The sequence below is a fragment of the Lepidochelys kempii genome, chromosome 4 (genome assembly GCF_965140265.1).
Source record: "Lepidochelys kempii isolate rLepKem1 chromosome 4, rLepKem1.hap2, whole genome shotgun sequence".
NCBI classification, from domain to species: Eukaryota; Metazoa; Chordata; order Testudines; family Cheloniidae; genus Lepidochelys; species Lepidochelys kempii.
Genome location: NC_133259.1, coordinates 119,094,722 through 119,238,900, shown reverse-complemented (window position 1 = coordinate 119,238,900; position 144,179 = coordinate 119,094,722). Strand labels below are relative to the sequence as shown.

Sequence of the window (144,179 nt, the reverse complement as noted above, 5' to 3'; positions counted from 1 at the left end):
TGTACTTGCACAGAACAACAGCATCCTACCAAGCGGAAGAGCATTAATCAGGCAGTCTAGAAGAATACAAACATACAAGTATTATCATTTCCCTTCACATTGAGACATGGAGAAGTAAGATCCAAGAACAGCCCCACCCATTAAGAGGGCACAGAGCAACCAAACAGCTATGAACATAAGAAAATTGAAATATTTTGACTAACATCATAAGGACACAGGATGCCCAATAGTATACATTTGAGTTGAGAACTCCAAAGTCAGCGTAACAGGCTATTGCATGGGATTGATAGTAGTGAAAATTCTACCAAAACCATCGGCTAATGGCTATATAATTGAATGTTCCTGGCAGAGTCATATAAAAAGGCCAGATACTGCAACTCAGGCATGTGACATGAGTTACTTCTTGCATAGAATAGTCCCATTGGAACTACTTATGTATGTAAGGTTATTCAGTTGTGTGTTTGCAGTACTAGTCCCCCAAAATTATGAGTAAGGTCAAGTGCAAAGATATGAATATATTCAAATAAATCCATTCTTTGCCGGGCAAAGCAAAAGACTCCCATACCAAAGCAAGGTACTATACCTTATGTGTTATTCTGCCTAAGTTAATTTTCATCATATGTTACTGCAGTTTCCATCATAACCAAACAAAAGCCAACAAACAGCCCATCTTCCTGAATGACCACAAGCTGCACTATGACCCAAAGCTTGTGTATTTAGGTGTGACACCATAATATTCAAGGAACACCTTACAAAGTCCTTGCTGAAAATAAAGACAAAAAACAACCTGATCAGCAAACTAGCTGATTCAACCTGGGAGAGCCAATGTGCTGACCCTAAGAAGCTCTGGGCTTGCCTTGCATTATTCCATAGTAGAGTATTCCTCCCCAGTGTGACTTAGTTCCTCTCACAAAGAACTAGTGGAAACTCAGTTGAATGAAGCTATGTATAAAATAATTGGTAGCATGAGTCCAACCTACCTGGCCTGGCTGCCAGTACTGTCCCACATAGCCCCTTCTAACATCAGGCAACAAGTCATCTTGCAGAATCTGCTTCCTAAGGTGCAAGACATATAACGTCTACCCCTCCCTAAAGAGTGTCTAATCCACCAATCTACCATTTTAGCTCAATGCTTCTATTTGGACAATTCCTTTAAAGAACTTCAATGTCCTCTTCAGATGGTGTACTAAGTGGCAAGAACAAACTTCAAACATAGCCAATGCCTACCTTGCAACACATCCAACAGTCCAACAACCTTCCACACCATCTGTGGGCAAAGCTCAGTCACTTCAAATATACAATGATCAGATGTGCTGCAAATGACTATAGGTTGGGCCTTTGTAAATCTCCCCTTTGCTTCTGTGGCCAGCTAGAAGATGTATATCACATACTTACAGGATACATCCATCTGCAAGGGGTGCCTTGTTCTTCATGGGCTTGCACAATGCTGTTCAGTTTGCCACTGAACTCCCTGGGGGAGAATTGAATGTCCCCTGTTCTGTTTTACCCACATTCTGCCATATATTTCATGTTATAGCTGTCTCAGATGATGACCCAGCACATGTTGTTCAGCTATTGGATGGTTAAGACATTGAGACTAACATGCTTGACTTGAATGTTTATGTAAATGCAATCACAATAATAAAAGTTTTCACTAGTTAGCTAATTAAAATGATGTTGTTTTATATGGATTTTCCATAGCTATGAACAGTTTGAAAACAGCAAATTACCAAATCCAGGTTTTATTTGCACCCATGCAACCATTCTGATATAAATCAGGCACAGTGGCTATCACTGAGAGTAGAATTTGGCTTCATCACCATAGCCTCTCTCCCCCATTCTCAAGCAGAGATGGGCCCAAACCTGAGGCTGTTCTAAGTTAAATTGAGACCCAAGACAGACCCCAGCTGGCTGCAGAATTGGGGAGCTGTAGAGGTGGTTTAAAATTGCCTTCATCCTCCACAGCTGTAAAGAGCATTTCTCAGCTGAGGATCGAGAGAGTGAGCTCAGTTCAGTCTCTTTATATGCATCATTAGAATTGGTACTAAGTTCCAATCAGTTATACCTGTGCAAACCCATTGAAGGCAATGGAGTTGCACCAATATCACTGAGGTTATCTGAAGTCAGGGTTGCACAGGTGTAACTGTGGGCTGAATTTAGCCTACAGAACCTTTATTTATGGTGGTAATACAATAGAACCTCAGAGTTACGAACACCAGAGTTACAAACTGACCAGTCAACCAAACACCTCATTTGGAACCAGAAGTACGTAATCAGGCAGCAGCAGAGACCAAAAAATTATAATAATTGCAAATACAGTACAGTACTGTGACAGTGTTAAATGTAAACTACTTAAAAAAAAGGAAAAGCAGCATTTTTCTTCTGCATAGTAAAGTTTCAAAGCTGTACTAAGTCAATGTTCAGTTGTAAACTTTTGAAAGAACCACCATAATGTTTTGTTCAGAGTTATGAACATTTCAGTTACGAACAATCTCCATGCCCCAGGAGTTCTGAACTGTGAGGATCTACTGTATGCAAAACCGAATTTATCCATTTTACACTTGAATTGTTGGTTTAGTTTGCAGGACTGGTGGTAAATTTTGCTTCCAAACTGAGCAAATTTAATATGGAGTCATTGGACACGGAGTGGAAAAGTGAGGTTTAAAAACAGAATTATTTTCAGAAAAGTGTCTGTGTACAAATGGCATCTACTAATTCAGTGGATCTGCAAAGTACATAGTTATATCTGCTTACTTTAGTGGTAAAAAGTTTGTTTTGACTTCTTTTGACTCCTTTCAGTATTGCAGGCCCAACATAGCTTTGGGAGAGCAGATTATTCTGGCTCACTTATCATACACAATGTGACTAAATTCCAATTGTGGGGTCAAATTCTGTCTTCCCTCAAACTCTTTGATCTGTGATGACAATGGAGTTTGCAAGATGCACTGCTATTATTGAGGCCTGCAGAAACTTCACTAGCCAGTGATGCTGAATAAGGCTGAAGTAGACCAGCCTGACTCTCAGAGCCCACTGATCAGTTTACAGGACTAGTAAATAGAAAAAATATATCTGAGCAAATTTGATATGGAGTCATGATTAGACACAATAAGCAGGAAACCACATTCTACCATTTTATGGTGACTTTTCAGAGTACACCTGTGCTTTCAATTTAACTGAATATCACATACAAATCCAGCTGAAATCAGAGAGGTTACACTGGTGCATGAGAGAGCAGAAATTGGCCCTATGTCTTTTAAGAAGTGATTGAGGCTGCTATGGTACTTTGTTAACCTTCATGAGCAAAAACACCACGAAGAGAGAAATAAACCTGGAGCTGTTTACATTTCATTACTGGGTCCATCCACCCTATTTTCAAGCGCAATTGACAAGTTCAAAAAATACAGACCAAAAGAAAAAGCTCTAGTTCTGTAAAGTATAAAATAGGCAAATTTTACAAAAACAATATCCTAAGGGAGAGAGAACATTTCACTGGCATTCTGTCAGCTGTCAATCATACACTTATTATCCTTGTCTAGCCTCTATGATTTGCCCTCTGTGTGATTTATTAAAGAAACTTAACTCTCTTTACTTCCTTTTTTGGCTTGTGAAACAGGGAAATCTCATTACAAGCTCCATACAGCTGACTAGTTATATTTTACTGAAAAGTGCAACAACAGCAGCACATAATACAATAGCACAGAGGGAAACAACCCACAAAGTAAAATGACCAGCAACCCCATCTCAAACACAAATGTATTGTAAGCATTCATAAATATCTTGTGCTGCTTCTGTACTTAATTCCCTAGCAGCCCAATAACCCTCTTCCGTTCTGGAGAACACCTAATAGAAAGCAAGAAAGATACTTTAGAATGGCAACCTGTGATATCTCTGCTAATAGTGGGACTTAGGACCTTTGGAAAACTTTACCCAAGTTATTTTTGCCATTGTGGGAGGCAATTTTTTGCAACACATCAGCATCATTACATTTCAGCTTCATGACCAAACTCCAGCTCCAGCCATCTTCTTAGCTACTCTAAAAATGATGGAAGAGCTTTGGTTGTCACTGTGTCAGGATGACTGCCCATCTATCCCCTCCATGGTCCACTCCAAGAGTGCCCTCTCAGGTATCCAGTCATCACCTGTCTCTGGGCAGGGATCTTAGTCCCATTTCCTTCTGATCAAGGGTTTAAAGGCTGCATAGCCCCCTGCCTTACTACGATATTGCCAGAAAGCTATTCTGCCTAATGGCCAGCACCTGTGTGTTGCTTTCTCTCTGAGGACTATGAACTATGCATTGCCAACAGTTACAAGTTACCACACAGCTCTTTTTAGCAAGCACATTTACTCTTAAGATAAAAGCATTGCAGTGAAAACATAAAAACAATAAAAGTTCCTATACACACACTAAAACTTTACCAACGATTCCTCATCAGTCTTATGGGGCCCTAGTAGGCCAAAGTCTTTCCAACCCTTCCGCTAGGGTTGGGGCCCCCTTGTACAGGAAGCCCTATGTGTTTGCTGGATCAGAAAGAAGGCCCTGAGTCAGTTTAAACCCAGACATTTTATATCAATTCTATATTCATTGTCTGTTGGTCTCAGAAAACTAGGTTTGAACCAGTATATTGAAGCCTTCCCAAGGGCTAGTACCTCTCTGGAGATGTTTACAACCTAAATAATTCAGCTCCTACTGTTTTTGGTTCCTGAAGGAGCTGTGATAACTCTCCCCACTGAAGTACATACAATCCCTGGCCCACAGTGATATACAAACTTAATACAATATAGTCCCCAAAGATATTGCACGTGGTTGCAATATCTGTCACAAATGGCTCCTCCACATTCACTCTTCTTGCATTTAACCACTTCTAAGCCTCAAAGGAACAAGTCATTCAAACAAAGAACAAGACTTGTCCATCCTCTTCACCAAGGGCTGAAATTTCCCCTCCATACATGTGTTATACAATGTCACAGGGTCTACTCACCACAGTGGCATCTCCTGCTGGCCATCCTCAGGATTAGCTCTGCTAGTTGTGGTGCCTCTCCCATCATCCTCTTGACCTGTGAGCCTGCCTCACTCCAGGAACCTCAGCATCCTCTTCATATCTCATCCCTCCAGCCAGGCCACCATCTGTGTTTCCCCTTCTGGGGTTACCCAAATTATTTTTATGCCAACTGTTACAGGCTGTTTTCTCCTGTGCTGCCCTGATGGTGTCTCTTCCCCAGTGGCCAGTAGGGGAATCCAGGCCTGCCCTCTATTCTGGGTTCCAGTCCGGGGACTCTCAGCTCGGCAATTCTGGGTCTACCCTCTCAGCTCTCACTGCTTCTTCCCTGGACTGCTTCCTGCTCTTCCTCATCTCTTCCCTTCTCTGGAAGTACCTGTTCCAAACCAACTCCCTCCTCTCTCTTTTCTCTTCCCAGGGAGTAACTTCCCTTTTCCCCAGCAGCACTGTCTGTTCCTGGCCCTGCCTATTCCTGCCCAGCTGAGACTCCTTTAATCTACTTTCTACTCCCTGGCTACTCCTCCAGGTGCAATCTGGGCAGTTAATTGACCTACCTGGCCACCTTAACCCCCTCTAATCCTGTGTGGGGTGAACACCTCATCACACACACAAAAAAAACTAAATTAAAAGATTATTATTAAGGATAAAAGCCAAGAAGCAAACGTTAGGAAATGCCAGATTTACGTTGCCTGTGCAACCTTAATTGGGCCCCCTTGTGCATATGCATTATGACAATCTTTGCATGATCACATACTATATTTTTCCACAGGACCCCAGGATGGATGATGCTCAATTAATGAGCAGATATTCAAAATGTAACAATTTTATCAATGATCTGGAAAAAATATAAAATCTCTATGGATAAAATTTACAGATAACACAAAGATTGGGGGAATAGTAAATAAAAAGAGGACAGATAACGGATAGAGAGAAATCTGGATCACTTGATAACCTGGGCACAAGCAAACAATATGTGTTTTAATATGACCAAAAATAAAGTCATACATCTAGGAACCAAGAATGTAGGCCACACTTACAAGACGGGGAACTCTATCCTTGAAAGCAGCTACTCTGAAGAGGATTCAGGGAACATAATGAATAATCAGCTGAAGATGAGCTCCAAATGAGACCAAAATATGATCCCTGGATGCATAAACGGGAATCTCAAGTAGGAGTAGTTAAGTTATATTCTCTCTTTATTTTGCACTGGTGCGACCACTTCTGGAATACTGTGTTCACTTCTGGTGTCCACAATTCAAGAAGGCTATTGATACATTGGAGAGAGTTCAGAAAAGAGCCACAAGAATGATTAAAGGATTGGAAAATGTGCAGTTTACCAAAGATAAGGTTAATGGGTTACTTGACCACAGTCTATAAATATCTGTATTTGAAGCTAGGGGAAAAATAAGGCACATGTGTTTAACAGTGAGGGTAATTAACTGTTGGAACAATTTACCAAGGCATGTGGTGGATTCTCCATCATTGGCAATTTTAAAATCAAGATTCAGTGTTTTTCTGAACGATATATTCTATTTTATTATTCTAGTTAAAACAGGAATTAATTCAGGGAAATCCTGTGCCCTGCGTTGTACAGGAAGTTAGATCTATATGATCACAATGGTCCTTTCTGACCTTAGAAGTTTTCTACTCATTGTGCAATGCGTGGCCCCATGCCTTATTTACTGCACGCTTTTCAAACCCTGCTTGAAATCAGAAATATTAAGTTGTGTTAAGTGACAGAATTATATGCTGTTGCATATCACAAGTTTTCCTTACTCCTGTTATGCAGGAAACTTCCATCCATTACTCCCCAAACTCTCTTCAGAAACTCATATGCTCATTCTTGACATATTCTATATTGCTTTCCCATTGCTTTACTGGTTGTCATTATGGCACCATGTTTTGAGACAAATTGTTTCCCACTGAATACTATCCTTTTAGTGGAGATCGATTCATATAATTTAATAGGGGTCTAAGCTTTTCTTGAACAGATTCTGAGGCCTGAATGGCTTTATTAATGGCTTTTAGGATGTTAGAACAGTGTTTGGAAATAAGTTCATTTTAAAAGATATTAAGAATATGCATGAATAAGTTCATAATTCCATTTGCTCAGGTTTTTTCCATGTGGGCAGTGGTCTTGGACAATGCCAGCTACATTATATCTAGAAGCAAAATCTTGTTAAACCTGGAACTGTTTACCTGAGCTACATGGGTGATGGGTTGGAAATGAATAGTATGGTTTTGATAACCTTTTCAATGACTAGCCTAGCATTGCTGAATGTTTTCTATCCGTGGAGAGGGACACAGCATCATCTGAAGACAGCTTCGTGTCAAAGGTTTTGTGTATATTTAGAACATGCAAAATCAATGGATACGCACAATGAAAATCCTTCTGCAAAATAATTTGCACGCCAAAGTCATTTGTCAAGGTTTAAAATATAATTATTAAAGTTTTAATCATTTTTAATATGTCAAAAGTGATTAAACGCTGGATTGCTTTTTGGCAATTTTTTTTAAAATAGCCCAATTTTTGTGTTGGGGGCAGATCACCTCTAGAGACCTAAAATCCCATGTTTGAATACTGTTAAAAATGAATTCAATAGGCTATTCCTCATTTGTCTGCACTGCAAAATCATCACACAGACCAGAACAACATGAAATCTGTGTTTAAGAGAAGTACACAAGTGAAAGTTCAGAGGTGTTACTACAGGTTACAATTGACAAGCCAGGTACATTGTCAGAATTACAGATGAGAGGTTGCAGAACATCTGCTCACACTTTGTATAGCTCAAGCCTGTGCTATTAGTCTTTCTTTTTAATGAGCCCTGAATTTACCCAGTAAAAAAGTGCAAAGAGTAGCAATTATACCTCAAGGGAACTGAAAACAGAATTGCTTTACTGGATTCCACAATGAATTCGGAAATATTATTCCCCACTTAACAATGAAACATCTCAAGTTCCTTCTTTTTAATGATCACTTCATCTCCACATTGCCCCCTACTACTGAGCCCTTCTGAGTATTCCAGTCTGTCAATGTCTGTGATTTCTTTGATGTTTTTTAGCTCTCCCCGTCCTCCCTTGGGAGTGGGCTAACGACCCTCTCCTGTAAAAAAAGCAAAGCCATAACAGAAACCTATGCTATTGCTCAGCTTTGCAGCAAGATACTGCCAAAAGTGGAAGGCCGTGGTGAAGATTCTAGGTTCCACAGGGAATAGAGATGCATAAGTCAAGTAAGGCTATGTCTACACTACAGCTTATGTCGGCATAACTTATGTCACTCGGGGTGTGAATAAACCACTCCCTGAGTGACGCAAGTTACACCAACATAAGCACTCATGTGCACAGCACTATGGCGGGAGAGCTTCTGCCATTTGCGAAGGTGGTTTTCTTATGCTGGTGGGAGAGGTCTCTGCTGTCTGCTCTGCATAGAGCGTCTTCACTAGATGTGCTGAAGCAGCACAGCTAAATCGGTACAGCTGTGTCACTGCAGCACTGTATGTGTAGACATGCCCTCAGTAAGTCAGCCTCACTGCTCTCTTCTATGCTTGCTGTAGTAGAATCCCTTCATTCCTCTCTCCTCTACCCTGCACTTTTTTGACTCTTTTTTCCTCGGCAAATTCCATTCCTTCAGCCCTCATCTGCTGGGACTATTGGCTGTTTCCACATCTGTCTCTTCCACCTCTTCCCTTGAGCCACTGAGCACCTATGGAGAAAATCCCACAACCTTTGTCCTCTACAAGTTTAGACTTTCCTCTCCTGTTCTGCTATATTCACTTCCTTCAAATGAAGCTGTATCCAGATCTTGTCACGGCTTCCTCCATAAGAAGATTTCTAAGATCTACCTTTTGATTTCTGTCCAGGCAGCTAAAACGCCCATCCAACCCCTCAGCATGTCCTGCCTTGATTACCGTAATCTTATTCTCTCAAGACTAGACCTGGGCAAAATTATTTGGCCAAAACTTTTTTTCCACCAAAAAGCAGGAACATTCAGGTCGATCAAAATATTTTGTGAATTCACAGCAGATGTGCCAAATTATTTAAGCAGAAAACAAACAAAACAACCTTTTCATTTAAACTTTTTGCTTCAATTTTATTTTTTTTAAAAAAAGGTTAAAAAATTCCTTGAAAATTAAACAAAGCATTTTGTTTGACCAAAACCAAAACATTCAGTCTAACCTGAAATATGTATTATATTTTATTTACTTTTGCATTTCAGGTTGACTTGAAACTTCCTCCACCCCCTCCAGCCCCCATTGTTTTGGTTCAGGCACTGGTCTGTAAAACTGGTTATTCATACAGTTGTACACAAAACCTACGTAACCCTCTCCAGTCTATACAAAACATAGCTGTTATATCACCTCCCTTGCTTATTGCTCTGACATCATCCATCTCTGTGAATCCCTTTCTTAGCAGCAAATTTAAACTTCTTATCCTCATCTTCAAGGCCTTCTATAACTGTGCCTCTATCTAATTAGCCACTTGTCTCTAATCATGTTAACCCCTCCAAATCCTCCAATCCGCCAAGGTTACCATCCTACCACATCCATTTGTCAGCTGCTCATGCCATCACCTCTGTACCTTCCACTTGGCTTCTTACACATGAAGGGCTTGTCTTCACTGCAGGATAAATCAGTGGCACTGCAATCGGTGCAATGACGTCGATTTAGCGGCTCTGGTGAAGATGTGATAAGTCAATAGGAGAGCACTCTCCCGTCGACTTCAATACTCCACCTCTGTGAGTGATGGTAGCTATGTCGGTGGGAGAGCGTCTCTTGTATGTCACTTATCTATATGACTGTAAGTCCTCGGTGCAGGGACTGACTCCTACCATATATCTGTATAGCATTCATCACTCTCTGGCCTCACTGGGACCTCCAGGAGCTGCTGCAACATACATGTTAAATGATAACAATAGTTATAATAATAATAGCCAAATTACATTGCCCAGTTTACAGCATCATCATTTCCCCTGTGGAACAAATCAATGAAGCAATATCCCAAGGCCTGCCTCATCTTTATTCAAAGTGAAATTAATTCTGAAAGCTGCAAAAGTGGATTAAAATGAACGCAACCTTAAATTACATCTCTTCATAAGCACACGCTGCTCAGAACCAATATTAAGGCTGTAAGCACTTGCAGTATAATGGAATATCTCCTGCCAGATGTATGTGTTCTTTACCTCATCTAGCTTTCCACTTTTTTTCTTTTTACAAGCCATCCATATGGCAGGACCATTAAACATGTCATAAAAAGACTGCTCAAGTGGCAGTCTTGTTACCCTAATGAAATTACATGTTTTTTAAATCCTTGCCATTCCTACCACCATATGGTATGAAAACACAGGCCTACTGGGATGCCATTTCATGTAAAGTTTAAGTGTCCCACTAGTGAATACATTTAACTGTAATAGCTCTTTTGTTAACTTTTGTTACTTATGCAACCAAACCAAAGCTAGAATGCAAGTGTGAGGAATCTGGTAAGCAGGAAACTATTATTCCCATCAACAACCTCATTGCGGACCTATCACCCTCCAGAGTGGACACGTAGGCACATCCCTAGCCAATAGGGAGAGGGGGCAGAAACTCTATGTTGACACAGGAAATAATCTTTATCTGTAGGAAAGGCAGTGGCCAGGTGGCAAACTGGGAGCAAAGCAGGGAAGCTAACTGCAGGTGGAGCTGCTGAGGGATCCAGTGAATTGGGCTGCAGCAGAGTATGTGTGGAGTAGACCAGTGCCTCTGAAACTTTCTGGACTACTCTACCCCTTTCAGGAGGCTGATTTGTCTTGCGTATCCCAAGTTTCACCTCACTTAAACTACTTGCTTACAAAATCCAGACATAAAAATGCAAGTGTCACAGTACCCTTTTACTGAAACATGGCTGACTTTCTCATTTTTACCATATAATTATACAATTAGTAATTTGGAATATAAATATTGGACTTACATTTCCGTGTACAGTATATAGAGCAGTATAAACAAGTCATTCTCTGTATGAAAGTTCAGTTTGTACTGACTTTGCTAGTGCTTTTTACATAACTTGTTGTAAAACAAAGCAAATAGCTAGATGAGTTGGTGTACCTCTGGTTGAGAACCACTGGAGTAGACGGTAACTGGCATACATTGCAACCAGATTCAGGTCTGTGCAGTACTTGTGGGAAACAGATCTAATGTATGGGTATAGGCTCCAGTATGCAATTCTCCACATGTGCTTTCCCCAAACAAATGTTTCAATCATGTTCCTATTACAATAATATTAAGAAAACATTACCTAGGTAATCAGTAGTCACCTTTGAAAATCATAACCCAAACGCACTGGGGGTTTTATGGTCAGGGGAATTGCCAATGAACTTCATGTTCTCCAGGTCTGCACTGGGTCAACAGCTACTAGGAAAAAAACCACTTATTCTTTAGTGCCTCAATGAAACCAGTATTAATGACATCAGTGGGTAATTTATGTGTTTATTTGACAGAACGCACCTCTGTATTCACAGCCTACACACTATTTTAATAATCTTTGTACAAAATATGCCTTGTAAGGCCTCATTTGAAAACTAAGAACTCACTGGTCAATAATATCTTGATGAAATGTGTGTAACAATATTACAAGTAAAGTTATGAACATAAGCCGAAATCATGACTGAAGTGTGTTTACCAGACAAGTTTGGGAAGCGGGTAAACCTGTTTCTCAGAGACAAAGGACAAGTTGATGTCTGGCCAATGCCCTCAAAGTGAATAGGCCATCCCCTATGAAGTGGCCGTTCTTTGGCAAGGAAAGGGAATAGGAACAAACAGATCTGAATAAACAACTTAGCAAACTTCCCCCCACACCAGACTCCCTATCACCTTGCTCTCATTTGGAAAGAACTTTATCTAGGGGTCCCTCTCAGGGAGATTCATTTCAAAAAGTGACTGAACTATAAAAGTGAGGAGCAAAAACCACTCAAGTTATATCTTTCCCTGTCCATCTCCCTCTTTGCACCTAAGATAAAAGATACAGCTGTTGGACTTTGGGGGCGGGGTCCTGACCAGAAAAGTTTAGAGGGATGGGGTAAGTACTTTACTTTGAATTAAGTATAGTTTGTTAAGTTAGGTACTAGGAAGCATTTTATCTTTATTTTTCTTGTAACTATTTCTAACTTTTATGCCTCATTACTTGTACTCACTTAAAATCTCTCTTTGTAATTAAATGTGTTTTATTCTTCAATTGAAACTAATACAGTACATTAAGTTAAACTGACTGGTAACTCCATTTAAGGTGGCAAGTTATTGTGTATCATTCCCTTAAAGGGACAACAGACCTAATATCTCTGGACTGTCCAGGAGAGGGCTGGACAGAACAGAATTTTTTGAAGGGAAATCTGGGACTGGGAGTGTCTTGGGGTCACTCAGACACTCAGGGGCACCTGCATGCTGATGGCTGCTTGTGAGCAATCCATGTTGGGAGCTCAGTATGTCACAGCCCAGTATGTCATATATACACAATTTCTTTCTGTTTTTTTTCCAATGCCTGCAAGCTCCTTCTTGAAACTTCACGTTAAGTTGAATACTACTGACCACATGGCTCTTGATTCAGTCCATAAAAATGCATTGCAGTGAGCTCAATCTTTTTGCTGTTAGGCGTAAGGTTTGTTTTTATTAAGAGAGAGAGAGAGAGAGAGAGAAAAGTTGCTTTTCATGTCTGGTTAACATTTTTTGAAAAATATGAAAGGTTATATGTGAAATGTTTAACCCAGCTGCTGTACTTCCTAGCTCTTTCTCTAGTGATGGGGGAAAATCTTGATTTAAGTGATTTCAAGTCAAAATTGAAAAGATTTTTTATATCAATATTCAATGATGTTTCAAAGACATAATTCAGTGGAGTTGTTGTAGCTCTGTTGGTCCCAGGATATTAGAGATATACGGTGGATGAGGTATTATCTTTTTTGGGTCAGTTTCTATTGGTGAGAAAGACAAGCTTTTAAGCTACACAGACCCGAGCAAGAGCTCTCAACAACAGAAGTTAGTCCAATAAAAGACATTAACTCACCCACCTTGTCTCCATAATTAAGTGGAGAAAGTTTTAGTATCAATAGAATTGAAGTAGAAGGAACAAATTTAGCTGGTCATTAGTCCTCCGTAAATTAGGCCTTACACTATGTGATCAACGCACATTTAAATGAACAGTTAATTCATTTTATTGATTCAAGTCCCAGTTGAGTAAACAAGAGTAGTCCTATTGACTACAATAGCCCTACTCATGTATTTAAATTTATGCACTGGCTTAATCACAGAATCATAGAAATGTAGGTCTGGAAGGGACCTCAAGATGTCATCTAGTCCATCCTGCCGCATTTAGGCAGGATTAAGAATACCTAGATCATCCCTTATCAGTGTTGTCTAACCGGATCTTAAAAACCTCCAAGGATGGGGATTCCACAACCTCCCTAGGTAATCTTTTCCAGTGCTTAACTATCCTTGGAGTTAGAAACATTTCCCTACTATCCAACTTGAAGTCTTTGCTGAAAAATAACGTGATTCAGAGCCACAATGCATGAGACAATGAAAATGGCTGAAGTTGGTGCGAAACTTTTGGAGACTATTTTATTACATATAGTCTGATTCTGCAACGCTTATTAAAGCTCAGCACCTACCCAAGAACAAGCCAACTCAAGATCCAATGGCTGGAAGCTAAAGCTAGATTCTGACTAGAAATGAGACACACATTTCTTTTCACTGGGAGGGTAGTTAACCACTGGAACAACTAACCTGGGGATATGGTAGCTTCTACATCACTTGAAGACTTTAAATCAAGATTGTATGTCTTTATAAAAGACATGTTGTAGCTCATCCAAAAGCTATGTGCTTGATGCCGGAAACCACTTGGTGAAATTATATGGCCTGTGCTATATAGGAGGTCTCACTAGATAATAATGGTCTCTTCTGGCCTTGGAATCTATAAATACTGAACAGAGGCTATTATATTAATTGAACTATGATGTCGCTGCACACAATATTTATGAACCAACCAAAGTCACTTAAAAGGAGATTTTCAGTAGGACCTGTAGCTGGGAGGGGAGGGGACTTCCTTGTTTTGTCTATGCTTTGTAGAACTCCCCAATGCATCGCAAAATCTTGTCCCAAAGTTGTTGCAATCATATGAGTAATTTTATTTATGTGAGTGTACCTATCGAAGTCAATAGACCACTTGATTTAGGTGAGCAAGGTTACTTCCATGCACAAGTGTTTGCAGGGTCAGGCCTGAAAAACAAAGGCAAGACAAGGCATGGGATAACTGTTCAGGAAAATGAGGGTATAGGGAATATTAGTAAGGGGAGCAGCATTGCAAATATTCCTGGAAGAACAGGGTTTGAAGGAGGGATTTTTAGGAGAGCTGCTCTTGATTAGAGGTAAGAATAGGGAGCTAGTTACAAGCATACCAGAAGCAGGGAGGGGATTAATTTAAGGTACAAACCTGAGAATGAGAGAGGGACATGAAAGGTTCAGTGAGTGGAGAGGATTAGGAAGAAAGTGGAGGCATGGGGAGAAGCGAAAGCAGAGGTGTAATTGAGGGCAATTTTAGGGAAAGGGCACATACTCTGTGATGGCACAAAAGAGGGAATCCAACTTATTAGATTCTTGACTAGAGCAGGACAAATAATTGAATTTTTTGTTTGGTTGTTAAACTGAAAAATTAGGGGGGGAAATACAGGTTGACCCAAAATTAATTTTTTTTGGTGTTTCTCACCGAAACAAAAAACTGGACAAAACTGAAAAATAAGGAGGTCATTAGAAGCCACCAACAGCCTTCAGGATATTCCTTTAAAAACTTAAATAAAAAGCATCTGTCCTCTCATTCAAGCTCTAGAGGTAGGTCTGCACAAAAATCCCAGAACCAAAGAAACCCTATATTATGAGATGTTTGAAATCTTTGGCATTTGAAACATATCTGATTTTACATATGATCGCTGTGTTTATAGTGGTCAGAACCAAAACCATGGATCTAACCAAATCTAAAATTTGATATGTTTAAAACCCAAATCCTGCTATTAATTTTGTGGCATGAAACCATCTTTCACAAGGTTCCCAGCTTCTTTTTGCTTTACAAGTCACTGCAAATGAAGGGGCTGATCCTGCTCCCATGGAAACCAAGGATAAACTTCCCACTGAATTCAATGGGAATGGGATCAGTCTCTAAGACTGCTTTTGTCTTTACCTGTTTATAAACTGAAAGACAAGATTGTCATGAAGTCCAAGCTGCAATCACTACACTCTTCATTTATTTACATTTATTTTAGATTTTTCTAGCCCACTTTTCATACCCAGAAAATATGTGATAGTGAAGAATCCACATAATATCCTATTCAACAATAATAGTTAAAACTGTATGTGTCACTTCTCAAGTCACAGAAATATCTTACTGGTATATGACTAAACCATAGTCAATTGCCAGGCAGGATGTCAGAAGAAGGGAAAAGATAAGAAGATAAAGGAAAAAGGAGAAAGCTAACAAGGAAGGAAGGAAGCGGGAAGCAGGGTGGAGATGAAAGTTTCATTTTAAAGAAAAAGAGAAGACAATATTTTGAAGGAAATTAATGTGCTACAATTGTTCCTGAAAAATAGTGTCAAAATCTGTGCAGTGTCACATGCTGTGAGCCCAGTATACTGTGACTGCATCTTCACAATGTCATAGACATTCTTGCTCATTCTTGCCTTTGTTCTTTGATGGAAAAATGATTTACAGTAACCATGAGTGGATATAGACAAACTTACATCATATGGTACTGGGAAACATATGTTTAGTGCTGTGGTGCACTGGTTGCTAACTTCCACCCAAAAGGTGGATTAAGTGGTAAGGAGCAATGAAGTTTCAGTTATGGATAAAATGATTCCTTATGTATCTTTCAGTTTTGAGTCAAATTTATGTAAGTCTATAAAGGTCTCTGGGAATATTCTGAATGAAGATTATAAATGTAAGTTATAATAGGGATGTGTGACAAATTAATAATGAACTCAAAATCTAAGTTCAAGGTATTTTTTCATTTCATTGTAAACTCAAAGTGGACTTTGCTTTTTCTAGAAAATTTTGGTAAGGTACATGAATATTTCATGTAAAAATTAGCCGACTTTCCAGTGAAAATATGATGGTGTGTAGCCAAAAAAATGACTATTTCTGAGCAAACATTGGCCATTTTTAGAATGATTTTTTTCTCTTGAACTAAAGAACTCTTGAACATTTCTAGTTTTGAAAAAAAAAATGGGGGGGGGGGAGCTCTTTAGGAAGATAGGAATGGCCAGATGGATCAGACCCCAGGTCCACCTGTCTCTGACCGTGGCTAGCACTAGATGTTTCAGTGAAAGGTGTAAGAACCCACGCTAGGTAGATGTGGGCTAATCTGCCCCCCACATAGGTTTTATCCTGATCTCTGATAGTTCGAGATGGTGTAAGCCCTGAAACACAAGGTGGAATATCCCCTTCCACAATTTTTGTTGACATTAATTATAATTTTGGATGGTCTTCAAAATTATGGATGAAATTATGTAAAATTGTATCCTTTTGATATTATTATATAGGTACAGGGCCACCCTCACTTAGATTTAGGTGAAACAAAAGGAAAACATTATGTATATGTATATTTTTGTAATATTTAGAAAGAGACCAAGGCTTATTATGCTGACCAGTGTTGTCTCATTGTTTCCTTGTATTCCCCCATCTGTCTGTCTGCATCCATTTGTTATCTCTTGTCTTATCATTACATTGTAAGCTCTGTGGGGCAGAGACTGTCTTTTTGATCTGTGTTTGTGCAGCACCTAGCACAATGGGGTCCTGGTCCGTGGCTATGGAAATAATTTACAATAAAATGTTGTTAAAAAGTGTGACCTTTTCATGCAAAATTCTATGAAACTGTTTTTTTTAAACGTCTTCTAACTCTAGTTATTACTTTCAAAGAATGCACAAAAAAACCCGCAGATCAAGGAGAAGAAATATGGCACTCACAAAATAGTTATCTTTGCATATTATTCTCTCCACATTTAGCTTAAGTAACTTTTTAATTTGATCAAAATCCTAACCCTTAGTTAACAGAACTGCCTAGTTATATATATAATGTGTAACAAATTGCAGTTGCACATTTTGCAGCATGTACTCAGTATAAGACACAGTGATTAGAATCGTGAAAAGGAAAACAGTGTTACAGGGCCAACAGTTAAGCAATTAAAATAACACCTATGTTATGCAAATGGAAATATTTTACATATGAATGCTCTGATTGGGATAACAAGCTTCCTGAGTAAAGTTCTGTGGTACCCTATTGTATCTTAGATACAAAAAGCTGCTTGACGCAGCAGATAAATGGTACATTGCTGCCACTGAAATAGCAAACTGAACACAATCAATGAAATCAAATGAAGCATTAACCACTATGGCCTACCTGCAAGTGGCCTGATACTAATGTGATATGGCAGCTGAGAGCAGCTTCATACAACTTTCTCAGCCTCCCTAAGTAATTGGTAACCTCTGACCTCATCTCACATGAGTAGCTAGGGGAGAACTACTCCCAGTTCAGCAGACAGGTCAAGCTGAAGCCTGATTGTCTGAACTTTCAAACATGTGACCCTCTTCCTCAAAACTTTCTTTCTCACACCTAAAGATCATGTCACTGGCCCCTGGTACTGCCCTTTGATCACTGCTTGGAGTCCTTTGTTTACCTTATATATTAGCCCAGTCAAATGTGCCTGAACTGTACAATATCAGTTTTTCCCTGGTCCTTTAAGTTTGTGTAAAGAGAAACGAGCCTGATCTTAGCACACTTCTATCTTGTTTAGCACTGGTCTTGGATATATGCAAAACTGACAGCGTTACTAATATAATCCTGATTTTGGCATGTGCAACTTTAACACTTGGAGGATCTGAATGTAGTTTAACTGAAGTGATTCACTGAACTTTGGGTACCAGTGAAGAAAGGATTGCTCAGATTTGGGAAGCAGATTAGGTACAGTGATTTGCTTAGCATATTCAACCTCCAGATGGAATATGGCAGAATGTATCAATCATGTACTAGTTCTGTGAAAGCAGAATTGTAGTCTAACTGGCCAGTATTAGTACACATCATAAAAGCATGTTCCCACTGAAGTTTTGCAACTGACTTCAATGAAAGCAGGAGCAGGCCTTGGAATTCTAAAGGTGAGCACAAAGGGCACATCTACACTGCGTCTGGGAGCATGCCTCCCAGCAAAGGTAGACAGAAGTGCACTAGCTCTGCTCCAGTTAGCACTAAAAATAGCCGTGTGGCCACAGCAGCACTGACAGCTGCTCAGGTTAGCTGCCCAAATACATACCCAGGGCTCAGATGGGTTAATACTCTGGTGGCTGGCCGGAGCTGCCGTCCATGCAGCTGCAGCCAGTGTGCTAACTCAAGTAGACCTAGCTAATATTTGTCTCCCTTGAATGGGAAGCAGGTTCCCAGTAGCAGTGTAGACTTATCCCAAGGTTTTGAAAGAAGCCAAGGAAAATTAGGTGCTCAACTACTATCCAGTTCCAAAGGCTCTGGGTGTCTTTAGCCTCCTTTGCAAATCCCATCCAAAATATCTAGAAGTGATGCAAGAAAGTTTGGCATCTCCTCCTCCTTTACAACATCCCACCCTACTTGTGGATAAGTGCTACATTGGAATACTTTGTGTAGATATGATTTAGTCTCTGCTCATGTATCTGCATTTAAAATAAGCTTTAGCTCTGTGGTTTTCTAATGCACAAACCTTCTCGTCACACAGAATCCTCTTCTGTGGCTCATGTTAAATAACTAATTTTCTTTAATAATTGAGCAGACATTTTGAAAGTAATTATTTATATTTGCTTCAACCCATTAGGAGAAATATTTGTCTGCTCTGCCATAATTTATTTTTTCTTTTTTGTTTTTTCCTTTTTATAAATAGCTCTCAAAGCAGGCCAGTAATAAATAAACGAGGCTGTTTGCTATGTTGTTGTTAATCATTTCTGTTGTTACACAATGGTGAATTTCACATAGGCAATCAGTTGGTGGGATTTATCCTCCTATGTCACACACTGCTCCAGTTTAGCACAAATACTATCATCCTGATTTTACCAGTAAATATGAAACTCCAGGACTCCAAAAATGTAGTACTCACTTAAACTAGTCAAATCCTTTCATAGTTTAGAAAGCCAGCAGCCTTGCAGTGACCGTCAATTTTATTGTACGAATCAATTTGTCTCCACTGACGGAAAATAATTGCAAAGCAAACAAATTATCCATGGTACATTGAACTCCATTCACTCCAGGGACTCTGAGCTTCCAGCTTTAGAAGATTTTTCTCTGCATCTCTCAAAAAATGACCCCTCTCTTAAAAAAAAAATCAAGACTCTTACTTCTGGTAGAGATCTTCAAGATTTTTATCCCTGCGTAATTTTACAATATTTGGCCAGGCACAATGATACCACCCAAAACAACTAATCTGGATACATTAAGTCCCAAATCTGCGACTTTGTGTGGTAGAAGTTTAGTAAAAGCAAAGAAAACTGTAGCTGGAAATGAAGAATACACATGGAGGGTGAATGTTTGAAAGGCCAAACTCAACCTTATGTATAAATACAATCCACAGGCTACATATAATAGTACCTAACCTTGACTGATATAGGAGCACAAATATGGGTTTAGGTACCTAAATTTCTGGGCCTGGGTCTGAACATTTTGGCCTTATAACCTGTCTTTGATTGCTGAGAAGCACCACTGCAGGGTTCTCAGGGCACTCCAGTTTCCAGCATGAAGTCTTTAGCTCCACCACTCAGATTTCAATTGGTGGAGGTGAACTCATTCTTGGCTGCATGACCAGGTCACTTCCTGATATCAGCTGTGGGAGTCTATTTACATCTAACCAACACCAAATGGAGGGGTAGAGGGAAACATATGGCATGTAGGGTGCTCTCTGACATTAGTTAATTAGAAGAGAACGTTAAAGGGGCAGAGCCTTAAAATGTATTTCAGAAAAGAAAAAATGCAAACACTGTCTCATTTCCATTATTCGCAGTATTTCAGGCCCAGTTCTGCCATCCCTTTATAACAGCAGCAGTCTCTATTATCTACTGTGACACTTCTCCCATGTGTAAGGACTACTCAATTCAGAGTTATAGCAAAGCCTTCCCTTTGGTACTTAAAACTGAATTTTTGGGTGCAGCTTACTTTGACCATCAGCACTTTTTTTAAAAAAGTGACTCTGTAAGCATCTTTAACCAGCTGTGTATTTAAAGTGACAAAGTACCAGTATTTTTTACTGTTTCCCCTTTTATTGGAGGAAATGTGATCTAGCGGTTAGAGCATGAGCTTGGGAGCCAGGACTTCTAGACAGACTTCCATGGGAATGGGAGCCAGGGCCTGGATTCTATTACAGACTCTGTCACTGACTTTTGGTGTGACCTTAGGCAATTCACTCTAGAAAATGGATACAATAATACCGGTATAATAATAATAATTAATACTTACCTACTTTGCTCTGTGTTGTCTTATTTAGGGCCAATTAATTAGGGACACATTTTGTACTTGCATTCATCAATGTGAATTCAGTATAATTCCATTGAAATCAGTAGAGCTACTCTGGATTTAGACTTATGTAATTTACAAGAGAAACAAAGTAGGTGATAAGAAAAGGAGTACTTGTGGAACCTTAGAGACTAACAAATTTATTTGAGCATAAGCTTTCGTGAGCTACATCCGATGAAGTGAGCTGTAGCTCATAAAAGCTTATGCTCAAATAAATTTGTTAGTCTCTAAGGTGCCACAAGTACTCCTTTTCTTTTTGTGGATACAGAATAACACGGCTGCTACTCTAAAAGTAGATAATGTAATATCTTTTACTGGACCAACTTATAAAAGATATTACCTCACCTACCTTGTTTCTCTTATATCCTGGGACCAACATAGCTACAATAACACTGCAAATAAATTACAAGAGAACTTGGCTCTTAATGTTTATAAAGTTCTTTCAGCTACTGAATTGGAAAATCCTCTAGAAATACAAAATATTAATAAACATCCTATTTCCAATCATTCCCTAAATGACATGCAATATTGCTATAAACCTTTATAATATACACTTACATTATACAATATATTATATTATATACTATATACTTACTCCTTATTTACGTGATAACATTTAAGGTAATGGGAATTTATTAGAAATTGGTAACTGGCATACAAGAGCGGGTGGACAAATAGGTAGCCTGAAGTCATTCATTTTCTCTAGTCCATAATTCCAGGAGAGGCCATTCACTGGTTGTAAATTTATGGTTTGTAAATTGATAATACTAAATATAGATATATAGGTTTAAGGATATTTTAAAATGTACTGGAATTAATTCTGATCTGTTCTGGGCACTTCAAAGAATTAATGGTCATATATTAAATTATTAGGCATTTTTTATCCATCTTCCACCATTCAAATCAGCTGATAAACACAGAAACATGAATTGTGTGGTGGTCATCACAAGTACCCTGATTCATTATCTAAAGGAACCAAAAGGTGTCTGCTTCTAAAGTCAGATATGTATAAAGTGAATAAACCACAAACTGGCAGACGGTACATTAGGGACTGATTCTCCTCTATGTAATCATTTACTGCTTTAAACCTATGCTTTGCCAATGTCACTGGCTTAACTAAATCAGTTTAAAGTGGCACCTTCATTTAAACAGCTAAGACTCTGCATGGTGATTGTCCTGCTTATCAGGCTATCCTAAAAATATTCTGGGCCTGATTATCGACGGATTTACAGCAGTTTAACATCAGCATAGCTCTATTAACTGTAGTGTATTGTAGTTACTCCCAATTTACACCTACAAGAGTGAATGGATAATGAAGACCATTGTGCTCATTTCAAATTCATATTTATTTTATGGAGTTTTAAAAAAATCATTTCAGGGAAAACACTTTACTAAGGTAATTTTGACTCATTTATGAGCATAAAATGAACAAGAGGCCAAACAATTACAAAGTTAGTGATAGAAAACACCAATTAATGGCTCTTTAACTATTGTGAATAGACTATAGACAACTCCAGGAATGAAATTTAAACAGACTTTTCCATTGTTTAGAGTCATTGGTTTCCCTCACATCGGTTTTTTCCCCTGGCACTCATCATAATTAATTGGGTGTGCCATTTATCATGGAGTAATTAAGTGGCTTCTACTGTATTTGTCATTGCGAGCAAAGGAAAAGAGCTCATTTCAGCTTAAATGTTTATCATGGGCAAGCAATTTAAAACAAATAGCTTCACAATTTCCAGAAAAAAGACATGTTAACTCCCAGCAACAAGCCCTACCCATAGAAGAGGGGTGACAGCTCATTCCGATGGTCTGCATCTGAGTTATTTGCATTGCAAACTCATTTTTACAGTGTCACAACTTTCTGCAGCAGCAGGATTCACTCTGATGGTGCTGCTGTGGGAATTTTTCCCTGAATGCTCTGGTGTCTCGTTGTGGCAAAGTTACAGGAGGAGATAATAATCACTACAAGAGAAATCTGTACAGGTGGCCCAGACCCAGGCCTTGCAGCCATATCGCTTAAAGTCGTGGCAGGCTAGTGGTAACTGCTGTTACTTCTGATACTCCTTTTGTAGTCATGACAAGGCAGTGTTGTTTCTAAGGGCTTGTCTACACTAGAAAGTTTTACCCACAAAAGTTCTGCCGGCATATTGCTGTCAACATGGCTATTTCACATTTGGCTGCCTTTGACCGTGCAGTGTGTATGTTCTCATAGCATCAGGTTGGATCAGCAAAAGATGTTTGACACTGTGAGTAGGCATCCCAGTGTCCCCGCTACACCATCTGGTGCACTACCTTTTGGGAAATTTTTGCGGTGTATTGTGGGATTGTCAAGGTTCCTCCCCCACTCTGAACTCTAGGGTACAGATGTGGGGACCTGCATGAAAAAAACCTCCTAAGCTTATCTTTACCAGCTTAGGTCAAAACTTCCCCAAGGTACAAAATATTCCCCCCCGTTGTCCTTGGACTGGCCGCTACCACCACCAAACTAATACTGGTTACTGGGGAAGAGCTGTTTGGACGCGTCTTTCCCCCCAAAATACTTCCCAAAACCCTGCACCCCACTTCCTGGACAAGGTTTGGTAAAAAGCCTCACCAATTTGCCTAGGTGACTACAGACCCAGACCCTTGGATCTTAAGAACAATGAACAATCCTCCCAACACTTGCACCCCCCCCTTTCCTGGGAAATGTTGGATAAAAAGCCTCACCAATTTGCATAGGTGACCACAGACCCAAACCCTTGGATCTGAGAACAATGAAAAAGCATTCAGTTTTTTACAAGAAGACTTTTAATAAAAAATAGAAGTAAATAGAAATAAAGAAATCCCCCCTGTAAAATCAGGATGGTAGATATCTTACAGGGTAATTAGATTCCAAAACATAGAGAACCCCTCTAGGCAAAACCTTAAGTTACAAAAAAGATACACAGACAGAAATAGTTATTCTATTCAGCACAATTCTTTTCTCAGCCATTTAAAGAAATCATAATCTAACACATACCTAGCTAGATTACTTACTAAAGGTTCTAAGACTCCATTCCTGTTCTGTCCCTGGCCAAGAGGACTACAGACAGACACAGACCCTTTGTTTCTCTCCCTCCTCCCAGCTTTTGAAAGTATCTTGTCTCCTCATTGGTCATTTTGGTCAGGTGCCAGCGAGGTTACCTTTAGCTTCTTAACCCTTTACAGGTGAGAGGAGCTTTCCCCTGGCCAGGAGGAATTTCAAAGGGGTTTACCCTTCCCTTTATATTTATGACAGGGATAGTGTCACTTCTCTCAGGAAACTGCGGTAGACTGGAGTCAAAATTCCCACAATTCTCTCTGCTTGCACTGTTTTTAAAAAATTCCCACAATTCCTTCCCATAATCCACTCTTTTTTTTTCTATTTTCTGCCAAAGGTAGGGATGCTGCCCAGATTAGAGGAGCTCTCTTGTCTATTTTAAGGCTCCGCCAAATGATTTTTCTTTTCAGAACCACAGCACCTACGACAGCAGCCATTCAGGCAGCTGGACTACTGAGGAGGAGTGGATGATAAAGACAGTGAATGAAACTGACCAGCTGCGGATGGTGGAACAATGGTTTTGGGCCCATGAAACAAGCACTGAGTGGTAGGGCTGGATCGTGATGGAAACCTGGGGTGACCAGTAGTAGCTGCAGAATTTTCGGATGGGGGAGACTATATTCTTAGAGACGTTTGCTGAGCTCTGCAGAGCAGAGACACCAAAAGGAAAGCTGCTCTGACGGTGGAGAAATGGGTAGCAAGCGCTCTTTGGAAGCTTGCAATACTGGAATGGGCAATCAGTTTGCTATTGGAAAATCTATGGTGGGGCTGTTGTCATCCAGTTGTGCAAGGCCATGAAGCATCTGCTGCACAGGATTTTGACTGTGGGCAACGTGCAGGAAATACAATATGGTTTCAATGCAAAGGGCTTCCCTAATTGTGCACCCTTCCATAACTTGCCTCTGAGTACATATGTTGAAAGGTTTCAGAGTGGTAGCCGTGTTACTCTAGCAGCAAAAACAATAAGGAGTTCTTGTGGCACCTTAGAGATTAACAAATTTATTTGGGTATAAGCTTTCGTGGGCTAAAACCCACTTCATCAGATGCATGGAGTGGAAAATACAGTAGGCAGGTATAAATACACAGCACATGGAAAGATGGGAGTTGTCTTACCAAGTGGGGGGTCAGTGTTAATGAGCCAATTCAAACTAAGTTACACTACTTCAGTTACATAAGTTAGGTAACAGACGTTGACATAACTTAGGTCGACTTACAGCAGTGTCTACACTGTGTTTCCACCTCTCGGGGAGGTGGAATATAGATGTCAACCAGAGAGTGCCCTGCCATCTACTTTAGTGGGTCACCAGACCCACTAAATAGACACCTCTGCATCGATCGCAGCAGTGCCGATTTAGCAGGAAGTGTAGACAAGTCCTCAGTATAAAGATGACCTATACTGGAATGCTAGTCCTCTTCCGGAATGAGAATAGCTATACTGGTATAAAATGCCTTTGCACTGATAGAACTGCCTCCAAACAAGGGGGCTTGTATGGCTTTAATTATACTGGTATAGTTAAAGTGGCAAAAAATTCTAGTATAGACAAGGCCTCAGTCACAGTATCTTCAGTTCTCCTGTACGGTACAATTTATTTAGGGCTAGATTGGGTATCCTTTACGCACCTTGGACTACTTGAGAGTGTAAGTGTTCTCCATGGTGAGTAATGGCTGCATGATCTAGTCCTTTAATAATTAACTCATGATTTTAAAAAGACTTTTTTTCCTCCATTACATTCATATACTATATGTGCCACCTGCGTTTCCTTCTTCGTGTGTGCTCAGTTCTATTTATTAGCAATTTACTCCTGCAATAGATTGAAGGTTTCACCTTTACAGTCAGATTTTATGGATTTTTCGTCAACTGGGTTTTGAATGTGTGAGGCAAGAGGTGATTGAACCAACCAGAATGTGACTTAAGAACATTCATTTGAATACAGGACGCTTTAAAATCAAATAAACATTTTGCTGTAATATCTTTGCAGCTACCTTCTATCAGCATAACATAGTGCCTGGTCTTTGTTTTAGCTGGTGGTACTTGAGGTTTGCTATTTACTGTGCAAATTTGATTGTGATTTTTATCTATGCAGTTTTATCTTCTGCTGACAAAAGTTATCTTTATTTTCAGTTAAAGATGAATAAAGCAAACAGAGAGTACTGAAGTCATTTTTTATTACTCTAACTTATGTAGATTTTATCAGTCATGTCCTCATTAACCATATATTATTGGTGTCATCTGCAGTCACTGTTATATGTTTAGTTGGAATATAAATCATCATTTTTATATGGCCTTAAATGTAATTAGTATTATTGGATGTAAATTTAATATTGTTTAGAACATTTGGGCAACAGCCAGCAGTAAGAATTGATTGCACCTGGCTAATTACATCTTTTCTCTATGAAGCAGAATGGAGATAAGCAGAAGGGTAACTATGGGGCTGTGTTAGCTAACGAATCAGTTATCAGTTGGTTACTGATTAGACATTGAAGCAATGATCCTCCTGCACCAACTTCACTGCGCTGGGCATTGTGTGTGGATGCCAGACTCTTGCCTACCAAACAAGTCCTCTACTCTGAGCTCACCCATGGTCAGAGATCCCGTGGTGGTCAGAGGCCACAAAGTGCCTTCCCCTCAAAGCTGAAAAGAGAGGAGGAAGGAAAAAGAAATAATTTTCTCCCAACAAGCCGCTGGTCTGCCACAAAATGTCTGTACCTACTGCAGGCAGATTTGCGGTTCCAGGATCGGGCTCCTGAGTCATCTCAGGACCCATATGTAAATCCATGGTAGAGGTCATCCTCGAATCGAGGGATCAACAATCACTGATTAGACAAAATCATTGATGGACATAAGTAATGGATGAAATCCTGGGTGTTTCTCCATTTGCTTCAATGGGGGCAAGGATTTTATCCAGTAAGTTAGAATAGAAACTCAGACTTCATATAGTGGACTGAGCATGGTAATAGAATCCAGAAGCTCCCAAATTCTAATCTGGGCTCTAACACTTACTTCCTATATATGGCTTCAAACAAGTCATCTAAACTTGTCATTGGACAATTCATTGGAAGGATTTCCGCAAATCAGTGGGAGTAGTTTCAGTGTGTGACACTGGCAGGCCAGCTGCCATCTCAGTATTGAGGTCCCCATGTCTCAAATGAACACTGACAACTACATAGCTGGAATTAATCTAGCTCACTTGTGTGTTCATAGTGTTAAATAGGTATTAGAATTAGAAGATTGTGTTTACTGTTTAAACTCTACTGAATGTTTGTGAGTATCTGCATGCATTAATCCCACTTACATAACACCTATATCCCTTATTGCAAGATAATATATGAGCGGTTGTATAGTTAACCTCTCTGACTGTGTAAATCACCAGACAGGAGAGAGACATAGAATCATAGACTATAAAGTCAGAGGGGATCATTATGATCGTTTAGTCTGACCTCCTGCACAACACAGGCCACAGAATCTCACCCACCAACTCCAGTAACAAACCCTTAACTTAGGTCTGAGCTATGAAGATATTAGTGTGAAGGGCCAATTTTTAACAGAAAGTTTTATGCCTTTCCGAAAAGAAAATGTCCTTCAATACCAGCTGGACTACTGTGGGAATGTTACAACTGGAATATCCTAAATACTGTCAACAGGAGGACAAAAGCCTTTTTTTATTTTGCCCTCCTTCCTGTGAAGGTGAGTCATGCATGTGGACTCTTCCTATCACCTGAGCTTGCAGCTCAGAGCACATGGCAGGAGCGGAATAAAACCCCTAACAAGAAGGAACTGATTATCTCTGCTGATTGGACTTGAGGGCAAAATGTTTCTAGGCATAAGAAAGAGATCCCCAGCTACTTAACCAGGGTTAGTCCCCTAAAGGACATATAGAGCTTGCTTATTATACAAGATTCTGTTACCTTTTGAAACATAAGACTGTAAATCGTGTGTGTGTGTGTAACCTGCTTTAACCTTATAAATAACTAATTTTTTTTTTAGTGTTGTCTTTGGTATAGAATCTAAGGTGCAAATTGACCTGGGGTAAGTGACTGATCCTTTGGGACTGGTAATAACTGGTAGAATATTGCTGTGTCTCTTGGTGTAATGGACCACCTATCACAAACATGCACTCACCTGCGTGGTTCGGTAGAGCAGAGTACCCACGGGGACTGTCTGTGACTCCATGTCGAGACTGTTATAATGCCTGAGGCATTTCCACTTGGTAATTCATTTGGTGAACTCTAAGTATAGAACTCACAACCAATTTGGGGTTTGTGCCCTGGTTCCTAGCAGTCTGCCTTGAGGCAGGTATTCATGGTTTTGAGTCACTGGAGGTAGTACTGCACACAGCCTTAACCTCTCTGAGTTAAATACATATATCAAATACATATATGTTGATTAAGACGTCCCTTCTTTTGAAGTTAAAGCCCATATACATAATTACAATTGCCTTTCAAATATATACTATAGTTATGTATATATTTACATCTCCATCAATAATTCATCTTTTCAGTCAGATACTGCAGTGATGAGTATCCATGAGTAATATCAATAATGTACCAAATTTTCTTTATTTCAAAATGTTGTTTCCCTGTTCAAATACTTTGGCATACATTTCTAATAACTGGCCTTTTGTACTACTAAAAGTTAAAGAAAAAGTTAGAATTGGAGGGGAAAGTGGTGATATTCTCCCAAGCTCTGCCCACAAACCAATTTGGCTCACTCATGACATCAAAATGTGACACCAATTCATGGCATACTGTGCAGATCTTAATAATATGATCATCCTTCTTCTTTCATGCATGCAACAGTGAAAGAGTTAATGGTGACATTTAGAGTAGCATCACAAGCTTCTGGGGTTAACCCACTGAGATGAATAAGGAGAATGCCCACCTCTCAGAGATATTATTTCAGTCTGTTGCAGCCACCATTGGATCAGTTTACGTTCTGTTCATATTGTGAAGGCTGTCATCACTGCCCTTTAAAGCAATTGTTTAAAAAAAATTAAACTAAGATCCTAGCAAACGTTTGCTTCTAGGAAAAGGGACTGGCTTGCTGAGCTGCTAAAAAACTGTCCACTTCAACAGCTACTTCATAGGACTTTATCAGCATGCAAATGGAGATGTCATTTGAAAGCAGCCTAGTTCACCTGTGTGATGGAAGCATAGTATATAGGTGTGAAAATCAGGAGAGTTATGCAAATATAAACATTATATATTATATTCAAAGAGAAATGGTCAATCAAAAGTGACTAATGATTTTGGGTGCCTCCATTTTTGGATGCCCAGCTTGAGAAATCTTCTCCTCCTTCCCTCTTTGGAAAAGCAAGAGAATTCTTCAGGGGACTGCAGGGATCATAACTCTGGCCACCTCCTGCACAGGGGGGACAAAAGAAGGCATTTCTGCCTGCCTTCCCCATCACATTGGTGCAAGGGACAAATATAATCTGACTCGGAGTTTCTTTAGAATAATAGGAGTTTTCACAATTCTTGTGAAGTGTAAATTAATTTTCCTTTTCCCTTGGCATTTTTGCTTATTCTAAATTATCTCTACTGTATAATTAAAAGAGAAACTTCAAATATAACATTAGCAAACACTTCTCCCTGTTCTTCACCTTCTTAAAGGCTATTAATTACATCTGTATACTGTGAATCCATTGAGGAGTTTCTGCACTGGCATATTAATGATGAAGCTCTCTGAAGAGTGTTCCCTAGACCTTTAGCAGTTCCAAATGCCTGTTAATGAAAAAAGCTTTGTGGATGGCATCCTGCTTGAATGAACAAAGGTAACAATGGAGACTGGGAAATTAATTATTAAGGCGGATGCTACAAAAACATAGGTCAATAATGTTCAATATGTGGTTGGAAGGGAATTGAAAAAAACATAGGCTTTGACTTAGAAGGAGAGGGAGTCTCACTAGCATGTGCTGTAATTCACATATAAGATAAGCTATTTTTGGGTGTGGAGTTTAGACTGATATTATAGTCCCTCTGGGGGACATGTCACACTGCAAAGTAGTTCTGACATTCTGAAAAAGAGACTAGTCAAGTCGAAATGGAGGCTGTCAGGTAACTTTCATTGCTCTTAATTTCTTTTCTGTGTTCCTAAACCTTAGTGCTGCATGAGGCCCCAATTCATGAAAGCGCTTAAACAGCTGTGTAAATCCACTCCTCTTCAGAAAAGCAGATAAGCATGTATTTAACTTTAATTCCCATTCCACTGGGAATTTAGCATGCGCTTAAAGTTAAACACACATATAAGGGCTTTCCTGAATCAGGTCATGAGGTTGTTTTTCATAGTGTCCATTCTCATGCATTTATTATAGTAGTGCCTAGAGATGCCCCAAATGCTGAGCACTACATACACATAGGCCAGGTCTACACTACAAGCTAGGGATGTGATTCCCCTTCTCGTGTACACATACTTGACTAGCTCTCATCAAGCTAGCATGAGTATAAATAGCAGCATAGCCACAGTAGCTCGGGTTGTGGCAGCAGAAACATGGCTGAGGTGTGCCAAATACAAACCCACCTGAAAATTGGTGGATATGTATTCAGGAATCATACCCCTCGCTCACAGTGTAGACACAGTCATAATAAGAGACACTCCCTGCCCCACAGAGTTTACACGCTAAATAGATAAGACAGATACGGGTGGGAAATATCACTACTCCCACTTTAGAGATGAGATTAAGATCCCAGTTCTAGGGACTACAATCATTTGACATCTAACTGGTAATGCTCTGAACCAAGTCGTCGGCTTGCTCAATAAGTGAGTTTGATATCCCCTCATCACTACATTTAAGTCTACTACATACAATATGTCCACTTGTAACTGTCAGGAAAAAATAGCCCTTCACAGATTTTAGGTTTATTGAATATTCTCATTATTTGTGGTCCTAAAAGAAAATCCTTTTTTTGGTTGGTTTATTTAATGTGGAAGTTATTGCATTCTCAACAAGGCACATCTATTCTTCTTGATTTTAAAAAATACTTTAAAAAAATTGAAAATTATTTTTTTCCCCATAAAATTGTTGCAACTGAAAAATGAACTGTGTATCTTCCGGAGAGTGAAATAACTCAGGAATTCAGGGAGGTTGAGGTTCCTTCTCCAAAGATTCTACCTGTTGTTTCCTACTGGTGTGCCATAACCCAACCCCTGTATCTGGATTACCATTCATGAAACCCAGCAGAACTTCAGTCCAACTTAAAACTCCTGATTGTGGCCTGGACAGACATAGCACAGGGAAGGTTATCCTCGCTCTATTTCACACCTAGTTCTAATTAGGAAACACTTGAAATCTCACTCACAAAAAAAGCTTCTTTTCAATATGCTGAATCCAGACGCACTTCTACAATTAAGCCATTAATTACCCTGGTATGGCATATGTCACATTTTAACCTAGTTCCCTCATGAATTAGGCCATTTATTCTTCACCTCCTAGTACTTTTTAATAACAAATGTTTTCAGAAATACAAGCATACCTTTAGTATTAAAACTCTAGTAGGGTCAAATACTCTTACTCCCATGAATAGTACCATACTCTCCAAGTATTCCCATTTACTTCAGTTGTTTACTCCTGATGTAAGGCACTAAGCAACACATGGGAGGATATCACAATCTGGCCTTTATCACGTTTCCCTTTATTTTATAAAATTGTATGGGTCCCTTTCAAGCATTACCAGATGGAAACTGAATGAGAATTTCTCAAATAGAATTTGGGAAAATGTGACTTTGTTCAATATGTTTCTTTATTAAGAACTGACTCTTTCACTAGTAGCTCATCCTACTGTAAATGTTCCTAATTCAGAAACACAGATTTCTTCTTTCCACATTTCTCCTTTCTAGTGAGTCTTTTCTGAAAATTAATGCTGAGATCAAATGAAGGGGTTTTTTTCCTCTAAAATAATTTTAATCTATGCTGGAAGATTTAATGTACTAAACTTAATATGCAGAAATAATGTATAAAGAAGAAAAGGCTTTTCCAAATTTTCCTAAAGGTTGTTTTCAGTTTGCAATAATTAATGTGATAAGACATGTTTGAAAATGCATTAAAAGATCAGGAAGATTCCTCTGCAGGTACTTTAGAATCTAATAAATAATAAATCTGATGATTAACTGCATGGGCATAAGGAAAGCACATTACTAGGAAACTGAATAGAACCTGGCCTTTGAACAAATGTGTACTATTTTTTTAATATATAAAAGTACTTGAATATAGTCAATTCTGTGAAAAGAGGGAAAAAAAAGAATTACAGAAAGTGATATTGAGTTAACACTGTATTTCCAAATTAAACAGATTTAAATATTGCCATTAGCAATCAGGGTATTAGGATTTTGATGGAACAGTGTCATAAGAAGGTAAGCAAAACAATTATCTGGCTTAACGCTGTTTGAGCAGCCACACTGGTTTATGCTGGCCTAGAGAGCTGAAGTAAGACCACCACCAAGGCTTCTCATTGTGCCGTGTAGGCTGCCCTCTTTCTTCTCTTGGTTCAGACTGTGCATGTTGGGCATGAGGATCAAAATATTCCAGTGGGTCGTATCGCTCATATATGTCTTCCATTGGCCCCCAGAGGAAATTTTTAGGCCTTGTATCTAGAGATCGAAGGGCAAAATCTACCCTCCCCGCTCTTTTCATCTTGGCAGGCAGAGTGACCCTTTTCATCACCTTGCTGTATCCGATAGCATGAGCACTGATTATGTATCTTCCCGGAGGTAGGAGTCTCCAGTAGTCTCCATCGGCAGCTAAAGAAAACAGGTATCTCAGTCCTTTGTCCAGTAGCATAAATGCGTACACACATCTATACACAGATAAGCATTGGACGTTATAAGGGCAGATTTTGAAAAAGAGCTCAGCACACTGGGTGTTCCCCTCTTTTAAAAATCAGGTTGCAGGTGTCACAGTGGGAGCTGCTGGGAGTTGAGCACTTTTGAAAATCTGGCCCGTAGTAAATAATTGTATTTCTGAACTTGTAAATTGTATTAATATCAGGATAGATGCAGTGTATGTATTACACAGAAGTACACCATGGCAAACAAAAATGGTGCCTGATTCTGTTTTTACTTGCAATGGTATGAATAAGAAGTAGCTCCAGTGAAGTCAATGGATTTATACCTGTCTGTAGCTGATGTAAGTGAAAGAAGAATCAACCCCAATATAGAGGTATATTGTATGTCCGAGGGCATAAGAAATTCCTATTTGTAATATATAATACATATGAGACATGGGGCCAGATCATCAGCTGGTGTAAATAGTTTGTCTCTGATGCTGAGGTGAAAATGTCCAATTAAATGACTACCTTGAAATCCTACATGTTGGTGGCTCATTGACTTCAGTGGAACTATAGCAGTTTCCTCCAGCTGAGGATCAGGCCTGTATTTTAACGCATATGCAGAAGGAGGCAGTGCAAACAATGAGCATTTATGCATAACTTTATGTTTGCTGGATTTTTAAAGTTTATCAGCACAGCAAACATTGTATTAATGCTATTTTTCATAGAATTTCAATGTCTATCTGTTGGGTTTTTTTTAAGATGAAAATAAAGGAAGAAGAGGGGAAAAAGAAAGGAAAAAATCAGAGGTATTCAGCTCCTGGCAATCATAATTTCCTTCATTCATAGGTCCTGGAACTAGAGGTGCTGGGGGTGCTGCAGAAGCTCCTGGCTTGATGTAGTTTCCATTATTTACAGAGTTATTATTGTCTGGTTCAATGGCTTTCAGCACCCACAATCTACAAATTGTTCCAGCACCCCTGCCATCATTTTGAATATTTTGGCTTTGCAACTGTTGGGCATAGTCTATCTTAGCTAAAGCCTGGTCACCATGAAATTTCTGAACTACAAACTCTTGTCCATTCTGAAATGAAACTTAACACTCCTTTTTCCTTCACAAGGGCACAATATTTTTGGTTAATTCTTTACGGGCCTTATTCATAGCCCATTGATGTTAATGGGAAGTCATTGTCTACAATGAGGTTTGGAACAGGCCCTAAATCAAGCCCCAATTTCAGCTTCAAAAATTTGCACCATCTCCCAGTTTTGTATCCACTCTAATTTTATAAGTTTACTCAAAGTACTGTCGTGCAGTATCCACTACATTTATAAGCCACTCTGGCTTTCCACACTAACATAACAGCCACTACGAGAGCAAAATTTTACCACACATGTGACATAATGTACTACTGGGGTCTAATCCTATTCCCATTGAAATCAATAGCAAAATTCCCATTGATTTCAGTGGGAGCAAGACTGAGCCCTAAATGCTCAGAGCTTTACAACTGCTGAAAATTAACAGTTATGTATGTTATTGATTGGTTAATGCAATGTACATAGTATGTAACTCAGTATTCCACTCTTTTTGCCTCTGATTGACTGTATGTAGATCATTCATATATATTTATAACATACTATTCACCTGTGCACAGAGACCAAAATATTGCTCTATCTGAAGAAAATTTCAGTTTACTTAGCCTAACAAGAAATTTAACATGAAATTAGAGAGAGTCTTCAAAAAATTCTGGGAAAAATTTTGCACTCAGTTACACTCATGCAATTTCACTGGCACTGATAATAGTGCGGGGGGGGGGGGGGAAGCCGGTAAATTTTGACCTACGTTTTTTCACATAATTCTAGAAGTAAACTCACACAGCCAAATCCTGCAATTCTCTTCAGGCAAAATGTCCATTGAATGTAATAGGACTTTTGTCTTAGTGAGGACTACAGTTTTTCGCTCATAGTGCATACCATCATTATCATATGAGAAAGATCCAGCCAAAATAACATTACCTGTGATAACATCATGTCGGATCCCTTTTACTGAAATTCGGGCATTTTTTATTGGGTTACCAAATTTATCAGACACAATTCCCTTTATCCCACGGTGTACCTAACAAAGAAAGGACACGTTACACCAAATGGTAATATTTTTGTGCCTGCTCATCTTTTCCTGCAAGAAAGCCTATAGGAAGAGGAAGTGTAAGAATCTGTAGAGGGTACTGAGTTGCTGCCACCTCAACACCAACACAAAGGCATAGGCTAGGCTTTTGCAGGAGGACCTTGTGAGGCTGGGCTTAGCAGGAAGCACCGCCCAGCAGGACCTGAGTGGCAGCTCCTCACAGCCCACTGATTGGTTGGCACCAGTACTTAAGCCAGGAAGCCATGACAGGAAGCTGTCTGAGCAACAATACAGACTGCCTGCCTGCCTGCCTCTGCTTCAGACCCTGTGTGCAAGAGACCCCAGATTCTGCCTTCTGATTCTGCCTGTCTCCTAGGTCTGACTCTTGGTTTGCCCTCTGGCCTGTCTTGGACTCTGGGCTTCTAGTACCTGACCTGGCCTGACTCCTGCTCTGACCATTAGGTCTGACTGCCCATGTTCTGGTTGTGACAAGAAGCAATCCTCATGAGATTCTCCTCAAAATGAGTCACCCATCCTTCTCATTGAGAAGGGTAGTTTGCCTTCTAGGGCAACAACTTAGAGGCCTGTGCACAATCTCAGATCATTCTCCACACTCATGAATCGCCAACCTACGAGCAACTCTCTATGAGGTCTGGGGGCAAAGGGAGATGTGGAAGCAAATCATCCCCCTTTGATGATGGTGGAATGTGATCTATGCATGGAGGGTCCCGCCTGTATATAGATCATGGGTGCATGACCATATAACCATTATATTCAACTAATATTTTAAAATGTATGACTTAAATTCAACACAGAAAATAAATTTAGAGTTAAAGTTTTGAAAAATGACCTGATACTCCCTATGTAAAGGAAAAACACACTTTCATAAACTATGGAGTAAATGCGGCCAATTTACACAAGGAACTGACCCTCTAATCTACTAACTGCATTTACTACAAGGAAAAATGCAGCATTAAAGGATATATAGAATAACTAAATAACTAATAACTAACAGTCAAACAGCATGCTGACATCTTGACAGTGCAACCAATTAATGCAGCTCACTGCTATGAATAATATTTGCATAAGAAAATCAGAGGCATTAAAACTTGTTGAAATAATAATAAACAAACAAATATTTTTCAGTTATGTAGTACCTCATATTCAAGATCTCAAAGTGTAAACTGTAAACTGTGAGCTAATTAACTGAACCCATCAGCAATCTTATGAGGCAGGCATGCATTATTACTATGCGAAAATCTCTCCCTGTCAGAAAGAACAGTGATGGAAATACTAGAACAATGACAGACATTAATAAAAAAAAAAACCCTGATGTGAATATTTGAGAGAGAGAGAGAGAGAGAGAGAGAGAGACACTAGAGCAGCAAACTTGGACTTCAGGGTTGTTATTGTGTTGCACAACATGGCCATTCAGAATGTCATGATAATAGTGAGTATAGGACTCTGAGAGCTTGTCTCCACTTACTGTTGATTGACACTGTGGCGACTGATCCATCGGGGGTCAATTTAGCGGGTCTAATGAAGACCCGCTAAATTGACCACAGATTGCTCTCCTGTCTGCTTTCCTGGATGAAAAGTTTTGTAATCTAAAAATGTTGACCTGTTCTAATTACAGCACACACTTACTAATGACCAGATTCTGCTGCTCCTACTCATGTTGAGCACTACCTTACTCTTTACATAGTTTAACTTATTTGAATGGGACTACTCAAGGTGTGAGGTACTACTGAACAGAAGGAACCAGAAAGGGACAGAATTATTATAGCAGGTTGGTGCAGTTTTCTTTCCAGTCATCCTGCAGCATGAAAGTATGGAAAATCTTAAATTAGCATGAGGTGTTAAAAATAGTGGGCCTTTCTCTCCACTAATTTGCACCCTCATCATTAACACTCTTGTAAAGTGAATGGAAAACACTTCCAAATCAGGACAGAATTTCACTTTCTGAAGAGCTGTAAATTCTCTATCCAGGGTACAAGGAAGAAGAGAATCTGTCCCATAATTCAGCAATTCTATTTCAACTTTGCTTTGCTGGATTTAGGTCAGAATCTGTTTTAAGTCCCATTTCTGACATCTTTTTCTGACATGACTTCAATAATTACTAGGCAGTGCAGGTAAGAGTGACAGAATTGGGCCCTTAATTACTTTATTATTATTGGGTTTATTTTGCTGCCATGAATACAGCCCTGATCATGTATCCTTACAGTCAATGGGAGTTTTGTAACTGCTTTCAGTAGGAGATGTATTAGCACATAGAAATCTATGTATAACTTTTGCTACTTAAACTAAGTAGATTTATGCACACACGAAATAATCTGGTAAATATCAGAATGAGAAAAGTTTGAATTGGTTATGGCAGACTTAATCCTTATCAGGAGTAATTCAGTCAATCTTATCTAGAGAGTTTTCGCTTACTGTTCTGCATTTGCTCAAAAGGCTTTTCCAGCATAGACTTCTACAGTATCTCACACTATAAAAATCTTTACATCTTGAAGGCTTCAAGTGCAATATACATGGATTTAATCCAGTCCCATTTGGACTCACTAAAACTCATTTTCATCAGACAGCTGTAAAATGAAATGAGTTTGGTGGTCTGGATTGTAGTCTTTATCGAATGATGATACTTACCACAAGTAGCAAGAGGTTGCTTAAAAAGGCCATAAAAAAAAAGCTAACACACTCCTAACAACTTTAAATTACTACATAGTCTATCAATATAAGGCATGACAGAAAGCTGATCTGCTAATGGCTGAGAGAAAGATGTCTGCCTTGGGTCTCTGTGATCAGTTACTTATTATTAGTGAGGCAATTGTTATTGCTGAGTGAACCCACATAAATTTGGTTCGGTTGCTCCTCCACAAATTCAGGGGCCAGACCTTTATTCTAACAGCTTTTGTTCAGAAACTGAGCTGAAATATTATAGGAACAGGATTTCCAATGAATGTTTCAGTATTTCTTTGTTCCAGCTGGGGCAAAAACAAAACTTAAAAGGTCTCTGTTACAGAATGGTGGAACTTGAGACCAAAAACATGGAATCGGAGAAGCATGTAAAAGTGAAAAATTACCTAAACTTTATGGAAATTTAAACTAAGTTTGGTTTAGTTCTTTGAGAGAGAGGTTGAGTCTTATTTTTCTGAATGAGTTGGTCTGTCTCTAGTATTGGATTTTGAAGAGTTGATTCATAAACCCACCCAAACTATTTACAGACATTCCTACGGTCCTATTTTGTGTTGTACTTAAGCTCATCTCAACCTTCAACCCAGCCACATGTGAGTTAGGGAAATAATATCCACATTCTTAGACAGCCAAACTGAGGGATAGAGACTGGTGTGGAAATATCTGAAGATCAAATGCTGTCATAAGCATCCTCAATGGGAAAAAAAATAACAATGGAATCCCACAAAAGAATGGACATGAAAAGCCACAAGTACTAAAGGAATGTAAATAAAAGTAGGGCTCTACCATTTCCATAAAAGTCAGAAGGGCTTCTTTGTTTTCATGCCAGGCTGAATACAGTTCCTCCTCCAAAGGAAACTTGTCACATCCCAGCTCCAAGGTGATTTCAAAACAGTTTGTGTGAAGGTAATTAAAATCTGCCATACCTAAATTAATAGAAAGGGAAAAGGGAAGATTATGAACAATCCATGTCACATGTAATTAGAACTATGCTGCTGCAATTAGTTGATTAACAAATGCAGCCCTGTGGACAAGGATTTATATGTTGTGTAGAATGAATGCATCTACCATATGCAAAGGATTTGGGATCTTTGGAGCTTTACAAGCATTATTTTAAACATCAGTTAACTAATTAATGCTCACAACACCTCTTTTAGATGGGTAAGTACTATTATTATTAAAACTCATTTACACTTGTGGAAGCTAAGGTCGAGGGATGGGGGTTGTGTATGATCAGCTTTATACCATAAGGTACTGCCCAAGGTCACAGGGAAATCAAGGTCAGAGCTGGGTTTAGAACTCTGGAATTGACTTCTAGGCCTGTGGTCAGAGAATGAGACTTGTTCTTGGACTGGGGAATAATGTCTTTGCTGTCTTATGGTTTCTTCTTCATTTTATTACACCATCTAGCAAAGGTACCATACCCTGTCAGCAGGTCCTTTAGTGGCAGCAAACCTCTAAGAGAAGCTAACATCATGAGAACCTTGTGCCTCTACATTGAAGGTCATGGCATTATTATGTACTAAAATGTTAATCATAGATAACAGGTACAATTTTCAAAAGCACCCCATTTTCAAAAGTTATTAATCACTTAGGAGTCTAAGTCACTTTTGAAAATTTTACCCAAATATCAAAAATTGAACAAACCTGAAAAACCAAATACTGCTAATGATAAAATAGCATTGGAAACTTGAACACCAATGAATTGGATGTCAGTTGTAACATTTTTGCTTATCATGACTACTAATAATAATCAATTATAGTTCAGTCAATATGGATTAAAACACTAGCACACTTCAAATCCATAATGTAAAATATATAAAATTCTGCATTATGGATCTGAAGTCCAAATTCATACTGCTGTTGAGGCATTAACGTTTCATTCCTATCTGCTAGAAAATTTCAGATTTTAACACCAGAACAGCATTTCATAAATACACAATGCCAAATTCATCCCATGCATAACTCCATTGATTTCACCGGAGTTATGTCAGGGATGAATTTGGCCTGCTCTATTTGAATATAGACTTTGCCATTTAAATTCTCTAAAGACATTTTTGTGCACTGGGGGAAGGGTCTGATCCAAAGCCCACTGAACTTAATGAGTCTTTCCATTGAGTCCAGTTGGCCTTGGATCAGGCCCTTACTTGTCTCTCTTAAGGGTCTTACTCGGGTTTTGCTTCACATGACATAATGGCAAAGAGATTTACCTCCAGTAAAGCTGTACCACTGAGCACCATTTATAATTCCTCCTCGTTTTACGAAGTTTCCACCACAACGAGCTTCTGATTTGTCTGAGATGATTGGATGTGCACCTGCATATGCTTTAGCCAGCAATCTGAACATCTGAAATGAATGATTTTGAAATATATTTACTTCTTCTCTGAACTGTAAGCACGTCTTCCATTTATCTTCACATCACTGAGATCCACTCCAGCACTATCTGTTCCTGCTCGCCAGATGGTGTCCTCTAGACTTATGTGCACAGAGGGAACCTCTATACAAAGGTAACCCTCTTAGATAAAATTTACAAAAGTTCCTGAGTCACCTAGGAGTCTAACTTCTGAGACCTAGGCTCCTAAGTCACCTAGGTGCTTTAAAAAATCCATTATCTGCAATGCAATTACAAAGGATTCTAAATAGTGGAGCCACTTTTACCCTTGCATAATGACAGGTTTCAGAGTAACAGCCGTGTTAGTCTGTATTCGCAAAAAGAAAAGGAGTACTTGTGGCTGTAGCTCACGAAAGCTTATGCTCAAATAAATTGGTTAGTCTCTAAGGTGCCACAAGTACTCCTTTACTTTTACCCTAGTCTCTACTCACCTGTGATTTCAGGAATAAATAACAATAGTAACTTGTTTTCACTTTATCAAAGGTGCCAAGTGCTTTGGGGTCTAAACAGTTTTTTCATAATGCCTATAACTTGAGGTAACTAATGCAAGATACAGGCCTCATTATTTCTCCGGGCACAAACAAAAACTGTTTATAACACCTCTAGCTTAGTGTCATTAATACTAGGTTGCTTGTATGCCTCTAACAGAGACTGAAAAGTGTTACAGAGAGACACTTAGCAGTGCATGTGACCAGGTAGAAGATTCTGATGGTAAAGAGTTTGCCTGAGGGAACTCAGCCAATGCTATAGGCCCAGAAAGAGCATATGTGCCATCATGATTAAGAAGTGGAGACAGCAAGTCTAGGAGTACATGTGACTTCTGAGTCAAGAGCCAGTCTGCAGCTTGGAGGGAGACTGCAAGAAGAGGACAGGCCGCAGCAAGGAAAGAAGAGGTTAGCCTGCAGCTTACAGGGGACGTTTTCTGTGACCTTTCATGCTAAGTGAGGGGGAGTCGATTGGCCCAGTGGGTGAGAACTTGAGGCTTGATTCACAAAGGTACTTAGGTGCCTAACTGACTCTTCAGGTGCCTAAGTCTAACATTTAGGCACCACTGACATTTTCAAAATGAATTCTCAGGTACAGCCTAAATCTGAAGGTTCCTGCCAGTAGACATGTGCAATGCCACATAAGTCCTGCTGTCACCCCACAGCTAATGAGCTGCTGGGATCCCTAGCACAAGCTGCATTCCATTAGGAGTCTCAAGCTAGGTGTTCTTTTGCCTGCCTTGCCTGTGGGGATCAATCCATTAGGTGTCCTCTGACCACCTAATGCAAGTCTGAGAATTCCACTGGGTGGCAGAGTGCCTTGGAGTCAGGTGTTACAATGCTTAAAGTCCCTTTGTGAATATAGGGATCCTTGTCCTTAATTAAATGAACAATGGGGACAGCAGGCAAATCAGGGGAAATACAAGCTTCAGAAGCCTGTCCCTAGTCTCTGTTTGTCAGACGCAGGAAATGGGCGACAGGGGATGGCTCACTTGATGATTACCTGTTCTGTACATTCTCTCTGAAGCACCTGGCATTGGCCACTGCTGGAAAATAGAATAGTGGGCTAGATGGACCTTTGGTCTGACCCAGTATGACCATTCTTATGTTCTTATGTCCACTAAACCACTAAAAGGAATTGGGTTTCACAGTGACTAGGGCAGAAGAAAGTAATTGTCCTGGTTTAACATCTCAGAGGTCATTGCTTGGGACAAAAACCCAAGAACATTCCAATCACTGGCAAACAGAAAGCCAAGCAGGGGACTGAAGTGAGAGATCACCTCTGGAAAAATGTGGGACCTTAGAGGTCCAGACAAGGACTTTTAATGTATTCAGAATAATATCATTGTCCACAAGGGTCAGAGTGGGATTTTCAAAAGCTCTCAGCACTGACCTGTCTTCACCCATTGAAAAGAGAGTTTTACCACTGCCTCCAATAGAAGCAGAGTCAAGTGAACACTGAACATTTCTGAAAATCTCACCCTCGATACCTCATTGGGGCCAAACTGAGTGAGCGAAGGGTTTTGGTTTGTTGTTTGTTAGTATTTCTGCTAACCGTGTATCAGTGTTGGCAAAGGGACAAGCTAGCTAATTGTTGAATGAAGACAAATGAGTATTCATGTAAAATTTGAAGTCCATCTCATTGTTTCTGAGTCAGAGGAGATGGAAAACTACCCCCATTTCAACATCTCAGACAAAATGTTTTTGAGTTTCCCTCAAGCTTAACTGTGATTTGTTGCCACTCTATGCACCTTCCCAGATAGTTAAATCTCCTTCATAGTTCAAGGCTCTGTTGGAAGAAAATAGCCAATAATTAAATACATTTACAAACAATATTTGTGGATAGTTTGGGATCCAATCCTGATCCTACTAACTTCTACTAAGGGAGTTATGGGCTCAATCCTGCTCCTACTGATGTCAATGAGAGATTTGGGGTACATTTTTTAGAAGTGCCCAAGGGGTTGTTTACACTGCCTGGCTGGTAGCTGCCTTGTTGGTGGCTCCCACCCTGCGCCGGGCTCAGCTGCTAGTCCCGGCTGGACTGGGGAGGATGGGACTTCCTCTTCCCCTGCATGGCATCTGGGGCCAGGTCAGACCCACCTCCAGATTTCCCCCCCCAGTTGCAGGAAGCTCTGCAAACTTTCCCCCAATGCCCCGCTTCCTGCACCTGTCGCTCCTCAACTGCAGGGGGAGAGATCTATGTGCGGGGAGCTGGTCCCCCATCCACCCACCCCTGTCCATCCTGACCCCCTCATACCCAGACCCTCCCACCAAGTCTCAGCCCCCTCACACACTCCCAATGAGAACCCCCCAATGAGCCCCTCTCCCCCTGCAGCTGGACCACCCCAACAAGCCACCTGGATCCCCACCCAACTGAGCCCCACTCCCCCAGTATCTGGACCCCCCACTGAGCCCCTCACACCTAGACACCACCGCACTGAGCTCTATCCCCCCCCACATCCAGACTCCCTCCTGCTGAGTCCCAACCACCTTCACCTGGACCCCCCTGCAGAGTTCCATTACCATTGCACCCAGAACCCCCCAACAGGCCCCTGTGCCTCCAGATCTCCCCTGCACCCAGGTTGCCCCACACAGAACCCTCTCAACCCACACCTGGATCCCCCCACGCTAAGCCCCTCCACACCTGGATCCTGCCTTGCTGAGCCTGCCTGCCCACACCCGCTGCACCTAGCATGGAGGGGCAGGCCCCTGGGGTGTTTCTGGGGGAGACCCGGTCCTTGCGCTGTGTCTGGGTCGGGTGCAGCCTCAGTGCTGAGTCTGTGTCCCGGGGTGGGAGCTGCACAGTGATCTCCCCGCTCTGTGTAGCCAGTGGCCTGTGCTCCCCACTGCCATGCTGGAGCCTCCACATTTATTTGACAAATAAGATTTGAAGAATTTTGCAGAATTTTAAAATATTGGGCGCAGAATGCCCTCAGGAGTAACGAGCTAATCTGGCCGCTAGGGATAAACCAGATACAGTAGTGTCCCACATCCCCAACACCAGTGGAACCAGGAAGAGGTAACATAGGGGCCAGAATGCCACCAGAGAAAATATATTGACATAGGTGGGAGTATCACTGGCTATTTAAGTCTGTTTTAAGTACACTTTGACACATCGACTCAGCCCAAAAACAACTCAGCAGGCGGGAGAACCTGAGCCTTCAAGGTTAGCTTCAGCAGTGCTGTGGTGCTTTACTTTTTGCTGCAACCAAGGATGCAAATTTGCCCTCTTCCTCCTTGCCCAGGTGAATTCCACTGGGTCAGCAGTCAGAACAGAGGTTACAGCTAACAGAACAGCAGCTAAAACAGAGCAACAATATTTCAGGCCGCAGGTCCCCAGACAACAGCAGCTGCAGATGAGATTAGTTAAATGCAGGTCACTTAACAGGTGTGGTTTTATAACTCTAACATTTACAGGGATGCTGCTAACATTGCTAGACCCACCATTGCTACAAGCACTGGAAAAGTTATAAGGTTAAAAGAGGGGGGACGGGGAGGAGAGTACACGTTGATCTCCCTCCAATTAAAATAATTTTTTAAAGTCAATTTGAGAGGAAACACTGCTTTGGTGCCCCAGATTTAAATGAGGCTCCAGGTGCACAGTCCCTCACACAGAAAGGGCACAATGATTACTGTAAGATTCAGGGGGCCTGATTCTCCTCTCCACCATCCAAGTGTGAGTCAGGAATATCTCCAGAGCAGTCTGTGGAGTCCCATAGCTGGAGAGCTGGTATGTGAGGAGAAGGAAGCTCACAAACATAAAGTCACAGGCAACTGTTTATTTTTTTTTTTGGAGGGGTGGGGTTTGAAATATTTCACTACATCAAGTATTGGTCAATAGGGACCTGATGCTGCTCCTCTGCACAGCAAGGAAAAACCCCTCTGCCATGTACATTGGTCAAACTGGACAATCTCTACGTAAAAGAGTAAATGGACACAAATCAGATGTCAAGAATTATAACATTCATAAACCAGTCGGAGAACACTTCAATCTCTCTGGTCACGTGATTACAGACATGAAAGTTGCGATATTACAACAAAAAAACTTCAAATCCAGACTCCAGGGAGAGACTGCTGAATTGGAATTCATTTGCAAATTGGATTCAATTAACTTAGGCTTGAATAGAGACTGGGAGTGGCTTAGTCATTATGCAAGGTAACCTATTTCCTCTTGTTTTTTCCTACCCCCCCCACCCCCTCAGACGTTCTTGTTAAACCCTGGATTTGTGCTGGAAATGGCCCACCTTGATTATCATACACATTGTAAGGAGAGTGGTCACTTTAGATAAGCTATTACCAACAGGAGAGTGGGTTTGTGTGTGGGGTGGGGGGGGGTGGGGAGAAAACCTGGATTTGTGCTGGAAATGGCCCAACTTGATTATCATACACATTGTAAGGAGAGTGATCACTTTAGGTAAGCTATTATCAGCAGGAGAGTGGGGTGGGGGGAGGTATTTTTTCATGCTTTGTGTGTATAAAAAGATCTTCTACACTTTCCACAGTATGCATCTGATGAAGTGAGCTGTAGCTCACGAAAGCTTATGCTCAAATAAATTGGTTAGTCTCTAAGGTGCCACAAGTACTCCTTTTCTTTTTGCAAATACAGACTAACACGGCTGTTACTCTGAAGCTCGAGCCCAGACATCTACACAGCAGTGAAACAGCCCCCCAGCCCGAGCCTGAGTTGGCTGGCACAGACCAGCCATAGGTGTCTAGCTGCTGTGTAGACATACAGTATCCTCAGAGGCCCATGATGTCACTGGAAGTTGAAAAAAACAGTTCCAATGCAGAAGGCATTCAGCACCTGAGCATTGTTAAAGAGCTGTGACATCATTGTTCACGTGTAATGGTACCTTACTCCACAGAGCAGTCCCTCACTGACAAAGAAAACAAGGCAGAGCACTAAACATCTGAGTGGTGATTTTACAATTCCAGTCACTAAAACCTCAGCTCTTTTCTGTTCTCCAGTGACTTTTCTGAGGCTAACTGTGCTCACCCTTGATTGAAAGCAATTCACAGAACATGCAGCTGTGTGCTAAGTTAGGAACCTTTATCACAGATCAGTGATTTAACATAGGGGATTTTTTTGGCTTTTTCTCTAAGTTCACTAGCTGTAAACCATCTGCTCCTTACCAGATAAAGAATGGATTTCCCCCTCTTCTTCATAATGTACTGTAGTTTGCATTACCATTCAGTAAATCTATTTGTGACATGCTATGTGCTTCTCACTGTTCAGCGTCCCTACTTTGTGTGGCTTTCCCTGCTAAGTATGACAGGTTTCAGAGTAACAGCCGTGTTAGTCTGTATTCGCAAAAAGAAAAGGAGTACTTGTGGCACCTTAGAGACTAACCAATTTATTTGAGCAAGTGAGCTGTAGCTCACGAAAGCTCATGCTCAAATAAATTGGTTAGTCTCTAAGGTGCCACAAGTACTCCTTTTTTTTCCTGCTAAGTATATCACTGAGTATCCAAACAGCAGACTTTATGCAGCTCACAACAAGACACTTAATACCAGTTTCCTAACTGCAGATCTCTGGTGCCCAGCCTGCATAAGGAATCAACCCAGTCCTGCACTCCTCAACACAAGGGTTTGTACATCACACACTAAGGAAAAGTGATTTATTTATTTCTCTGCAGCATTTGTTTGCTAAAGAAAGTGGTGTTTTTTAAGACCTCCAGGGATTTCTGACATGTCACAAAAGCTCAAACTTCTCATTACTTGTGTCAAGGACTAGTTTTAGGAAATCAAAAAGAAGTAGAGAAGAGGGCTGAAAATTGTGCAGCATATTGAAAGTTCCCAAAATGAAGAATACTCCAAATCAGAGCCCGGAAAGACAAATATTCACTATTTCGTCTTAACCTGGAATAACTATTACAATATTGCCCCCTTCTGGCATCATTTATTTTCTTCGGTTTAAATGAAGATAAGAACTGTATGTTCAGAACCTGTTCCTTGTGAAGCCAGTGGGAGTTAGATTGGACCCTTAACTCCTTAAATATTAAGGGGCAGATTCTCTGTTCCCCTACACCTGGTGGAGTTATTTACACTAATGCAAAGCGGGTGCAAAATGCTACCAAATCAGAACTGTATATATGTAAATGACTCTAGAAGGTGCCGGAAAGTGGACAGTCAGGCCCTCATGTGTTGTCACTGAAATGTTATTTATTGGTTTGGCTACAGGAAATAAACTTTCCTATGAGTAGATTTGTCAATAGTTTAACTTTCCAAGTCTTATTCTTTACTCCCTCTGAGTCTGACAATAGGATTGGTCCTGCTTTGAGCAGGGGGTTGGACTAGATGACCTTCTGAGGTCCCTTCCAACCCTGATATTCTAAGTGACCAGCACTCAGCATCAGCACAACGCTGGTCCCTTAGAAGCCAATGTTCAAACTCGCACTGATTTCACCGGGGCCATGTTTACACTATGGCTCCTACAGCTACAGCGGCAGCTCTGGTGCTGTAGCGCCATAATGTAGACACTTCCTATATTGATGGAAGGGGTTTTTCCTTCAGTGTAGGTAATCCACCTCCCCAAGCAGCAGTAGCTAGGTCAATGGAAGAATTCTTCCATCAGTCAAACGACATCTAGACCAGGTGTTAGGTCACCTTCACTCTGGCACTCAGGGGAATGAATTTTTCATACCTGGGCAATGTGAATAGGTTTACCTAAATTTGAAGTGTAACCAGGCCTGAGAGTGACGTTAGACAAGCCCCAAGTGCTTTTGCAATTCCCACCCCTAGAGTGTAATGACTGCAGAATTACATTCACCCTTTCATGTCATATTTAGAGATATCGTTGCAAGTCTGGCATTCAAAAAATCCACATCAGCTCCGAGTTAAAAGGATTGGTTCCAAGTAGTTCCATATCTGGAGTTGTACTCATTTATGTAGCCATCTGACAGAAGTATTACCTTCTCATCAGGTGTAGGGGAGAACATTTTCTCTTCTAGTGGATGCCTTGAGAAGTCATAGGGATAGGTAACAACTAATTCACCTCCATGGAGACTGGCAGACAATACAAATGGTATAGCCCTCATCCACTTCATAACTGCTTTTGTCTCCGGTGCTACCTGAAGAGTAGAAAGAAAAATCACTTGAATTAACATTCTGTTTAGAATGGATTCACTTAAAATAATTTGGGGCCAGCATGACCCTTCTCATAGAAACACCTGCAGATAGGAGTGTGGTGGGGAAGAAAACTGTGTGTGATTCCCCAGATGTCCCATTAGGGGACGGGGTGGTGGTTGTTTGTCCCATGTAACAAGCATGGAGTTTGGACCCCAAAATCCAGGACCAGAAAAACTGTTATAACAAAATGGAAAGTCAGACTCACAATTCCTAGCCACCCAGACCCCAGAGGCAATTGCCATTTTTGGAAAAAGCATCACAACATGGAGAAAAGACTGCTATGGCCTATATTTTTGTTCTGTGTTTATACAGTAACTAGCACAAGGGAGGACTGGGGTTCCTAGGCGCTATACTAATACAAATAAATAATAATAAGATGTGATTTGAACTAAAATTCAGATTGCAACAAGATTAAGAGCCATAATAGTGGTCACATTTTAATGAAAATGTAACATGTTGCTTTCAAAATTTTCCCTGGACAAGCTGGAACTCAACTGCAAAATCCTAGTGTTCACCACTTGTTGAAAGACAAAGTAGAAAACAACTTTACATTGATGCTTGTAAGATAATTAAGGATGTGATTTAGTCACTGAAGTCACAGATTCCATGACTTTTCCGGACATCTGTTACTTCTTTGGTTTTATCTGTCAGTGGCTGTCGCCAGGACTGGAGCCGGGGCTGGAACCGGGGCTGTGCGCCCCTGCCCTTCGGCTTCAGCAGAGGCTGGTTCTGTTCGCCCATGCCCTGTGGCTTGGGCTGGTGCTGTATCTCCCCTTCCCCCATGACAGTGAGGCTTGGGCTGTCAGTCCCCGCTCCCTGGGGCTCCAGCTGTAATTCCTTCCCTGCCAGCCCTCCGTCCTGGTTATTTTTAAGAAAAGTCACAGACAGGTCACGGATTCCTGTGAATTTTTGTTTATTGCCCGTGACTTGTCCGTGACTTTTCCTAAAAATAACCGTGACAAAATCTTAACCTTAAAGATCCTCTGATCTGTACATCTGACAATAGACGGAGAAGCGTCTCCATATCCATGTTATGCACTGGTATAGCCAGGCGTTGCTTGCAAAAGAGTTCAGTGTGTTGAGTCTAAGCCATAGGATTCTTCATGTTGCCATTTCATGCTATGAAGTAAACAGTTTCTCTTGAGGGACTTATCTGGCCTCAGTAGTTACTGAGGAATAATTTCATTCAGGGCTACATTATAATTAGCTACTCCTTAAATGCAACAGTGACACCTGGTGGCCAGTTAGGGTAAGCCTCGAAATACAGCTGTCAGAGAGTTGTTAGTTTTAGGGAGGGATTCTCCTTCCATTTGCACCCTTGTGGGGTCATTGACAGCTGTGCAATGTTAGTGAAAAGTGGCTGTAAAATGCTACCAAATGAGAACAGCAGTGTGTTTGCACAAATGTCAAAGACTACACGAGGTGTAAAGCAAAGGAGGGTCAGGCTCTTACTTTGGGCCCAGTCGCGCATGGATCTATGCAGGGCTGCTAAAGCCCTCTGTCACCTCATGCTTAAATACCATCAGCTATCAGAAAATAGTGAAGGTTAGAGGACGACCATCCCTTGGTCAGCTGGTCACTTGCATGAGTGACTTCCCGAGTGCCCTCCTGTAAATATTGCAGGAAATGCGTTAGCAGTTCAGTAAAAGCTAGTGGCATTCTTATCCAGGTGGCGTAGACACCACTGTGGAATACTGTTACTCCATTTAATGTGTATTAAGTGCTGGGTAACTGAGGAAGGCAGCTGAAGCAGCATTAGGCTTTATATCCATTGTAGACTAGCCATTGGTATGGGTGCTTATAACATATTTGTTTAGCAGGGCTGCCATTTCATTTACAAGAGGGCAGTATGCATACACACACTAACCAGTGCAGAACAACCTGAAAACACCTTTTCTGGTGATAAAGCCAGGGCAACCGTTTCACAGGACCCATATGAATGGTCCTTTATATTGATGCCAGTTTTTGATTAGGGCTCTTCCGCAGAGCATGTAGCCATTGGCAGAAAGTGGGGCTTCATTTATTTTGTGTCAGTAGTTTGCCAGGTTGCACTTGCGGTATGTCAGGATGCCAGGCTCAGATGAAAATACTGGATGAATTGTCATCAGTTAGATCCCTCCAACATGTGTCTGTCAGCTGGCTTGAAAACACTAAGAAAAGTCACTAAAGCCAAAATCTAAAAAGATATTTAGGGGTTGGGATGCTCAGTGTTGCAACACCTAAGTGATTTAGTAGCTGTTTTCAAGAGTGATTTAAGCACCTTGGTGCCTAAATCCCATCAACTTCCAATGGGATTTTGGTTCCTAACAGCATAAATCCCGTTTGAAAATTAAATTTAAGCTCCTAAATCTGCACTGCAATGCTGAGTGCCGCAACACCTAAATACCTTTAAAAATCTGGCTCTAAGTGTAACAAAAGCTACAGTGCTGGCTCTAGGCAGCTGCAGTGAGAAGTCTGTCTGAATGTTCACATTGTATCAGAACAGTCAGGGTGTATTTTTTGTAAGACACTGTGTAAAAATTTATTAGTGAAGATTTTATAGGCCCTGGACACTGTGGGACAGGTGGCTATGTGGTAAGAATTGGGGGAGGGATATTGGTGGTCGGAATAACAACACTCCAAGAATCACACATTATTTTTACTTCGTTGTTGTTAGCATTTAGCTGGTAGAAGTATTGTGGGGCTGGCAATTAAGTAAAAAACTAAAAGAAAAAAATTAAGTTGGTTCCTGTCTGATCTATGGTTTGGAAATGGGTGTTACAGTGATGGAAGAAAAGAAGATACAGCTAATAGAAAGGAGAATGGCAGGCGAGTATAGGACAGACAGAGTGCTCATGGAAGATATAAAGGGGAAGATGAACTTGGAACTCTTAATGATAGAGAGGCTGGAGAGCACACTTTTGAGGTTGGATGGACATGTGATCAGAATGACCAGCAAAGAAAGCCTGGGAGGAAGAGGACAGCAAGAAAGGGCGTGGAAGACTGACGATATGATGGGAAGACACTGTCAAGAGAAGTTTGAAGAGAAAAGGACTGGAACTCCAAGACCTATGAATCTGTGTTAAGGACCAGAAGGAGTAGTGAAGAATTGTGGAAACCTCCAACCCTGTGTAAACAGGAAAAGGAGTAGGGAAGTGAAGTATTGTTAGCATTTAGGAACATGAGTTACAGGACCTGGCATGGCAAATTCTTCTGTGGTTTATCATCATTTGAGATAACTGAAGTTCTACATCCTGGTTATTAGCTATGCTCCAGTTTCCAATACACAAAAAGCCATTAGTACCTTTGCATATATTTGCATGCCAGTATCATTAAAAACTATAGTATTACAGGTGAGCCCAGAGAGAAAGACATGCTAGGAGTGGGAGACAGGATGGAAAATATCATCCCCTTCCTTCCCCCACAATTGACTCAGGGTTTTAAAGTGAATCCAATGCTACTGATTCCCATGAAAAAGGAAGCAAAGAGGTCCTTTATCAGGAAGTTATCATTATAATAATTCATTTGTAGCATTGCTGTAGCACAAAGGATCCCTAGTAATGGACTAAGATAAAATTGTGTTAGGCAAAAAGATGATCCCTGCCCCAAAGAATTTACAATAAGACAAGAGATAACAGGTGGAGACAGTCAGACTGGGGAATACAAAGGAACAATGAGACAATATTTGTCAGCATGTAGAATCATAGAATCATAGAATATCAGAGTTGGAAGGGACCCCAGAAGGTCATCTAGTCCAACCCCCTGCTCGAAGCAGGACCAATTCCCAGTTAAATCATCCCAGCCAGGGCTTTGTCAAGGCTGACCTTAAAAACCTCTAAGGAAGGAGATTCTACCACTTCCCTAGGTAACGCATTCCAGTGTTTCACCACCCTCTTAGTGAAAAAGTTTTTCCTAATATCCAATCTAAACCTCCCCCACTGCAACTTGAGACCATTACTCCTTGTTCTGTCATCTGCTACCATTGAGAACAGTCTAGAGCCATCCTCTTTGGAACCCCCTTTCAGGTAGTTGAAAGCAGCTATCAAATCCCCCCTCATTCTTCTCTTCTGCAGGCTAAACAATCCCAGCTCCCTCAGCCTCTCCTCATAACTCATGTGTTCCAGTCCCCTAATCATTTTTGTTGCCCTTCGCTGGACTCTCTCCAATTTATCCACATCCTTCTTGAAGTGTGGGGCCCAAAACTGGACACAGTACTCCAGATGAGGCCTCACCAATGTCGAATAGAGGGGAATGATCACGTCCCTCGATCTGCTCGCTATGCCCCTACTTATACATCCCAAAATGCCATTGGCCTTCTTGGCAACAAGGGCACACTGCTGACTCATATCCAGCTTCTCGTCCACTGTCACCCCTAGGTCCTTTTCCGCAGAACTGCTGCCTAGCCATTCGGTCCCTAGTCTGTAGCTGTGCATTGGGTTCTTCCGTCCTAAGTGCAGGACCCTGCACTTATCCTTATTGAACCTCATCAGATTTCTTTTGGCCCAATCCTCCAATTTGTCTAGGTCCTTCTGTATCCTATCCCTCCCCTCCAGCGTATCTACCACTCCTCCCAGTTTAGTATCATCCGCAAATTTGCTGAGAGTGCAATCCACACCATCCTCCAGATCATTTATGAAGATATTGAACAAAACCGGCCCCAGGACCGACCCTTGGGGCACTCCACTTGATACCGGCTGCCAACTAGACATGGAGCCATTGATCACTACCCGTTGAGCCTGACAATCTAGCCAGCTTTCTACCCACCTTATAGTGCATTCATCCAGCCCATACTTCCTTAACTTGCTGACAAGAATACTGTGGGAGACCGTGTCAAAAGCTTTGCTAAAGTCAAGAAACAATACATCCACTGCTTTCCCTTCATCCACAGAACCAGTAATCTCATCATAAAAGGCGATTAGATTAGTCAGGCATGACCTTCCCTTGGTGAATCCATGCTGGCTGTTCCTGATCACTTTCCTCTCATGCAAGTGCTTCAGGATTGATTCTTTGAGGACCTGCTCCATGATTTTTCCAGGGACTGAGGTGAGGCTGACTGGCCTGTAGTTCCCAGGATCCTCCTTCTTCCCTTTTTTAAAGATTGGCACTACATTAGCCTTTTTCCAGTCATCCGGGACTTCCCCGGTTCGCCACGAGTTTTCAAAGATAATGGCCAATGGCTCTGCAATCACAGCCGCCAATTCCTTCAGCACTCTCGGATGCAACTCGTCCAGCCCCATGGACTTGTGCATGTCCAGCTTTTCTAAATAGTCCCTAACCACCTCTATCTCCACAGAGAGCTGACCATCTCTTCCCCATTTTGTGATGCCCAGCACAGCAGTCTGGGAGCTGACCTTGTTAGTGAAAACAGAGGCAAAAAAAGCATTGAGTACATTAGCTTTTTCCACATCCTCTGTCACTAGGTTGCCTCCCTCATTCAGTAAGGGGCCCACACATTCCTTGGCTTTCTTCTTGTTGCCAACATACCTGAAGAAACCCTTCTTGTTACTCTTAACATCTCTGGCTAGCTGCAGCTCCAGGTGTGATTTGGCCCTCCTGATATCATTCCTACATGCCCGAGCAATATTTTTATACTCTTCCCTGGTCATAAGTCCAACCTTCCACTTCTTGTAAGCTTCTTTTTTATGTTTAAGATCCACTAGGATTTCACCATTAAGCCAAGCTGGTTGTCTGCCATATTTACTATTCTTTCGACTCATCGGGATGGTTTGTCCCTGTAACCTCAACAGGGATTCCTTGAAATACAGCCAGCTCTCCTGGACTCCTTTCCCAGGCACACTGGCTGCCTAACCATTGTCAAGTTTGTTAATACGGCAATTCCCCCATATGTTCAAGAGCATGAGAGTATTTTACTTACAGCTCAGAAGAAGGGAGACCATTTGAAAAGCCCTGGGGAGTTGAGCCCCATGGGTAAAGGACACTAGAGAAGTCTTTCAGGCACACACAGGTACACACATACCAAAGGTGGGGGAGAGAAAATTGCCTCAGGAAGTTTTGTGAGAATGAACTCGGGGAGTCTCAGAGGAAGGCTCCCTTATGGGTTTGCAGTGAGAGTGGGCTTTCCACAGGGAATCTGAGACCTGACTCCATGGATGCCATGGAATTAGTAAGAAAAATCAGACCCTTCTGGGCTGATTCCTGGGCCTCCTTCCCAAGCCTTGGCTCCCTTTAACTCCATCCCTTCTCAGAAGCAGAAACTGCAGACAATTTAATACAGCCTGGAGAAGCACTGATGCCGTCATGGGTTTCCTCTTGGGATCAGCTGGATGGCCAATGGACCATGCTGTGGCAATTCCTATGCTTCTCCGTTCTGTCAGTGCCCACACAAGAGCTCTGCTGAAGGCTGTTGAGTAACAGGGAAGCCTGCTGCAGAGGGGGCTCAATTCCTCTTCTCTGGTTTCAGCACACAAAACTGTCTGCTCCTTTGCTCCTCTCTGCAGCAGTGAATAGGCACCAACACAGACCCTGTCCTATTCCTGAGGAAATAGGTACTCTCAGATTTCAGTAAAAGTCTTTTATTTAACAGTTAATCTATATTTTCTGGGACAAGCCCAGAATGTCCTATTCAGAGAACTTCCAAACTCAATCTCTTTCCATGTCTCTCTCTCTCGCCTACTTCCTTGTTAGATACCTACATACTCCGCAAGACAGTGAGCCCGTTTGTGATGCTGGCAGACCAGATGCCAGCCCATGCCACGGTCCCCATGTCTTAACCGAATATGAACAAATACCTAGCTGGAATCAGTCTGGCTCACCTCTGTGTTAATATTATTAAAATAGGTATTAAAATTACAAGATTGTGTTTAGTATTAAGACTTTCTTGATTGCTGGTGTGTTGCTGTGTGTATTAATCTCACTTACAGCACCTGTATCCTATATTGTAAGGTAATATTTAAGCATTTGGAATGTAAACTTCTGTGACATTCTAAATCACTAGACAGGAGAGAGACATTAACTAGTGTGAAGTGCTGACCTCCAAAGCTGTTACATCCTGGTCAACAAGGAAGGCCCATCAACACCACAATGACTACTGTGGGACACTGAAGAGAACAAAAGACTTTGTTTCTCCGCTCTCTCGCTCCACGCCCACGAAGAAGAGTTATGCAAGTTGATTCCACCCATCATCTGAGTTCACAGCTTAGAGCACATGGGGGAAAGAGAATAAAAAAACCCTAACAAGAAGGAACTGTACCTCTATGTCTCCTGGACTCTGCGGGCGTACAGCTTCTAAGCATAAGCAAGGGATCCCCAGCTGCTTAGCATGGGTTAGCCCTATAGGACATATACAGCTTGTTTATTATAGAAACGTCTATTACCTTTTCAAATGTAAAACTGTGACTCGTGTGTGTGTTTTCCTGCTTTCATCTTATAAAGAACTCTATTTCCTTTTCCCTGTTAATAAATCTTTAGATAGTTTATTATAGAATTGGCTACAAGCATTGTCTTTGTTGTGAGATCTAAAGAGCAACTGACCTGGGGTAAGTGACTGGGCCTTTGGGACAGACAGTAACCTGAATACTGCTGTGATCCTTGGTGTAAGGGACCATTTATCACAAAGGTAGGCTCGCCTGTGTGGCAAGACAGATTGGAGTATCCAAGGGTACTGTCTGTGACTCCATGGTTAGGCTGTTACAGTGCTTCATGACTTTCCACTTGATAATTGGTTTAGTGAAATCTACGTACAAAAAGCACACCTATTTTGGGGTTTGTGCCCCGTTGCCTGCCCTGAGGTTGGTATTCAACCTCTTGGGTTACTGCAGGACAACTTTACACCATTATTATTTTATTGCTGCAAATTTTGTGGAAAACAATTAGGTTTTGCAACCCATATAGCAATTTAGCTTTAAAGAAACTATATTTTTAAACCTACGTCCTTCTGGTTCAGCTCCATCAATAGTATCAGACTCTACCCTTTGACTATTCATAGATTATTTCTTTAATGTGGTTTATTAACTCACCAAAAGTCCTTTGCCTTTCAGTCACAGACAATCATTCTTAAATTATCCATTTTGCAAGCGCAATTTAAGATACAATTAGAAGGGAACTAGATAATTTGGCTATAAATAGTGAATGGCCATTACCCTTTTTAAACCTGATTCCCATTTCTGTCAGTTATATCGTATTTAACCACTGTCTCCATGGTCTGTAAAGATTATTTCTTTTTTTTCTTTTAGAAACAACTGGACTAGATTTCCTACAGTTTCTGCCAGCCTCCACTATAAGCCTCCAAATCCTGTATGAATCAAGGCAATTTAATTTATTTAATCTCTGATAATGTTTCTCAATTTAAACTCTGACCATTTATTACAATAATTGGTAATAACAGAGAACAAAGCTTGTTGTGAGGGCAAGGATTATGGGAAGGGAAGGGGTTTTTCTGAGTTTATGTGACTGGCAAAGAGCTTGCTTTCAATTTTCCGGTCTCCATGTGGTGCTTTGGAATACCTGCATAATTACTTTAATAAGCTGGATAATAAATACTATTAAGTAAATGACAGTTGAAAGGCTGGCTTTGAAGCAGACATACTAATGCTTTTACATGCACAAAGCTGAGTTCCATAATAGCGTCCCCTCACGAAGGTAAATGGTTCATATCCCTAGCAAAATTGATGCTCATTACATCAACAACTCATATGGCTCTTAGAACCATAGAATATCAGGGTTGGAAGGGACCTCAGGAGGTCATCTAGTCCAACCCCCTGCTCAAAGCAGGACCAATCCCCAATTAAATCATCCCAGCCAGGGCTTTGTCAAGCCTGACCTTAAAAACTTCTAAGGAAGGAGATTCTACCACCTCCCTAGGTAATGCATTCCAGTGTTTCACTACCCTCCTAATAAAAAAGTTTTTCCTAATATCCAACCTAAACCTCCCCCACTGCAACTTGAGACCATTACTCCTTGTCCTGTCCTCTTCTACCACTGAGAATAGTCTAGAACCATCCTCTCTGGAACCACCTCTCAGGTAGTTGAAAGCAGCTATCAAATCCCCCCTCATTCTTCTCTTCTGCAGACTAAACAATCCCAGTTCCCTCAGCCTCTCCTCGTAAGTCATGTGTTCCAGACCCCTAATCATTTTTGTTGCCCTTCGCTGGACTCTCTCCAATTTATCCACATCCTTCTTGTAGTGTGGGGCCCAAAACTGGACACAGTACTCCAGATGAGGCCTCACCAATGTCGAATAGAGGGGGACGATCACGTCCCTCGATCTGCTCGCTATGCCCCTACTTATACATCCCAAAATGCCATTGGCCTTCTTGGCAACAAGGGCACACTGCTGACTCATATCCAGCTTCTCGTCCACTGTCACCCCTAGGTCCTTTTCCGCAGAACTGCTGCCTAGCCATTCGGTCCCTAGTCTGTAGCTGTGCATTGGGTTCTTCCGTCCTAAGTGCAGGACCCTGCACTTATCCTTATTGAACCTCATCAGATTTCTTTTGGCCCAATCCTCCAATTTGTCTAGGTCCCTCTGTATCCTATCCCTGCCCTCCAGCGTATCTACCACTCCTCCCAGTTTAGTATCATCCGCAAATTTGCTGAGAGTGCAATCCACACCATCCTCCAGATCATTTATGAAGATATTGAACAAAACCGGCCCCAGGACCGACCCCTGGGGCACTCCACTTGACACCGGCTGCCAACTAGACATGGAGCCATTGATCACTACCCGTTGAGCCTGACAATCTAGCCAACTTGCTACCCACCTTATAGTGCATTCATCCAGCCCATACTTCTTTAACTTGCTGACAAGAATACTGTGGGAGACCGTGTCAAAAGCTTTGCTAAAGTCAAGAAACAATACATCCACTGCTTTCCCTTCATCCACAGAACCAGTAATCTCATCATAGAAGGCGATTAGATTAGTCAGGCATGACCTTCCCTTGGTGAATCCATGCTGACTGTTCCTGATCACTTTCCTCTGCTGTAGGAGTAGGTTAACTCTGGACAGAGAGAAGATTCATGCAGTTTCGTCTCTTAGCTAAATGAAACTGTAGTTGTCAGGGAAGTTTTTGGTGTGCCTTCAAGGTCACAGGATGACAGGTTCTCTCATTCTCTCTCTACACAATACACATCGGAAGGTACTTTGTGTGTTGTTGAGCTGCTTGTTACGGAGGGAACAAGTTCTCTGTGTGTTTGTGGTGTGTTAAATAGTCACTTCCTTCATGGCTAATTCCTCTGTAAAATGCAGTGAAAGGCCTGCAGTAGAATGGTTGTAGCCTCTGGTATGTTGAAACCCCGCTGTAATTTTGTGTGTTTTGTTTCTGTTAAGGGCAGGTTGAGACAACAGAGGGGTTAAAATGCCAGTGGCTGCCTATGCCTTTTCTGCACTGGAGCACTCACATTCTCTGTCACTAGGGGAGCAGAACTTGTGGTAGCAACAGTGGGAAATTTGGGACAAAAATCCTAGGGACAAATTCTGTCACCCACCCAGGCTTCTGTAGGCTACTGTGATGGCATATGGGGCTGTAAAGGCACAACAGGAGTCCGGGGGAGAATCTGACGAGTGCAGGGCACTCTGTAAGTGGCCCTACACTACTCCCCACCATAAAGTCATGTTTAAGGAGCATGCCACACACATGGCAGAGGGCAACTGGGAAAAGACTAGGGGCAAGAATGTAAACATTATGCAGTGAATAGTGTTAGAGGAATTCTGGGCTGGGCCGCAGTCCATAGGCAGCCTGGGCTGGGCTAAGTCAGAGTGGCCAGGAGCTGCTGCAGCTTATGCTGTTGGCTGCATCAGTCTTCGGAGCAGCGCAGAATATGAGCATAAATCTCTCTTTGTCCCCTCTCTTCCTGGGCTGAGACTTCCGTTCTGCAGCTCCTGGAAGTGTAGACAAGGCAGGAAAGATGTCCTGGTCCCTGCCTTGGAAGGCTTCCAATCTAATGTTAATGCAGAGGCATGCAGCCCAGTACAATAGTACAGCAGCGGAAAATCTTCCAAATAGGCCTGGGCAAAACTGGTGACAATTCTTCCCTGCCTTTTCCCAAGTGTGTTTGACACACGTATGGCCTATTATACAGCACACAGCTCTGGAGGCGACAGAGTCCAATGCAGAGTTCCCTAGCCAAATGGCACCAGCAGTTAGCTCACCAAGGCTTTGATCCTGCCAAGGGCTCTGTATAGGCAGACCCCCTCTGCACCTGCTTGGAGCCCCATTCAAAATAACAAGGCTCTGTGCTGGATGCAGGGTCTGCCCACATGGAGTTATTTGCATGGTCAGGGCCAAAGACCACTTCCCAGGCCCTTCTCAGTCCTTCAGAGACATTACTCAATGCAATAACAATGCACTATTTTAAATGTAAATAATGTCAATGACTGTGCACTATTGGGATTAACAGAAAAAAAAGGTGCCCAGCTCTCAGGGCAGCAGAGTTCTGCTTTGTTTGGAATCTCTCTCTCTCTCTTTCTCTCCCCCTCGTATATTATCTCTTGGGACCTCTCCTTTTTGTCTCTTGGAACCTCTTTACTAGGCCTCCAACTCTGCTTCAAATGCTCTAATGCTGGAGCTGAGCGAATAATTGATTGTTTTGGTTCAGTGACAAATCTCTGAGGGAAAAAAGTAATTTCGGGTCACCCCAAAACACCAGTTTTTCAGTTTCTCACCAAAACACAAAGATGCAAATTTAATTTCAAGTTGAATGAAATGGTCTGTTTTATTTTTGGGTGTTTTTCTGCCTTTTTGGTTTTTAGAGATTTATTGTTAGTTGTTGTTATTTTTTTATTTTATTTTATTATTTTAAGTTAAATCTAGCTACATTTCTAAACAAAACATCAGTTCTAAATGAAAACTCAGACATTTCACTTTGCCATGTTTGACCCTAATTCATGAACAGTTTCAGTCTATCTGAAATTGCCTTTTGTTTGGGAGGAGGATGGTAATAAACTATTCATCAAAGAAATTTTATCTAGTTCTATGAAGGCCATTTCTTCTCTTCTGAGGCTCCCTCAGTCTGTGCTCTGAGGCTTGCAGTGTGCTGTGTTTCACAAGCCCCCTATTTGCCATCCACCATCTCTCTTTATTAGTTCATTTGAAAGCTGAAAATCATCAAGGCCCTGATCCTACCAGCTGCTCCACACAGGGGGCTTCTATGCCTATGCAGAGCATCGAGAGAAGTCAACTGGGCTCAGGGCTCCATCTACATGGCATACCTTGCAGGATCAGCACATAGCCAGCACATTTCTCTCAGCTGTCACTGAAGGTGTGGGTTTCTATGGCCCCCATTATGGTAGTATCTGAGCAACACACACTCTGTAATGTATTGATTCTCACAACACCCCTGTGAGGTAGGGCAGTGCTATTATCCGCATTGTACAGATGGGGAAGTGAGGCTCAAAGAGACTAAATGACTTGCCCATGGTGAAGGTTTGTGGAGAAGCAGAGACTCCCCAGAGTCCCCTGCCAGCATCGTAATTTCTGAATCATCCATCCTTTCTAGGACTTTGAACATTTGGGATTGCATGCTGGCAAACAACTGAACCAATTTCACTGAAAACCCACCCAAACGAAAACCAGGGTTGCATGGGGAATTGAAGAGAGAGCAGGAGCTCTCAGACTCAGGGCTAGTGTTTTGCCTCACACTTACAGTAGGTGATGGATTCTGTGTTTCCTCTGTTTGTAGGGAGATGAATTGCAACTGCAGCCACTGGAGCTGAGGGAAACCGCTCCCTGCCCCATGACAGGGGTATAGCCTTTGGTACACCTGTCCTGTGACTGGGGCTAGGAGCTAAAACACTCCTGAATATCACACTATTGCTATGCAAGCACATGACTTACTTAAGTTGCTGATGATTAACTTCAGGCCCAGTGTTCCTTTTGCTGCTCCCAGTACCGGGGAGGAGAGGTAACAGCTGCTTTCTCCCACCCACCTTCCAGTACTGCTGGGGGGTGGGGGGCGGGAAATGAGTAGGCATTGAGATAACAGCTTCAGTTACTTGAGCTGTTTGTTAAAATGTCAACTTGGTCATTTTCAAGAAATGCTGAGGATACGTAACTCCCAATGAAGTCACTGTGAGCTCCATGGGGCAGGGACCAGCTTGGTGTTCTGTCTGTTCAGCACCGAGCGATGACTGGGGCTGATAGACCCTACCGCAATACAAATAATACATTTAATAATAATAATTAATTAATAATCAAGTCAATATGAGTTGTGGGTGCTCAGCCCTTCTAAAAATCAAATTGATTCTGTTGTACAATAGCGTATAGTTTAATTAAATACAGAAACCTGTTATTTGTGACATTTTTGTTTGCTAGTCATTTGAGACTTTTGCCTTTTCTTCCAAGATCAGCCCATGACTTATCATACAAATCCTATGCACATCCAACTAGTCCTCCTTATAAGAATAATAATATTAAGCTCAAACAAGCATCAAGGATAACTTCGTACTGATTTTTTTAAATATTCATAATTATCTGAGCCTTTATACAAAATATTTGATAAAAGGTCTGTAATTCATACCTTACCCTCCCAATAGGACTGGGGAATGGGGATGTGGTCTAGGCGTGCCCATCGGAGCCCGGCTCTGTTGTAAACTTCAGATGTCAAGTCAGGGAAATTTCTGTTAAGATCAAGGTTCTGAGCAGTTTGACGTCCATTAATCCATCCATTGTAACCAGCTCCCTAATAAAGAAAGAAGCCAATTAAATAGATCCAATCCTGTCTGTCTCATAATGTTTGGGGGTTTAAAAATGTTATTTGCTAATGACCAACTGGAAGTTTGAAATGCCAAAAAGGCACCGGAGATTTGTTAAAAGTGTCCAGAGAGTGGAAATAATATATTTATTTATAGAACACCCTTTATCCCAAAGGCCCTCAAAAGCACGTGTGAGCACCACGGATGTGACTCAGAGGTCGAACACAACAACTGTTAAACAGGTTTAAATCAGGGCTCAGCAAACATAATAAATATTAATATTTAATTACATTTGATCTTCTAGCTGAGGAAGAAAATATATTAAACGAAAAGTTTGTATAAAATAAAAGGAGCAATTTCAAATGTCATAATTGGCTCTTGGGCATTTTGCCCAAATATTGATAGGGCAGGCTGCTGAATGTCCAAACAGACTTTCATCTGTATCAAACCTCCAGTATGCAAGCAGGAACAATGCAAAATCTGGTCCAAATTACCTGTTAGTTTTGTTAATCTGGGCACTATAGAGCAGCCACCCATCAAATCAGATGGGAATAAAATCTGTTAGTCAACTATTGTCAAAACCTAAATCCCGCAAACCCCAGATTTTCTTTTCTCTTTTGCAGGGTAATTTTACAACATATTCACTTCATTGCAAAAAGTCTTTTACCTCTTCTGCAGCAAGTTCATACCCATCTGGGTTCAGTGAAGGCAGAAGGTGAATTCTAGTGTTGTTTATCAAAGTCTGGATCCTGGGGTTCCCAAGGAGATATTCAGAGCACAAGTATTGTGCAAGGTATATTAACAATTCTTTTCCAACAACTTCATTTCCATGCATGTTTCCAATATACTTAAATTCTGGCTTCACTGTGAAAAGATGGAGTAATGAGATGATTTGTTGTAATTCTGAGAACATTTGGATGCCTTCCCAAAGCCTTCCAACGCAGATAGCTGACAGATGAGTCAGTGAGTTTTATTTACAGTAATTTAACATGCATTTTCCTGTAAACATCATGTCAATTCCAGATCCATTTGCACTAACTTCAAGTCAGTTAACAAATTAAATATATTTTCTTTATACAATAAAGTGAACTATTTGTTAAGAATTCACAAATGTTTTGAGGCAATCACTGCGGTTAATGATGAGAACAGCTAAAACTAACTGTAAATCAGAGTATTTTCAGAGGACTGCAAACAAAAACATCTAGGAAAAGAATAATTGGCTCAGACATCAGCTAGACTACACTGTGATGGGATCTATCAGGCCTTCTCTACGCTCTGCTGGAGGCATGAGAGTCCTGACACTCCGTGCCCAAGGAAAATCCATCTACACCAGGTGACCAACAAGGCAGTCCTCCAGAGACGTAGAAGGGCCAGAAGGAAATATTGACCTATCAAGAGTCAGCAGGCCAATTAGGATGTTTGGCCAGCTTTTCCTTGAGGGCAGAGCTGAGTGAGACTGGGACACAGGAGGAGCACCTAAGTGCTAACCGAGAGCCCAGGCCAGGACCTGACTCTAAGTCCAGCAAGTAAGCACTTGCATTCTGAAGGATGTTTTCTTCTTTGTTTAAAGTGGCAGACAGCCGAATCCTGAGCTGCTATTTTTCTTTGGAAACTGATGCCCAGCTTACTGCACAGGTTACCCTACCTCAAGCAGGTGGCCAAACTTTGCAAACCAAGATGGGGAGTGGATGTAATACAATGTGTGGCGCTGAAGGAGGCGCTACAGAGCCACCTTGCCTGCCACATGCACACATCACCATAGATTCTGAAACCAAGTATACAACAACAGCATGTATATAGTATTATGGCCTTGATTCTCTGTTAGACCATCCCTGTGTTTGGAGCAGGAATCAGGTTAGGGTGCAAATGTAGCTTTAAATTCTATTCTGGGGCCTATGACGCCACTGGTGTAAGTTAGAGTAGCCTCAGGACGCCCCTATATTATGCTCTGCATCTCATGGTTCCCTATGGGTCATGGAAACTAGAGCATAGCTGTAGTGCAGTGCATTCTAGCCACACCCCTTCCCTTTTCCCAGTCTGCATCCTCATCTTTCTCTCTAACCATAACAAACTCTGTATGCCTGAAGCAGGGAGGAGGGATGGAGTCGAGCCTTCATACCAGCTTTACATAGGTCATGAAGGTCTCCTGCTCTGGGAGTTATTTTTGCCCTCTTAAAAGCCCCGTTATGCGGTTCAGAATGGTGTAATTGCCTGCTAATGTATCATTTTTACGATAAAACATGTTGAATTATGGTTTTATTTTAAAACATGTTTATTTACTGGTTTGTAGGCTACCTAACCATTCAACTGGCCAATGGAACATTATAGTATTAAGGACAGTGCTCCTACTGTTCCTTTAATTGGAGGTGAAAGATGGCCTAGTGCTTAGGCTTCTAACATGGGACTTGGGAGATTCAGATCCCTACTCTGCTACAGACTTCCTGTGTGACCTTTGATAACACAGGGCTCTTCAATCTATCAGAGAAAGGTATAACAAGGTTAAATGGCTGGAAGTTGAAGCAAGACAAATTCAAACTAGAAATGGGGTAAAATATTGAAGGGGGGGTAATTAACCATTGAATAAACTTACCAAGAGTGGTGATGTATTCTCCATCACTGGAAATTTTAAAATCAGAATTGGATGTTTTTTCTAAAAGATATGTTCTATTTCAGTGACAGCTATTGGACTTGAAGCCGGAATTAATCTAGGGAAATCCTATGCAGAAGGTCAGACTAAATGATCACAATGGTTCTTCTGGCCTTAAAATCTATTAATCTATAGGGAACATGATAGAAGTTCACCATATCTCACCCTAAGAGGCTAGCTGTCAGAGTTATGTCCACACTGCAGCTGGGAGCATTATTACTCACTCAGGTCATGGTGTCCAGGATTGGTTGAAAACTCAATCACAAAAAGGTCTTTCCCTTCAAAGCTACGGCCAATGCTGTAAGTTCTTGCAATGTGGGAGCACCTAGAAGCAGTCTTCTTCAAAATGCTCACCATTTTGTAATACGAATGATGGGTGAACTGAATTAAAGTTGTAGGCACCTCCACAAGTAAATCTTCCTCAGCTAATTCTGGCTCCCCTGCAGAGAAAAATTATAACTGCAACTAAGTGAGGTCAAAAAGTTTGTGCCAGAGTGGGGTTATCAAGATACAGTGAACAAACACCTGCCCCTCTGTTCATAAAGCATACATTTCCAATAATAAAAGTATGGAAATTAGAAATGACTTGAATCAAGACATTAGATCTGAACAAGAACCTCCTCCATTTGCTCTTCCGTGTGAGGTAGAATCATAGCATCATAGAATCACAGAAGATTAGGGTTGGAAGAGACCTCAGGAGGTCATCTAGTACAACCCCCTGCTCAAAGCAGGACCAATCCCCAACTATGTTAGTCCAAGTCTCCAAAACCAGCTACTGCACTTGCACGGTGACAGATGTTTTAAGATGTGCAGCCATATTTGCTGTGAGCTTCACCAGCTAAAAACCAGCCTGTAGTACACAGGTAAACTTCAGCCTTCAGCATAGAGACTGGTCCTTTAAATCTATTGGATCAAAGTCATCCTTGGTGTAACTCAACTGACTTCAGTCACCTGCACTATATACCGCTAAACAAAAAAATAACATTCACAAAGGCAATTTACCTTCCATGAGCTAGTTAGTATTGTGCATTTCCTGTTGTTCTAAAATTTCAGGTAAGATTTTAAGATATAATACAAAATCTGTCGATATATTGTAGCGATCATGGATAGTTTCTTATGATGTGCCTGTATAGCTTCAGTTCTTACCTCGTAGCTTTGCCAGTGGATCAAAACAACCTTCTTCTTCACCAGCAAAGAAGCGATCACAGTCTAAGAAGTAGGGCCAAGCCATGTCTATTGTGTCAAATGCAGGAAGGCAATTTTTTCTCAGGTTTTCACAGACGTGTCTGCAGGGCTTTATCATTTTGTCTTTTTCACACTGTGGGGCCAGTATTGAGCAGCTCAAGAGTCTCAGATCAGGATTACATTCTCCCTGAAGCAAGTTGTGTAGCACACTCATGAGAATATATTCAGAGCTGAATTCAACCACTTCTCTGGACTTCTGATCCAGCAAATTAGGATACATTGTTTTGGTGTAGGGAACGTCACCACAAGAGCCTAAGGTGATGTCCACGCATTTTGCTACAAGAAATGATAAGATGAACATGTGAAAAATACCTTGCTAATTAATCACACTGAATCCAATACAGCTGCTCAAATAATATGTATTGAATAACAGGCTCAGTTAAGTTAATCTATTTGCTGTTCACAGATTGTATGGCAACTGATCACAATATTCTCAGATATATTTATTGTTTGAAACTATTTGCGAAATGATTCTTAGTCAGTGGCTTGTTTGTGAGTAGTTCATTGCAAGGAGCCAGTATTCAAAATTTCAATTAGATTTTCAATTTTTGTTGGTCACATGGTCATATTTCTGTTCTCTGATTGGCTGAGTCTAACTTTTAAAATCAGATTTCTGGTGTATTTACAAATTCAAAATTTGAAATAGTTAAATGGACAGATTCTGGCCACCACAGTGGGTGCTTTGAGAGTTTGGATGCCTGCGGACTCCCCTGTCATGTGGAATCCCCCTGGGGCCAGAATAGGTAGCATGGCCAGAGAAAACAGTTGAGATGGACAACTGGTGTAAGTTAGAGTAACCCCAAGACTGCTCTATATCACACCAGGGACAAGAGTTTGAGCATATCAACCCCAGCATGGTGGAGCTGAAAAGGTGGCTGACATCTGCCTTCTACCATACATTTGTACTGTAGGATATGGGCTAAAGCAGATTCATTTAAAAAATTCTAGCAAGTAGAAATGTTTTTGCAACATTTAACCAATTAAAAAAACAAAAGGATAAACTGGTATTTATCACGTATGGTAGAGTTATTGGATACTACGACACTGGGCAACTTGGATGTCCAAGTCTGAGTCTTACACTCTGTGCTGAGGTCCCAGGCTGGTACGAGATGATATCACAGTAGTGGAAGCAAACTCTTGCCCTGGGAGAGAGAGAGAACATCTCCCATTGCTCTCTAGTACCTGACTAGGGCCAATGCATGGAGCAGTATTGCCAGGGTCCAGGATCAGCTGCATCCAGCTGAAGGAAAGAATAACAAGGAAATAACTAGGAAATACTCAGGGTGCTGAGAGCCCTGGGAGGGGCAGGTGGGGAGAGAAAGAGAAGCTATGCCATACCTTTTCCTCCTGTTTGGCATTGTCCTGCAAATAAAGAGAAAATAAATAGGGATTAGCATCATGAACAGGAGAGAAGGGCTGCTGCAATACCTGTCTAGTACTGTAGTTCTTGCTGCACCTCAAATGTTTGAACTCAGAGTTAAACATGTCTAGTTAAGAGACTTTTTACAGACGCAAAGGTATGTAGCAATCAGTTAATGGCCTTGAATACCAAAGGGAAACACAATGCAATATTACTGTGGCTTGTGCGGAAGGAAAGGAAAAGTTCAGTGTGATGTCAAAACCTCCGCTCTCCTGTGTCCCGCTGACATTCCAGACAGGAAGAATATGACCATTATTGTCAGGAATATCAATCTAATCCAGTGGTTCTCAAACTGGGTCGGGACCCCAAAGCGGGTCATGACCCCATTAATGGGGGTTGCCAGGGCTGGCTTAGACTTGCTGTGGCTCGGGGCCCAAGCCAAAGCCTGAGGGATTCAGCCCTGGGAGGCAGGGCTCAGGTTATAGGCCCCCTGGCTGGGGCTGAAGCCCTTGGGCTTCAGCTTTGACCCCTTCCCCACCTGGGGCAGTGGGGCTCAGGCTTTGGCTTTGCCCTCCCCCCCGAGTGGTTGGACTCAGGTGGGCTCATGTTTCAGTCCCCCCCTCCTGCGGTCATATAATAATTTTTGTTGTCAGAAGGGGGTTGTGGTGCAATCAAATTTGAAAACCCCTGATCTAATCTAATGTAATCTAAAGCATTTATATCATGCTCAACACTGTAGTAACTGAGCTCCTAACAAATCTATCAACACCACAATATATAGGCCCGCACATGATCTATGTCCCTTTCTCTCTAAAGCAATTAGACATTTTTTATTTTAAATCTTCCACCACCTCTTCTACCTTTTTAACTTTTCTAACTTTGGCAACTAAGGCAAAATGATGCTACTAAAATAAGACTCAAACTGTTGGGTTTTTTTCAGTGCCCCATTGGAAGTAACAATTATGTGCAAGCCTCATAAACATCAAAGAATATGTTTTCACTGGTGTATATTGGGGATCTAGCCATGTAGCTGTAGTCAGTGGGAGACTGGCAGCTAGCTCGTCATGTTTGTTCTTATAAAACCAAATGCATTATGTCCACTAAGAAAAGCGTGAATTACTACTCTCACCATATTTAACAGTTATTATCTGAATTCACTCTGTTAATCACTCTCTGGAAACCAACTAATTTTTCACTCTCTGGAAACCAAAGCAAAATCATTAACATGAAAACAAAATTAGTCCTGGAATTTGATCTTGACAATGGGTAATTTAATGGGAAATGAGTCTGGTTATGTATCCTGAATTATCATCAACTAACATTACTCTGTAAAGCATTTCTGCGGCTCTGCACTATTATAAATATTTAATTTTTGACACCAGCAATTAGTGGTGACCAATAATCTTGTGGTAACTTTTTGAATATATACTATTCATATAGGCTTTTTGTCCTGGCTTGGTAGATAATGGTAATAACAATAAACAATAATTAGTGCATCTATATCAGAGGTGGGCAAATTACAGCCCGCGGGCCACATCCGGCCTGCGGGACCCTCCTGCCCGGCCCCTGAGCTCCTGGTCCAGGAGGCTAGCCCCCGGCCCCTCCTCGGCTGTTCCCCTTCCCCTGCAGCCTCAGCTCACTCTGCCGCTGGTGCAATGCTCTGGGCAGCAGGGCTGCGAGCTCCTGGGGCAGTGCAGCTGCACAGCCCGGCCTGACCCGGTGCTCTGTGCTGCGCGGTGGTGTGGCTGGCTCCAGCCGGGGGCGGGGCTGTAGCAACACCAGCCACCGGTGCTCCAGGCAGCGCGGTAAGGGGGCAGGGAGCGGAGGGGTTGGATAGAGGGCAGGAGTGTTGTGGGGGTGTTAGGGGGCGGGGGTGTGGATAAGGGTCGGGGCAGTTAGAGGGTGGGGATCAGGGGGGTTGAATGGGGGCAGGGGTCCCGGGAGGGCAGTGAGGAAGGAGAGTGGGGGTTAGATGGGGCGGCGGGGGGTAGTCAGGGGACAGGGAGAAGTGGGATTTGGATGGGGCAGAGGTCCTGGGGGGGGCAGTCAGGAATGAGAGGAGGGGTTGGATGGGGTGGTGGGGGACAGTCAGGGGTGAGGGTTCCGGGGGTGGTCAGGGGACAGTGAGCGAGGGGGGAGGGTGGATGGGGCAGGGGTCCCGTGCCGGGGGGGGGGGGGGGGCAACAGGGAACAGGGGAGGTTGGATGGAGCAGGAGTCCCGGGGCGGGGGCCGTCAGGGGGCTAGAAGCAGTGGGGGATAGGGGGCAGGCGCTGGGCCATGCCTGGCTGTTTGGGGTGGCACAGCCTCCCCTAACCGGCCCTCCATATAATTTCCGAAACCCGATGCAGCCCTCAGGCCAAAAAGTTTGTCCGCCCCTGATCTATATAGTGTCTTCTATCAGAGGATTTAAGTGTGCTTTCATTAACTCAGCCTCACAATCTCCCTGTGAGGTTGTTATTATTAACTATAGTTACAGTTGAAGAAGCTAAGGGACAGAGAGACCAATTTCCTAATTTTTGTATTGAGACCCTCAAACCTGCCTCTTGCATCCACAATGTTATGACTGGAGGTAACTGTGGGTGCATTTTGTAGCATATAGGATGCAAAGGAAAATCAGGTGTTCAGATATTTCATACTGGGAAATGCACCAGGAATTATTTCTGCCTATATAATCAGAGGACATTTTTCAAAATCAAGCCTCAAGAGCCTCTTCTCTGCACTCACAGAATGGACCCATTTCCCACAGTGATTATTATCAATAGTTCCTTTGTTTCATGGGTTACCTGTTAGGATGGATGAGACAAAAATCATTTCCAGAAAACGATTGTTCCCTGTCCACGCTAGCAGGTCAACCAGGTTCAGCATCAGTGCAGGGGGAACTGCCACTGACAACCATTGGTGAGTGTAAGTAGGGCTTGTGTGACTTGCCCAAGTTCATGTTCTTCATTGGTCTTGGTCCATAATCACAAATCCCCTGTAATAGGGTATATATGGCCCTTCGTGACCCTCTACTGGAGGCCGGGGCTGGCCTGAGACCAAATGGCACCCCAGGCGAGGAGCATCTTCAGCACTCTCCTCCCCCTATTTGTTAAATTTTTGAATGCCTTATTTTTATTGCACCTGTAGCCCATTTCATGACTTGGATGCATGATTTGCATGCAGATTTATCCGTGGCATATAAGAAGATAAATTTGCACACTACAATCTGTAAATCTGTATTTATTCATGTCATAGATAAGCAAATAAAAATTTGTTTCTTCTAAGCTTACAGAAACTTTTAAATTTTAAGAATAACTGAAATGTACTTGAAACTGTGATGAAATGTACAAGAAATTGAACTGTGCACCAACATTGGGAGGACCAGTATTAAATAGCGTTACAGTAAGTGTTACAGTAGATGATAGCCTTAAAATATTAACCCTACTCCTTTAGTTCAAAAGGTCACTTTTCTCACCTTTACCCTCACAAACTGAAGCACAGCATCAGAGAGATCCAAAGACTGGTCAATGGCATTTTCAAGCAATAAAATAGCAAGTGATGTCAGTCTCTGGTCATCCATCATTGATCAAAGATATGTTTTAATGAGTCTGAGCTTTGAAAAGCTGTGCTCACCACTCACAAATGTGACCCACAGCATGAGCAGAATCCTCAAAGCTTTCCACACATTAGGAAAAGTGTCCTTCAGCTCTGCATCATGAATGAATTGTAGAACTTGGACTGGAGAGTGCTTCTCGTGTGGCAAAGCATGATGGATGTTGTCCAATTCGACATAGAGGTTTTATCGTTGACATCCGAACATTCCCCATGTGTCAGCATCTGGTGAAACTCCATACGATTGTTCAAGAGTATTTTCCAGTCCACCAGCGGCTTGTTAAGATCATACAAAAAAAAAACCTGGTCTTTTTGTGGTGCTTCATTTGTCCAAACCTGTCTTTGACGGACACTCGAGCAGTGTCAATACGCAAGCAAAAAAACTCCCTCTTGGATTTTTTCATCAACCCATCTCTGCTCTTGTAACCAAACTGTCTGTTCTTCCGATGAATACGCATTCCCTTGCAGATAGGCTCAACTCCTAAGTTTGCCACCATTTCTTTGGCAGCAGTGATGACATCTTTTAATCCGTTATTTCTGTAGGCCACAATGAAATCAAGGCAGCTTCTCATCAAAGTAGTAGCAGTCGCGATGTCCATTGACTGATTTTGTAATGTCTTGCCAACAACATTTACTTGGAACAAGATATCAAGATATCGTGCCAACCCACAATTGAGACCAGAAATTTAAAGTCAGCTATATAGTTTGCCAGGCTTTGCACCTTGTCTCAGATTCCAGCCTTGGCTTTACTCAACTGCGGCAGTTACATTAGGGCATTGTAAACCTCAGTCACTTGGTACCTCACTGGCCTTATGCTGCCAATGCGGCTCTCCCAGCAAGTGTCATTTAGCAGCTGCATGGTCAGATTTGTAACATTGTCTATGAGACTCCGCAAGCTCAGATAAAAGGTGCAGGGCCTTAGCAGGTCAGTTCCTGACTGGGACCAAAAGGGTGAGGAAAGGTGCTCTACTCTGACCACAGGAGCTCATCTGGCTACATTTACTATTATTGGGGGAGTAGTAATTACCGGATATAAAGGGACCAGGTGGGAAGAGGCCCAGGGAATGCAGTAGCAACTAATCAAAGGAAGCAATACATACATGCCTGCTGTTCATAGGGTCCCTCTGTTGGGATCCAGAGTAGTGGGCAGGCCTAGATTTCCCCACTGGCCACTGGGAAAATGGCCTATGCCCCATGAAAGAGAACATAAGAACGGCCATACTGGGTCAGACCAAAGGTCCATCTAGCTCAGTATCCTGTCTTCCAACAGTGACCAATGCTAGGTGCCCTGAAGGGAATGAACAGAAGAGGTAATCATCAAGTGTTCCATTCCTTGTTGCCCATTCCCAGCTTCTGGCAAATAGAGGCTAGGAACACCATCCCTGCCCACCCTGGCTAATAGCCATTGATGGACTTATCCTCCATGAATTTATCGAGTTCTTTTTTGACCCATTATAGTCTTGGCCTTCACAACATCCTCTGGCAAGGAGTTCCACAGGTTGACTGTGTGTTGTGTGAAAAAATACTTCCTTTTGTTTGTTTTAAACCTGCTGCCTATTAATTTCATTTGGTGACCCCTAGTTCTTGTGTTATGAGGAGTAAATAACACTTCCTTATTTACTTTCTCCACACCATTTGTGATTTTATAGACCTCTATCATATCCCCCTTAGTCGTCTCTTTTCCAAGATGAAAAGTCCCAGTCTTATTAATCTCTCCTCATATGGCAGTCGTTCCATACCCTGAATCATTTTTGTTGGCCTTTTCGGAACCTTTTCCAATTCCAATATATCTTTTTTGAGCTGGGGCGACTACATCTGCACATAGTATTCAAGATGTGGGCGTACCATGGATTTATATAGAGGCAATATGATATTTTCCATTTTATTATCTATCTCTTTCTTAATGATTCCCAGCATTCTGTTAGCATTTTTGACTGCCACTGCACATTAAGTGGATGTTTTCAGAGAACTAGCCACAATGACTCCAAGATCTCTTTCTTGAGTGGTAACAGCTAATTTAGACCCCATCATTTTATATGTATAGTTGGGATTATGTTTTCCAGTGTGCATTACTTTGCATTTATCAGCATTGAATTTCATCTGCCATTTTGTTGCCCAGTCATCCAGTTTTGAGAGATCCTTCTATGTGTCTGACAATTTTGTTCCTTACTATAGTTTCAACCATTTTCCCGGTATTGAAGTCAAGTTTACTGGCCTGTAACTGCCCAGGTCACCTCTGGAGCCCTTTTTAAAAATTGGCATTACATTAGCTATCCTCCAGTCATTTGGTACAGAAGCTGATTTAAATGATAGGTTACAGACGGCAGTTAGTAGTCCTGCAATTTCACATTTGAGTTCCTTCAGAACTCTTGGGTGAATACCATCTGGTCCTGGTGACTTATTATTGTTTAGTTTATCAGTTTGTTCCAAAACCTCCTCTAACGATACCTCAATCTTGGACAGTTCCTCAGATTTGTCACCTAAAAAGAATGACTCAGGTTTGGGAATCTCCCTCCTATCATCAACCTTGAAGACCGATGCAAAGAATTCATTTAGTTTCTCCGCAGTGGCCTTATAGTCTTTGAGTGCTCCTTTAGCACCTCGATCATCCAGTGGCCCCACTGGTTGTTTAGCCGGCGTCTTGCTTCTGATGTATTTAAACATTTTTTGCTACTACTTTTTGAGTCTTTGGCTAGCTATTCTTCAAATTCTTTTTCGGTCTTCTGAATAATTTTTTATACTTCATTTGCCAGAGCTTATGCTCCTTTCTATTTTCCTCACTAGGATTTAACTCCCTCTTTTTAAAAGGATGCCTTTTTGCCTCTCACTGCTTCTCTTCCTTTGTTGTTTAGCCTCAGTGGCTCTTTTTTTGTTCTCTTACTATGTTTTTTTTTTTAAATTGGGGTATACATTTAAGTTGAGCCTCTATTATGGTGTCTTTAAAAAGTTTCCACACAGCTTGCAAGGATTTTACTTTTGGTGCTATGACCTTTAATTTCTGTTTAACTAACCTCCTCATTTTTGTGTAGTTCCCCTTTCTGAAATTAAATGCTACAGTGTTGGGCTGCTGTGGTTTTTCCCATGCCACAGGGATGTTAAATTTAATTATATTATGGTCACTATTACCAAATGGTCTAGCTATATTCACCTCTTGGCCCTGATCCTGTGTTCCATTTAAGATGAAATAAAAAACTGCCTCTCTTCTTGTGGGTTCCAGGACTAGCTGCTCCAAGAAGCAGTCATTTAAGGTGTCAAGAAACTTTATCTCTGCATCCCGTCCTGAGTTGATATGTACCCAGTCAATACAGGGATAGCTGAAATCCCCCATTATTATTGAGTTTTTTATTTCAGTAGCCTCTCTAATCTCCCTGAACATTTCACAGTCACTGTCACCATCCTGATCAGGTGGTCGGTAATATATCCTTATTGCTATATTCTTATCATTCGAGCATGGAATTACTATCCATAGAGATTCTATATTCAATATTCTATGGATAAAGAGACAAGGCTTGTTTAGAAGCCCAAGTGAAGGATGGGATTTAAAAGGCCCAGAGACTGGGTTTAAGACCCAGGTGAGGGCTGACAGTTAGTTGAACTCTTTACTATGCCGGAAGGGGTTCATTCCTTTTTGACTGTATGACTTGGCTGGAGGGCTGAGCCACCAAAGACCCACCTAATGAGGTTGGCAACCTACAGGGGGGGGGAAAAATTGCAGCACCACACCGATCCCATAAGGGGCACTCAGGAGATGTGAGTGTCTCTGTCATATTCCCCTTGTGTTTTTCTTTCTAACAGACCTTGATCATTAAATGAAACAGTTGGGCATGCACACTTTGTCAAACTCTATTCCATCGCTGACCAGGAACGTTGTACCCATCAGTCAGTGTGATATGTGGCTTAAAACTAGTATCAGTGGAAACTCACTATTCTTCCCATTCACCTGCAGTAAAAGGTATTCTAGCAGCAACTGGGGACAAGAGGAGAAACCCAAAGAGAAAAACATAGCAAGCTGAAACTGCTATAATACTGCTGGTTCCTTCCTTCCTGGCCATCCAAGAAGCAGCAGACTTGCTAAATTTAGCAGCTACCTAGTCCCTGCTCAGCTGTCCATAAGGAAAGTTGCCATGATGGCAATTGAAGGAAGAGATGGAAACACTCACCAAGTCATATACAGTGGCTGGATTCACACAAGGGCCAGATAATTTTGGGAGCAGTAATATATGTAAATATATATTTTATGAGCGGGGTAAACTAGTCTCATGCTTCAGAGCATAAACTGATTATCTACAGAAGTCAGGAGGGCTTCCCTCCCCCATTATATACAACACTGAATATTTGCTAGATGCCTTATGGATTGTTCTTGGACTTCTTTTCTTCACCTGAAACTTCACATACTGACTAGAGTTTGTCAGAAAACAAATTCTCTGGCCCATCAACAATGTTGAGATTTGGGGGGTTGAGGGGAATCATCACATCTCGGGATGAAAAGCCAAAATTTTGAAATTTTTCATGGAACAAAATTCTATTTTTTTTCCTCAGGTCAATCAAAAATTTGTTTTGATAAATTTGAACTGTTTCATTTCAATTTCAAACTTTTTAATTTTTAATATAAAATAAAGTAAACTTAAACCTTTTTGTTCTGAAAATATTGAGAGAGAACATTTTAACATTTTCACAATGCTTTTCCCATTTTCTTATAACAATTTCATCAAATCAATACAATTTCTCACAAAGAATAGGTTTTGTTAAAAAAGCATTTTCTGATGGAAAACCGTTTTGATGAAATTTTTCCAACTAGCTCTAATGTTGACCACTGTTCGGTAGGTTTCAGAGACTTGATGATTCAGAAATATGATCTCCTACAACAAACTCTGTGGCATATTCCCATGAAAAATTAGCTAATTAGGTAGTTAAGGTTAGATTAAGTTACTTCTCATGCTGTTGGTTGGGCAGTATGGAGGACAGCAATTGCATTATGTGTCTCCATCATTTTCTGTCCTGATCCAGATAGAGCACATTATGGGATAGAATGCCAACTGTTGACATCATTCTGCCATTGTGTTTTAAGTCTTCCAGGAGTCTTTTTCCATCCTGCTTTCATTGGGTCAAAGTTAAAGGTGATTCTCACAGGGAAGTTGGAAGGCATTCTGAGCAAATGACCAAAACACCTTAGAGAGCGTTGGGTCACCATTTGAGAGAACAGGACTTCATTAGTTAGAAAATGGATCTCTTCCTTCTACTGGAATCCATACCATTTGATGCTTCATCTGTGTCCAACTTCTTTTCAGTGAGAGGCCTTTTTTCAGTCCCATCGGTCAGAATACTGACCATCAAAACATTATATATCCTCAGCTTCATCTCTGTACGTATCAGGGTGTTCGGTTTGCAAAAGACATTTCTGATGAGGCACCCCATTACTGATGACACTCTGCAGTGTGGGCTTCAAGTTTTTTCTCAGTGCCACCCATGTTATTAACAGTAGAGTGGAGGTAGGTGATATCACCAACAATCTTGACTGGGTGGTCACCCACGAAGGGGCTAGTGCCTTCAGTGTGTTCAAAATACCTATCAGGAAGAATTTTGGTTTGATTACAATTAATTTTGAGGATGACTTTTGTCACTGACCTTCCTAGGGCTTTAATTGCTGCAACTAGCCCATCCATTGATTCAACAACTAGCACTATATTGACAGCAAAATCAGTGTCAGTGAGGTTCCTCATCAAGGGGAATGCCTAATCTGCATTTCCTTGTCAAACACCTGACCTAATTCAGAAGATGGCAGTTCTTTTTCCACTTACAAGAATGCAGCTTGAGGAGTTAGCAGTAGTTAGAAGACAGAATATTCCACAAAGCTTGCCAGGGAGGCCTACAAATTTCAAGCTCAGCCAAAGCGATACAGAGTCAATCACAGCCTTGATATCCAGAAATGCAATGTGAATGGGTCCTTGAATTCTCATGCCTTCTCGATAAGCTAGTGCACTGGGAAGATTTGCTTTGTCATGGAATGGCCAGGAGTGAAGCCAGCTTGTTGTGGTCTTCTCTTAACTCCTTAAGATACCATCAGCTGAGACCAACAACAGAGAAGAAAAAACTTTCCCTGGGATGCATAGAAGAGTAATGCCTGAATAGTTATAAAAGTCTCATTTGCTGCCTTTACGTTTGCAAAGTGGTAAAATATTATATTATTTTGATAATGAACAGTGTCTGCAGCCACAAAAGAATAGTTGGTCCTGCACTTTTTAATAATGCCACAGGAATTTCACAGATTCCTGCTGCCTTATTTCACTTCAGCAGCTTTACAGCACTGTGATTTCAGCGATAGTGAATTCACCAGGATAGTTTTGTGCTAAATGGGTCAACTTGGCAGCAGCCTTAATGTCAGGGTCCAAAGAAACTAAGGTGCATTTAGCAGCTGTCAGAAATGTTCCCTTCAGCCTGCCATGAACTCCACTTTTTCATTGATTAGCTGACAAAAACTGGAGTAGACTACACCAAATGAATGACTTTTCTTGTGAGTGAGGTTGCACAAGTGTTTATAGAAGGGAGGCTACATTGTTCCTGGCAGAAGTTTCCTCGAGTGAGATGGCTTTGGCTTCCAGAAAAACTTTTCAGTTAGTGCACATTGATTTATTATGAGAGTCATTTAGCTTATGACATATGATCGTATCACCTCTCATATGTGATTCTGTTCAACGATGATTAAAATATTAACAGAGATCCAGTGCTTCCTGGCTTTTTGGGATGGAGTAATAAGAGTCATGTCTGCATCAATTATCTGAGATCTAAAGTCTGTTCAGGTGGATTCAGCATCAATATATTCTGATAGCCTCTCCAACGTGTTCAGGATTTTAACTCCATAGTGGTTATGAATGCTATTGATTTCTAGATTAGATCATTCGAATTTTGGTAACCCAACAGTTGCTTTACCTATGCTCTTTTGTCTGAAACGGAAATTGGTGAAGACTAATTTGTGGTCGGCGTTAGTGAGTGCGGCAGACCAATAAGTACTGCAGTTTCTGATGGATGATTTCATGCAACAAAAGATTATAATGCAATCAATTATCTTCCTTGTTCATTCCATCATTCAGCCAAGTAAATTGGAGATTTTGCTTCCTATAAAACCAGGGGTTCTTAATGACAAGCTCATGAAAAATGCACAACTGTACAAGCCATTTGCTGTCATCCAGGATCCAGGTATCCAAGACAACAGGTCCAGTTTTTTTTCCCATGCTCCACTCAAATTACCAACAGTAGCATTAATGTTACCAAGCAGAATGCTGATTAGATAGATCTATTAATAAACAAATAAAGTTGACACAAAAAGATATTCTAATTTTTAGATAATGAGCAGAAATCTGCTGTCAGTAACACGGATGCAATGCCCAAGTCAAGTTAAGTTACTTATGTCATCATACAATTGGCTCCATAGATAGCTCTACAAAGGAGATCGTTAGAGATTTGCTACTTAGTTTGCTGTGTTTCTGATAAAGAGATTAGTATTTCATGTACATAAAAACAGAGGACAGAAATGTTGCAAAGCCCATCCCAAATGTGCATTTCTGATTAAATAGTTCTTTGGAAACTATCATGATCCCAAATTCCAATGCTTGCACATAATCAAGAAGTTATGATTCAGCATGGGACAAAAATAATTGTCCAGGGCCCATACTTAAAAATAATCAGGGATGCACTTACCTGGGCCAAACCCTCCCTGCCCGTGAAACGGTCAGTACAAAACTCCATGAGGGCAGCTCCCTGAAGTTGCTGCTGTGCATTCTCCTCCCAGGGGAAGGGTCTGTGGCCCCTGGTCCCCACAAAGCCCAAGGATCTGTAGGGAAATAACACAGGTCCTGGGGCTCTGCACAGAGATGCCATACTTTGCAGTGCTCTGCCTGCTGTGTTCTGTCTCAGGGAGGCTCCTGCACAAGCCGTGCCACTGACCATACCAGATCAGCCCCTCCACACACACTCCATTTTAGAGGCCCATGAAATTGGAGCGGATGCACAGAGCATTGATATCTGCCAGCTCCTGTGGTTAACCCGGAGCCCTGCTCCTAGTGATCCCGTCCTTTACGGGTGTTGAGCAGGGACTTGCATAGGGCGAATGCTGCAGAGACATTGCTCCCTTTCATGTCATTGTTTCCCCAATTTTAGACCCTTCCTCAAACAGAACTGATGGGTACAAAGAACCGATTGTCTTCCAGATCCAGTGGACCCTGTATGTGTTGTGTTTATTGTTATCCCTGGTTGCTCTGCAGGAGGTGCAATAAAGTTTGGGAGAGTACGTCTTGTATTTAAAAATATGGATAAAATCCCACTTTTGAAGAGCTGGTTGGAGCTGCCTGAGTGCTTTCTATAATATACTCTTCTGCTTTCAATTTGTAAAGGCAAACTTGAAAATCTAGAATGCAGCCATTCTAGTGCCAAGCTTACATTTCTCCCCCTCTCAGATGATTCAGTGGTGAAAGACACAGGCAGCTAGGATTAACCCTCACCCAGCCAATGTGACTCTATAGATATTTCCAGTATCATGGTTTACTTTATAGTGGATTTTAATGCAGTCAGTAGTAAAGCCAATGGGGATCTTGTGTGAAGTCGGGTTGCAGGTTCAGTCCCAGAATTGTTAATGAATCTAGACCCACAGAAGTACCTCAATGTGACAATGCAACGGTGTCTTTATGGTTTACTGAATGAGCCAGATTAGATCATTTGTGTTATCATGACTGACGCATCCACTTCTTGGTTCACTTTGTTTCTTTGTGAGTATGAGTTTAAAAGCCTGGGCTCTTTTGTTGGAAATATTCATTCCTTTTCTAGAAGGGTTTATAGACGAAACATCTGCTTTTCAGAATATACACAAAGCATTTCAAATTCCATGGATATTAACTTTGTTTTGGGGGTTTTTTGCCAGACTATCTGATTAACCAACTCAGTTTTCACAATTAATGTTTCCCTTGAAACATTATCTAGACAAAAGCTGCTATTCAGCAATAAAATGCAAAAGAACAAATACCATTGGGTAATTCTGCTTTGCAAAGGAAAGCACAGAACAGCAGCTGGAAACAATAAGTGGAAGCCTGCCTAGCTGCTCTACATGGCCACTGATAATAATATGGGGAACTGAAGAGAAAGAAGCCACTTTCAGGGACCAGAACTACCAGTGACAATGGAGGTGACAAATGCCAAAGGGAGAGGAATTTCCAAGAGACAAGGGAATGAGGCAGCTGGGCAGTATGTCCAGGGAGAAAAGGACTAGGTGGCCAAGCAGTGTGTCAGGGCAGAAGGGAACCAAATGGCAAGACAGCATGTGCAGGGATGAAGGAGGAGAAAAACCCCAGGAAGCAGATAAATGTTTCCTGGAAAATAGGATGAGAGAGGCACAGAGTGGAGCGGGTGTCACAGGGAAGTGATGTGATTGCAAATAAGAAGGGGTAGACAAGATCATGAATGGCAGGCATGCAATCCATGAGATAATGTCCTCTCAAGACCTGGTCCACAGTATGAAGAAGTTTGAGAACCTGAGATATAGATTAATGCCTAATCTCCCTTTGCTTTGAAAAATAATTCATAGCAGTATGAGAAGAAGAAGTAATTATCTCTCTCTAAACCATACACCAGGGATCGGCAACCTTTGGCATGCGGTCCGCCAGGGTAAGCCCCCTGGCGGGCCAGGCCAGTTTGTTTACCTGCCGCGTCTGCAGGTTCGGCTGATCGCGGCTCCCACTGGCCGTGGTTCACCACTCCAGGCCAATGGGGGCTGCAGGAAGCAGTGTGGGCCAAAGGATGTGCTGGCCGCCCTTCCCGCAGCCCCCATTGGCCTGGAGCGGTGAACCACGGCCCATGGGAGCCGCGATCGGCCGAACCTGTGCATGCAGCAGGTAAACAAACCAGCCCGGCCCGCCAGGGGGCTTACCCTGGTGGGCTGCATGCCAAACGTTGCCAATCCCTGCCATACACATTTGGAGGTTTTCCCCACACACATCCTTTGCTTAACAGTGTTGCAGTTACTCTTTCCCCCAAACCACCAGAGGCATTTGTCTCGCTCCTCTGCAGTCTGAATGCCTTCAGAAACAGGTCCTTGGGTGCTATCCTCCATGTCTGACTGGTTCTTAAAGTCACTCTACAAGGAGTTCTTCCAGCTGAATATTTAAACAGGAAACAACTGCGAAATAAATGCATTTTGGCCTCAGGTAAGGTGCTTTTGAAATCTGTGCTTGGGCAACTACCAGTTAAAAAACAGGGACTGCCAGATTGGCTGGAGCTTTTGACAATGACGCATGTGGCCGGGCTGCTTTTTACCATGCATTTTCCATGAACAATGCTAACTTAGAGGCCTGCAGGTCCTTTCTTTTAATGCTTCTTTCATAAGGGAAAGTTAAATCAGCTCAGCTGCAGGTGAAACAGATTAAAATAACAGGTGAGATGCGGCCAGGGAGCATTCAAAACCCCAACAATTTAGATAGGGATCTAAGTAACATGGTGTTACTGAAGAGGAGGGACAGTCCTGTGGCTCAGGCGTCAGACTAGGACTCAAGTGGTGTGAACTGAGTCCTTGGCTCTGCCACTGTCTTCCTGTGTGACCTTGGGCAAGTCATTTAACCTCTTTGTGCCTTATTTCCCACTCTTCAACTTGTGTTCCTTTCTCTGAGCCTTCAGGCACAGGCACTGTACAGACAGCCCCTGCTCTGAAAAACTAAGCTTTTCAGGGCAGGGGCTGTCTGTTCAGTGACTGGCACAATGGGACTCTGGTGTTGGTTGGGTCTTCCAGATGTTACTGTAACACAAAAAAATAATAGAAATAAACATGGTCTAGCTATATTAAAATATTTCCCCTTTTCACTAGTTTAGGGAAATCAGAAAGACAGTAATGTAGCACACCAGGTATTGTGGGGACCACAGAAATCTGCAAGAAATATCAGTCAAATCTGATAATCTATTTATATTTTAATAGCTAGGATCTCAGCTGAGGCCCTGGATCCAAATAGCCTGAAACTCTGGTGGTGATGATTAGAGAAAATCCAAATCTGGATCTGGTTCTGAATTATGCATTTCTTCCCCAGGCCTGATTCTCCCTCTCACACTCATGTAAATGAGAAGTACTCTCATTTAAATCAGTGGAGCTACGCCAGTCTACAAATGCTCTAAGAATAAGATCCCAATCTCTATGATGGGCAAAATTATTATAAATCCTCAAATTCCAATTATCTAGAATTCTGTGAAGGGAAAGATGGTTTCTAAACTCTTGATCCAGATAAAAATTGAGTATGCTTGAGCCAGTAAGCCCATTGCTAATACGCCACTTGAAACTTATGGTAAAGGTGTATTTCTTCTATACCTGCTTGTAAACTGGTGCCCTCTCTTCCCAGCCCAGATAAGTAGTCAAGTCACTCATGGTCCCTTCTCCTCAGGGACCCTTTTGTAGGAACTTATAGAAAACCCAAAACAAAACAAAAACAGTAGTAGCAAAGGCAGCAGCTACCTTCAACTGCCCTGTCCCCACCGAGTTCTCCATACCTGTGGGCAGGGCTTCAGCTCACACCCAGCTGTTTTTCCCCCTTGCCACCTTCCAGGCAGCCCTTTATGTTTTCCCCGCTTCCTCTAATAGGTCAGGGTTAATTGACTGCTGCCTTAACCCCTTAGGGTCTGGGCTAAGAAATGCCCTTGTACCCTGTTACTCTCTCTCTCACACACACACACACACACACATACCCCAAGAGTGTGGCAGAGAGCAGACCGTCCTTCGTGCAGAAAAATACCTGTGGTCCCTGGGCTGTCCCAGGCCTAAGGTTCACCAGAGAAGAAAATGGCTGCAGGGCCAGATGCCAATGTGTAAGTCTGGCATTGTAATCGTTCATAGCCTGTAACCATTTGAGGGGCACATGGTCCATGATCAGGATGAAGGACACTCCCGGAGGCAGTATCACAACAACTCCATCGGCCACTTAACAGCAAAGCTTTTTCTAACCCTGAATACTTCTTCTCCTGAGGGAGAAGCTTTCTACTGAGATATACGATGGGGTGTTCTCCATCTTCCACCACCTGCATGGAACCACCTTAAGGAGGCATGTGTTTGTAGTATGAATTCTTTGGTAAAATCCAGGCTCAGCAGCACCAGTTTGCTGCAGAAGATGTGCCTGAGTGTGCCAAATGCACCTATGTAGCCTGAAGCCAACTTATCCTTCAGGAGGTCCATGGGGGCGGTGAGGAGTGGGAAACCCAGGGACAGACCACATATAGTATCTTGTTAACCCCCAAAACGAGTTGACCTGCCTTTTGGTGGTTGGGAATTGGGCACTCTAACAGGGCTGTTCCCTTGCTGGCTAAGGGTCAGATTCGTCCATTCCCCAGGGCGCATGCTAAGTATTTTGTTTCGGCACAACCCACCTTTCACTTTGCAGAGCTAGTGTTAGGCCTGCCTCCCTTTGAGACTGCAGGACAGTGGCGATCCACTTGAGGTGATGTTCCCTAATGCTACAATAGACAACAATGTAATTGAGATAGGCCTCTGAGCACCGCCGGTGGGGCTGCAGTACCCTATCCATTAACCACTGGAAAGTGACGGGAGCCCCCACAGCGTCTAAATGAGAGAGTTCAAAACTGAGAGAGGCTAAAAAGGGTGGCAAAGGCTGTCTCATCTTTAGACTCTGGTGCCAGTAGCCTTTTATAAGATCTAGTATGGTTATTAAGCAGGCCCTACCCAGCCTTTCCAGCATCTCATATATTCTGGGCATGGGATATGTTCTGAACCTCTACACGACATTAACCTCTCTAAGATTAATACAAAAGGGAACACACTTGTCAGGTTTGGCTACTAAATCAATCAATGGGGCCACTAAATCAATGGGGCCACCCCATTCACTTGGTGACTCCTTGACTAACCCTACATCCGGAATTTTCCTTTCTGTACTTAACATCTGGGATAATTTGTGTGTGGTGCTCAGTGAGGTGCGTCCTCCCAGGCTTGATGGTGATGATGTCGTAAAGGCTCTGGATTAGCTTGCGGGCTTGATCTCTGGATGGTGAGGTTGTCTCCCAGAGTTACAGCAGGACAGACCCCACCTCTGGTATTTGAGGGCCTTAGTCTAGTTCCTGTGGACTGGGTGGATAAACATGGCCTTTCAGACATTCCAGGGCTTCAGTAAGTTCACATGGTCCATCTGGATGCCCTGTCTCTTTCCAGCTAGCCAAATCTCATAATCTTTCCCCACCCAGCACTATCTCAAAGGGGCCCTGCCATTTAGCCAGCAATTTGCTCTTGGCGCTAGGTAGCAATACCAGGGCTGGGTCCCAAGGCTGATAAACCCTCTGCCTCGCAATGCTCTTGTAATACTGCTCCTGTGTGGGCGTCACAGCCTGTACATTTCTGCTTCGCAAAGGCCCTCGTTAACTACAGTCTCAGAAGATTCAGGACATATTGGACGGCATTCTCAGCCTTAGTCCCCTTGATCTTGCCAGGCTCCCTACACAAGGAACAGAACTCCATGGGGCGGCCTTCCATATAGCCACTTGAAAGGAAAGAACCCCGTAGAAGACTGGGACACCCCCCTGACAGCAAACATGAGCTGTGGCAGTACTCTGTCCCCATTGTGGGATTCGGCTGTGATGAATTTGCACAGTATTCCCTTTAGGGGCCGGTTACAACACTCCACCAACCCTCCTGTTTGGAGCCGGCAGACTGAGGTTCTTATGGACTTTGTTAAGTAGGGAGCAAACTTCATGCAGTAGCCTTAACATGAAGGTGGTGCCTTAATCAGTCAGCATCACCCTGGGGATGCCTACCTGAGAGAACGCCTTTAGCAACTCATCTGCAACCATTTGGGCTGACACTGACTGCAGGGGAATGGCTTTAGGGTACCAGCTGGTGTTGTCCAAGATAAATAAATAATATATAGCAGCACGCCCTGGCCATAGGCTCAAGGGGCCGGATTAAATCTACCCCAGTGCAGTCAAATGATATATCTACCAGGGAAGGAGGAACCAAGGGGGCCCTTTGAATAGATTGGGGACTCACCAGCTGGCATTCAGGACAAGAGGTGCAGTAGTCATGGAATCATAGAATCAAGAGTCCTTAACCTCTTGACATATCTCTAGCCAAAAGAAATGAGCCCATACCCATTTCTGGTTTGGTTTGGTTTTTCACGCCTAAGTGACCAGACCAAGGTATTTTGTGGGCCAGCCTGAGGAGCTGGGAACCAGCAGTTGTGACTGGCATATCCCAGTTTGGACTCTTTGACCACCTGAATCAGAACATCTCCCTCAAGTTCAAAGTGTGGGTACTGTGTATCCTATACCTCATGCACCAGGGTCCTGTTCACCCTGGCCAGATGCCCATACAAACGGCTAAACACTCCATCATTTTGGTGTTCTTGAACAAAGTCACTGGAGTTGGTGAGAGACTAATTTTCCATCAACAGGATCACCAAAGGTAATAACCCTTGTGTGGATCTATCAGGGTGTCCAAATTACTCTGTGTCACTGTGCTCTTCTATATTTGTTGCACTGGCTCTGGATCAGGATCTGTAGGGCCCCTGGGACCCTGAGTTGCCCTAGCCTGTTGTATCTGGAAGTCTGACCTCTGCAGGGTTACCTACAGGGCATTTGACCCACAGTGGGTGGCAGTGGATTTATGGGCCCACCTCCACAGATCTTATGTGGTAGTACAGTTTGCTTCTGGGCAAGATGGCGCTCCTTATGTGTTTTCTGCATTGGGGTAGTCAGGATCAGCAAAGTCAGCAAAGTCAGGATCAGCAAAGAGGAAGCTCTTCCTAAGCAGTATATCAGCCTCCTCCTATGGGCTGGGATCCAGGCAGGGTCCTGTAGCAGGCCCATTACCGGTCCCCAGACCTGACCCAGCACCACTGGATATGGCAATTCTTTTGACTCAGCCACCACCAACTTTGCAGCTCTCCTGTTTATGGGCAGCTTAAGTTGGATAGTGGGATACGGTTGGAAATACCCATAAATACAACCTATCAGCAATACCCCCCCATCCAATCCTTGGGAAATTGGGTCCCAATAGCTGCTCATGGAAAAATGTCTGGCCAGAGCTGGAGTCAACCAATCCCATTGACTGTAATGGGGATAACTAGAGCACTGAGCTCCCTGAGGAGTGCTGAGGTCTTGGAGGAGCAGGCTATGACATAGTCACATTCCATAAGGGTGCAGAAGCTGTAGCCATGGCCATCCTGCCCACAGCTGAAGCAGATTTGAGCTCCTTCCTGTCCCTCAGGTTGTACCAGTACCCCTCTGGTCAGTATTGGTCATCAGCAAGGAAGCAGATTCTGCAGCTCCTGTCTGCTCCCCTTCTCTCACCGGCCCCTTTAATCCCCACCCAATTTACCCTTTGGGGACCATTGCCCCCAAAGGAGGAGTAGTCTCCAGTGGGGGGGGGTGGCTGTCCCAACCCACAGAACAGCCTTCCCATGACCCTCTCAAATCCCTGCATTGTCTCCTCTTTCATGACACCAACACCTTGCAGGGGGAAGCCAATGGACCCACTTCTCCTGATTCAGGTCAGACAGGTGACCCACAGTCTAGTTCAGCCTCCAAAGAGTTCTCAACCAAACGCACTGCGGTCTCCAGTTTGGCTGCCCCATGCCAGTAAATCCACTCCTGGGGTCCTAGTAAGCACAACATGACAGAACTACTTGAGTGCCACCAGCTCGATGATTTCCCTGGGGAACTCAGATTCTGGCCTGAGCCACCAGCAGCCAAAGTCTAGGAGGCATTGTGCAGCAGCCCAGGGGTGAGAGCCCAGGGTGAAGGCTTCAGCCTGGAACCGTGGGTAGTACCTCTCCACAATGAGACCCAGCTGGTCCAAAATAGCAGCCTAAGGGCTCTATAATCCCTGACCATAGTGCAGTCTTAGGCCCTGAGCCTCCTGTCAGATAGGGGGCCAACTGGAGGGACAATTGCCCCTGGGGCCACTGGTGTGCCAGGGCCAGCCACTAAAATATCTCCAAGTACCGTTCCCGATCATCTTCCGGCCCCATCTTGGTCAGGGCCCCTTCCCCTCTCACGTCTCTACGGACTATGCATCTACCTCTACTCCTTGGACTCCAAGGGATCCCTGGTTCACAAGACAGAGAATGATCTGCTGCAGTTGGTCCATAAATCGCTGGAACTGGAGTTGCTGCTTCTGCTTCACATGCCATTGGAGATGGGATTCCTTTTCCATTTTGGCAGCACTGGTGTTCAGTTTCAAGCCAGATCAGCTGCCCACATTCTCTACCATATGTGATCTGGTGTCATGTTTTCCCAGCCCAAATAAACAGTCAGATGGCCAGTCAATCAGTCCCGGTCCCTTCTCCTCAGCGACCCATTTATGGGAACTCATAAAAAGTTCAAATCAACACAATAGTAGCAAACCAAGACAACAGCCACACTCAACGTTCAGCAGTCCCTCCAGCTCTAAAAACCTGTGGGCACGGGTGCAGCTCACACCCAGCTATTTTCCCCGCTTGCTGTCTCCAAGGCAGCCCTTTATATTTCATATGTTTCCTCTAATAGGTCAGGGTTAACTGGCTGCTGCCCAAAACCTATAGGATCTGGGCTAACAAGTGCCCTTGTACCGGGTCACAATGCATAATTCAAAAATGCATGACCCAACGTTGTATAAACATTCAGAGGAAAACGTTGTCACCGGGCTGAAGTCATGCTTGAAAAATTTCATCAGAAAAGGATCTGTTCAGAAATTAAGATTTCACCATAAGGGAACTTCCCCATATAGTTTGTAGTTTCTAGTCCTACTTTCTTGTGAAATATAAACCAGAATATATTACTATTTATATTATTGAATCTATACCATACATTATATGGGATGTCTACTGTGGCTGGGTTAATACTGATGGGGAACTATTGGGCCAAATTCTCCTCCTAGTTATAGTGGTATAAATCCAGCATAACTCAAATGAATCAATGAAAAACCTCCAAATTTGAACATGTGTAACCAAGACCAGAATTTGGCCCATTAACTTAGGTATGTCTAAGTTCATAACTTTAGTGTTAGTTTTGCATTAGCGTTTGTTTTGGCATGATTTCATCTGAGTGTGTGTATGTGTGTAGATATAGACATCAAGGGAAAAGTAGTTTTAGAAATATCTAAGGCAGATAAATCAATATTCACGTGTACTATAGTACATTCAGTCACACACAGAGATAGGGCCTTTTCCAAAGACTATGGAAGGCAATGATTTTCATGGGCTTTTGATTAGGTCCATAGAGAAATACATGTTTTGAAAACATTTTTATAGAGATAAAATATTATTCCAAAAACATTTGGTTTTACTGGCCTTCTCTGGCCTGCAAAGGGTCATCGGGTGTGGGTGAGAGTGTTTTTGATCTCAGGGGCAAAGTCAAATTGGCCATGGCTGTCCAAGTTTATTATTTAACTATAAGCTTTCTGGAGTGTGACGGGCACAGGCAATCACGCTATGCTTAGCCCAGCTGGACAAGGTTATCTGTAGGATGTGTCTGGCATATTGTTAATAGGGAGATACCTGAATATGGATTTGTGGGGGAGGTTTTCATTGAAAGTTAGTGGGATCTGGATGCCTAAATGTCCTTTATACCTTTGGAAATCTCCTGCTTAGGGGCCTAACAACTTTAGGTATTTTATATCACAAATTGTGGTAACAATATCTAACACAATTCTGCCCTTTAACCACTAGGTGGCACTAGAGACAGCTGCGAAGATAGCAGTTACATTTTCTTCAAATAGAAAAGGAGGACTTGTGGCACCTTAGAGACTAACCAATTTATCTGAGCATAAGCTTCCGTGAGCTACAGCTCTGTCCGATGAAGTGAGCTGTAGCTCACGAAAGCTTATGCTCAGATAAATTGGTTAGTCTCTAAGGTGCCACAAGTACTCCCTTTCTTTTTGCGAATATAGACTAACACGGCTGTTACTCTGAAACCTTTCTTCAAATAGACATACACAAAGACTCCTTCCTATCCACCTAAATATTGTATATATTCTCAGCACTAGCCCTAGGTATTTGGATGAGCAAAGTGATTTGCTATAGGCAAATTGCAAAATGTATGCCCCTCACAGCTCACCTGCACTCATAAATAAACATTTAGGATGGGATTTTCAGAAGTGTTCAGCATTGCCCTAACTCTGTTCCCATGGAAGGAGCTGTTAAAGCTCCCATTTACTTCATTGGGAGCAGAGTTAGGACAATGCTGAGAACTTTTGAGTACCCCATTCTTAGTAAACCTATTATCTTCATTAATTTGCTCCCTAAAGCTTTATTGCTTACAGTGTCTCAATAGCAGAGCTGGCCCAATCTAAGAGGAAATCGTCCACTTTTAGTATTTTCAGCCATGTGATTGCAGACTGCCTCTGTTTCGTTTTTATTTTTCCTGACACTAATGACAAAGTGATGTATTCCAGTTCCCAGTGAAATATACCATTTCACTGGCATTAGGGCATTATCCATGACCCTCTGGGAAACAGGCTGTGTGCCAGAATGGAATCCCATCCTCTCAACTCCCTGTCTTGTTCTTGGTCCGGATTATAATAATAATACTCTTATATAGATCTGTATCATTATCCCCAATTTACAGATGGGGAAATGGAGGCACAGGGAGGCAAAGTGACTTGCTCAAAGTCACACATAAGACCAGGGGCAGAGCCAGGGATGGAACCCAGATCTCTGGAATTCCAGGATAATGCTCCTCTCCTTTGCCAGTGGCAGATGCAACTCCCTCACACTCACTTCCATGGGGAACTGAAACCATCTTACTTTGGACCCACTGGCCAGTTCCTTTTCTGTTTCTAACACCCATCTGCATTGCCCTACTCAGGGCTGGTGTATAGCCTAGATCTCCACATGCAGGGTGTGCACTATCTGTGAGCCTGACTAAAACTACCTTTCCTTTCTACTCAGAAAGGTGGCAATTCTGTTGCAGTGAAGGCATTTTGCAAGCCTGTGCTGCCAGTTGAATTTTATCTTTATGTATTGTGCTTGCCCATGGTGAAGTCAATGGCAAAACTCCAAGTGACTTTGTAGGATCTGATTATGCTCCAATTAAAGAAACTGTGTACTGTACCCTATATAGTCTCTTCCCATAACTAGCTCTGAATATTCTGTGGTACTTATCTTTGAGCAACATGATACAAAAATAAACCCCTTCAGTCTATGGTAGACCTCACGTTGAAGTTTGTGAAAGCTGCACTGACAGATTGTATGCACCATTGCCCAAGAATTGTAGTCTGCCATTTCAGCCTCAAAATAGAGTCTATGGATTATATTTAAAAACTGAAATTATAGCTGAACTTCTGTGGGTAACATTTAGGTCAATTTCAGGTTAACTTCCTTCCTCCCCTGACAAATTCCCAGTTATAAAACAAAATATAATGTCTTTTATAAACCATTTTAAATTGGAATCTACTGGACATAATTTCCTCTCCCTTACCTTTGGCTTTTCTTTGGTGTAACTCTTGGTTCCACTAGAATTACCTTGTATTTATGCCCATGTACATAAAATCAGAATTAAGCTAATTTAAAAAAACAAAACAAAAAATGTTGTATACATTTTTTTAAAGGCTACTAAAGTTTTTCAGCAATGGTTAGTTTTAAGTGTAACTTTAGTTACTGAAATAAAAGATTTCAATTCATTTTAACCAAGTGCTCCTATATAAATCTAGCCTTTATTCCAGTGTGTGTAAAAGTGTCTATCAAATCAATCTATCCAAACTTTGTATGGGTTATAACATGCTAAAATCTACAGCTATCCAGCACACTAAGCTCCTAATGAAATTCATTTGGACTAAATAAAAGTTCCTTTGGACTTAATAAGTAACCAAAAAGTAAATGTGAGAAGAAGATTTTCATAAGCACAAAAACACACACCAGGTCGAAAGTTCATCTTCAGCAATCTGAGGCTCACTTTCTGAGAAAGAAAGGCCAGAAAGAGGGAGAATCTTCTGTGTTCCCCAAAGCAGGAGTTAGAGGATCCTATATAGGGTGGCCAGACGTCCTGATATTATCAGGACTATCCCAATATTGGGAGCTTTATCTTATATAAGCAACTGTACCCCCCTCCTGAAAAAAAAAGGGATCCCAATTTTTCACATTTGCTATCTGGTCAGCCTAGTCCCATAGACTGTAATTTTGTAAGTACTTCAACAAAGAGACACAGCCACACATCTCTACAAAATGCTGATGGGGAAACATTTTACATCCACCCCCATCAGAGATTTGTTCCTCTACCACAAAGCAACACAGTTGGCTTCCTTCTCATTCATGCTTAGACCATAAACACGTTACTAGCATTGCAAGTCTGTGTGTCCTTCCGAAGAGCAATCCGATCCCCCCATCTGGAGGGGGGCCGAGAACATTGTTCATTTCTCCCTCCCTCAGCCTGAAGTTTGCTCCCTTTCTGTTTTCCTCCAGAGGCAGAGCTGGGGGAAAGGAATGAAGGGGCGCTTGTTAGTTTTTAGCCTTACCTAAGGTTTCCTGGCCTGGTTCACAGCGTGGGGCAGGCTCAGTGACCCTCACCAGGGCACCAAGAAACAGCAGGAGCCTCAGAAGCATGCTGGAGCGCCTCGGTGTGCGGTCAGAATAGTGATGTGGCACTGGCTGCTGGAGGAGTTTCTCCACTTTGAGCCTCCGCGCCGCGCGCTCTCCCTCTCTCGCCAAGCTGCAATGGAAATTAGTGCAATGCAAGTGCATGCCCACCTCTTACAGGATATACGGTCCAGGAATCATATTACAGTTGGCCTTAGTGTTTTGAAAGCCAAGGGTTTTAAGACCGAAGGCGGGAGAAGCCCCTCTCCCCTGGTAGGCTGGCGTTGGGTTTTGTTAAAAGCTTCAGGGGGGTCCCCACAAGAACCCAGCCGCCTGCTCCTGGAGTCCCTGGCCCCTCCCGCGTGTTTGCTCTTTGTACAGCCGAGACCCCCAGGGAACTGAGAACTTCCTTCAAGTGTGTGTGACATTAGAACTTGCTGAAACTGACTGACTGTAGCTGCCTGGGAAGGCACCAGTTAAAACAGAGAGGAAACACAGTCGGCTCCTGTCCTGTAACTATCTCCCCACAAATGATACTTCACGTGCTAGACTCATGACACATTTAAAGCAGAATGCACATTAAACAATGCAGAGCCTTGATGTGGTTACCTATGAGAACGGCCAAAGTGGATCAGACCAATGGTCCATCTAGCCCAATATCTAGGGTGACCATATTTCCCCAAAAGGAAAAAAGGACACCACCTGGGGCTAGCCCAAGGGCCCCCTTCGCCCCAGTGCGGAACTAGCCTGAACCCTGCATCACCCCTGCACAGGGCTGGCATCAGTCCCTGGCCTGAGCACCCCTGCCCCCATGCAGGGCTGGCCTGAGATGCCCCCCCCCCCACACACACACACACGTGGGGCTGGCATCTCCCCCCGCCTACCACTCAAGTTCCTCTGCACCCTGCTGGGGTGCTTTTTTGGCAAAACTGGGCATTTGTGCTGTTTGCTCTTGCCAGTTGATGATCAGTTAGCAAGAGCAAATGGGACAAATGCCCGGCTTCGCCAAAGCTGTTGAGACGGCCCGGACAGGGCTTTGAAAAAGGACTGTCCTGGCCAAAATAGGACCCATGGTCACCCTACCAGTATCCTGTCTTCCAACAGCGGCTAGTGCCAGATGCTTCAGAGACAATGAACAGAACAGGGCAATTATAAAGTGATCCATCCCCTGTGACTTAGTCCTAGGTGCTGGAAATCAGAAGTTTAGGGACACCCAGAGCAGACAGTTGTGTCTGTGGCTACCTTGCCTAATAGGCTTTGATAGACCTATCCTCAATGAATTTATCTAATTCTTTTTTGAGCCCACCTATAATTTTGGCCTTCACAACATCCCCTGACAATGAGTTCCACATGTTGACTGTGTGTTGTCTGAAGAAGTGCTTCTTTATATTTGTTTTAAACCCGATCCTTATTAATTTCATTGAGTGACCCCTGGTTCTTGTGTTATACAAAGGGGTAAAAAACACTTTCTTATTCACTTTCTCCATGCCATTTCTTCAATGCAGCTAGCATGCAAAGCTATAAAATAGTGACCTACTTCCCTCTACTCACATCCCTCATGCATATACTGTTTTGCTTAATATATAGGCCACTTTACATTTTTTTAAAAGGTCAATGGATGTTTAATAGGAATATTTCATGTCTATTTTTTCCAGAAGCTAAAATGTACCTTATGTATTTACACTGACCATGAATAAACATAAGCTGGGAACTAGAAGAAGGTTTCTAACTATCAGTGGAGTGAGGTTATGGCACAGCCTTCCCATAGCAGGAGTGGAGGAGTGGAATTTGATAAATTTATGAACAGGATTATATGATGGGGTTGCCTATGATAGCAAGGGACTGGACTCAATGACCCAGGAAGGCCCTTCCTGGCCTATGTCCCTATGTTCCCATCTTAAAAAGTTTACATTAGAAAAATACATAGGGCCATATTCTCAGCTCGTGAAAAGTAGTGTAATGTCATTAAAGTGGAATGGACCACTTCCAATTTATAACAGCCAATAGCTCAAATGTAAGTTATGGGTTTGATGGAGAAAGTATTGGATGAAGGTCTGTTCAGTTAAGTTAGATAGGCTATATGGGCTAAAGGGTTAACATAACAAAGTCACTGTTCAACGTTAAACAGTGTTAAACAAGGTCCTGGGTCTGGTATACAGAGACCTCATGTTTAATTCCATGGCAAATACACCATTAAAAATCCTTTTAACCTTTTATCACAGATGCAAAAAAGAAAGAAAAACAATGAAAGGGTTTGAAATATAAAGTGTTCAGTAAGGCTTTCATTTTAACAACATTTCCTGTTCCCTTTCCCTTAGCTGGAGAGAGTTTTAGCAGGAACAATCTGGTCTCAGAGATGGTTTTACAGATGGTAATAACTGTCCTTTTGGGTAAAAGAGAAGAAATGAGTTGAGATGGGCTGGAGTTGTTGTTGCTGCTGTTTTTAAAGTATGACCCTATTTCATCCCAGGTGTGTTTAGGATTCAGCCAGAGCCAGTAGGGGTGGCGATGTTGTCTGGGGCCCTCTCTCTGGCCCAGTCTGGTCAGGATATCCCTCAGGCTTAGGACAAAGAAATTCCAGAGTCCCAGGAGCCAGTGGGGGTGGCATTCATGATGGTGAAGCTCGTTCTGGTAGCCTTTGTCTGTTCTTCCAATTGTTCTCAAAGTCTCTTTCCTTAAGGACCCACCAGGAGATTGGTGGGTGGAATAGCCCATTCCCTGGTTATTTAGCCCACCATTTAGGTCTAATATTCAACACACCAATTTTGGTTCATTAATTTCCAGTTCCACATCTTCTGTTTTTACCAAGCATGATTTTAACACAGTCCTTTAGTTATATCAGCAGGCCTTTTTGTTTAGACTAATTCACTTTTTCTGTCTGCTTTACATACCTTTTCCCATTAACATTTATTGTTCTATGTTATTGTGACATTTTATGAACTTTTACATACTTTTTACAGTTGATCTTACAGTTAGGGTTAATTTGTCAGCCCAATTATCAAAACAGTTCTATGGCCTGTTTTCTGCAGATCAGCCTAGCTGATCATAATGGTCCCTTCTGGCCTTAGAAGCTAATAATGTATAACTTCTAAAACAGTGGTTCTCAACCAGGAGTATGCATACCCCTAGGGGTACACAGAGGTCTTCCAGTGGGTACATCAACTCATTTAGATATTTGCCTAGTTTTACAACAGGCTACATAAAAAGCACTAGCAAAGTCAGTACAAACTAAAATTTCATACAATGACTTGTTTATAGTGCTCTCTATATTATACACTGAAATATAAGTACAATATTTATATTCCAATTGATTTATTTTATAATTATATAGTAAAAATGAGAAAGTAAGCAATTTTTCAGTTAGAGTGTGCTGTGACACTTTTGCATTTTTATGTCTGACTTTGTAAGCAAGTGGATTTTAAGTGGGGATACGCAAGACAAATCAGCCTCCTGAAAGGGGGTCCAGTAGCCTGGAAAGATTGAGAACACTGTTCTAAAATAACTTCCCCGATGCTGTAATAAAAGGAAGACAAGCTAATCATCTGCTCAAAATTAAATGATACATTCATCTGCATCTTTCTGAGTGAACCCTTGGACATTTAGTTGGGGATTGGTCCTGCTTTGAGCAGGGGGTTGGACTAGATGACCTCCTGAGGTCCCTTCCAACCCTGATATTCTATGATTCTATGATTTGAGGCAGTATAAAAATGGTTAGTTACAGTCAGTTATATGATATGGATAGTTACAGTCAGTTATATGACTGACTAATTAATTATGGGTAGGTAGTTGCAGTTAGAACGTACATCCAAACTTAAAATAAAAGAAACTAAAACAACATTGGACTAATGATTTTGTGAGCACCCTGATCATGTTATTCACATGTGGCATCCTATTCCCTCCCTTTTTTTCTTTCAGCTTGTAACGTCTATGGGGCAAGGACTGTAACTTCCTAAATGTCTCTACAGTGACTGAGATGCCGTGTAGCTGTAGTTGCATTGGAGCCAGGATATTAGAGAGAAAAGGTAGATGAAGTGATATCTGACCTATAAGTCCTCATCCTCAAAGGGAACCTGCACAACACTTTCAAAAGATGAGCCTAGGCACTTCAATTCATAACTTTGCTAGACACTAAAAATCATAGAATGAACAGAGATACTGGATTTATGGCTTATTACAGCGATCTGTAACCCATTCACCCCCTCTTTTTGTCCTATGACTGCAGAGAGGTTAATGGATAAACATTATGGGGCAGATTCTCTCTCCTGCTCTGGACCCTCTGTGCCACGCTGGTGATGCAAGAGCCTTGAAGAGGCCATATCTAGCCAGATGAGAATTCCCCAGGTGTATGGGAGATCTCTGGTGATGTAAAGCTTCTTCCCCTCTCCTTGCCCAGTGTAGGAGACGGTGGGGGAGGGAGGGGTTTTGTAATAACTGGGGCCTCGTAGGGCTACCCCAAATGTGAGCTCAACTGTTGGAAAGTGGAGAAAAGTTTATAAAATGTTCCAGTCATCTATAAAAAAATGTTGATGGGAAAAGGGAGGCAAAAGGTTGTGTTAATCCAAACAAAAAGTCTCGTGATATAACTTAAGGACTGTACTAAGGTCATGTCTGGTAAACAAGAGGTGTGGGACTCGACCCCATGCTCTGAGTGTCCCTAGCCTCTGCTTGCCAGAAGCTGGGAATGGGTGACAGAGGATGGATCACTTGACGATTACCTGTTCTGTTCATTCCCTCTGGGGCACCTGGCATTGGCCACGGTTGGCAGACAGGATACTGAGCTAGATGGACCATTGGTCTGACCCAGTATGGCCGTTCTTATGTTCTTAAATCAATGGACAAAAATTGGTGTGTCAGAAATTAAACCTATTTGCTCAGCAAAATGAGACCATGGGCTATTCCAACCATCACTCCCTTTTGAGATCCTAAAAAAAACTTCAGAGGAGGTGAACCAAATTAACTGGCTGGTGGAGACAGATGGTCTGGGAAGGAGCAAGCATTACCATAATGGCTGCTATTCCCACCATCTTCTGGGTCCCAGAGATCCACCTTGGTATCATTGGGCCTTTGTTGACCTGATCCTGACCGGACTGGGCCAGAGAAAAGGACCCAGACAACATCATCATCTCCATTGGTTTCTGCTAAATCCCAAATGCCATGTGGCTGTCACACACCCCTGTATATGGCCTTTTCCTTCCCCACTTTATTTCTTCCCTCTTCTTTCCCTCTCCTTTTGTCTTCTGTCTAATAAGAGCCTGTCTTAGCCAGCCAGGTCTGTATATTTTGCTACTGCTGTGAGCCTGTGACAAATAAGGCAATTAAAAGCAATGCCCTAAACAGCCTTACGCAAGTATGACTTCTCCAGGTTTCAAAGTGGCTAAGACCATATGCTATGTCAATGTTTTTCCAGCAGTGAGGTTGAAAGTGAGAGTCAGCACTGGAGATGCAATCTTGTGTTTCTCTCTTCGTTATTCTTCTCTTTTTTCCTGTTGTGTGTGTTTGTCTTGTTTTGTCTTATTAAAAGTGGACTGGACTTCAACAACAGCAATAACAACAGCTCCAGTCCATCTCAGCTTACTTTTCCTCTTTCCCCCCCCAAACAATCGTGTTTTCCTTATAGAAACTCTTTACAGCTAAAGGGAAAGGGAAACAAAATTGTATTGTTAAAACAAAAGCCTTTACTTAATACTTCTTATTTCGAGTACTTTAACTGTTTTTCCTTCTTTTTTGTATCTTTAATAAAAGGTTTAAATGATGTTTAATTATGTGTTTGCCATGGCACTAAGCAGGACAAGGTCTCTGTACTTGAAACCCTGAGTCATGTTTAACTGTTTAGTGTTGTATAGTGACAGGGTTACATTAACACTTTTGAATCTTGAATTTTGATCATAGAAATGATCACAACAGGGGCATGGGAGGGGTGTGGCCAGAGCGTGCTGCACACCAGCTATTGCTCTAGCATATGGTCTGTTGGGGACAATAACCTGCCTGCAGAGTTTAGAATAGCTCTGCAGTGCTGAGTGGATCCTGGCCTAACAGAGAATCAAACCCTCTAATCATAGTAGACTGACTCACACTGATGACTATCAAATATAATTGTAAGTAAAATATTGCACTGTACGGTAATGTAATCAAAGGGTAACTACCCCCTCCCACAGAGAAGCCCACAGGACAGGAAAATATCAATAGCATCTGCAGAAGCATTTGATTCCTCTTGGAATTTGGAATGGGTGAGGCAACCACGTGGCTTCTGGGGATCAGCAGAATAGGAACCTCTTTTGCTCCCCAGGTGCGCAGAGGCAGGAGACATTTGCATGAGCACCTCCTGCCTCCATGCTGCTCCACTACTTCACTCTAGATCTGAAGAATGCAAGATCCATGCTGGGTTCCAAGATGCTATGGTGAAGTGCACCATAGACATGTGTGATAATTACAACAAAGGTCATAAGCAATTTATTAAAAAAAAATTCTAGGGAGACGCATTCCATTTGTATGGCTCTTTTCTGATCATATCTGTGTGTGTGTATTAACAAAAAGAGCTCCTCTCTAGTCTCAGTGGTGGTAACCTCCTTGAAACTGTTGGGGTTGCTCAGATTTTATTTGATGGTTGAATTTGGCTCAAATTATCTCTAGAACTATTGATTTTTTCCATGAAATCTCTTAATTTCCACCAGTTAAAAGGGCAAAATCTACAACCTTATTCACCTCGAGTGGCACTTGATCACATGATTAGAAGGGTTCATTTCTATGCTATTCAGGGGTGAGGAAGGGTTGCAGAACTGATCCCTAAATGTTTGGCTCCTAAAAGCTTTCCCATGTCCCACTGCTTTTTCCTACAGTGCCCTCTGATGTCCTTCCCATTGTCTCCCATTCCTATGCCTGGACGACATTTCTTCCCTGGATTCCTTTTTCCTCTCCACTATACAATTTTTCAGGTTCTCTACACTTATTTACATACCACAGATCCTGTAATTTACATTTTCGGCAGCTAAGTAGATCAGCAAACAGAAGCTCAGTTTATTAGGTTCTGCCAAATCATTCTGTAAACCACAGTATCCAGCTTTCAACAGCTGCATTAGCTCAGCTATTTGTTTTTATAACAACTTGACCCTAATGTCAAATACTAATAAAATAAAGTAACGATTGCCTGTCATTCTGGGAATACTTATTCAGATTATTTTAGAAATAACCACAGCTATCAATTATTTCTCTGAAGGAAGTATTCTGGGGAGCCATAACATTAGATTGGCTTTCTTTCTGAAAAAGATTTTATGCATTTAGAATTGTATTGTATGTTATATACAATTCATTTGCCTGTCCCAACAGACAAGCTGTCATGTGCAGTGAATGAGATCCTATTTAGCAGTATCAAACAGAAGACAATAAAGGGCCAACTCCTCAGCTGACTTCAACAGAGCTCTCCCAGTTTACACCAGCTGAGGATCTGGGCCCCAGTGTCTTAAGAGAAATGCTGTACCTGGTTTGACTGTCTTTGCCTTGTGAGGATCTGACACTCAGAAAGTTAGAGAGCCAGCATTCTGTATTACAGCAGCACTTAGAGACCGCAACTGAGACCATGTTGCCATCATACTAAGCACTATACTACACATGTACCCCTCTGGTCTGGTCTGCCCTTGAAGGTACAGGTAAGTAGAAAACAGTATAACCCAAGTATTGCACTCCCCACAGTGTGGGTGAGTCCTAAGGTATAAGGAGGGGATTCAGTTGTCAGAATTAAACTCTAAAAATCTCTAAATAAATAAATAAATACAATAAATACCCACTTTTCCCCAAAGAGACTGGATTGTAGGAATGTACATTTAAGACTGAGAGATTCGATTGAAGATACTCCCAGGAACAGTTATATTAATGTCTGTTGGATTTTGTCAGTTTGCAGGAAGCTCCTACAGTTGTATTGCTATTTCCTCAGCATTGAAAAGTGGGCAAGAAAACAAATTAGCCCAAGCAAAACTCTGTTATCCTCTCCGCCCCCCACCTCCACCATAAATACAGGTGTCTCCCTTCCTCAAGTCCAGGCACCCCTCACCTACTGCACAGCTCTGAATGGACTCTCTATCTCTCTGTGTCTCTCACACCACCTGTGTCACTCTCATTCATTACACACGCACATACACATTCTGGATTTTCTTATGTGTGGATGCATGCTCGCACCTCAACTATCACACACAAACATACATACTCCCCACATCACAAAAGCACACTTCCCATAAGTTTCTCACACACTCTCCAGCCCCACACTACACCACCTCACCTTTCACTCACTGCCTTGACTCACTCTGATTTACCCCATTCATTCCCGCACATTAGTCAGAGGTACACAAGAATGATCACACTGGATCAGACCAAAGGTCCATCTAGTCCATATCCTGTCTCAAACAGTGGCCAGTGCTGGATGCTTCAGAGGAAGATGCAAGAAACCCACAATAGGCAGAAATGGGATAATCGGCTCCCATGGAGATCTCATCTTAATCCATAATACTGAGAGACTGTCTTAAACCCTGGTGCATGAGATTTAATATCCCTTCCAAATTTTTCATAGCACTAACCAGTATAACTTGGACTATTCTTGTTACCTTACAAATGACCAGTCCCTCTGTGAATCTTGCTAAATTCTTGGCCTCAACAACCACCTGTGGCAATGAGTTCCCCAGTCTATGCAGTCATAACCATACAGCTAAGGGTAACCTAGAATTCCTCCTTATCTGTAAGGGGTTAAGAAGCTCAAATAAACTGGTTGGCACCTGACCAAAAGGACCAATGGGGAAAGAAGATACTTTCAAATCTTGGGTGGGGGTGGGAGAAGGCTTTGTTGTGTGTGTTCTCTTGGGAAGCAGAGAAGCATCAGGTCAAAAAACTCCTTCTCCTATAAACCATCCTAAAAGTCTTTCATATTACAAAAATTGTAAGTAAAAGGCAGGCAAGGCATGTTAGATTATCTTTTGTTTTGCTTGTGAATTTATCCTTTGCTGGAGGGAGGTTTATTCCTGTTTTTTGTAACTTTGAAACTAAGCCTAGGGGAAGTTCTGCTGTATTTTTGAATCTTCTGTTACCCTGTAAAGTTATTTTCCATCCTGATTTTACAGAGGTGATTTTTACCTTTTTTTTTAAATAAAATCCTTCTTTTAAGAACCTGACTGATTTCTCTATAGTCCTAAGACCCAGGGGTTTGGGTCTGTGATCACTTTGTAACCAATTGGTTAGGATATTATTCTCAAGCCTCCCCAAGAAAGGGGGTATAAGGGTTTGGGGGGATATTTTGGAGGAATAGGAACTCCAAGTGGTCCTTTCCCTGATTCTTTGTTAAATCACTTGGTGGTGGCAGCGTACCCTCCAAGGGCAAAGAATTTGTGCCTTGGGGAAGTTTTAACCTGAGCTGGTAGAAGTAAGCTTAGGGGGTATTTTATGTGGGTCTCCACATCTGTACCCTAGAGTTCAGAGTGAGGAGGGAATCCTGACATATGCATTGTGTAGAAGTATTTCCTTATATCAATTTTTAATTTGCCACCTTTTACCTTGTTCTTTTTTTGGGAGACATGGAGAGCACAAGCTCCCAATGTCCCTTCTCTAGGCCATTCATTATTTTATATACTTTTATCAGGATGCCTCTTATTTGTCTCCTTTCTAAGGTAAACAATCCTAGTCTTTACATCCGAGTCCCAATATCTTTCTATAGGATTGTTTTTTTCATTCCCCTACCATTCTTGTTGGGTCCTGCTCCATATCTAGGGCTCCTATGTGCAACAGAAATGGAAATTGTCATCCTCATCATCTGAGATGGGTGGCCTGGAATCATTACCAGTCTAGTCACTTACTCCTCCAATCATCCAGTATTTATCCTAATCTAATAAGCCATTATTTATTATCCATATGTGACACTGTATGATTGAAAAATGACCAGTTATGTCATTAATATTGCCATTGTTATACAATCGCAACAAATCTTGTACAAAGTATGTCATGTCATGTAAGGTATCAATGGAAAAGTTCCCTCTTTCCTGCTCTGATTTCTGGACTATGGACTTACACTAACAGGAACATTACAACCAATGGACTGAGGACCTTCCAATCTTTTAGAAGTTATCAGAGACTTTACAAGCCAGGAGTCTGTAACATCATTGCTACAAACTTGCTCCAAGAACTTTGCAATGATTATATGTATGTGATTTCTTTGACTGTTTCAAAATCTCTCCTTATTCTTTTCTCTTACAAGTAAACCTTTAGATATTAGATATTAAAGGATTGGCATCAGCATGATTATTGGCTAAGATCTGGGTTATATATTGACCTGAGTATATGGCTAATCTTTTGAGATCTGAAGAACCCTTTGTTTGATTAAATTGATTTTAAGTAGCCACCGATCATAAAGTCTAGTGTCTGGGTGGTGAAACAAGGGCTGGGAAGCCTAAGGAGACTGATGTTTGGACTTCTTGTTAACCAGTGTGGTCAGACAGAAGTTTACTTTTGTTTCTGGCTTGGTATATCTAATAATAGAATAACCACCAGTTTGGGGTGAGTCTGCCCTATTTCTCAGCGGTTTGTCCCAAATCTGGTATCCTCAGCTGTGACCCACTGAAGCATGGTGACATTTGGTGTAATTGGCAGGATCCATAGAACCAAATCAATTAAGCTTTGGGTCAGAACCCCATGCTAATCAGACACTCGCAATTTGATATTGAGAGATTTGGTGATTGAAGAGGACTGACAATGAGTGAATCACAATCATATGTGGATTGTGACTCAAAGAAGTTTAAATAATTATGTAAAGAACGAAAAATAACCCTTAAAGGAGATAGCTCAGATCAGGTAATGAGAGATTTGCTTATGGACAATGACCAGGGAGCAGGGGTTCTGCCCTCACCTGCCCCAGTTGCAGCTGCTGAAGCAGAAGCAGTGAGAATGCTATTAGTGAAAAACAAGCTATAGTTTGAACATGAACAAAAAGTGGCAGATCTTTGATTGTAGGAAAAGCAAAAGATAGCTGATATGGACAAAGAAGCAAGCCCTGATTTAGGGGGTGACCCTAAACTGAACCTCACTTGCTAACCAGAGGGTAAGGATGCCAAATCCCAGTGAAGGGGATAGTTGTTGGGGGCGAGGGGGAGAGGTGTTCTTATCTGGTAGCACAGACTTTGCCCAAGGACTCCTTGATGCTATTTGATTGGCATCTTTCCAGAAGTTAACAATAGAGCTGATTGGACTCAGTTGAAAGTCCACGTTTCCGGTTGGTGATTCCCAGAGATGACATCACTGCTGAGCCTTAGGCCTTGTTCGGGGACAGTGAAAGACAGCATAGAGACTGTACTAGCCGTGAGGTTCCCCACAACTTGCTGAAATCACTGAGAGCTGGGTTAAATGGTAGAACCTCAGAAAGTGCTGTTGTGGGCGGAGCAAGCAGCAGTGGCTAGTGGCAGCAGAGGGACAGTGGCCAGCAGTGGCAGGGAAGCAATGGCAGCAGTAGTCAGCAGCTGCAGAGGGACAGCAGCCAGTGAGCCAGTTGCAGAGGCAGCAACAGAGACCTGGCTTGATCCCAGAGGGGGAGGTGAACTCCCATGAGCTCTCTTCCTGACCTCTGGGTCTTCACTAACCAAGGACCACCAACTGTGAGTGGGGTGCTGCAAGAGAGAGGGGAGTGATGTCTTAAAGGAGCATTCATTCGTTGGACTGAGGCAAAGGACAATGCCCAGTACAGGCTGGGGTTGGGTTTGCTTATGGTCACATGCTTTGGTAAGTGGTTGTGGTGTTTTCCCAAATTAATGCCAGGTTCCCCTTCCCTCCTAATAAAAGTTCTCTTTTGTTATACACAGACTCAGTGCTTGAGCGAGGGGACATATTGCCTTCTAGACACACCCAGAGGTGGTGTTAAGTTTTCCCCCATTATTAGCTGGTGGTTTTGTATTGTTAAGAGGAACCTCTGGCCATTGAACCCAGCCATGTTGCTGCCGACTCCACCTGGCAGAAGGATTATACATGCACACAAGCGTTTGCAGGTTTGGGACCTAAAAGTGTTTGCACTCAAAGCAATGGTGTCCATTCGCCCCTCTGGCTACTGTTAAACCTTCCAGGCAGGGGAATTCATTGATACCTGGCTCTGGCTTCAGTTTAATTGTATTATCAACGCATTTCCCAGCAGTAGACAAGAGAATTGTAAATAAAAAGATTGGATTGGCTCTGGTTGGATGCAGCAGAATAACTTGCAGCAAGGGCTGACTTGAGCAGAGCCACTTGCAGGTTATTGCAGACATGCCAGGAGACAGTGTTACTAATGCTTATTACTGACCTATGTCACCTATGCCAAATCCATTCCTTTCCCTCTGACCAGAGCCAATGCGCTATGACCATAATTAAACACCAACTGAAAACCACATTAGGATTCCTCTGCTGCTCCACACTTCACAACACTGCAGCCACAAAAGGGCTTGATTCGTATTTACCCGAAGGCAGTCTCCTTAATTCTAATTTAGTCTCACTTTAAGGCCTCTTTAGACTGCCAGAAAGACATTGTATAAATACTCAGCTAGAGTACTGTGTCCCATTCTGGGAGCCACACTGTATGAAAGATGTGGAGCAACTGGAGAGAGTCCAGAGGAGAGCAACAAAAATGATAAAAGGTTTAGAAAACCTGACCTATGAGGAAAGGTTAAAAAGACTGGGCAGATTTAGTCTTGAGAAAAGAAGACTTGATATCAGTCTTCAACTATGTTAAGGTCTGTTATAAAGACAACTGTGATCCATTGTTCTCCATGTCCACTGAAGGTTGGACAAGAAGTAATGGGTTTAATCTCACCAAGGAAGATTTAGGTTATGTATCAGGAAACACTTTCTAACTAGAAGGGTAGTTAAGCACTAGAATAGGCTTCCAAGGGAAGTTGTGGAATCCCCATGACTGGAGGATTTTACAAACAGGTTGAAGAAATACCTGTCAGATTTACTTGGTTCTGCCTCAACATTTGGGACTGGATTAGATGGCCTCAAGGTCCCTTCTAGCCCTACATTTCTGTGATTCTACAAGAATCAGGCCCAGAATATTTTCCCCTATATGACTGTCTGCAAAACCTGTATAGGCCACTTGTGCTCAAAAAATCACACTTGTGAACATTAAGGGAGCCAAAGCCAAAGCCAAAGCAGCCTAGATTAGTGTTTCCTCAATTGTGGTTTATGGACTACAAGTGGTTTATGGACTACAAGTGGTCTGAGCAGGACTGGCTAGACACGTGGCCCTGGCTCCCCTCTCTGCTTCCAGCTGCTAAATTGTGTTAAAAGCAGCTAACAACCCATGAAAGACTTGCCCATTTAATTAGTATTTCAATTTATTATTTAACATGATTAAGGACACAAGAATCTGGATCTGATTAATCTACAGCACCAAAACAAGCAGAAGATATTAGAATTTAGACCGGCCAAAGGACTAGAGAAAAATCCTGCACTTGCCAAGAGAGAGGCAGTGGGTGTTTTGATCAGTTCCCCTCCGTCCTCACACATCTCTGCCTTTTATGACAATTTTCACAATATTTAGCATATTACATAGCATAGCAAATATTTATTTGGAATTTTTCTGCAAATATGGCCCTGAGCAACGTTTATCTCAACATTCTGTTTATCCTCCTTTATGATCCATGCCACTGTATCAGTCTTAGCAGTTAATGCATACGAGTATCTGTAGCAGAGGAAGAAATTGAAATTTAATTTATGGATTAAAATAGGACGGTATTAGAAAAAGAGGGTGGAAGAATATGCTTTTCCTAAATTGCACCCTAGGATTTTTACCTCTAATGGATCATGGGCAAAATCATCTACTCATCTCAATTATGACTCTGAATCTCTGTCAACTAGTAATTATTTTTATCATTATCAACCTGAGCCCATATTTGAATCAGTTCACTAATGGCAAAAGGATAAGTGTACTGTCAGAAATTCTCAGAGCAATTTAAAAATTAGATTTTCTGCAGTGAGTTTAAAATATGGCTTTAACCATTTAATTATTTTACTGGTTTTTTCCCCTATTTCTCTTTCCCTGAATTTTCTCATATATTAGAAAGGAAACCAAAATAAAATAATAATGATGGGCACAGTTTATGCTAGGATCAGAAAACTTTTGACTCTTTCTGGATAAATGTAATAACAAAAAATAAATTTACCAAAATAAATAAAATAAAATAAAATAAAAATAAAATAAGCACTTAAAAGAACTCCAACTCATTTAAATTCAATAAAAACACCTACAGTGATAATTATATTTTATTTTGCATTCTCTTCCCAGCTGGTCACAGGTTAACAAAATCAATGACCCTCAAAATAAGGTCCTTATACCCATTCCAGGTGGTCCACAGAGCTGATTCTGTTATAGTGCTGAAGCATGCTATTAAAACTGAAAACTGTCTTATCATCTTAGAAAGATTCAACTGTGCATATGTCAGTCTACGGGTATGCAGTACCATGGGTGCCAGCCACAGTTCCCTTGTACTTTCTGCTTATTTTGGCTGATGCATAAGAAGTGAAGTCTCTTAAAAGGTCTTTTTCTTTGTCGGGTGCAAGTTCTCTGTGATGAAAATTCAACTGCAATCAAATTTATGGATGACACCAAAACTGGAAAAGGAACAAACACAAGAGGATAGAACCATGCTGCAAAGTGATTCAGGATGGGCTTTAAATGACAGTGAAGAGATATTAGGTATTAATAAATATAAAGCTGTTAAGGTTTCTTCACCACTCTGAACTCTAGGGCACAAATGTGGGGACCTGCATGGAAGACCCCCGAAGCTTATTCATACCAGCTTAGGTTAAAAACTTCCTCAAGGTACAAACTTTGCCTTCTCCTTGAACAGTATGCTGCCACCACCGAGCGTTTTAAACAAAGAATGGGGAAAGAGCTCACTTGGAGACGTCTTCCCCCAAAATATCCCCTCAAGCCCTACACCCGCTTTTCCTGGGGAAGGGTTGATAAAAATCCTCACCAATTGGTACAGGTGAACACAGACCCAAACTCTTGGATCTTAAGAACAATGAAAAATCAATCAGGTTCTTAAAAGAAGAATTTTAATTAAAAAAAAGGTAAAAGAATCACCTCTGTAAAATCAGGATGGTAAATACCTTACAGGGTAATCCGATTCAAAACATAGAGAATACCTCTAGGCAAAACCTTAAGTTACAAAAAGACACAAAAACAGCACATTCCCTCCAGCACAGCTTATTTTACCAGCCATTAAACAAAAGAAAATCTAAAGCATTTTCTAGCTAGATTACTTACTAACTTAACAGGAGTTGGAAGGCTTGCAGCCTTGATCTGTTCCTGGAAAAAGCATCACACAGACAGACAGACCCATTTGTTCCCCCCCACCTCCAGATTTGAAAGTATCTTGTCCCCTCATTGGTCATTTTGGGTCAGGTGCCAGAAAGGTTACCTTCGCTTCTTAACACTTTACAGATGAAAGGGTTTTGCCTCTGGCCAGGAGGGATTTTATAGCACCGTATACAGAAAGGTGGTTACCCTTCCCTTTATATTTATGACAAAAGCCTTATGCCCAGAGAGACGAAATAAGCAGCAGAGATACAAAATGGGAGGACATCAGTGTGACCTTAAGAGCAGCCCAATGCCAGTTGGCACACTGATGTCATAATATATACCGAAAAGGTGATATTGGAAAACTAATAACCTACTGATCATTCATATTCTTGCATGATGTCTGTACAGTAACCCCACAGAGGACTTGATAGACATGTGCTGGAAACGTGTTCTTAAAATATATTTGCCAAGCAGTGCCTAAGCCACGTTGTTGCAGACCAAGGAATGTGGTTCTTCTTTCCTGAATGTGTCTCCAATGTAAATTAGGCAAGGTGTGACAAAAGACAAAGGAAAGCACATTTATATGCAAGGTGAACAAAGCCATCAGGAAAGTAATTAGGAAGGATGACTACTCAACAATCTGTATGGGGGATGGAGACTGCACTGCCCCAGTAGGCATTCCTGCCCCTTGGAACAGGGTCAGTGGTCTTTGGGAGGACATAAGGAGAGAGAAATTGGCATTTTTACATCCATCACTTGAGGGAGTAAAGAGGCCAGAGCTCTTGAAATTACAGAACATTGGCTCTTCCAAACAAAGGAGCTGAAGTCTCTGGGAACTGAGTTTAGATGAGAAATCTTCTTAGGCTGAAATTAAGTTTTAGTTTTAGAAATGTATTTTTACTCTTGTTTATATGTAACCTTTCTATCTTAATTCCTTATGCATGATATCACTTAAATCAATGCCTTTTTGATTAATACTTGCTTTACTTTTAATACAACTTTTAACGTAAATCAACACAGTTCTGTGATTGAAAGAAGAGGTGTTAGTCAAACCCCACTTAAATTAATGAGATGCAGTTTACTGTCTCTTTAAAGGTGCAGCAAACTGAATAACTTCTGTGAGTGTTGCAGGAGAAGGCAGGACACTATACCACTGACAGTTTGGGGGAAATTTGGGATTGGGGAGAGTGTTGGAGTCATGCTGCAAAAAGTTACTGGGTAATGGAGCTTCATGCGTGTTCACTGGCTTTGGTACTCAGGCTATGAGAGACAGTAGCATAGTATTTAAGGCATCCATAGGTAAGGCATCCATAGGCATCCATTTAAGGCATGGCCGGTGGTGATACAACCCCTTACTGGTCTGGGTTTCAAGCAGCTGAGCAACATGTGTTATTATGTGCATTATAGTAATACTTTGAGGCTGCAACTCAGGGCAGGGCCCCATTCTGCTAGGCATTGTACCCATAGCATGAAACAGTCCCTGCCCTGGGCAGCTTACAATTTAATGCGGGGGGGAGATGAAGGGTGGGAGAAAGAAATCAATATTATTTACTGATGGGGAACTGAGGTCCAGCGAGAGAGAGAGAGTGATTTGCACAAGGTCACATTAAAAGTCTGTGGCAGAGCTGGAAATTCAACCCAGAACTTCCAAGTCCCAGTCCAGCATTTCAACTGCAAAGCCAAGCTGCCTCTCAAAGGCACCAAAGGGCATTTATTTTTACCTAGTCCCCTTAATGTTGCTGCATTGCTTTTTAAATGCCTAGTGGGCTTGCATGAACATTGTTAAGGGAAGTTGTGGACATCCAGTTTGGCTTGTTAGGAAAGATGAGGTCCATGAGTGACGAATCTCTAGCTCCCTTAAAATGTGACTGAAAATTTGAATATATCTGAACACCACAGAACTAAACAAGGGGAAATAAGTATGCTGAAAAGATTTGTGCTGAGAATCAAAGGTCTTTCTCTTCTCCTGATCACAGATGGAATATTAAAAATTAATATAAGCTCTACCAGAAAAGAACTTAAAAGTCCTATTTTGAGGCTCAGTTCAATTACTCTCTTTCTCAGCGCAGAAAGCTTTATAGTCAAAAGGTGTAAGAATGTTCTCCAGGGCTAACTTGGGATAGTGCTGTGACACTGGCAAACCAGGTGCCAGCTTATGCCAGGGCCCTTAGTTTTCAGCTGAACACTGCCAATACCTAGCTGGAACCAGTCTGGCTCACCTGTGTGTTAGTACTGTTAAAATAAGTATTAGAATTATTTAAAAAAGAGCTCAGTGTTTAGACTTTATGGAATGCTTGTAAGTTGCTGCATGCATTAATCTCACTTATAATATCTAAATCCCATGTTATAAGGTAATATTTAAGTGTTTGCTCTATAATTGCAAATCACCAGTCAGGAAAGAAGCATTAACAAGTGTGAAATACTAGTTTGCCACAGGAAGTGTTATCTCCTGTCTAACAAAAGGAGGCCCATCAACACCAGACAAAGCATTGTGGAACATCAGAGGACAAAAAGACTTTGTTGATTGTTTCCCCTTCCATTCCGCCCCTGTGAAGAGGACACATGCAACTGAATTCCTCCCAAAAGCTGAAGTTGCAACTTGAAGCATAATGGGGAAGAAATAAAAGGCCATAACAAGAAGAAACTGTATCTTTTATGCTTCTTGGACTCTGAGGAGCGAGGATTACTAAGCATATGCAAAAGATCCCCAGTACTTAGCCTCAGTAAAGGACACGCACAACTTGCTTATTATAGAAGTTTCTATTACCTTTTGAAACTTAAAACTGCAACTCATTTGTGTTTATATGTTTACCTGCTTTAACCTTGTAAATAACTCTCATTTCTTTTTCCTAGTTAATAAATCTTTTGATAGTTTATTATAGGATTGGCTACCAGCATTGTCTTTGGTGTCAGAGCTAATGTGCAATTGACCTGGGGTAAGTGACCGGTCCTTTGGGATTGGATACTGAATACTGCTGTGATGTTTGGTGTAGGGGACCATCAATCACAAAGGTAGGCTTACCTATCCTAATCAGTGAGAGCTTTTTGATTGGCCTCAATAGGCTTTAGGCCAAACCTATATATAGCAGCTCTTCCCTCCAAAGAAATCATGTGTACAATGAGCTCTAGATGCAGTGATTTTGGTCTGAGTATTAGCAGGAAGCTCATTAGGTCCTGCACCTGAAAAGAGAAAAAACATATTGGTTGTAACACTATCCAGTGGACTCAATGGCTCCTGTTATGCAGTTCAGCCTAGAAAACAAAGTTCAGACTTATCAGCACCACTGTGCATCCCTCCCTTATTCCCATCTTGCCACTAAAACATTGAAAGCACAGGTATTTCAGTACCAGAAATGTCAACAAATTGAAAGGAAATTTGTAGAGGAGCAACAAAAATTGTGAAAGGGCTTGAAGGACTGATTCATCAGGAAGTAGTATATGAACGTCAGTATATATGTTTTCCTTGGCCAAATGATGATTAAGGGCAGATGCAAGAACCATTTACAAGTATTTTGTACAAAATGGAGGAAGTAATGAATTGTTAAGGGTGGCCCAAGTGAGTGTTAGTGGGACCCGGATTAAAATGAATGAAAAGAAAATGAAACTGAATAGCAGGATACTTTTCAGAGGAAAATAGGATCTGCAATATCAGCACTGATCTTCGGCTAAAGCTTCCTCTTAGTTACATGTGTACATCTCCCACAGGCCAATCAAGCCAATTCTCCTGCTTCTGGCAGTGGTCAGTATTTTGAGCCCAATCCTCAGCAGGTGTAAGTCATTTACATCAATGGAGCTACACCAGTTTGTACCATCTGAGGATCTGGCCCTTGCTGATAGTGTTTGGAAGAAGATGAGCTATTACAAATAATGTCCTTACACAATTCAATTTGATAGAAGCTTTTCCTAATTAAAGATTGCAGAAAAAGGACCATAATGGGCACAACTACAACTGTCATCAGTAATCTTAGCATGATCCAGCCCTTTTTAATATCTAGCCATACTATTTAACTCCAGGACCTACCATGCCAACAGCTTCTACAGGATGACGGTACGCTGTTGCTTGTTCTAAATTTCCCAGCCATTAGTTTCCGTGGGTTATCCATTGTTGTTCTTTCCATAGGGGAAGGGGAAGAAAGAGGAAGACTTATTCTTCTAAATGCCTCACTGTGCCCTTCAGAATTCTAATGACTTCAGTCAGGTCCTACCAAGGAGCGGGACAAATCACTGCTTCCCAGCACACCTCTGGAGCACTGTTCACATCCTGAGAGGAGAGGACACCACAATGCCTCCTGGAGAATAGCTGCAGAGCTGCTCTGAGGCTGAGCCTCAAGGTGGTGACCCAGGCTCCAGTGGCCCTGCTGCTATATATTGCTGCTGGGTCACAAGGGAGTAGTGATCCCTCCAGTGTCCCTCTGTGGAGAGCAGAGTCTCCCGGCTGAGTAACTCCCTCTCTCAGTGTCGGACCCATATGCTACCTCTCGAGTGGTGGTGTCAGCCCAAGTCATTCCCTTCTATGGGGAGTCAAAATGTCTGCATGTCAAAAGGTTCTCCCTCCACCCCAATGTAATTTCCATCACCCCCAGGGCATTCAGCTGAGAGTAGGGGAACCCAAATACAAATCCCTGCTCTGCATCAGCAGAGGGGAGAGTTGACCACAGGTCTCCTGTATCTTGGGTGAGTTCCCAAACCACTGGACTAAAGGTTACAAGGGACTTCTCCTCCCTTGCCCATGTCATTTTGCGTGGAGTTGGGAGTACTCTGAGTACACCTACCAGATTGGTCCTGCAGGAGAGATAGGTTAGGCAATGGTTTGAGGATCCTCCTGGGGCTTAGGTGTGAGATAAGCTCCAGCCTCAGGACTGAGGCAGTAGCATGGGTGCCCAGAGGCAGAAATTTAGGCATCTCAAGGACTTTAACATCAAAAACTTATGTGCAAAGGGCTTCAGTACTTCCAGGGTTAGGCAGCAGCTGATCAGGGCGGTGAGGATCTCAGTGGCACTTAACTTTTGGAATTAGGCACCTAAAGTGAGAGTCAGGTGCTACGTCCTTTGGTGGATCTGGGCCCCAATCACTTTGGATCTGCTCCTGCTCCCCTTTAAGTCAATGTCAAAACTCCTATTGATTTGAATGACACAGGATGAGTCCTTCCAACTCAGTTTCCTATTGCTGTACCAGTTTTTAAGCCAGGTCAAGATTTTGCCTCTTACTTTTTAGTTATTTGTGATTAGGGTGTGGGGAAGGGTCTTTGTCAATGCAGCTAGACAGATGCTGCACAGGGTTTAAACGTTGCAAGAAGAGGCTTTCTGGCTGTATTTAATAATACTTACCACGTATTCAAGTGCTCTTCATCTCTGGCTCTCCAGATGCTTTATAAAGGTGAGTAAACAATATTATGCCCATTTTACAGGTGAGGAAACTGAGGCACAGTGCAGATAAGTCAAAGAAATACAGTGTCAATGATGGATCCAGAAATAAGGCCCAGGTTTCATAAAGCCAAATCCAATGCCCTCTTCAGAGCATCAAACTTACTCCTATAATGGTTTTTATATTTTAAAATAACATGCAGTATAATCCAAAATCACAGATTATACTTTCCCTTGCAGATCACAAAAATCACAATCAAACAATAAACACAATTCAAGATCCTGTTTACCAGTATTTACAGGCAAACTAGGTACCTTTCAGAGTGCACTAGCATAGTCTACATGGGCAGTTAGAGTGCAACACGTTAGCATGCTTTACAAATCACACCACTCAAACACGTTTGCAAGCGTCAAGCAGACAAGCCCTGACTCCTGCATCAAGCCTGTTACACAGCTCTGAAGGCAGGGGACCAGCATGTTCCATGTCTTGTTGGACTGAGGTCAGCTCAGTGCTTTATATCAGAGCCTGGTGGTTTGAATAATCAGATATAGCAGTCACGACTTATTTCCCAAACCAAATGTATTAAAAATAAATTAACATGTTTGTTATCACCAAGAAAAAAATGGCTTTACTGGTCCTCTTTAAGTTTTTCCTTTGCCAGTTGTACAGCAGCGTTAACACACTGGAGGCCTTCAGTGCTTCAGCAATCCCTTGTCCAAATTTAGGTCACATCTCTCCCTCGTGATCTCTCTGATCAGTTGATTTTCCCCTCACTTGCTCTGCACAGCCTTCATCAACAATGAATAAAGAGGCAGTGTTTGTTTAGCCTGCAGGCCAGATTCAAAGCTGAATTTCAATCTGAGCTGTGCAAATGCAAGGAGGGATATACGTTAGTTCCATTGCACAAAGGTCATGTCGAGCCAAATAGCATTTTCTACCAGTGAAGTACAAGTCTAATACGAAGGCAATGGTGTTAAAAAAAAACAAACAGTATTATTGTTGAAATACCTGGCCAATCAGCGAGGGTGCTGCTGCGTTCTCCGTGTAAGGCACAGGACAGTTATTTACTGTGTTTGAACAAAACAGTCTGAAAATGAGCTGCAGCATAGTGGCTGCTGCAAAGAAAGAAAACAGGGTGATTTGGGTGTATAAAGAGAGGAATTATAAAGTGAAGTGAAGGTGGTAATGAGGCTGCTGTATAAGGGCCTCGTCAGGCCTCATTTGGAATATTGTGGGAGTATTAAAGCTTGAGCTTAATACTTAAAAAAAAAGACATTTGAATGTTAGAATGTTGAATGTGTCTAGAGAAGGGAAGCAAAGCTAACTTAGCGTATGGGAAGACTGTCTTCTTAGTAAAGGTCTCAGAGTTGCAGCCGGGTTAGTCTGTATTCGCAAAAAAAAGAGTACTTGTGGCACCTTAGAGACGAACAAATTTATTTGAGCATAAGCTTTCATGAGCTAGAGCTCACTTCATCAGATGAGCTGTAGCTCACGAAAGCTTATGCTCAAATAAATTTGTTCGTCTCTAAGGTGCCACTAGTACTCCTTTTCTTCTTAGTAAAGGTTTCAAGAATTGAACACATTTATCCTAGAAAGAGAAAGGAAGTTTAGTTGCATACCTAATTAAGGTTTACAAACACCTGACATGATGCTACAAAGGCTTGAATAAGAATCTGTTCACGCGATGTGAAAAGGGCAAGATTCAGAATGTAGCCCATATTAACCCCAAAAAACCCAGGCAACAAAGGGAATGGACACAGGATGCAGAAAGAAAAGTTTAGGTTGGATATCAAAAATGACATTTTCATCCAGGGGGTCTTTAACATATACAATAGGACTCCTAGCAACCTAACGGGAGCCGTTAGTGCTAATGGACTGAAATCTAGGATGAGGACTTTTTCAGTAATCAATAACATTTCTAAGCACACCTGCTTAAAAAGGAGATGGCAGGAGTGGACTAAAATGATTGATGGTTCTCTCTGTTCAAACATGGTTTTGTTCCCATTTATACACACCAAAAATCCCAAGTATTTTATTTACAATGAATGAACACGATTCTAGTTAAGAGCCACTGAAGTTTTATTGCATACTCATAAAAGTCACCAGAAATGATTCAGCCACGACTCTGCACCCACTATCATGCTGACCTCCCTGCATGTCTGGGGGAAAAGGGAATACCGATGGTGAGAGGAGGACTGGGAAAGATGGGAGTGGGACAAATCATAGCACTCTCCACTGCTGTAATCTGGCTTGTGTTACTGCCCTAGGTAGTGGGGAGAGGCTGCTGTAATTTAGAGCATCCCCTGGGCTGCATAAATTATGCCAGTTGCCATTTTGCCAACACTGGCAGGACATAAAGGTGGTTTAAATCCTTGCCTCGGCCTTCTGTGCTTTGTCAATGTACAGCACAGAATCTGACCCACAGACTGGAGAGATTTACTTGGACCTGCTTTTCAAAAAATCAGATGCACAACTGTGCACCTAACCCGCTCGTGTAGTTACCATGACAAGATACACACACTGGCTAGCCACATTAATTACAAACATACCAGGACACTTGCAGATACAAATACGTGAATCATGCTAAGTGTCCATGAAATTGTACACATAATTGCACAGGCATTTCTGTATGCACAACTGCACATGTAGCTTTTATGAAAAAGAAGGTGCTCATCGTGTCATCTAGTCCCCTTCTCCCTGCTAGTATAGGCTTCTTTCTCTACAGTATCTTTTCAAGGGCTTTGTCTAGCTGAGTATTAAGTATCTCACAAAATGATGAACTGCATTTCTAAGGGTAATTTTAACACATTAAGATTCAAAGCTGCTATTTTTTCAAGCAACCTTAAGTTTAACCCCCACTCACTGAACTTAAGATTGCTTTCTAAATGCACTGTAACACGTGGGGTACAAACGATGCTTAAAGAATTCTGATTCCACTGTATTTTCATATAGAAAGCCTGAAACAGAAGAATGCTGCATATGTCTGTCACAGTGAAGTTAAAAATCTCTCTGTGTTAGTCAGACTAGGGTGGGATAATTCCATATTCAGTAATCATTCTGTGATGATGATTATTCACAAAGGTACATCAAGTGCTAATTTATACATCTGAATTATCTGCTCTTAGGGCTCCATCCTGAAAGGTGCTTAGCAACTTCTGGAATTGAAGTTCATGGGACCTGAAGGCACTAAGCACCTCCGGTAGGTACTCAGCATCTTGCTGCATTGAGCTTCTATTCTAAAATACATGCATGACACTCTGTCCTCAGCTGGTATGAATCAGCACGGTTCACTTGACTTCAGAAGAGGTGTATCAGGCTTCACCGGGTTCTGGCTCTTGATTTTTAAAAGAGTGCTGTCCTGATTTCAGATATTGTCACAATATCTTATGTTTCTCCTCTCATATTCATTTAACACTAGAAAATGTAAACACAAATAATATTTTTATTCATTTCCATATTGTTTTGGAGGTCACATTTTGCAATACATTCAGCTAAGTATTAAATGTAATATTCAAAGGGAGCAGCATTTTCTTTAAAAAACTATAGCCCAGCTAAACATTGCAGCTATCATTAAACTCATCAAAGTTTACAGATCAATGTCGTAGTGACAGATGTCAGAGCACATCGAAACTTTTTGGCACAAAAATGCTTGACTCTAAAACAAATTAACATTCCTCCAGGAGAGATGTCTAATTATTACACTTCTGATGCCGTTGCTATAAAAGATTTAAACACCAGGTTTCATTATTATAGGGAGTAGAGGGAGGGGAGGAGAAGGAAGAAAAGAAACTGAACATGTCATACACAAATACTCTTTCTGAAATATTGTATTTACACAAAGTTAGAGAGAGTACAAATACTTTACTAAGTAGACAAAAACATGATAGCACATTCAGCTTTAATACTAGCCAGCTATAGATGCAGAACATGGAGGCCTAATTTACTTGCATGGCAATAGAGCATTAGAAAGGCCTCAACTTTTGAAAGCAGAGGATAACATAATGACATTGTATTTGTTATGCAGTATGAGCCTTTTCATTGGCCTCAATGAAATTTCAATACGGCCCTTTAATCCTCTGCAGATTGCAGTCCTTCAAGCTGCTGAACACCTGACCCTGGTCCTGCAAAGTGCTTAAACATATGCTTAACTTTAATCATGTGCATAGTCCCATTGACTTCAATAGGATTTATGTAAGTGCTTAAAGTAAATCACATGCTTAAGTGCTTTGCTGAATCAAGACCAGAATTCTCAGCCTTTTGCAAGATCAAAGCCAATATTCTATCCCTAATTTTTAATGCTACTATAACCTAAAAAACAAAGACAAACTTTATACGTTGTCTTATAGGTATGCTTCTTCTTAAAAATACATTTTAAAATTGCTTTTGTTTGGCTACAAAGCATTAGTTTATTGAGCTCCACAAAACACTGCTCATTCATATCCATTATAACATATAATTGATGGACTACTGTTCATAATTTGTTCCAGTATTTTCCAAAAGACTTTTCAGATGAATAATAATACTTATTATAATAAGTAATAAGTAATTAAATAGGTAAATCAAAGGGAAAAGCTCATACCATATTGCAGCTATTCACCAAATTTACCTGATGTATGAAAGATTTTTTCCCCATTATACTTTCTTTAAAAATAATTACTCTATTTTATCCTGGTATATGTTATCGGATAGCTCTTGAACAAAAAATATCTTAAATATAGTGTCACTTCTACAGTCTAATTGACCTGATTTCCTCCTAATGAAAGGTGTATTGAGTGGACCTGGCTCTGTGACATAAATTACAATGCTAGTTAACGAAACTCTGATTATGTTTTTGTTGCTGTCACTGCGATTATTGTAATTATGTAGTATCACAAAAGTGCTAAATATTAGTAAATCAGATACATGGCCTTTGGTTATGCTTGATACTGGCACATTGAATACACATATCACTTTTAAAGTCTATGTTACAATCATGTTGCCTTATAATAAACAATAGTAATCTCGTTTTCAAAGTGCCCAGCCATAATACTCATTCTAGGCATCAATACAACAAGTCATCAATTGACATACTCTTTTAAAATGTTCTAAAATTAAGACAAATCCAGGATTACAGATGCAAATATACTGTACAAGTGGTGCTCCAACTATCTGTTCATGCCCTAGGCTCCAATGGTCCCATAATCTTTGCTTTAAGAGAGTAGGTTGCTGGATCCTCAGTAAAATACCAGGACATGGCATCTGGAATGTTATAGGCTTTACAAGTTAAACCCCAAACCTTGAACTTATTCCACTTACCAAGAAGCAGTCAGTGCAGAAGGCAAAGCAGTGGTTAGACAGAATCACCTCTGCCCATCCCTGACAGTGACTATGCAGCTACATTCTGTACTAAATGCAGACAATGGAAGAGCCTGTTTTGAAAGCCCATAATCAAATGCATTGCAGGAATCCAGCTTTCATATCCAAAAGGTATGTGTCACCATTGTCCAGTCAACATGTGATAGATCAGGTGATATCCTTATGGTGGCAAAAGTCAGGCCTAACTTGAAGACTAATGACTGTCATGAAGTTAGCATGTTCTGTGTAAGCAATAATCATTTTCAGTGTCTAGAGAGCTGTTGTAGCCAGATGAAGGATACAGATCCCTTTTAAGTATCCTATTGGCAATATTGATCATGACTTTCTTGTACTGTTGACGTAAAAGAGAATAAACAAATGGATCTGATGCAGCCTTACTGTAGGTGAGGCACTTGCTTACAATTCCCCAGTAGTAGTTTATGGTAACAAAAGGAAGAAGCTCTATCAACCTGTTAAACATTAACAAAGAGGAAAAGCTGAATGTTACATCGACACAAGCAAACCGTTCAACTCACATTTTCAGGAATAATAGCATCTTAAGAATTAATTTTTATACTGTGCAGCATCTGAGGGATGATCCTGCAGTCATTGCACAGGTAAATTTATGGGAGATTTTCCTGAGTAAGGACAGCCATGAGGAGGAAAAAGTGCTTTAACTATATATTTAAGCACTGAGGCCTTGTATACAAAGAAGTGTAGCAACTTATTGCAAAACTTCTGCTTAATTCTACTTGGTGAGCTGTCCTAGTAATTGGCAATATATTCAAGTTCTCAGTGCTGTCTGACAAGGTATTGCCTTCCTGACTCCTCCTGTCTCCCTAGACAAGCTGTAGAAAGGCATGTAAGATGTACTATAGTATATGGAGCTATATATTAATATATCCTTACTTAATGATATTGTGAAATGTAATGTATGAAGAGAGAATACATGATGCATTGGTGTGATATAAAGCACCTCAAGATAATACACATTGTCTCATGGACATTTACTCTCCTTCTCGATCATTCAGACTACTTCCCCTCTCTTTTGCAATCACAAGATATCCATGTGCAAACTACTACAATTGCTTACTTGGAAAAGTGAAATTAGGAAAGTATTTATGCATTTTAACTGTCTGTTAATGTTATTTAGCAGATGGAAACAAGCAAGAGATGTTATTGCTATGTGACCAGCTACCTGCCTTTAGACCACCAACATGTGCTCTGTGAATAACCAGTAGTCACTGACCCCAGTTTTAGAATCTTGGGCATAAAGGTTTATCAGCATGACTTTGATATGGGTGCATTAATCATGAGTAAGGCTGCGAGTCTATCATGGATGTCATGGAAGTCATGAATTCTGTGACTTTCCGGGATCTGCATGACTTCTGTACTGGCTGGTGCGGCTGACCCAGGGGCTGCCTGAGCAACTCGGCTGGCCCCCGAGCCAGCTGCTCTGACTACTGCTGGAGCAGTCTCAGACCATGGCACCCCTCCCCAACAGCAGCAGCAGGAGTTTGGGTGTGTTAGGGGGCTCAGGGCTGAGGCAGAGGGTTGGGCTTGGGGTGCGGGAGGGGGTGAGGGCTCTTTCAGGAAGAAGCAACATGTCCCTCCCTTGGCTTCTAGGCAGAGGTGTGGCTTGGCAGCTCCGCATGCTGCCTCCACCTGCAGGCACCACCCCCGGAGCTCCTATTGGCCGTGGGTCCCTGCCAACTCTCCCCTCATCCCCAGCAGCAGTGGGGATCCCAGGCCGCTCCCCCAGAGCACGTGCAGTGCCCCCGGGGCGCCCCCCCAAAAGCACCTGCAGCACGTCTGGGACAACCCCTGCCCCAGAGCACCCAAGTTTTAGTCAGGGGTATATAGTACAGTCATGAATAGGTCACAGGCTGTGAATTTTTGTTTACTGCCTGTGACCTGTCCACAACTTTTACTAAAAATACCCGTGACTAAAACATAGCCTTAATCATGAGTGGTGAAACTATAACTGCGTTAAGAAGGTCATCTCAAATGAGCGACAATAAACTGCATACAGTACACCGTACTATAACATCATGTATTCTGCGTATGTCACATCTGCTACTGAAAAACTCTTTGAATAGAGTGGAGAGGTTTCTTTACAAAATTATTTGTACAATTTTTCATATCTATTCACCCACAAAGCCTTAATTACCATGGGGCCAACTGCACAGAGCTCAGAAGACACCATAAATACCTTTGAGAATGACCTAACCTAGCTTTTCTATACATTAAAATGTAATGACTTCAAAGTGTGATATCCCAGACATTCCCAGAGCTAGGAATGAGCTATTGGTCTCTTTGGGAAGCTTGGGATTTCCCTTTTCTTGTAGTTCAAAACTCCCATTTTTTAGGGCTGAAGAATATTGGATTTTAAAGTTATATTCCTATAAAACCTGGCACACATCCAGGACTGAATCTTGCCCATCCTGAGCCTCAGATAGGTGAAATACTGCAGCAAATTCCACAGCTGTGTGTGTGCATAGGGTGTGGAGGGAAGAACACTTCTCTGGCAAGTGAATTTAAAGAAGGTAGATGCTCCAGTGCTTGGAATGTTAGAACAAGCCTCAGGGAGATGGATTAATGACAGAAAGCAAGCAAGGAAGTCAAAAAGTGCATTATAAATAAGAGTATCATGTGGATCTGCAATTTATCACATGGTACCTCAGTTTATCCTATCTTAGATATCACCTCCACATATGGCATATATGCTTGATCTGTACAAAATGAATATTTTTGTAGAACACTGTCAAACAGAAGATCTGTATATATAGATATACTTGAGTGTGTATGTGTATTATATGGTAGATTGTGGTCCCAATCCTAATCTAAAGTAAATGGAAAAACTCCCTTTGACCTCATTGAGATAAAGGGGAGTATCCCATTAATAGCAATGCTGTTATATCAAGGATGAACTTCATCCATTGGGTTTAGTCCCAACAGACAGAATTTATTGTTGATTTCCAAAATCTCATTAACATTTCTTCAGATAGGGGCAAATCCTGATCTCAGAGCATAGCCTGAGTAGCCAGGCCATGTGCTGGGGAATCCTCTATCCCAGAGCATCCATGAAGACTCTTCTAACTAAAAGGATGGCGTGGTCTCTGTGAACCCGACACAGCCCATCAAGTAGGGAAAGAACAGAAGGCCTGCATGGCAACAAATACTCCAGCCCTACCCCAAATTTACCCCCTGGCCTAACCCTGTAAGGAGCCCTCATAGATGCCTACATAGCCCTCCCCAAATCCTTTCCATTCTGCTGCCCTCTGAGGCCATGGGAGCAGGGACAGAATTCACCCCTTGATAAGTTTATTTTAACTTTCTCTCTACTGACATATGCAGTGTCACTTAATGCATTAAGAAAATGCATTAGCTGACATTTACAAAACACCTTGTCTGAGGAATGCAGTGGCTTTTTGTTTCAATTGTTCATGGGAAATATTTCAGAATTAAAGAGTGTCTGGAGGCCAGAATGTGCTGAACAGGGTATAATACAGCCTGAATGAAGATGGCAGAATTCATCCTTTGCTTGGTATAAAGTGATAGCTTGATGGTCACAATAATGAACAGAAAATGACTCATAAGATACTGAACATTAATCAATTAACCTTTTAACTTTCTGGTGTCAAGTTAATATTTGTAACAATTCTTCCAAAAGAAGAGGAAATGCAGCTGTCTAGCCAATCAGGCAAGAACCTTTCAACTAATAAAAAAGTGAAATACTAAAAAGTGTCATCTCAAAAGTTAAAACATAGCTTTCCTTGGTCCAGCTGTACCACTGAAGGCAAGTGTGGTAGGAACAGGGTGAGGAAAGATGATAGAATATGTCCCTAATTATGCAAAACCAGCATATCAAACTCAAGATTTTCAAAAGTTAGTAGTATTTTGGGTGCCTCAGTGTTTGGGTCTCCTATCTGATGTGTCTTCAGAGGGCCTGATTGTAAGAATATAGATGCTCAACACTTTCTGAAAATCAGGCCCCTTCAAGGTATCATAAATTGGTCACCCCAAAAATTCAGATTCCCACAAAAACTAGTCACTTTTGAAAATCATGACTCAGGTTCAGCCATGGTAAAAATAATGGGCTTACATCAGTTGGTGTACATCAGTTTAGCTCCATTGGCTTCTACCCTGCAGATTTACACCAACTGAAGATCTAGTCTGCTGACATTTTAGCTAACCTCTGATTTAAACTGGATATTTCTTAGTGTTCAGGAGCTGACTCTTCCTGGAAAACTATCCTGCACCACTGAAGTTAGTGGGAGTTTTGCCACTGACTTCCATGGGCACAGGATCAAACTCTAGATTATTTCATCAATGATATTTCCAGGCATAGAAACTATGGGCCAGATCATCAGCTGGTGCAAATCTTTGTGGCTCCATTTAAGTCAATGAGCTTCAACCTTTGGACTATAATAAGGGATGTGCTGATGATAAGCCAAACTGCTAAAAAAAAACCAATGACATGTGATGAACTCCTGGTTCCAGTCCTAAAAGCCCACTCTTTCTGGAAGAGGCATCTATACCTTGTTGTAAAAAACAAACAAAAAGATCTTATAAGACTGCAAAGTCTCATATTACTTTATCAGTTTACCAATAAATCTATTTTAGGATGATTTGGCTCCCTGTGTTTATATGTTATATATGCCTATACAAATCCATGGTATGCCCACATCTTGAATACTGCATGCAGATGTGGTCGCCACAAAAAAGATATATTGGAATTGGAAAAGGTTCAGAAAAGGGCAACAAAAATGATTAGGGTATAGAACAGCTTCTGTATGAGGAGAGATTAATAAGACAGGGACTTTTCAGCTCGGAAAAGAGGTGAATAAGGGGGGATATGATAGAGGTCTATAAAATCATGAGTGGTAAATGAGACAGTAAATAAGGAAATGTTATTTACTCTGTCTCATAATACAAAAACGAGGGGCCACCAAATGAAATTAATAGGTAGCAGGTTTAAAACAAACACAAGAAAGTATTTTTTCATGCAACATACTGTCAACTTCTGGAACTCCTTGCCAGAGTGTGTTGTGAAGGCCAATACTATAACAGGGTTCAAAAGGGAGCTAGATAGATTCATGGAAGGTAGGTCCAACAATGGTTATTGCTAGGATGGGCAGGAATGGTGTACCTAGCCTCTGTTTGCCAGAAGCTGGGATTGGGTGACAGGGCATGGATCACTTGATGATAACTGTCTGTTCATTCCCCTTGGGGCATCTGCCATTGGCACCTGTCAGAGGACAGGATACTGGGCTTGATGGACCTTTGGTCTGACCTAGTATGGTTGTTCTTATGTTCATATTTCCCCAAATTTATCACCCTTGGTCCAACCCAGTATCCCTAATGACTTTTAGGAAGGTTTGTTTGTTTATTGCTATCATCTCAATGTCTTTTTGCTGTCCCATGAATCTTGGGGTAGCTTATTCTTGATGACATATTGCCCCCTAAGGCTCCCGGAAGAGGCAGGGAGTACTAACCTGGTGATAATGTAAGGAGCAAAGCAGATCACGAAAGACCCTATAAAAATACTGATTTTCTTAGTAGCCCGCTGCCGCCTCCTTTTCTGCTCATTAACACAACGCTGTTTCACGCTGAAAAGGGAAAATAACAATCACTGCGTTAAGACAAGAAGCGAGGAGACTCTTGAGCCAAGAGTAAAGTCAGCCATGGAGACTCGGTCTCAGGTGCGGGAACTTGGCAAATGAAGGGTATGAGACCGAACAAAAGCCCAGAACCCACCAACCCTCTGGATACTGTTAGCGACATAAACCCTGCATGCGTATCAGCTACATGAGGGACTCAGCCGTTCAGTATCCTGGCTTTTCTGGGAACCTTCGCTTCCCGTTTAAACAAAGCTGCCTATCAATATAGAGCCACAGGCTCTGACACTGAATGAACAGCTGAATTCATTAAACAGCTTTTGAAGTTTGAAAAGAAACGCTGTACCAGAAGGGGTCATCATATCTGCAGGACATGAATTAAGACGTCAAAAGGTGCTCAGAAAAGCAAGACATGGGTTTGGGTCCTTAAGGAAGGGGGTGATTTAAAACACAGTGAACACATCGAATTAACATACACACACACACACACACACATTACCTGGGATGGATATCTACCAGCAAAACCAGCGTTTGCATTGTAATAATGTCTATCCTTTTGCAGTGGAACCTGGCCACTTTAAACACCTTTAAGTAGGTGAAACACAGTATCACCAGGGAGAGCATGAAACTGGTGGCGTGAAACACGATGGTGAACACGGTAAACCTCCTCCTCTCCGTCTCTTCTCTCAGGTGCAAGGTGCAAGAGGCGTACACGTTGCTGTAATCTACCCAAGAGAAAAACAGCGAGACCAAAGGGAAGGTCAAGGAATGAATCCAGGAATAGCTCATCAGAATCACGGCGTCTTTGTACCGCATCTTGCTGGTGTAACTCAAGGGGAACACCACGGCAATCCACTTGTCTATGCTGAGGGCTGCCATGCTCAGCATGGTGTTGGAGGTGAGGAAAGTTTCCAGGAAGCCCACCGCTTTGCAGATGCAGTCACCGACGGGCGGCTGGTTTCTCAGGATCCCCAGCAAAGTGAAGGGCATGTTTAAGACCGTCAGGAGCAGGTTGCAGAAGGACAAGTTCACCAGGAAGACCCCGGGGACTTGCTTGCGGAGCTCGGTACTGTAGATGAAGCATAGCAGCACCAGGAGGTTGGACAGCAGAGAAATCACCAGCACCAGCACCAGGAAGAAGGCCAAGAGAACTCCTGCCAAGTCCATTTCTTACCAGGTGGCCATGCGCCCCTTGGTGAGCAGAAGGCAGGCTTCAGAGACGGAGCGGCAAGGGGACATGGCAGGTGCCTCTCGGGGGGACTTCCGGAGATCCGCCGGCATGTTGGTGGAGACTCCGGGAGGATCTGAAGCTCCGGCTGCCAGAAAGCACAAGCGACCGGCCCGCCCGGCGCTGTCCAGGGTCCTGAAACGAGCCCACCCTCTGCCCAGGTCCCACCCGACCTGCCCGCTTCAAACCGCAGGCAGAAGTTCCTCCCTTCCCCTTCCCCTTCCCCTTCCCCGACCGACCGACCGACCCGACCCCGGCCCCAGGGGGGAGGCGCCTGCTCAGCTCCCAGCGAGCCCCTCCGGCGTCTCCTCGGCCGCTCGGCAACTCCGGTGCTCAGCCGCTGAAATAGTCAAACCGCCCCAGCCTCCCGGGGTGACTCATGCGCAGACGAGGAGCGCGGAGCAGCCTTGCCTCCCTTCTTCGCTCGGCCCCGAGCAGCGGGGAGAGCCGCCGGCCGCCAAGGGCGAGACAAACTTCCCGCTGGCGCGCGGCAGGGGCGGGGTCCGTGCAGCCAGCTGCCAACCGGTTATCAATCCTTCGGCGATTGACGGCGCGCATTCATCGCTGGCAAGCTGCCTGGTGCTTTGCAAGCCACGCCAGTATACTAGGAGTTATGATGCCCGTGAGGGTGAGGCGGTTACTTTATTTAGTCTTATTTGGGGGGTGGGGTGGGGAGGGGGGTGGCTGTCGCAAACCTAGCCCCCGTGTCCCATAGCAGGTTCCCCCCTGCTCATTTGAAATGAGTGATGTATTCCCTGGCACCGTTTCCCCTACCGCCTCAAAGAGCCCACGGGTGCAGTCAGCATTCAGGGACGGGGATCATCTCCCATGGCGCATCACCAGAGCAAAGAAATCCACCAGTGGGCAGTATTAATGTACCGCACAGCCTGCTAGCCCTGGACTAACCCTTCTATTAAACCTGCAGACCCTGCTGGCTAAAGAAGGGATGGGCCCAAGGCTGTGATAGCACTTTCAGTAGACACCTAAGGTCTCTCGGAAACCACTTTCAAATCAAATTGTTAACAGAAGAACATAAGAATAACCCTACTGGGTCAGACCAAAGGTCCATCCAGCCCAGTATCCCTGTCTACCGACAGTGCCCAATGCCAGCTGCCCCAGAGGGAGTGAACCTAACAGGTAATGATCTTGTGATCTCTCTCCTGCCATCCATCTCCATCCTCTGACAAATAGAGGCTAGGGACACCATTCCTTACCCATCCTGGCTAATAGCCATTAATGGACTTAACCTCCATGAATTTATCTAGTTCTCTTTTAAACCCTGTTATTGTCCTAGCCTTCACAACCTCCTCAGGCAAGGAGTTCCACATGTTGACTGTGCTGAGTGAAGAAGAACTTCCTTTTATTTGTTCTAAACCTGCTACCCATTAATTTCATTTGGTGGCCCCTAGTTCTTATGGGAACAAATAAATAACTTTTCCTTATTCACTTTCTCCACACCACTCATGATTTTATATACCTCTATCAGATCCCCCCTTAGTCTCCTCTTTTCCAAGCTGAAAAATCTAGCCTCTTTAATCTCTCCTCATATGGGACCCGTTCCAAACCCCTAATCATTTTAGTTGTCCTTTTCTAAACCTTTTCTAATGCCAGTATATCTTTTTTGAGATGAGGGGACCACACCTGTACGCAGTATTCAAGATGTGGGCGTACCATGGATTTATATATGGGCAATAAGATATTCTCCATCTTATTCTCTATCCCATTTTTAATGATTCCTAACATCCCGTTTGCTTTTTTGACTGCTGCTGCACACTGCGTGGATGTCTTTAGAGAACTATCCACGATGACACCAAGATCTTTCTCCTGATTAGTTTTAGCTAAATTAGCCCCCATCATACTGTATGTATAGTTGGCATTATTTTTTCCAATGTGCATTACTTTACATTTATCCACATTAAATTTAGTTTGCCATTTTGTTACCTAATCACTTAGTTTTGTGAGATCTTTTTGAAGTTCTTCACAGACTGCTTTGGTTCTTAACTATCTTGAGCAGTTTAGCATCATCTGCAAACTTTGCCACCTCTCTGTTTACCCTTTTCTCCAGATCATTTATGAATAGGTTGAATAGGACTGGTCCTAGGACTGACCGTTGGGGAACACCACTAGTTACCCCTCTCCATTCTGAAAATTTAGCATTTATTCCTACCCTTTGTTCCCTGTCTTTTAACCAGTTCTCAATCCATGAAAAGATCTTCCCTCTCATCCCATGACTACTTAATTTACGTAAGAGCCTTTGATGAGGGACCTTGTCAAAGGCTTTCTGGAAATCTAAGTACACTATGTCCACTGGATCCCCCTTGTCCACATGTTTGTGGACCCCCCCCAAAGAACTCTAATAGATTAGTAAGTCATGATCTGCCTTTACAGAAACCATACTGACTTTTGCGCAACAATTTATGTTCTTCTATGTGTCTGACAATTTTATTCTTTACTATTGTTTCAACTAATTTGCCCGGTACTCCCTTAGCATTTCATCGTTGCTATCACTGTCCTGGTCAGGTGGTCGATAATAGATCCCTACTGTTATATTCTTATTAGAGCATGGAATTACTATCCATAAAGATTCTATGGAACATATGGATTCATTTAAGATTTTTATTTCATTTGATTCTACATTTTCTTTCACATATAGTGCCCCCCCACCCACCCCACCCCACCCGCACGACCTGTTCTGTCCTACCGATATCTTTTGTACCCTGGAATGATTGTGTCCCATTGATTGTCCTCACTCCATCAGCTTTCTGTGATGCCTATTATATCAATATCCTCCTTTAACATGAGGCACTCTAGTTCACCCATCTTATTATTTAGACTTCTAGCATTTGTGTACAAGCACTGTAAAAACTTGTCACTGTTTATTTGTCTGCCCTTTTCTGATGTGTCAGATTCTTTATGTGAATGTTTCTAATCTGATCTGGCCCATGCTTTATCCTCTTTCATCCTCTCCTCCTGACTAAAACCTAGAGACTCTCTATCAATAGACTCTCCTCTAAGAGAAGTCTCTGTCCGATCCACGTGCACCTCTGCAGTCATCGGCTTTCCCCATCTCTTAGTTTAAAAACTGCTCTGCAACCTTTTTAATGTTAAGTTCCTGCAGCCTGGATCCACTCTGGTATAGGTGGAGCCCACCCTTCCTGTATAGGCTCCCCCATCCCAAACGTTTCCCCAGTTCCTAATAAATCTAAACCCCTCCTCTCTACACCATCGTCTCATTCATCCATTGGGACTCTGATACTCTGCCTGCCTACCTGGCCCTGAGGGTGGAACTGGAAGCATTTCTGAGAATGCCACCATAGAGGTCCTGGATTTCATTCTCTTTCCTAGCAGCCTAAATTTGGCCTCCAGGACGTCTCTCCTACCCTTCCCTATGTCATTGGTACCTACATGTACCACGACCACCAGCTTCTTCCCAGCACTACACATAAGTCTATCTAGATGCCTCAAGAGATCCACAACCTTCGCACCAGGCAGGCAAGTCACCACATGGTTCTCCTGGTCATCACAAGCACAGCTATCTATGTTTCTAACTATCGAATCTCCCATTACTAACACCTGCCTTTTCCTAATGACTGAAGTTCCCTCCCCCGGAAAGGTAACCTCAGTGCGAGAGGATACCTCATCATCATCTGGAAGGAGGGTCCCAACTATGGGAAGGTTTCACTCTATTCCCATTGACTGCTCTCCTTCTCTGGGCCTTTCATCCTGCTTAATGGCACAGGGGCTGTCTGACTGGAAGTGGGACAAATCTACAGTGTCCCAGAAAGCCTCATCAACATACCTCTCTGCCTCCCTACAGCTCCTCCAGTTCCATCACCCTGGTCTCCAAAGCCCGTGCACCGTCTGAGGGCCAGGAGCTACTTGTACAGAATGCAAAAATACGTCACCCACCCACAGGGCAGGTAATCATACATGCTACACTGAGTGCAATAAACAGGATAGCCCCTTCTTTGCAGCTGGGCTTCTGCCTGCATTTTCTCCTACAGTTACCTAGGTTAAGGATAGGGTTTTTGTTTAAATCAAGAAGTTCTGATTATAGTTTAGTGTAAAGGTTTTAAAGAATGGCAAGTGTACCTTGCCCCCTTCCCACTTCCCTTCCAAACTCCCTCTCAAAACTCCCTGTTAGTGGCCCCTGGTTGCAAAGCTCCCTGGTCACTTGCTCACTGCTTTATAAAGCCCTGGCCTCCTTGATAGCCCTGCCCCATGACTAAGGGTATGTCTACACTACGGAATAAGGTCGAATTTCTAGAAGTCGTTTTTTTAGAAATCGGTTTTATGCATTCGAGTGTGTGTGTCCCCACAGAAAATGCTCTAAGTGCATTAACTTGGCGGAGTGCTTCCACAGTACCGAGGCTAGAGTCGGCTTCCGGAGCATTGCACTGTGGGTAGCTATCCCACAGTTCCCGCAGTCTCCGCTGCCCATTGGAATTCTGGGTTGAGATCCCAATGCCTGATGGGGCTAAAACATTATCGCGGGTGGTCCTGGGTACATATTGTCAGGCCCCCCTTCCCTCCCTCCCTCCGTGAAAGCAAGGGCAGACAATCGTTTTGCGCCTTTTTTCCTGAGTTGCCTGTGCAGATGCCATATCACAGCAAGCATGGAGCCCGCTCAGGTAACCGTCACCGTATGTCTCCTGGGTGCTGACAGACGTGGTACTGCATTGCTACACAGCAGCAGATGGTGCAGTACGACTGGTAGCCATCCTCGTCGTGTCTGAGGTGCTTCTGGCCACGTCGGCTGGGAGCGCCTGGGCAGACATGGGCGCAGGGACTAAATTTGGAGTGACTTGATCAGGTCATTCTCTTTAGTCCTGCAGTCAGTCCTATTGAACCGTCTTATGGTGAGCAGGCAGGCGATACGGATTGCTAACAGTCGTACTGTACCATCTTCTGTCGGGCAGGCAAAAGATGAGGATGGCATGCAGTCCTTCTGCACCGTCTCCTGCCAGCCAAAGATGTACAAGATAGATGGAGTGGATCAAAACAAGAAATAGACCAGATTTGTTTTGTACTCATTTGCCTCCTCCCCCGTCTAGGGGACTCATTCCTCTAGGTCACACTGCAGTCACTCACAGAGAAGGTGCAGCGAGGTAAATCTAGCCATGTATCAATCAGAGGCCAGGCTAACCTCCTTGTTCCAATAAGAACAATAACTTAGGTGCACCATTTCTTATTGGAACGCTCCGTGAAGTCCTGCCTGAAATACTCCTTGATGTAAAGACACCCCCTTTGTTGATTTTAGCTCCCTGAAGCCAACCCTGTAAGCCGTGTCATCAGTCGCCCCTCCCTCCATCAGAGCAACGGCAGACAATCGTTCCGCACCTTTTTTCTGTGCGGACACCATACCAAGGCAAGCATGGAGGCCGCTGAGCTCACTTTGGCAATTAGGAGCACATTAAACACCACACGCATTATCCAGCAGTATATGCAGCACCAGAACCTGGCAAAGCGATACCGGGGAGAGGAGGCGATGTCAGCGCGGTCACGTGAGTGATCAGGACATGGACACAGATTTCTCTGAAAGCATGGGCCCTGCCAATGCATGCATCATGGTGCTAATAGGGCAGGTTCATGCTGTGGAATGCCAATTCTGGGCTCGGGAAACAAGCACAGACTGGTGGGGCCGCATAGTGTTGCAGATCTGGGACGATTCCCAGTGGATTTCGCATGCGTAAGGGCACTTTCATGGAACTTTGTGACTTGCTTTCCCCTGCCCTGAGTCGCATGAATACCAAGATGAGAGCAGCCCTCACTGTTGAGAAGCGAGTGGCGATAGCCCTGTGGAAGCTTGCAACGCCAGACAGCTACCGGTCAGGTGGGAATCAATTTGGAGTGGGCAAATTTACTGTGGGGGCTGCTGTGATGCAAGTAGCCCACGCAATCAAAGATCTGCTGATATCAAGGGTAGTGACCCTGGGAAATGTGCAGGTCATAGTGGATGGCTTTGCTGCAACGGGATTCCCTAACTGTGGTGGGGCCATAGAATCATAGAATCATAGAATATCAGGGTTGGAAGGGACCCCAGAAGGTCATCTAGTCCAACCCCCTGCTCAAAGCAGGACCAATTCCCAGTTAAATCATCCATATAGATGGAACCCATATCCCTATCTTGGCACCGGAGCACCAAGCCACCGAGTACATAAACCGCAAGGGGTACTTTTTAATAGTGCTGCAAGCTCTGGTGGATCACAAGGGACGTTTCACCAACATCAACGTGGGATGGCCGGGAAAGGTACATGACGCTCGCATCTTCAGGAACTCTGGTCTGTTTCAAAAGCTGCAAGAAGGGACTTTATTCCCAGACCAGAAAATAACTGTTGGGGATGTTGAAATGCCTATATGTATCCTTGGGGACCCAGCCTACCCTTTAATGCCATGGCTCATGAAGCCGTACACAGGCAGCCTGGACAGTAGTCAGCAGCTGTTCAACTACAGGCTGAGCAAGTGCAGAATGGTGGTAGAATGTGCATTTGGATGTTTAAAGGCGCGCTGGCGCAGTTTACTGACTCGCTTAGACCTCAGCGAAACCAATATTCCCACTGTTATTACTGCTTGCTGTGTGCTCCACAATATCTGTGAGAGTAAGGGAGAGATGTTTATGGCGGAGTGGGAGGTTGAGGCAAATCGTCTGGCTGCTGGTTACATGCAGCCAGACACCAGGGTGGTTAGAAGAGCACAGGAGGGCGCGGTACGCATCAGAGAAGCTTTGAAAACCAGTTTCATGACTGGCCAGGCTACGGTGTGAAAGTTCTGTTTGTTTCTCCTTGATGAAATCCCCCGCCCCTTGGTTCACTCTACTTCCCTGTAAGCTAACCACCCTCCCCTCCTCCCTTCAATCACCACTTGCAGAGGCAATAAAGTCATTGTTGCTTCACATTCATGCATTCTTTATTCATTCATCACACAAATAGGGGGATGACTACCAAGGTAGCCCAGGAGGGGTGGTGGAGGAGGGAAGGAAAATGCCACACAGCACTTTAAAAGTTTACAACTTTAAAATTTATTGAATGCCAGCCTTCTTTTTTTTGGGCAATCCTCTGTGGCGGAGTGGCTGGTTGGCCAGTGGCTCCCCCACCGCGTTCTTGGGCATCTGGGTGTGGAGGCGATGGAACTTGGGGAGGAGGGCGGTTGGTTACACAGGGGCTGTAGTGGCAGTCTGTGCTCCAGCTGCCTTTGCTGCAGCTCAACCATACACTGGCGCATACTGGTTTGGTCCTCCAGCAGCCTCAGCATTGAATCCTGCCTCCTCTCATCACGCTGCCACCACATTTGAGCTTCAGCCCTGTCTTCAGCCCGCCACTTACTTACTCTCTTCAGCCTGCCACTTACTCTCTTCAGCCCGCCACCTCTCCTCCTGGTCATTTTGTGCTTTCCTGCACTCTGACATTATTTGCCTCCACGCATTCGTCTGTGCTCTGTCAGTGTGGGAGGACAGCATGAGCTCGGAGAACATTTCATCTCGATTGCGTTTTTTTTTCTTTCTAATCTTCACTAGCCTCTGGGAAGGAGAAGATCCTGTGATCATTGAAACACATGCAGCTGGTGGAGAAAAAAAAAGGGACAGCAGTATTTAAAAAGACACATTTTATAAAACAGTGGCTACACTCTTTCAGGGTAAACCTTGTTGTTAACATTACATACATAGCACATATGCTTTCGTTACAAGGTCGCATTTTGCCTCCCCCAACTGCGTGGCTACCCCCTCAACCTTTCCCCCTCCCTGTGGCTAACAGCAGGGAACAAGTCTGTTTAGCCACAGGCAAACAGCCCAGCAGGAATGGGCTCCTCTGAGTGTCCCCTGAAGAAAAGCACTCTATTTCAACAAGGTGACCATGAATTATATCTCACTCTCCTGAGGATAACACAGAGAGATAAAGAACCGATGTTGTTTGAACACCAGCAAACTGCAATGCTTTGTTGTACAATGATTCCCAAGTACGTGTTACTGGCCTGGAGTGGTAAAGTGTCCTACCATGAAGGACGCAATAAGGCTGCCCTCCCCAGAAACCTTTTGCAAAAGCTTTGGGAGTATATCCAGGAGAGCCGCGAATGCCAGGGCAAAGTAATCCTTTCACATGCTTGCTTTTAAACCATGTATAGTATTTTAAAAGGTACACTCACTGGAGGTCCCTTCTCCACCTGCTGGGTCCAGGAGGCAGCCTTGGGTGGGTTCGGGGGGTACTGGCTCCAGGTCCAGGGTGAGAAACAGTTCCTAGCTGTCGGGAAAACCGGTTTCTCCTTTTGCTTGCTGTGAGCTATCTACAACCTCATCATCATCATCTTCGTCCCCAAAACCTGCTTCCGTATTGCCTCCATCTCCATTGAAGGAGTCAAACAACACGGCTGGGGTAGTGGTGGCTGAACCCCCTAAAATGGCATGCAGCTCATCACAGAAGCGGCATGTTTGGGGCTCTGACCCGGAGAGGCTGTTCGCCTCTCTGGTTTTCTGGTAGGCTTGCCTCAGCTCCTTCAGTTTCACGCGGCACTGCTTCGGGTCCCTGTTATGGCCTTTGTCCTTCATGCCCTGGGAGATTTTGACAAAGGTTTTGGCATTTCGAAAACTGGAACAGAGTTCTGATAGCACGGATTCCTCTCTCCATACAGCAATCAGATCCCGTACCTCCCGTTCAGTCCATGCTGGAGCTCTTTTGCGATTCTGGGACTCCATCATGGTCACCTGTGCTGATGAGCTCTGCATGGTCACCTGCAGCTTGCCACGCTGGCCAAACAGGAAATGAGATTCAAAAGTTGGCGGTTCTTTTCCTGTCTACCTGGCCAGTGCATCTGAGTTGAGAGTGCTGTCCAGAACGGTCACAATGGAGCACTCTGGGATAGCTCCCGGAGGCCAATACCGTCAAATTGTGTCCACAGTACCCCAAATTCAAGCCAGCAAGGCCGATTTAAGCGCTAATCCACTTGTCAGGGGTGGAGTAAGGAAATCGATTTTAAGACCCCTTTAAGTCGAAATAAAGGGCTTCATTGTGTGGACAGGTGCAGGTTTACATCGATTTAATGCTGCTAAATTCGACCTAAAGTCCTAGTGTAGACCAGGGCTAAGGCTCAGCCAATGAACAGAGGCTTCTAGATTTCAAACCTTGTTTAGAAGCTCACAGCTTCCAACTGCTGGCCACAGCACACGGTCCTACAAACAAACAAACAGACAGGCAGACAAACACAAGCTCAGCACACAGCATGTAACCCCCAAACACAAACACACACTACAGACAGCCACTTTTAGTTGATAGGGAAAATATTTCTATAGTTAGAAGACTCCATTTGTTTTCTTTCATCTAATAGTCACAGGGGAGAGCCGAACAAGATTTTATAAGGCATACCCAAGGAGGACCCATAGAATATTAGGGAAAGTTTGGGAGTTATTGGCAGAAATGACATGTGGACAGACACTATCCCTACATACCTCACAGAAGGTTGATCACACAGCCAGCACCTAGAGACTCCACAAGCCTTGTCCTTACATAAGAAAGAAATGAATTTATTCTGCTGCATCAAAACAGTGGCACAGAAATAAATTGCCAGGTCTAACCACTGTCACATTTTTAGTTGATCTCCAGTGCTGAAAGGAAGAAAAAAGAGAGAGAGCTTGCCTGCCACCAGAAATGAGCATTATGATCCCAAGAAGCTAGTGCAATACATATGCAATTACACAATGTAGACCTGTAAAGTACATGTTCCCACAGTAGGAATAATGTTATTTTAAAAATGCTCTTTAAGGGCCTGATCTAAAGCCCATGGAAGTCAACAGGAATCTTTCCATTGATTTCTGTGGGGTTTGGAACAGGTCCTAATTGAAAGGGTTGCCATGTTAAGATTTTATATTTTAATGAAAGCACAGAGCAGAGTAGCATGAAGTGTGTTATCTGGAAATGTGTGCTGTGTTATACCTGAGGACAACCCTGAAGTAGGATGAATGTTTTGTCTAATTAGTAAGGTGTCACTTCCCAAGTCACAAAACAGTGAATAAATCTGACTGTCAATGCAGTTGTAAATTCATATCAATGTTTCAAAAAATTCTATGAAAGAGAGAGAATAACACGAACACCTTTAGTCAATTTAGCAGGTCATCACTAGAATCACTAAATCGACCACAGGTCCATCAGTCGCTGCAGTGCCGATCCCTGGTAAGTGTAGACATGCCCTTAGGCCCTAATCCTGCAAAGATTTATGCACATGCTTCATTTTATGCATGTGAACAGTCACATTTAAAATCGATGGAACGACTCGTGAGTTAAGTAAAACAAGTTGTCAAGGTTCCTTCCCCACTCTGAACTCTAGGGTACAGATGTGGGGACCAGCATGAAAGACCCCCTAAGCTTATTCTTACTAGCTTAGGTTAAAAGCTGCCACCACCAAAGTGTTACACAAAGAACAGGGAAAGAGCCCACTTGGAAACGTCTTTCCCCTGAAAATCCCCCCTAGCCCTACACCCCCTTTCCTGGGGAAGGCTTGATAAAAATCCTCACCAATTTGCATAGGTGAACACAGACCCAAACCCTTGGATCTTAAGAACAATGAAAAAGCAATCAGGTTCTTAAAAGAAGAATTTTAATTAAAGAAAAAGTAAAAGAATCACCTCTGTAAAATCAGGATGGTAAATACCTTACAGGGTAATCCGATTCAAAGCATAGAGAATCCCTCTAGGCAAAACCTTAAGTTACAAAAAGACACAAAAACAGGAATATACATTCCATTCAGCACAACCTATTTTACCAGCCATTTAACAAAAGAAAATCTAACACATTTCTCCTTGCATTGCTTACTAACTTTTTACAGAAGTTCTGAAGAGCATTCCTGATCTGTTCCTGGCAAAAGCATCACACAGACCGAGAGAACCTTTGTTTATCCCCGCCTCCAGCTTTGAAAGTATCTTGTCTCCTCGCTGGTCATTTTGGTCAGGTGCCAGTGAGGTTATCCTAGCTTCTTAACCTTTTACAGGTGAAAGGGTTTTTCCTCTGGCCAGGAGGGATTTAAAGGTGTTTACCCTTCCCTTTATATTTATGACACAAGTGTTAGCAGGATCAGGCCCTTACTGTATGTTTGTTCAGCACCCCACACAATGGACCCCAGTCTTCATTGGGGTCTCTGGGGAGTACTGTGATACAAATAATAAATAAGAACAAGTTCTTTATAATGAATTATTCCTTAAAAGTAGATACCATCTAGTAGACACAAATCAGATAATTACTTTGTTCCTTTTCTTTTAACGGATGCATAAATTCTTAAATCTTCACACTCATCCATTCTAAATATTGACTACATTTTATTCGATTTAGTGTTAATGGACTGCATTAAATTGGAAAGGAAGAAAGGATGATTCAAATTCCCTTTCAGTTTCACACCAGGAGAGATGTGTCATGAAAAATTCCAATATAGATCACAGCTGAACACAATGTAGCTGTAATCCATGCATTTTGCAATAGCTAGGAATGCATTCAATTTGCATGAATTTTAATGGATATGAAACAGGAAGAAGACCTCAGAAAAATTGCATCAGATTATCTGAAAGTATAGCCAGGCAGGGACAAGGATAGAGGGGAAACTTTCCACTTCCTTACAAATTCTTTTTCTTTCTTTCTTTCACTGGCAGGGTTAAATTAAATGAACTGTATCGTAGAATGGAATGACTCAGGAGACTGTTAGTGAGAACAGTACCTTTAAGCTATAGGTCACTGGTTTAAATATGGCCCAAGTCAGAAGTGAGCAAAAGTCATAACCATGTGACTGGTTTTCAAAGGGCTATGTAAACTGACGTAGTGGTTTCAGTGCACTTACCAATGGACAGACATGAATGTCATGTAATCCTCATCACCGCCATTATAACAAGGCATGTTGGCATCATATCACTGGCTTTAATTAGTGCTACAGCATTAGCATTGCTAGCTTAATTTGCACAATCCCACCCAAGCAGCAGCAGGGCCTTGTTCTGTGTATTCCTTCCTCTATTCCAGTGTCCTGTTTCATCATGACTGATTTGGATTGTAGGGTGTTTGGGGCAAGCAGTGTCCTTATCTGCTAAGTAGAGCATTATGCATACATATAATGCTATATACAAATATGAAATAATAAAATAAATAGCAATAAGATACATAATGATAATGGTATGATAATTAACACATCAGCAACTGCAGTAGAAAATCTATAAGCCTTATTTATCAGTCTAATGCAATTCTTTTACATTGCACTCCAATCCAAAAACAGCAGATTTGGTACCTGGGGAATACCCTCAGTGTAAAGATGTTCCTCATGTGGTACCTAAGAGACTAACAAATTTATTTGGGCATAAGCTTTTGTGCGATATAACCCACTTCATCAGATGCATAGAGTGGAAAATACAGTAGGCAGGTATAAATATATAGCACATGAAAAGATGGGAGTTGCTTTACCACGTGGGGGGGTCAGTGCTAAGGAGGCCAATTCAATTAGGATGGATGTGGCCCATTCCCAACAGTTGACAAGAAGGAGTGAATATCAACTAATATTAATATTGAACTGATTTTGGTACCTAAATAATTCAACAGCATCCTGTTATTTGCCAAAAAGTATCCATTTCATTGAGGTAGCAGAAAAGAAATAAAGAAAATAAAGAAAAATCGAAGAAAAATGTATATTATTTGAAATATAGGGCCTGATTCTTATTTCGTGCCAGCTTTACACTATCATTACCCCTGATTTACAATAGCATCCAAGACAGCAGAATTAGTCCTTTAACTGGAGGTCACTACTTTACCAAGTTAAGTGTTACTGTAATAGTGAAGAAAAAAATAGAATGATCAAGGAATTTCACTGAGATTCAATAGTTATTATGAACTGAAAGTAGAGAATATGTAGCTTTCCTTCCTTCTTTCTGGCTCTCAATTGTGCCAATCACTGTAGTTCCTAGGTGCCTCATATTGATTTGTTTAAATCAGATAGGAATATATTAATGTCCCTCTTTCATGTAATCCCTCTTTCATGTAATTTTTCTGCCACCGCAGCCCAGAAATACAATACTTCATGCCAACAACTTTGTATTGTCCCAGCTTGTAATAAAACTATTGTGACTGCAGGCATGCTGATGAAATTCCGGGGGGGGGGTCTACTTTTTTTTGTATTTTTCAATGAATGTGACAATGGTTAGCACTCCCTGGAGCCAGCAGACATTAAGTGGCATTTTATGAAACTGCTGAGAGAATGTATTAACTGTAGAGCATTCCAGGAGCTGGAGTATGAAGAACCAGCCTATGAACTCCTATCTGACTACATCATCATCATGGCAAATCTGAAAGGGACATGGCCTCCTTGCAAATAGGCTGCCTCACAGAATAATCTCTGGTCAGGTGCTTAAGGAGGTCTGATTGTATATTCAGTTAATTATATCACTGGTAGTTTTGTCATGCAACCAAAGCTTTTGGCAACCACATATTCGCCAACTGTCTAGCCACGTTCCTTGGTACACACACTTCGAAATTTGTTGGTCTTCTATTTTTATAACATGTCCATGCTAAGAAAATCACCACAAAATACATTGCTAATGGAGGTGGTTACTGGGTTCGACTTCAAATATCCACATTTCTGATCTTCTCTTCCTACAGATTACCCTAAATTCTTTGCATAAACCACACCATTCTGCTTTCATTGTGCTAATGTAAATCAGGAGTAACTGCATTAAAGTCAATGAGATTACACTGCAGAAAACCAAACCAGTGTAAATGAAAGTAGAACCAGACTTGTAGTGCAAGGCAGTGTTGTAAAGAACACACCTATAAACATAAAATGCAGTTTGGAGCATGTAGTGAGCTTTGCACTGGACAAAGCACAGAGAAAGATCCATCCTCTGGATTTTCAATTCTAAGGGCCATGTTGGCAGAGGCCTTTCCACCTTCCCCCACTGCACAGCTGTTCAAGGGCTACTCACAATATTAGTATTTCTGAACAGGGGCAAAGAGGGGTGGGAAGGAAAAGAGGTATTGGAATGGGGCCAGTTCACCAGGGACACAGGCCTCTTGGGCAGAACTGATGGCACGATGTCTCTGGTGTCATCCTGGGTCAGTGCAGCTCCGTACAACCCCCTATGCTGGGCAGTGACATAAGTGTTGTCATCTAGCCCTATTAATTTATAGATTCCAAGGCCAGAAGGGACTGCTGTGATTATCTAGTTTAGCCTCCTGTATAATACAGGCCACAGAAATTCCCCCAAACTATTCCTAGCGCATATTCAGGCCAATGAACTCACCATCCCTCAATACACAGAATTAACCAGGTTGCTTTTTTTCCCTCCTTTAACCCTCATGTTTTAGTCTTGCAGAGGTATGTCCAGGAAAGCATTTGCTTGAGCCCACTAAGCTATAGCTTGCCTCAGAGGTGCTGGAATAGGGGGAGGGCCAAGGGGCCATGGCCCTCCCACTTTTGAAAGTGAAAAACGCAGCCCCCTGCCCCTCCTTTTCTCTCCTGAGGCCCTGCCTCCCAGCCAGGCTGGAAGCTGGAGCCCGACCTGGGTAAGAGCAGCCCAGGGAGTCTGGGCACCTGTGGGGAGCTGCAGACTCTTCACCTGCCTGGTGTGGGGGTGCCTGAGAGCAGCCTCTGGCCCGCCCTGGTGCCCCCAACCAGGGCAGATTGAGGGTCTGCAGTCCCTCACAGCTGCCCGGTGACTCTCTTACCATGGCCTGGCTACAGCTCTTAGGCCCCCAAGGCCCCTCCCCCAGGTCAGGCCGGAAGCCGGACGGGTTGGGGTAAGAGCCACGCTGGCTGCTGGGGGGAGTCGCTGCTCTTCGGCCCCATACCCCTAGGTAGGTGGAGAAGCCTGGGATCCCTGGCCCGACTCCAGCTTCCAGCTTCGCCAGGGGGCAGGTCCACAAGGGGAAGCGGATGGGCAGGGGTGGGGCCATGGAGGGGATGGGGGCCTCATCCCTCACCACCACTATTAGAAAGAATCCATCGCCCCTGGCTTGCCTTCCTCTCACTAATCACTGTAGAATGGTTTTTTCACACCCCCACTAGTAGGTGCAGCCTCTGTTGGTGAAGGTAAGCGACTGGCAGCATCTGCTTCATGAGAGAAATAGCGAGCTATTTTCAACCTAAATCTTTCTTGTGATACCTAAGTATATTCCCATCCTCCTCCTCCAGCCCACCCACTGACACGCTCTCACACATACATGAACACGTTCCCATGGGAAGATTCAAACTCAGAAAGGACATCAGTTTAAAAAACTGGGATTGGCAGGCAGTAAATCGGTCTATAATGTGCTACTCTCAAAACAAATGCTCTAAGTGGCCAAGGCATTTAAATTTAAACTGTGGCTATTGTGTACGCATAGCTGTTACAGAAATCACCATTGTCATGCACGTTTCCCGGTATGTTTCACTGAGCAGTTTTTTTAAAAAACTCCAACCATTACAGTAAAGAAAGAAAATCAAGGAAATGCCAGGTTAGGGCTGACACTCTATAACAAGCTACTGTGCCTTGTTATAGCAGGAGTTCCAGCACATTGTGTGTTGTTGCCTAGGAACAATAATAGGACTAACTACAATACAGGCCCAAGTCATCCCTTCCATTACTGCAGAAGGAGAAACTGAAACCCTTGCCAGGAAACAAGAAGCAGGGAGCATGTCTTTTGCAGCAGCATTGTTCCTTCCCTCGGATTCTGCTAACGTCCCAGCTTTGGTCTAGGGCTCTATTTGTGGAGAGTGGGTGGACTCCAGCACCAGCTGCGCCATGAATCCACCCAAAAGGTAATGCTGCTGGGGTCAGTAAGCTTTTGTGCAGAGCCACTCAGCAAATCTATGGAGGCCACACGATCCTCTGTTCTCATATAGTTCCTATCCAACCAGTTTACTTATAGCAATCTATCTAGATCAGTGGTTCTCAACTGTGGTCCACTGCTTGTTCAGGGAAAGCCCCTGGCGGGCCTGGCCAGTTTGTTTACCTGCTGCGTCCGCAGGTTCAGCCGATTGCAGCTCCCACTGGCCATGTTTCACCGCTCCAGGCCAATGGGGGCTGTGGGGAGGGTGGCCAGCACATCCCTCGGCCCGCGCCGCTTCCGGCAGCCCCCATTGGCCTGGAGCAGCGAACCATGGCCAGGGGAGCTGCAATCGGCCGAACCTGCGGACGCGGCAGGTAAACAAACGGTCCCGGTGCGCCAGGGGCTTTCCCTGAGCAAGCGATGGACCACAGCTGAGAACCACTGATCTAGATATAAGTTCCTGGGACAGATCTCCCACCCCTTTGAACCCCTCCACACATAGCTAGTATTATTTTATTGAGGGAAAGGACTAGGTGAACAGTTAACCTTGTGCCCCCCTCTCCCCTTTGGCTTCTATGTGGGGGATCATCTCTTCAATTCTTGGTCATCAGGGTCAGTAATGACCCTCTCATACACACTAAAAGAAGAAACACCACATGGCTCTTCTCTCCGGTGATCACCAGCCTTTTGTTTGAACTGGCTCAGGGAGATCACATAAAATATAAACAGTTCCTCGGAGCAACTGAGTCAACATGGCTTTCACTAACCAATCACAGCCCCAGAGAAAATACTGTGTGGCTTATCTGACCTTACTTTGTTTAGAAACTCATTATGATTTCATTTATTTTCAGCAAGGGGATCCTTCCCGTACTTAACTTTATACTGATCTGACTCTTGAAAAGGTCTCATCTGAGCTGTCTCATAGAGCAGCTTTTATAATTTCTACAGAAACAAACTGGTAAATTATTGATTGATTATGAATTGTGAAATTCATTTTTGCCCCTTTGCAGGTCACATTTAGCCTCTGTGTCTGGACAGCATAGTCATTTTCATTAACACAGCCTCAGCTCTGGATCTGGATTTCTGTAACCACATATCCAGCAGCCAGGTGCACACCTTTATCATATCAAAAAGGGTTATAGAAATTCGATGTGGCAAGACAGGCAAGTGAAAAATCACTGTGCCCATTTTCTCAAGTGAGACAACACCAGACAAAGGTCTTCTAGGACTGTTTAGATCTACGTCTGTTTTCAGAAGAATACTGAAACTGCAGCTACGTTTTGGTTCCTATGGCTATCAAAAAGAAAGAGAAAATGCAACTGATTCATATATAGAGCTCTTCAAAAAGTTTTTGATGGGAAAAAGTTTCTTTGAAACTGAAATGTTTTGCAGAACTCTTCCTGTGTAAAACAAACAAACAAACAAACAAAAATGCTGGGAAACTATCTGGAGAGCAAGACTCTTTCTCTGGAGCCCAGTGGTTACGGTACTTGGGTTCAGGTATGAGAGAGAGAGAGGTTTGAGGGCCTGCTTCAGAGTGATCTGGCATATAAACTCTGCTCTGAATCGGCCAGAGCAGGGATTTGACCTTGGTCTTGCACTTTCCAGGCTAGGGCCCTAACCACCAGACTATAGGGACTTCAACCCACTCGTCTTTCCCCCTGCCAGACTTTCACGAAATTTTTGAAAGGTCTTGTTTTCATTCCAGTGGGAACAAAAACACATTTCAAAACCTCAACGTGTTTTGAAAAATGGAATTGTTTGCCCGCCAGCTCTCTTCAGAAACAATCAGGCTGACCTGCCTCCTCTGTGGTGCTGCATTATTTTGTCACTGTTAATCCCAAACTCTTCCCCATCCGTCCTTTTGTTAGTTTAAGCAACTTGTTGTGTCTTGTCTTACATTTAAATTGTAAAATCTTTGGGCAGAGACTGTCTTTCAATCTAAATCTACCCAAACCTAATTACAATGAGGCCCTGATTCAGATTGAAGTGACAGGCACTACTGTAGTATAGATAATGAATTACTATTGCTGTTGTTATTATTATTCCAGTAGCTCCAAATGTGATGGGTACTGAACCAACACAGAAGAGTTTACAGTCTCTGTCCCCAAAAGGCTTATAATTTTTGGATAATATATTTATAATATACTGATAATGTATTGGTCAGTCATATCTTAAGGCCTTAAACCAGAAAATTTACAAGAAATATTCTCTTTGCACATACTTAGCTAAGCCTAGTAGAGAATATAACAGCTGGTTCTGTAAGCTATTTTGTATAAGATATTGTACATGATTTAAGGGTGTATCAATGTTATTGCACTCAAATTATTTTGCAAAAGTGGCATTCTAAAACCTGGATGTTCATGAACATTACTAATTTTAGGGTTGTGTAGCATTGTAATTACATTTTAAAAAACTGCTAATATTAAAAATCAGTAATCAAGATACAAACAGGATTCTAGGGTTGCACTATGAATAAACTGCACCATATTAATATATTCTCTTCTTCATTATCGACTGCCTCTAATTATTCTCAATGTATAACATTAGTGCCGGAGAGTAAGCAGTTATATTTGGTGTCTCTTTCCACTGAACGAGCACTAATGGAGAATGATTAACAAGAAAACCACTCTGCCTTGCCAATCAAGTCTTAAAGCAAATTGGCCACTTGACCAGTGTGTTTCATTATATTGCACGTCTGAAAAGTAAATACTATTAGGATGTAGATATATAAATGTATGTTGAGTTAATTAATATGGGTAACCCATGGATCTGTTTTACCTTTGTTCCTCTTTCAGATACAAGTTCCTTTTTTAAAACGGATTTAGCATTCACCACCATTTTATCCTCTTTAGTTTGGGTGAGAACAGATATGAAAATATATATTTTAAATGCGCATTTTATCAAACTGAATCAAAATATGAAATTCTAAATCCAGGCTTTTCTGGTGGGAGGAGGAGATGTAGAACTGTAGTAGTTCAGCAGAGGAGGTTGGGACAAAGGGCTCTTCAGGACAAATGAAGCCAGAATAAATCTGTGGGTGTAATTAGCAGTGACATTTGTTGCTGCCCTAGAACATCAGACCACTCCCACTGATGTCAGTGGGAGCACCGGATGTTCAATAATTTTCAGGAGATACTTAGCATCTTGTCCAATCGTGCCCTTTCTTTAAAGTTTCATAGGGACCATTATGATCAGTTAGTCCAACCTCCAGTATAACACAGGCCATAGAACTTCCCCAAAATAATTCCTGTTTGAACTAGAGTATATCTTTTAGGAGAGGAAATCCAATATTGTGTTAAGATTTGCAAGTGATGGAAAATCCAGCACAACCCTTGGAAAAGATATAGCTTGAGCATCCTCCTTCACCTATTATGGAGGTATGAAGGAGGGCAGGGTCATGGACATAACCCGTTTAGCTGGCTACAAGACTTTGGGACTGTCATAAATATAAAGGGAAGGGTAACCACCTTTCTGTATACAGAGCTATAAAATCCCTCCTGGCCAGAGGCAAAACCCTTTCACCTGTAAAGGGTTAAGAAGCTAAGATAACCTCGCTGGCACCTCACCACAATGACCAATGAGGAGACAGGATATTTTCAAAGCTGGGAGGGGGCGAGGGGGAGGGACAAAGGGTCTGTCTGTCTGTGTAATGCTTTTGCCGGGAACAGATCAGGAATGCTCTTCAGAACTCCTGTAAAAAATTCGTAAGCAATCCAGCGAGAAATGCATTAGATTTTCTTTTGTTAAATGGCTGGTAAAATAGGTTGTGCTGAATGGAATGTATATTCCTGTTTTTGTGTCTTTTTGTAACTTAAGGTTTTGCCTAGAGGGTTTCTCTATGTTTTGAATCGGATTACCCTGTAAGGTATTTACCATCCTGATTTTACAGATGTGATTCTTTTACTTTTTCTTTAATTAAAATTCTTCTTTTAAGAACCTGATGGCTTTTTCATTGTTCTTAAGATCCAAGGGTTTGGGTCTGTGTTCACCTATGCAAATTGGTGAGGATTTTTATCAAGCCTTCCCCAGGAAAGGGGGTGTAGGGCTTGGGGGGATATTTTGGGAGGAAGATGTCTCCAAGTGGGCTCTTTCCCTGTTCTTTGTTTAACACACTTGGTGGTGGCAGCATAGGGTTCAAGGAGAAGGCAAAGTTTGTACCTTGAGGAAGTTTTTAACCTAAGCTGGTAAGAATAAGCTTAGGTGGCCTTTCATGCAGGTCCCCACGTCTGTACCTTAGAGTTCAGAGTGGGGAAGGAACCTTGACAAGGACCACTAGAGCACCTCCAATCACGGTATCTGACTTCCCCAGAATAGAGGAAGTGCAAGTGTCAACATTATGGCTGGGTCCTGCATACGCATGCTTGAGGGGAAGAGGCTGTCCGCACCCTCTCCCTGCATTTCCCTCAACACAGCAACCAGAATTTAGTCTCGAATTTAGTTTAATAAATTCATTACATTGGGCCAAATGTATCCCTGGTGCACCTCCACTGTCTCCAATTGTTTTATAACATATCCAGACTCCCCATTTAACTCAGTATATTGACAGTTTAACAAACAATTCTTACCTATTTTCTAGCAGGCCTACCCAAATTGTGAGAGTCATGGAACATCAAGGTGGAAAATCTTATTTCCATGCAGGATTATTTACTATGCAGTGATATCCTAGTCAATGAGGGCTTGCACCACCTCCTTGACAGATTATTCCACATCTTGAAGGCTGTAAAATGTTCCTCGTACTAAATGCAGACCAGATCTTCCCTCTCTTAATTTTATCCCATTGTTCCCATTCTCCCATAGCTCCCTAAGTCATTCCTTTTGATCCTTGGAAATTTACATCCATCAATAATTTTAGATTGTTTGCTCTCCAGGACAAATATTATGTCTGTCTTTGTGTTAAAAAAAAATCTAGCACATTTTGAGTGCAACTGCAACCTAAATCAATAAATACAAGCTAGCCTCTGCCACATGTGTTCATGCCAAGTAGTACTTTACTTCATGAGTAGTCCTATAGAGTTCAATGGAGTGCAAGTACAAGGAAGGTGGAATCTAGCCCCGTGTTTGCAGATTATCATCATATCCATATTGTTTCATCTCTACATGGCTCAAGCTCCACATATTTGGCTCTTTCAGTCTTTCCCCATAAATCAGTCCTTCCCATCCCTAATCATTTTTCATGTTCTCCTCTGAACTCCCTCCTACTTGCAAATAACTTCTGGTAACATGGTACTCAGAAACAAATGCCGAGTTCTGAGTACACTCAAACCAAAGCTGTATGGAAAGCCGTTGCCTTGGGGCTCTAGTCATGGACCAGACCCCCTTTGTGCTAGGCGCTGTACAAACACAGAACAGAAAGACAGTCCCTGCCTTGAAGAGTTTACAGTCTAAATATAAGCTCAGAGACAACAAGTGGATGCAACCAATAGA

The 144,179-nt window shown here is 42.4% G+C and overlaps 2 protein-coding genes across 4 annotated transcripts; both read right to left on the bottom strand.

Moving 5' to 3' along the window:
• Positions 1 to 24,570: 24,570 nt before the first annotated feature.
• On the bottom strand, positions 24,571 to 90,335 carry CPZ (carboxypeptidase Z). Of its 3 annotated transcripts, none has more exons than XM_073342632.1 (12): positions 90,092 to 90,333; positions 66,026 to 66,049; positions 64,589 to 64,963; positions 63,667 to 63,882; positions 61,463 to 61,659; positions 60,621 to 60,782; positions 46,952 to 47,110; positions 39,374 to 39,509; positions 37,950 to 38,089; positions 34,361 to 34,460; positions 32,245 to 32,321; positions 24,571 to 28,722 (listed from the first exon to the last, which is right to left on the bottom strand). In XM_073342632.1, exons 1-12 carry the CDS (start codon positions 90,315 to 90,317, stop codon positions 28,714 to 28,716), a joined length of 1,821 nt encoding a protein of 606 aa, XP_073198733.1. In that variant the 5' UTR covers positions 90,318 to 90,333; the 3' UTR covers positions 24,571 to 28,713. The 3 variants fall into 3 exon arrangements, with proteins under 3 accessions (XP_073198733.1, XP_073198732.1, XP_073198731.1); XM_073342631.1 differs by lacking the exon at positions 24,571 to 28,722 and adding an exon at positions 28,735 to 28,946 and having other exon boundaries at positions 90,092 to 90,335; XM_073342630.1 differs by lacking the exon at positions 24,571 to 28,722 and having other exon boundaries at positions 31,751 to 32,321; positions 90,092 to 90,320.
• A 26,003-nt stretch (positions 90,336 to 116,338) lies between these two features.
• Positions 116,339 to 122,936, bottom strand: GPR78 (G protein-coupled receptor 78). Its single transcript, XM_073340137.1, has 3 exons — positions 122,269 to 122,936; positions 121,647 to 121,760; positions 116,339 to 116,618 (listed from the first exon to the last, which is right to left on the bottom strand). Exons 1-3 carry the CDS (start codon positions 122,934 to 122,936, stop codon positions 116,381 to 116,383), a joined length of 1,020 nt encoding a protein of 339 aa, XP_073196238.1. The 3' UTR covers positions 116,339 to 116,380.
• Positions 122,937 to 144,179: the final 21,243 nt, after the last annotated feature.

Bases quoted from the DNA above. Each gene is read 5' to 3' on its own strand.
- GPR78 (XM_073340137.1), bottom strand. From the start codon at position 122,936: ATGGACTTGGCAGGAGTTCTCTTGGCCTTCTTCCTGGTGCTGGTGCTG. The intron at 121,761-122,268 runs GTAATGTGTGTG...TTCCCTTTTCAG, and splicing joins CTGGTAGATATCCATCCCAG to CGTGAAACAGCGTTGTGTTA. The intron at 116,619-121,646 runs GTTAGTACTCCC...AATGTTTAACAG, and splicing joins GCTCCTTACATTATCACCAG to GTTGATAGAGCTTCTTCCTT.
- CPZ (XM_073342630.1), bottom strand. From the start codon at position 90,317: ATGCACTTGCATTGCACTAATTTCCATTGCAGCTTGGCGAGAGAGGGA. The intron at 34,461-37,949 runs GTAGAGCCCTAC...TTTCTTTGTTAG, and splicing joins TTCTGACTTTTATGGAAATG to GTACACCGTGGGATAAAGGG. The intron at 32,322-34,360 runs GTAATGTTATTT...TGTTTTCTTTAG, and splicing joins CCGACATGATGTTATCACAG to CTGCCGATGGAGACTACTGG.